Here is a 144,179-nt window from a genome sequence, read left to right as displayed (position 1 = left end):
ACAAATAAGCCATTTATGGACTTAGAAGCAGTGTAATTTCTGCATTTCTCTGAAATAAATCAGATATATAAAATATATAGCAAACAGATGAATACCTAACACTCAGGATTGACTCTTTGGGCCGCTGTCCAGGGTGACTTTATGAAACCTAAAGGAACATTCCTCTTGCTCTCCGCTCCATAAACATAAATTAATACATAACCTCTGAGCTCCCCTTCACACACAGTGCTGAATAAATTATAACATGTCAATCATGGTCCTCTGTACACCATATCCCCATCTTTGAAGGGCCAACCATTCCAGGTACAAGAGCAAAATATTGCAGATGCTTAATATCAGAAATAAAAACACCGGAAGTACTCAAAATACTCAGGAAGTCAGGTCACATTTATAGAGAGAGAAATAGAGTTAATGTTCCAGGTCAAAGACCTTGCTTCATCTGCTGTCAAGCTTGCCAGGTATTCTTTTGGCATTTTCTAGCTTTATTCACTTAGGAGATGCTCTGACTTCCAATTTGTAGGCCCGTCAGAAGACCACAATGGCTATATTATCTGCTGAAATAGAGTTGGTCATTCCCTAATACCTGCAGGATAATATTGCTTTATTTCTGCCAAATGGGGTCCATTTCCAACCCAGCTGTCAGCAGCAGCCTCCTTCCAATCAGTACCGCTCCCCTTGAAGTGGGACAAACTGACTTTAGAAGCTTAAGGCTAGCTACAACACATGCTAGCCTTGCACGCTGCTTGGTAAGCTATCAGTCAGCAGCACTTGGCTGAATGCTACAATCAGGCAAACAGTGAAATAGCACAAAGGATTATGTGCTGCCAGACTCAAAGGGACTGGATGCGGGGAGAACCTGCACCATGAGCTCCATACCTGAAAACAAATGCAGATGAATTTTTAGACCTTAACACAAAAATAAAATGTAATGTTCTGAACTATTCTAATTGAGTTTCTTGATTAAATTATTCAATCAAGAATTTCTAGCTGAAAGTTAATCTTTAGGGCTTTGGGTGTTATTTGAAGCTTTTGTTTTTTTGTTCTTTTGTGGGATCTGAATGTCACTGGCCAGGCCAACAATTCTTGCCCATCCTTCAGGTGCTGCCTTCTCACTTGTAGATACATCCACAGTGTTATTTGGGAGGGAGTTCCAGGATATTGACCCAGTCGCAGTAAAGGAACGGCGATATAACCACAAAGGGTCATGAACAAAATCTAGTCCATCACGCAAACCAGTCTCCCAGCCATTGACTCTGTCTACACTTGCCGCTGCCTCAAAAAAACAGCCAGCATAATCAATGACCCCATGCATCCCAGACATATTCTCTTCCACCTTCTTCCGTCGGGAAAAAGATACAAAAGTCTAAGGTCACATACCAACCAACTCAAGAACAGCTTCTTCCCTGCTGCCATCAGACTTTTGAATGGACCTACCTCGCACTAAGTTGATCTTTCTCTACCCCCTAGCTTTGTACATTCTGCACTCTCTCCTTACTTTCTCTATGAACGGTATGCTTTGTCTGTATAGCATACAAGAAACAATACTTTTCACTGCATACTAACTAATACATGTGACAATAATAAATAAAATGAAATATAGTTCCATGTCAAAATGGTGTGTGACTTGAAGGGGAAAAGGTTTTGGTGTTCCAATGAGCATGCTGCCCTCGTCCTTTTAGGTGGTAGAGATCATGGGTTTGGATGGTACAGTCGAAGGAACCTTGACAAGTTGCTGTAATGCATCTTGTATATAGTACTGCTGTCACTATGCATTGGTGGCAGAGGGATTGAATATTTAAGTTGGTGGATGGGGGGGTGAACTGATGAAGTAGACTGCGTTATCCAGAATGGGGTTTGAGCTACTGAGTGTTGTTGCAGCCGCACATATCCATGGAAATGGAGAGTATTCCATCACACTCCTGACTTGTAGATAATGGACAGGCTTTGGAGAATCAGGAGGTGAGTATCTCACCACAGAATTCCTGCTCTTATAAGCACAATATTTATACAACTGCTTCAGTTAACTTTCTGGACAATGCGAAGCACAAGGACATTATTTATGTGGGATTCGTGATGGAGATGCCTCTGAATATCATGGGGAGATGGTAAGGTTCTCTCTTGTTGGAGATGGTCATTGTCTGGCACTTGTGTATCTCGTATGTTACTTGTCACATAAGAACATAAGAAATAGGAGCAGGAGTAGGCCATCTAGCCCCTCGAGCTTGCCCCGCCATTCAGTCAGATCATGGCTGATCTGAAATGGATCAGTTCCACTTGCCCGCCTGATCCCTATAACCCCTAATTCCCTTACCAATCAGGAATCCATCTATCTGTGATTTAAACATATTCAACGAGGTAGCCTCCACCACTTCAGTGGGCAGAGAATTCCAGAGATTCACCACCCTCTGAGAGAAGAAGTTCCTCCTCAACTCTGTCCTAAACTGACTCCCCTTTATTTTGAGGCTGTGCCCTCTAGTTCTAGCTTCCTTTCTAAGTGGAAAGAATCTCTCCACCTCTACCCTATCCAGCCTCTTCATTATCTTATAGGTCTCTATAAGATCCCCCCTCAGCCTTCTAAATTCCAACGAGTACAAACCCAATCTGCTCAGTCTCTCCTCATAATCAACACCCCTCATCTCTGGTATCAACCTGGTGAACCTTCTCTGCACTCCCTCCAAGGCCAATATATCCTTCCGCAAATAAGGGGACCAATACTGCACACAGTATTCCAGCTGCGGCCTCACCAATGCCCTGTACAGATGCAGCAAGACATCTCTGCTTTTATATTCTATCCCCCTTGCGATATAGGCCAACATCCCATTTGCCTTCTTGATCACCTGTTGCACCTGCAGACTGGGTTTTTGCGTCTCATGCACAAGGACCCCCAGGTCCCTTTGCACAGTAGCATGTTGTAATTTCTTTCCATTTAGATAATAATCCAATTTGCTATTATTTCCTCCAAAGTGAATAACTTCACATTTGTTAACGTTATACTCCATCTTCCAGATCCTCGCCCACTCACTCAGCCTGTCCAAATCTCTCTGCAGACCTTCTACGCCCTCCACACGATTCACTTTTCCACTTATCTTTGTGTCGTCTGCAAACTTTGTTACCCTACACTCAGTCCCCTCCTCCAGATCGTCTATATAAATGGTAAATAGTTGAGGCCCCAGTACCGATCCCTGCGGCACGCCACTAGTTACCATCCGCCAACCAGAAAAGCACCCATTTATTCCGACTCTCTGCTTCCTGTCGGATAGCCAATCCCCAATCCACGCTAACACCCTACCCCCAACTCCGTGTGACCCAATCTTCTTCAGCAACCTTTTGTGAGTCTTGTCAGTCCAAGCCTGAATTCCATCCAGGTTTTGCTGCATACAAGCACAAACTATAAATGGTGATGAACATTGTGCAATCATCAGCAAACACCCTGACTTCTGACCTCATGATGGAGAGAAGGTCATTAATGAAGCAGCTGAAGATAATTGGGCCTAGGACACTATCTTGAGGTATTCCTGCAATAACATCCTGGGCTGAAATGATTGCCCCCAACAACCATAACCATTTTCCTTTGTGCTGGGTATGACTCCAATCAATGGAGACTTTCCCTCCTGGTTCCCATTGATATCCATTTTGGAGTCTTTGATTCCACAGTCGAATGTTGCTTTAATGACCAGGGCACTTCTGCCTCACCTTGAGAATTCAGCTCTTTTGTCCATATTTTGACCAAAGCTGTAATGAGGTCAGGAGCTAAGTGATCCTAAGGAAACCCAAACTGAATGACAGCGAGACAGCCATTGCCATGTAAACAATAAATGATAGTTCTGTTGTTTTGTTTACTTATTAGCGTCACAAGTAGGCTTACATTAACACTGCAATGAAGTTACTGTGAAAACCCCCTAGATGCCACACTCTTGTGCCTTTTCCGGTAAACTGAGGGAGAATTTATCATGGCCAATGTACCTAACCAGCACATCTTTGGACTGTGGGAGGAAACCAAAGCAACCAGAGGAAACCCACACTGACACGGGGAGAACGTGCAAACTCCACACAGACAGAAAGCCAAGCCGGGAATTGAACCCAGGTCCCTGGCGTTGTGAGGCAGCAGTGTTAACCACCATGCCACCGCTGCGTTGATGACACCTTCCACTACTTTGTAGATGATCAAGTGTAGAATGATGGGCCAGTAACTGGCTGGATTGAATTAGTCCAATGTTTTGAGGTTAGGACATACCTGGGCAATTTTCCACACTGCTGGGTAGATGCCAGTGTTGTATCTGTACCAGAACTGGGGTACAGCAAGTTTTGCAACACTGGAATATTGTCAGGTCCCGTAGCCTTTGCAGTATTCAGTGCCTTCAGTTGTTTCTTGATTTCATGTGAAGTGAATCAAATCTGTGATGTTGGGGACCTCGTAGAAGGCTGAGATGGATCATCCACTCTGCTCTTCCACTGAAGATAGTTGCAATTGTTTCAGCCTTATCTTTTGCATTGATGTGCTGGGCTGCTCACCATTGGGTCTGAGGATAGTTCTGGAGCTTCCTCCTTTGGTTAGTTGTTTAATTATCCACGACCATTCATAATGAGATGTGGCAGGATTGCAGAACTTAGATCAGATCTCTTGGTTGTGGGACTGCTTAACTCTGTCTGTACATGCTGCTTTGCTTTTTGGTGTGCAAGTAGTCCTGTGTTGCAGCTTCAACAGGTTCATCCTCGTTTTTAACTATGCTTGGTACTGCTCCTGGCATGCCCTCCTGCACTCTTCATTGAATCAAGGTGGACCATGAGGTTACAGATTGTTGTTGAGTAAAATTTTACCACTGCTGATGGCTCACGGCACATCATGGATGCCCAGGTTTAAGTTGCTAGATCTGTTCTATTTAGCACAGTGGTAGTGCTACACAACACAATGGAGGGTATTCTCAATGTGAAGACTGTGTAATGGTTGCTCCTACCAAGCCTCATAGACAGATTCATTTGCAACAGGTCGTTTGGGGAGGACAAGGTCTTTTCCCCTCATGTTGGTTCCATCACCACCTGCTGTAGACCCAGTCTGGCAGCTAAGCCCTTTAGAACTCGGAGAGTTCAATCAGCAGCAGTGCTACTGAGACACACTTGGTGATGGACATTGAAATCCCCTAGCCAGAGTACATTCTACGCTGTTGCAACACTCAGTGCTTCCTCCAAGTGGTATTCAACATGGAGCTAATTCATCAGCTGAGGAAGGGTGGTCGGTGGTAATCAGCAAATTTCCTTGCCTGTGTTTAACATCTCCTACCCAACAATGTACCATAGTACCACCACCATCTCTGGAGGCCCTGCTGATAAGACAGGACATAGCCAGGAATATTGATGGATAAGCCTGGGACATTTGTTGTAAGATATGATTTGTTGAGTAGCACTGTCAGGCTGTTGCTTGACTATTTTGCGGGACACCTCTCCCAATTTTGTCATAATACCCATAGTGAGGAGTGAGGAGAACTTTGCAGGGTCAACTGGGCAGGGTGTGTCTTTGTTGTTTCTGGTGCCTAGTCAATGGCAGGTATTCTGCCCAGTTGTTTTTTTTAACTCCATCGGTCCTTAAAATTACAAAGCCAATGCTCAGAGTGAACCGGGCAAACCCAAATCCATTCCTTGCTTGCTCCAAAAACCAAATTCAAATTCCAATGGATTCCAAATCATGATCCTCACAAGGCAGACAAACAAGATCCAAGCTGACAAGATAAGGCAATGCATCCCCATCTTGGGCTCGATCTGACACTTGACCTTAGCCTGAAGGCTGAGGGATCGGCCTAATTTTATTTCTTTTTGACCTTCATGCAGTGGCTGTACATAACTGAATGGCTTGTTAGAGGACAGTTAAGAGTCAACCACATTGCTGTGTGTCTGGAGATCAGGTAAGATTGGCAGAATTACTTCCATAAAGGACATAGTGAACCAGATGGGTTTTTAATAACTATCCAATAATTTAATTGTCCACATTATTGAGACTATATTTTAATTCCAATTACACATATTGAATTTAAATTCCACCAGCTGCTGTGATGGGATTTGAACTCATTCCGCTTGTGTATCAGAGACCAGTATCATTGCCACTACAACACAATCCCCTTGATACAAAGATGACAGTGCACTTGGACTTTCAAAACTGATTTAAATAATATTCACTGCTAATCAGAACATTACTGACATTGTTGCCATTGTTATGATGTCCGTAGAGACCGATAACTTTGAAAAAGAGATATGAATTTCCCAGTGACTGATGGAAAAAATTGCACAAGGTTTCAAGTTTTACGATTTTTACTGTAATAAACAAGTTAAAATCAACATCAACTAGATAACTAAGACACCTATGTCAGACTCCTATTTTTTGATTACAGCTCAGCCTTCAACACAATTATTCTGACGAAACCCATCTCCAAACTCCATGGCCTGAGGCTCGGCTCCTCCCTCTGCGACTGGATCCTGAACTTCCTAACCCACAGACTGTAATCAGTAAGGATAGGCGACAGCACCATGATCATCCCCACAAGACTGTGTCTTCAGCCCCTTACTATACTCCTTAAAATCCAATGACTGTGTGACCAAATTCCCCTCAAACTCAATTTTCAAGTTTGCTGATGACACCAACGTAGTGCTGCTGCTTCACAGTGCCAGGGACCCGGGTTCGATTCCCGGCTCGGGTCACTGTCTGTGTGGAGTTTGCACATTCTCCCGGTGTCTGCGTGGGTTTCCTCCAAGTGCTCCGGTTTCCTCTAACATCCTGAAAGACATGCTGGTTAAATATATTGACCCAAGCAGGCTTCTAACTGTGGTGACTAGGAGAATTTCCCAGTAACTTCATTGCTGTGTTAATGTAAGCCTTACTTGTGACTAATAAATAAATACACTTCTAGTGGTTTGGATCTCAAACAATGATGAGACGGAATACAGGAAAGAGACAGAGAATCTGGTGAACATGTCCAACGACAATAATCTCTCCCTCAATGTCAACAAAACAAAGGAGATAGTCATCGACTTCAGGAGGACATGCCCCTGTCAACATCAATGGGGAAAAAGTAGAAATGGTCGAGAGCTTCAAATTTTTAGATGGCCAGATCATCAATAACCTGTTGTGGTCTCTCCATGCCAACGCTATAGTTAAGAAAGCTCACCAATGCCTCTACTTTCTCAGCAGGCTAAGGAAATTCGGCGTGTCTGCTACAACACTCATTAACTTTTACAGATGCACCATAGAAAGCATTCTTTCTGGTTGTATCACAGCTTGGTATGGCTCCTGCTCTGTCTAAGACCGCAAGGAACTACAAAGGGTCGTGAACAAAGCCCAGTCTATCACTCAAACCAGTCTCCCATCCTCTGACGCTGTCTAAACTTCCCACTGCCTCAGAAAAGCAGCCAGCATAATCAAGGACCCATGCACCCCAGACATACTCTCTTCCACCTTCTTCCGTCAGGAAAATATACAAATGTCTAAGGACACGTACCAACCGATTCAAGAACAGCTTCTTCCCTGCTGCCATCAAACTTTTGAATGGACCTAGCTCACATTAAGTTGATCTTTCTCTACACTCTAGCTCTGACTGCAACACTACATTCTGCACTCCTTTCCTTCTCCATGTACTCTATAGCACGCAAGAAACAATAGTTTCCACTGTATACTAATACATGTGACAATAATAAATCAAACTAAACATTATATAAAAGGCAATTAATAAACTAAACAACAGGAAATATATTTTCCCCATTAACTTATTGACACAACCAAAAACCTCATACCACAATTATATGTCATAACACATTATGTATAAGGCTACATTTCTACTGAGAAAGTCCCAAGCTTCCCAGCTTTCGAACAGGATCCCTTCTCCCTGCTACACCAGGTCAAGTCTTCCCACTGTCCTTTTAAAAGTTCTTTCAATTGATATCTGGAATACCATCAAGCAGAATTCCAATGGCAAGACTCCCTCGGACAACACCTTAGCTTTTAAATCTCTGCAAGTCTCAACTCTTGAAACAGGTTATCCATCCTCACCAGCATTCTGATTGGTGATTAACACAAATGTAGTCTTTTCCTGTGTTTGGCACAGCACAACTTTTTTCAGTCTTCCTCTCTAAGATTCTCTGTATCTCTGGGCCTGAGAATTTATGTCCAGCAAGTCCAGCTGCCCCTCTTTTGTGACAAGGTGCAAAAACTGCCACTTGAGTTTCCTCGAGTTTCAACCTGGGTCTCTGTTGCCTTGGCAACCAAATAACGTTGGCCTGTCACCAGGCAGAGTTCAATATGGTCACCATGATCCGTTTCAGAACATTGTTTTACCTTAAAAGAGACAGTTTAAAACATAATCATTTTTAAAAGTACTACATTCATAATACTGTATTTTTTCAGATTGACCTTTCAGATAAGATCCCTTGCATCTTAGGCTAGCTTTTCAATGTAATCTTAATGAAAGTGAAGGCATGTTCAATATGAATATTTGCCTAGTTACATGAACTGACGGAACTTCAATTTTGAAAGGCTAAGGCTAATTATGATCAAGGTATTTGCTGGTGTCCTGCTGCCTCTAATGGAAGCTGCACAATATCAATTGGAATAAACATAGTTCTGATTGAAGTGAAAACCAAGGCAACTAAACCAGTGATTTAAAACAAGAATGATGCATCAGGTTTTGGAATCAATTATTTTTTTCTTAAAAAAAACAATTTTTTAATTGCATTTGTGCAGAATAAAAAAACCGTATCAAATCTCACAGCATGTTATCGCATAATATCTCATCACTTGAAGAATATGGGAATGCTCAGCACTGCAACAGATTGTCTACCCTTTCCCTATGCAATGTTAATGAAAATACCATGTGCTGGATGGCTGTGTGTCTGCCCATTAGTAGATAAGGAAATTGCAGGAGCTTGAGTGGGGTAGGATGGGGTGTGGGTGGAAGGAACCTGGGGAGTGAAGAGAGTGTTAGAGGACCAAGTGAAAGATGACACAATCAACAAAAATTACAGTTGAGAAACTGTAGGAGGCTAAGTCTAAACAGCAGTAGAGGTCTTTAGGTTGGAGCAGCCCACAAGGCAGACATTCTTGGGTCAAAGCGAGGAAGGATGCTTTCTGAAAAAAAAATTAGCAATGTTAAATCAGAAGGGAGGTTCCTTTTTTATGCTCAAATGAACTATCCATTTTGTCTAGGAAAAGCACACTAGCCAACCAGCCATCTGAGAAAAAGTCTGATAAATGATCATTATAGAGATAAACGAGCTGAGAATTTATACCAAGTGAAAAATATGTCAACACAGAAAGAGATGATCATTCCTCCGAAATGTTGTTATACTGTGGCAACCAATGATCTTTAAAAAAAAATCGGGTAATACAACACAAGAAGCCAGGAAAATATAAATTATGCCAGTTCTTTCAAGACCTTTGCAAACAGGGATGAGAGTGTCCCTAATCATGCCTCTCAACTCATATTCCTGGGGCCATATTCAGTTCTTTGGATCACATTGAAACCTTACCCTCAGGGCTTGTAAGAAAATGTGCAAACTGAGTCCTCTGAGGTTTACTGTCAATTTCAAAATCTTCAAAATCAAAACCTTATGCAAATTTCTTGGGATTAGGGAGCAGGACTGATGTATGAGGAGAGATTGACTAGGTTAGGATTGTTTTCATTGGAGATCAAACGAATGAGGGGGGATCTCATAGAGACTTATAAAATTTTAACAGGACTAGACAAAGTAGATGCAGGGAGGATGCTCCCGATGGTGGGGGAGTCCAGAACCAGGGGTCATAGTTTGAGGCTTCAGGGTAGATTATTTAGGACAGAGATGAGGAGACATTTCTTCACCCAAAGAGTGGTGAGCCCATGAAATTCATTATCACAGGAAGTAGTTGGTGCCAAAACATTGAATGTATTCAAGAGGCAGCTGGATATAGCGCTTGGGGCAAATGGGATCAAAGATTATGGGGAGAAAGCAGGATTAAGCTTTGAGTTGGATGATCAGCCATGATCGTGATGAATGGTGGAGCAGGCTCGAAGCACCAAATGGCCTCCTCTTGCTCCTATCTTCTATGTTTCGATGTTTCTATTTTTGACTAGATATTAAGCTGAATGCACATTTTAAAAAGTTCATTCAAAATGTGTGAGTTTTTGGATGAATTGATGAGGCATTTTTACTATCCAGCACTCCTCACTGTGACCACGAATCAGCCCTGACATTTTCATTTAACTCCCCACATTAGTTTCTTCCATAGAAAGCACTTTTCCTGGATATTAATAATGCTTGTTTAGCAGTTTTTTGTACAGTATTAGTGCAAACTGCTGCATCAACAGCAATGCACAATATACTCCTCCTTCCAACCAATTATATTCACTCATGGCCTATCTCCAGATTAAATATAAACACTCATTGATGATATAGTAAACCTGTTCAGGTTAATGGGAAATCTTTTCAAATCAACTGTTTCTCATTTAAGAAAATGTTCCCCCAGAAATAGGCTATTGCAGTAATAAGCATTTATTATTACGATGAAGTCTGTGCTATACTTCCCAATCGCTGCTATAAGTGCTCCACACTTGTTTTCTCTTTGTCTATATCTCAGTTTGAAATGTTTTCTGAAGTAAACACAAATACATGGCTTTTAGTTAAAAGTTTTTTTTTGAAAACCTATTGAACTTCATTGTCCAGTTTGTATTCAAATCATTTTGAAAAGCGTACAAATATTATCACAGATGAAGACACAATTGACCTATCTCAGAGGTTAAAACAAACACAAAAATAAAAGCTGCCAGAGGAGGATAACCAGTAATATCCTTTTGCTTTTGAAGTGGATCTTTGATTTTTTTTCTCTCTCTGACGCACAAACATTTTAACATTTAAAGTTTATTTGAGCAAATCTTTTAAAATGTTCTGTGCAGATTTTTTTTCTGCAACAACCAGATACTGTCAAAAGTAGAGAAATTAAGGGCAGCACGACAGCACAGTGATAAGGATGGCACAGTAGCATAATGGTTAGCACTGCTGCCTCACAGCGCCAGTGACCCGGGTTCGATTCCTGGCTTGGGTCACTATTTGTGTGGAGTTTGCAGGTTCTCCCCGTGTCAGCGTGGGATTCCTCCGGGTGCTCCCGTTTCCTCCCACAGTCCGAAAGATGTGCTGGTTAGGTGCATTGACCATGCTAAACTCTCCCTCAGTGTACCCAAACAGCCACCGGAGTGTAGCGACTAGGGGATTTTCACAGTAATTTCATTGCAATGTTAATGTAAGCCTACTTGTGACACTAATAAATAATCTTTAAAAAGATACAAAAGTCTGAGATCACATACCAACCTGAGGAACAGTTTCTTCCCGACTGCCATCAGACTTTTGAATGGACCTATTATATATTAAGCTGATCTTTCTCTACACTCTAGCTATGACTATAACACTATATTCTGCATCCTCTCCTTTCCTTCTCCCCAATGTACTCTATGAATGGTATGCTTTGTCTGTATAGCGCACAAGAAACAATACTTTTCACTATATCCCCATACATATGATAATAATAAATCAAATCAAACCAAAACAGGAAACATCCTGAGGAAACATCCTCACACGCTGTACATGCTCAAATTTCACACTCAGCCCAAGTCATGACTCGAGGCAAATATATTCTCAAAAAGACTGCAGTAAAAATATTAATGAAGGTGCCTAAAGATGCAAAACAAAACTTTTATTTTAAGTTTTGCAATGCATCTGTGAAAGGTGTACATTTGAAATGTTTTTATTGTGCTTAAAGCCCTGCACTGGGCTGACAAAATTGATGGATGACATTTTTTCCATTTGGATTTAGCTCATTCACCTTCTTCTTACATTTTATTAGTAGGTTCTCGACAGGTCATTCATCAATAACAACTTGCATTTATGGGGCAATTTTCACACAGGAAAACATCCTGAGGAACTTCACACAGGCACTAAAAGACAAAAATGCCAAACCGGGAGTGAGGAGGTTAGGAGGGTGACCAAAATCTTTGTCACAAAAGTGGGTTTCATGGAGGGTGTGAAAGGAGGAGAGCTGGAAAGATGGGGTCCAGCGACTGGAACGTTGATTCATGAGCAATTGTCCAAAGAGCAAAAGTGGGGGCAGGGTGACTGCGACAACTGTGGAGTGGCAAATACAGGGCCAGATAGGAAGATGGAGCAGCAACCAGAGAGGACACATTGAAGGGATGGAATAATTTGACAGAGTGGTGGAGAGATGGGGGAAAAGAGAGAGAGATTTGTGATAACGAAAGAGGCCTGAAAATCAGGCAGCAACAACAATGGCTGCAACACAATGAAATTAATGTTGGGGATTAAAAAATTAATATTTACTGAATTATTCAACGTACAAGCTCCATTGAAGCAACTAACTGGCAAAACTGCTTTCCTGACTCAAAGATTTGCTCCATACCGCTACCCAGTGGTTGCAGCTTGTAACCACAGGAGATTATTTTAAATTCTGTAAAATTACGTTGATGGGAAAATCTGATTATAAATTTGATTGGGTTGGCAGCAGCAGGTGTGGAGATAATTCACAAGGAAAAAAGTCACAGTGGATAGTGATGTGGGACTTAAATGGAAAGATGACAGGAAATACTATTTTTAATAACATTTAAATTTAAATGGTGACTCTTAAAATGGAGGTATTTCTTTCTCTAAGCATAAAATGGAGGACTAAAGAGAGATAGGCTGAAAGAATATGTAGATTCTTCTGATCAAGAATGAATAAAGATACAGGATTTTTCTCCCTCTCCACAGGCTGTTTCATGACAGCGAGAGACGATGCGCCCCTCGCTGGCAGTGTGATCTCATGGTCCTGCCATTGTCAACAGTTTAAAGTTTATTTATTAGTGTCACAAGTAGGCATACATTAACACTGCAATGAAATTATTGTAAAAATCCGCTAGTCGCCACACTCCAGCACCTGTTTGGGTACACTGAGGGAGAATTTAGCATGGCCAATACACTTAATGAGCACGTCTTTCGGACTGTGGGAGGAAACCAGAGCACCCGGAGGAAACTCCGCAGACATAGGGAGAATGGTTTCCCATTAAATGCACCCCTCGCAACAGGAAAACCTGTGGTGGGGGTGCACTGTCGGTGTGACTGTAAGATCCCGCCGGCATGAATGGCAGCAAGCTTTTAGTGATAATCTTGGTTTCATAGAATCCCTACAGTGCAGAAGGAAGCCATTTGGCCCATTGAGCCTGCACCGACAAGAATTCCACCCAGGTCCCATCCCCATAACCCCACATATTTACCCACCTAATCCTCCTGACGCTAAGGGGCAATTTATCATGGCCAATCAATCTAACCTGTACATCTTTGGACCGTGAGAGGAAACCGGGGCACCCGGAGGAAAAACACGCCGGCACGGGGAGAATGTGCAAACTCCACACATACAGTGACCCGAGGCCGGAATTGAACCCAGGTCTCTGGTGCTGTGAGGCAGCAGTGCTAACCACCGTGCCATCATGCCGCCCTGATCTAGAATTGTGAGGAAAGGGTGTTTAAATGCAGATTTGCATATTAAGACATCAACAGCAGCACTGGTCTACAAATTGGACCAAGCAATGCCAAACCCGGACAATGTCATTCCACCATGAATATTATTGGCAGACTGCAGGCACCAGTTACAATCCTAGAGACAGCTTGATCATTTGTGACAATAATTCTGTCGATCCAGATCCTAAGTTGCTTTTGAGAGTGGCAATCAGAAAAAGGGGTTGTGAATGCTGACCAGGCAGTGTGTTGTGCCTGCAACTTGGAGCCTCAGGATCAACATTCAGTCAAGTAAACATATGCCTACCTTTTGAGTGGCAGCCTCTCAATGTTTCTGCAAGGACCACTGGTTTGTCTTCCGCGCATCTCAAAAAACAACTGACCAAAGAATGGACCATGTCTCCTGCTGTTATCAATCGCAAATTAATTTCAAGAAGGGGTTTGAATCAAGCATCAGTTGCATAAGCCAGTGTCATGCAAGCATCCTGAACGGCTACAGAGCGCCATATCCAAACTTGGTCCTGCAGTTCCCAGATGTCACCTGAAAAGCAGATGTTGCACGATCAAAATGTCGACCGTAAATTAGATCAAAACGTTTTCTTCAAACACCTGTCAGCAATTGGTCCTCATCTCAATTCCATTACATATGCCTGCATTATTTTCATCGGGCTATTGTTAACATTTAATGGATCTTGACAGGTATTTTTGCATTCAAAAGTTCACCAGTTCAGCAATTACTTTTCTCAGTCAGAAGGAACAACTCTTTAACAAATTCTATATTCCATACAAAAAAGTGGCACCACACTTAATTGCAAGGTTTGTGTCAGGTAGTCTAGAGAATTATTCTGTGAGGAAGGAAAGCTGTTTCAGCAGACAAATGCTTTAATGGAGTTTGTATATTGTATGAATAGTAACATTTTCTTGTGCTTACAACCTACTCTTAAAAATTCAGTGCATTTGACTTGAGTCTAAGTATATCATGCAGTTATTTTAACCTGTGATATTCTGGTTGCTACCAGATAGTGAAATTAGTTACAGTGTTGCTGCAAAATAGCATAATTGTTGAAGATGGACAGCATAACATAACAGTTTTTCAGTGCTGACACAGTATGACTAGAACCTCACAATAGGTTCCAATAGCTTGAATTCAATGTTCCAAGGCAAGCTGACAGATGGACTCGTGTACACAAGAAAGTCAGCTAACTCTACATTTACAGCAGTGGTTAGCACAGCTGCCTCACAGTGCCAGAAACCCAGGTTCAATTCCAGTCTTGAGTGACTGTCTTGTGTAGAATTCACACATTCTTCCCGTGTCTGCGTGGGTTTTTTTTGGGTGCTCCGGTTTCCTCCCACAGTCAAAAGATTAGGTTGATTGGTCATGTTGAATTGTCCCTTAGTGTCCCAAGATGTATCGATTGGGGGAATTAGAGGGCTAAATATGTGGGGTTGCGGGGATGGGACCTGGCTGGGAAATTTTGTCGGAGAGTCAGTGCAGACTTGATGGGCTGAATGGTGTCCTTCTGCACTGTAGGGATTCGATGATTTACCGCCACAATACGATAAGCTTTCACAAAACTTTTTCATTGCTTACCATGTATAACCATATTCCGGCAGAGCTCAAACTGAGCTGTAATAACTCCTGGCAATACTGAACAGAAGACACTTCTCTTGCGGCAGCACCCAGACGGTACACTAAGGTTAGGTTTTAGAGTGCAATCTCATGCACCATCAACTAAGGGGAATTACTGACTCTACACTCATTACTTTCAGGTTTGATGCACTATCAATTACGACGCGAAGACTCCTGAGAGTGAGGGAAAACGAATAGGCTTTTATTCACAGAGAACAGGAGCACACCCTTGTAGCTGACCTGGTCTGGACTGAGGCAAGGAGGAGGGACCATCACCTTTATACCCCACTCTGGGTGGAAGGGGAGGAGTCTCAGGTGGAAAGGGAGGAGTCTCGGGCCAGGTGCAGCATGGGTGTGTCCAGGCACATACATGTAGTAACAGTGGTTCACCACATTCACCCCTCCTTTAAAAAAGAGTCCGGCGGGATGGGTGGAACCATATGTACAGGAGTATATATACATAGAAAAGTCACAAGCTGAGGTGAGGCGTCGTCCCTTCACAGGTTCAGCCTGTCGGGCAGCTTGACTAGTCGTTGTGACCACCGCAGTACCAGTTGAGGTGTTGCTTTCGATGGCAGGGTGGAGCCGCTCGAATCCGCCGTCGTCCCTTCTGGTCGGGTCCTGCGTGGCGACTCCGGGGGCTCAGGCGAGCTGCGTACAATAGGCAAAGATGTAAGCGGACCTGGTGCTACCTGAACAGAGGGGTTTAGGGGTGTGGGGTGGGGGGTCATAGTGGGCTCCGGGGCACCCGGAGGCGCCAGGTCCTGGATAGGGACCGTGTCCTCCCGCCCATCGTGGTATGCCACATAGGCATATTGGGGGTTGGCGTGGAGGAGTTGGACTTTTTCAACTAGGGGATCCGACTTATGGGGTCGTACATGCCTCCGGAGCAGAACTGGGCCTGGGTACACCAGCCACGACGGTAGTGCGATTCCCGAGGAGGACTTCCTCGGGAAAGCAAACATCCGCTCATGGGGGGTGGAGTTGGTGGCTGTACACAGGAGGGACCGGATTGAGTGTAGTGCACTGGGGAGTACTTCTTGCCAGAGGGAGACTGGAAGGCCTTTAGACCGTAGCACTGGTAGAACGGCCTTCCAGACTGTCGCGTTCTCCCTCTCCACCTGTCCGTTACCCCTGGGGTTGTAGCTGGTAGTCCTACTCGAGGCTATGCCCTTGGAGAGCAGGTACTGACGCAGCTCATCACTCATGAATGAGGATCCCCGGTCGCTGTGGATATAGTTGGGATACCCGAACAGGGTGAAGAGGCCGTGCAGGGCCTTGACGACCGTGGTCGAGGTCATGTCCGAGCAGGGGATGGCAAAGGGGAATCGTGAGTACTCATCTATCACGTTGAGGAAATAGATGTTGCGGTCAGAAGAAGGAAGGGGCCCTTTGAAATTGACGCTGAGATGTTCAAAGGGGTGGGTGGCTTTTATGAGGTGTGCCCGGTCCAGCCGATAGAAGTGCGGCTTACATTCTGCACAGACCGGGCAGTGTCTGGTTACAGACCGGACGTCCTCAACAGAATAGGGCAGATTACGGGCTTTAATAAAATGGTAGAGCCTGGTGACTCCCGGGTGACAGAGGTCATTGTGGAGAGTCTGTAGTTGGTTCACCTGCGCACTAGCACATGTTCCGCGAGACAGGGCGTCCGGAGGCTCATTGAGCTTCCCGGGTCGGTATAAGATATCGTAATTGTAGGTGGAGAGCTCAATCCTCCACCTCAGTATCTTATCATTCTTAATCTTGTCCCTCTGTGCATTGTTGAACATGAAAGCCACTGAACATTGGTCCGTGAGCAAGGTGAACCGTCAGCCAGCTAGGTAGTGGTGCCAGTGTCGCACTGCTTCGACGATGGCCTGAGCCTCCTTCTCGACAGAGGAGTGTCGAATTTCCGAGCCCTGAAGGGTTCGTGAGAAGAAGGCTACGGGTCTGCCTGCCTGGTTGAGGGTGGCGGCCAGGGCGAAGTCAGACGCATCACTCTCCACCTGAAAGGAGATTGACTCGTCCACAGCGTGGCATCGTGGCCTTTGCGATGTCCGCCTTGATGCGGTTGAAGGCCGAGCGGGCCTCTCCCAACAGGGGAAAAAGGGTGGATTTGATAAGCGGACGGGCCTTATCCGCGTAATTAGGGACCCACTGGGCGTAGTATGAGAAGAAGCCCAGGCATCTCCTCAGTGCTTTAAGCGTGGTCGGGAGGGGAAGTTCCATAAGGGGGCGCATGCGATCGGGATCGGGGCCGATGACCCCGTTTTCCACTACATACCCCAGGATGGCGAGGCAGTGAGTGCGGAAGACACACTTCTCCTTATTATAGGCCAGATTTAGGAGAGCGGCCGTGCGGAGGAATTTATTGAGATTTGCGTCGTGGTCCTGCTGATCATGGCCGCAGATGGTGACGTTATCCAGGTACGGGAAGGTGGCCCGCAGCCCGTTCTGGTCCACCATTCGGTCCATTTCACGCTGGAAGACCGAGACCCCATTGGTGACGCCGAAGGGAACCCGAAGAAAGTGGTAGAGGCGGCCATCCGCCTCGAAAGCTGTATATTTGCGGTCCTCCGGGCGGATCGGGAGCTGATGGTAGGCAGATTGGAGGTCGATCGTGGAGAACACCCGGTATTGCGCAATCCGATTGACCATGTCGGATATGCGCGGAAGGGGATACGCATCCAGCTGCGTGTACCGGTTGATGGTCTGACTATAATCGATGACCATCTGGTGTTTCTCCCCAGTTTTGACCACTACCACCTGCGCTCTCCAAGGGCTGGTGCTCGCCTCGATGATCCCTTCCTTCAGAAGCCGCTGGACCTCGGACCTAATGAAGGTCCTGTCCCCTGCACTGTACCGTCTGCTCTTAGTGGCAATGGGCTTACACTCGGGGGTAAGGTGTTCGAATAGCGGTGAGGGGGTGACTTGGAGGGTCGAAAGGCCGCAGGTGGTGCGTGGTGGGTAGTCCAGGAACTGAGGGTTGCAGACCGAGATCGGGGAAAGGGGCCCGTTGTACTGTAGCATGACACTCTTAAGATGTGTCATGAAATTGAGGCCCAAGCGTACGGGAGCGCAGAGGTGTGGGAGCACCAGGAGCTTAAAATTTGCGTAATTGGTCCCCCGAACCGTAAGAGTCACCACACAGTACCCGATGACATCCACGGAGCGGGACTTTGAGGCCAAGGAAATGGTTTGTTTGACTGGCTGTACCGAAAGGGCATAGCGACGCACAGTATCGGGGTGGATAAAGCTCTCTGTACTCCCGCTGTCAAACAAACAATTTCCCAAACGGCCGTTTACCTGTATGTCCATCATAGACCTGGTGAGCTGATGTGGACGAGACTGGTCCAGCTGGATCGCTGCCACCGTAGATCCCGAAGAGTCATCAGCCGGCGTCCAAGATGGCGGCTCCCCTGTCTCGCATGCGGTCGGCTGCGTCCAAGATGGCGGCCCCCTTGACTCCCACGCGGCCGATGGTGTCCAAAATGGCGGCTCCCCGGGCTCACACGTGGTCACTGGTGTCCAAGATGGCGGCCCCCTTGACTCCCACACGGCTGATGGCGATCGGGTTTTCTGTTCCCTCGGGTCGCATGCTGCGCTATTCGGTTTCGACTTTGCCTTGCAGACTTTCGCGTAGTGGCCTTTCTTTCCACACCCTGAACAGAACGCCTCCCTTGCCGGGCAGCATTGTCGGGGGTGTTTCGCTCGGCCGCAAAAGTAACACTTTGGGGCTGCCGCGGCCGCCGAGTTACTGGTGGGGCGCTGCGTGGCATAAGTCGGAGGCCCTCCTAGGTACTGGGATGATAGTGCCGTGAGGCCCACGATGTCGCGTGATCGGGCGTGTACGCCTCGAGGTTACGTGATGCTACTTCAAGGGATTCAGCGAGCGCTACAGTTTTTGGAAGATCTAGCCCACCTTGTTCTAGCAGGCGCTGTCGAATATAGTTGGATGCGATGCCCGTAACGTAGGCATCGCGGATCAAGTCCTCTGTATACTGTTCAGCGGATACGGCCTTGCAGTTACAAGCCCTGCCGAGCGCACATAGTTCGCGGAGGAACTGTGCATTTGATTCCCCCGGCCGCTGTTTACGGGTAGCTAGCAGATGCCTGGCGTAGACTTCGTTCGTCTGTTGGCTGTATTGGCTCTTTAGGAGCACTAGCGCATCAGCGTACGTTTCTGCGTCACAGATGGTGGCGAAAACTGCGTCGCTTGAGCACATGTAGCTTGTCTGCATTGGACCGGACGACCGTGGAGGCTCCGAGGAAGGCTTCGAAGCACTTCAGCCAGTGATTAAAGCTGTTGGCGGCCCTGGGCGCTTGCGGATCCAAGTTGGGCTTTAAAAGCTGCTCCATTATGGTTTTTTTTCTCTGTGAATAAAATTGATGCACTATCAATTATGATGCGAAGACTCCTGAGAGTGAGGGAAAACTAATAGGCTTTTATTCACAGAGAACAGGAGCACACCCTTGTAGCTGACCTGGTCTGGACTGAGGCAAGGAGGAGGGACCATCACCTTTATACCCCACTCTGGGTGGAAAGGGAGGAGTCTCAGGTGGGAAGGGAGGAGTCTCGGGCCAGGTGCAGCATTGGTGTGTCCAGGCACATACATGTAGTAACAGTGGTTCACCACAAGGTTGTTAAATTTGTGTCTGCTTTCTCGCAATGGAGATCAGTATTTTCTTCTGAAACTGCAGCACAGAACTTTGATCAAAGAATGAGAATGCAGGGTAGTATAAATAATGTAGAGCACCATATTGGTGAAAATATATTTGGCCAATGTGAAGATCACTGTGAAGTAGCTGACTCAGTAACTGAAAGTGAAAGGTTAGTCTCAGCATGCTTGCTCGATGATCTTTGTTGTCTGCAAAGTTAATGCCACAGAGATATTTCCTCTCCACAGACTCAACATTTTTCTTCTTTCACCAGATGTGGGCACCACTGGATCAGGCAACATTTATTGCCCATCCCTAATTGCCTTTGAGATGGTGATAGTGAACCACTTTCCTAAACCGCTGCAGCCCATGTGGTATAGGTATAGCCACAGTGCTGTTAGGAGGAGAGTTTGGGCTAATGACAGTGAAGGAATGGTGATATAGTTCCAAGCCAGTGCCACAGGCTGTCAGGCTGTTGATATTGGGTTCAGCAATGTTAATGCCATTGAACATAAAGTGGAAGTGGTTAGCTTCTTCCTTGTGCCAGCCATCTATAACTTGTGCAGTGCGAATGTTACTTGCCACTTATCAGTCCAAGCCTGAACCTTGTTCAGGTCTTGCTGCAAATGGACACAAACTGTTTCAGTATCAGAGGAGATGCAAATTGCACTGAATATTGATTATTATACAGTGAACACCCCGACACCCACTTCTGACCTTAAGGTGAGGCATTCGATGATTCTCCAGGCAAATTCGATAGAGGCCCCACCTACTTGTTTAGATGACAGATTATAGATCTGCTTGCAACAGAGAACAAATAGTCCTCCAAAAATTAATTCTCAAGCATTAAGGAAACTAACTGCTTTTTGTCTTATATCAAAACAACTGTCACTGCACCTCAAAGTAATTCATTTTATGAAGCACTTTGGGATGCGATAAGATGTTGCATAAATGCAATTCTTTGCAATAAAAATCTCAGAATAGGACAAAAATAATCTGAAAATAAATTGCAAATATCAATGTAATGACATTAGTATTTTTCTCATTTAGCCTTCAAAACTCAGTTAAGTTTACTAATTTAAAATTTTATTAGTGGCAGTCAGAAAGGGTTAGTCGTGAAGCTGATTAGATTGGCTGGTGCATATTTCCTATTAATTTTAACTAGGTAACTTAAAATTGAAGTAGAACATTTCCTGAAATAATAAGCAGGGGCAGGACAAGAGATGTTCATTAAAATTCAATCAGTAAATAATGAATTAGTTAAATACTATAAAGATAGCAGGGAAGATGATGTGTGGCAGCTGCAGAAAGTGAGGGCTCGTGGACACCAAAGTCAAAGTGCACACATCTGCAGCAAGTGTCTGCAACCGGAGGAACATTTGCTTTGTCACTGACCTCGAGACCAAGCTGCAGACACTCGCTCCTGGACACTTTGTTCCAGGAGACAATCACGTTTCTTAGGACAGAGTCAGTCAACTGATTTTTGCCATGGTTATGGACAGGAGCATGTGACTGCGAATGGAGCAAGTATGGGAATTGGAAAGAATGAAGCGGAGAAGCCCTTACAATTGTCCAACAGGTTTGAGGTTCTTGCAGTCTGTGTGGACAAAAGCAGGAACTGCAGGTTGGATGAGCAAACTGACCTTGCTAGCATGGCAGAGGAACCTATTCAAGTTGGGGGACTTAATAGGAATATAGTGATAGTTGAGGACAGGGGGTAGACTCAGTTCTGTGCAGCTGAGAACAAGAGTTCAGAAGGCTATGTTTCCTGCCAGGGTTCAGGACAGCTGCTTTGGGTTGGAGAGGAGCTTGCAGTGGGAGGTGGAAGATCCAGGGGTCACGGTCCACGTGCATACCAATGACATAAGGAGAATTAGGAAAGAGGTTCTACCTCGAGAGTATGAGCAGCTAGAGTCTAAATTAAAAAGCAAAAACTCAAAGGTTTTTGGATTCTCTGGATTATTACTTGAAATACAAGTAAATTGGAGCAGGGTAAATGGGGTTAGAGAGTTAAATGCAATGCCCAAAGATAGATGTGGGAGAAATATGTTTTGATTCATGAGGCAGTGCCAGGGAAAGTAAGAGCTGTACTGTTGGGGTGGTCTTCACCTGAACCATGCTGAGACCAATCTTCTGGCAAGACCTATAAACTAGGATAATGGAGAGGGCTTTAAACTAAATAGTGAGGGCAAGAAATCAAGTGAGGGGAGAAGTGATAAATTAAGGAGAGGGGACAAGGCAAGAGAGTGAGGTAACAAAAACAGAACTGACAATCTGAGTGTCACAGGAAGGGACAGAGCATACCAACCTCAGTGTGTCAGCAGCCAAGGTCAGAGGTTGTGAAAACAATAAAAAGACAGAATTAAAGGCACTCTGAACACACACAGCATTTACAATAAGGGAGATGGACTAATGGCACAAGTGGTAGTGTGTGTGTGAATGTGTGTGTGGGGTGGGGGCATGGTGGGAAAGCGTGTGTGGGAAGGGAAATAACGTATGTGTGGGGAGACAAAAAATATGTGTATGTTGGGGGAGGGAGAGGGAGAAGTGGGGGAGTGAAAGTGTGTGTCCATAAGTCTGGCTTACTCCCAGTATCAAGGTTTCATTCACCCTCACCCACACACCATCATGCATTCTCATCCACTCTCAGTGGGTGAGTCAGTGAGTGAGCACTCTGAGACAGGGAGTGAACTGGATACACACCCTATTACACCAATAATAATTTGTGTTTATTAATCAGTCTCTTTTTTTGCTCAGCAACTTGTTTCTTTTCATTCTTTTTTAAAATCCATTGACTCTGTCTACACTTCCCGCTGCCTCAGAAAAGCAGCCAGCATAATCAAGGATCCACACACCCCGGACATTCTCTCTTCCACCATCTTCCATCGGGAAAAAGATACAAAAGTCATACCAACCGACTCAAGAACAGCTTCTTCCCTGTTGTCAACAGACTTTTGAATAGACCTACCTCACATTAAGTTGATCTTTCTCTACACCCTAGTTATGACTGTAACACTACATTCTGCACTCACTCCTTTCCTTCTCTATGTACGGTATGCTCTGTCTGTATAGCACGCAAGAAATAATACTTTTCACTGTAGACTAACATATGTGACAATAATAAATCAAATCAAATCAAAATGATGTTGTACTGAACTTTATCTTTCTGAGATTTACTCCATCTTCATCTCCTTAAATGAATAAGAATATGAGAATTTGAAATGTGGCCCACCCCTACCAACCGCTCACCCACCCACCCCCCACCACCCCCCGCCCCCGCCCCCCCCGACCCCAGCCAAGATTAGACAATTTTGAACTAGAGTATTGGCTGTATTAGATCCAGTATTGTGCAATGACAAAGGGCTAAGTAATAATCTTGTTTTAAAGGAGCTTCTTGGGGAAGAGTGACGATAATATGATTGGAATTTTCTGTTAAGTTTGAATGTGATGCAGTTCAATACAAAACGAAGGTATTAATTCAAACAAAGGTAACTATGAAGATGTGAGGGGAAATTTGACTATGGTAGCTCAGAAATCTACGCTAAAAACTATGACGATTGACTTAAGACATGGTTTACAACAAATTTAGTCCTTTTGAGGCACAAAAGCCAAGTAGGAAAGATGATCCAACCATAGCTAACAAGAGAGGTTGAGGATTGAAATAGATCAAAGAAAAAGCATTTCACAGTTGCCAAAAAGTAGTAAGCCTAAGAACCAGGAACATATTAGAATTCAGCAAAGAAGTGCCAAGAAACTGATAAAGATAACATAGAACATGAAAGTAAACTAGCAAGAAACCAAATGGAGTGTGGAAGCTTCTATAGGAATTAAAAGATCAACAAAGATAAATGTGGCACAATGGGGAATAAGGAAATGGCAGAGACACTGAGCAAATACTTTGGGCAAGTTTCTCCGTGTTTCTTGGTGGTGGGAGGCGGCATGCGGGATTCTCTGGTCCCACCGCTGTCAATGGGAATTCCATTGATGGCATCCCATGCTGCCGGGAAATCTGCGGGTGGGGGTGCACTGCCGGCTGGACCAGAGAATCCCGCTGCCGCGAATGGCCGAAAAATTCTGCCCTTTGTGTCTGTCTTCATGGAAAAGCTACAAAATACCTCTCGGGAATACCAGAAAATTAAGTGACGAGTGAGAATGAGGTACTGAAGAAATTGGTATTAGTTTAATAAAAGGACTGGAGAAATTAATTGGACTGAAAGTTGATAAATCCCCTGGACCTGATGATATACACCCCAGAGTGTTGAAAGAGGTAGCTGTAATGATAGTGGATTTGTTGGTGGTCTCTTGCAAAATCCTATAAGGGGTGATTCTCCACTCCCACTAGCTGAGGGCATGAGGGCCAAAATGGGATTGTCACTGGGTGTCAAACCCTTTGTGAATCTCCCAGGCTGCCGCGCCGGCCCTGATCGGCCCATCCACAACCTCATTACTATGCATGAAACTTCATTTAAATGTCATTAACAGGCGGAAGCCCAATGCACCTGCCACTCCCACCCGCCTCTCCAGCTGGAGGTCACGCACGCACCAATTAGTAGATTTTAAAAAGTGGGGACCAGGTGTCTTGGACTCTGAGGGGGACCAAAGACGTAGCACCCTTTTTAACTTTCTTATCAATAGAAAGGGGTTCTACTCCCTTAACATTCAAACAGTGTGACAACACCAACTTAATATCATGCACATCTGTGCATGCTACCTTGGGAGCATGTCAGGAGCATGCATGATGCCTACATCCTGTCACACTGGGAGGTTCCCCATGTCTTTGAGGGTCACCCTCAGCTGAAGAGCTGGCGAGAGGGGGATAAGGGTTATCTGCTCAGGTCATGGTTAATGACGCCAATGCGGAGGCCCACGACTGAGGGGCAAATCTGTTGCAATGAGGCCCACTCTGCTACCAAGAACATCATCGAGAGGTGTACAGAGGGCTTCTCGAGATGTGGTTGCGCTGTCTGGACAACTCTGGCGGGGCTCTCCAATACAGCCCCAACAGGTTGTCATGGACAGTGATCACATGTTGTGTCTTGCAAAACCTGGCATAGCAGTGGAGCAACATGATGAAGGAAGAGGTACATACGGCCTCATCAGAGGAGGAGGACTAGGGTAGGATTGAGGAACAGCTTGAGAATGTCAGAGGGAATGGAGGACATGTGACAGGCAGAGTGCAACATGGCCAGAGGACCAAGCAAACCCTCACAGCCTCCAGATTCACCATGTAGGTGGCTCTTTGCCGGCAGCTCAAATCACCTCAGCCCCTTTACCCTTAAACTCTGCCCCTGCCCGATCCCTCCATCACCCCCTTGTTCCCTTCTTACCAGAGACCTACTAACCTCCTTCCCTCAAAACATAGCCACCACTTCCCATCTTCCTTTTCCCCCTTCCCATGACCAGTGCTTCCCCCTATCCCTATCCAAGGGTCCACTTGACATCACAGCAGGGTGATGGGCCTGGAGTGGCAGTGCCAGTGGCTCTCTTCTCAAGGGAGAAGGGTGATGACAACTCACTGTGAGGGAATCTGTGGTATTTCCCACAATCCAGCCTTTCTCTTGTCAGCCCACTGACCTACTGGCTCATGTCGGACTGTGGGATTTCCTCTGGGCCATCATAAGAGGTGGAATGTCGCAAGGTCTGGGCTCATGGACTGGTGAGGCTGTCATATTAGGATAACTGAGACTGCTGGTCTCATGGGTTCTCACTTGTGGGTGAGGCAGGAAGGTGAGTGGCAGGTTCAAAAGTTTGCCTCTTGCAAAGTTACTGACACCCCCTCCTGTAAAGCCTGTCTCTGCATTTGCAGCTCTATCAGTGATGGGATGACCTTTTCCAGATGCCTGACATCTAGCTTAGGAACAGTTGTTTCCTGGAATCCAGCAGCCCTCCAATTGCCTGCTCTCTTAGATGTTCCTGCCTCCACCTGATGTGCTTGAGCAGCTGTGTGGTGCGCACCAGATAGTGACCGAGAAGCCTGTCTGCTAACATGTCCCACTGAAGTGATTGTCTCTGTGATGATGGATGGTACTAGTGAAAACAGTGGCAAAAACTTGGTGTCATCCTTGGTGCTGTGCTCTTGGATCCTTTGTGAGGCTGGCCAGGACGGGGGGTAACGACCTGGATAAAGGAGCAGTGGACTCTCACCTCTCTCTGGCAAACCAACCCCGCAGTCTGCCATGCTTGCTTATGGGGCACTCCCACAAGATCCATTGCCTTCTCCTCAAAGGGAGTAAGGATTCTGAACTCAGGCATTTCCTCGCTTGCCTTCTGCCACTCCCTCATTATGGGTGATCTTCTCCGGTGGGGACATTAAGAGGACATTGTGAGACATTTGCGAGGTGGGAATTGCATGGCAGGGGGGAATGGAGTTGGTTAAACATCAGATGACATGCATGGGCACCACACCCATCAACAGAGGGGTTGCCAGGGGAATTGCTGGGGGAAAGGGAGCGATGCCAGCTAGATGGTGGGGTATTGGGTGAACGTAAGGTGGCATGAAAGGAGATTAATGGAGAGATTCCAGTGGTCAGGGCTGGGAGAAATGCCAGAGGCAGTCAGATGGGTGCTCCTCTGCAGCTCTAAAGAGGTCATGCATCTTCTTGTGATACTGTAAGACAGTTATCTTTGTCAGTTTGCAAGTGCTTACAACCCCTCCCACCGTGTCCTAGGCTGGATTCAAGACGTTGGGTGGGGTCTTCGGCTCACATGAGGAAAGAGTGTCGCCTTCCATCCAGGAACCTCGGAACTGCCTTCCTTACTATCATCTTCTTGCCTGCAATGACGGGAAGTGCTGCAGGGAGTGTTTATACGGTGGTCCCGATTGCAGCGCCTGGGGAGTTGGGAACAGCGTGATTGACATGGGAGTAGAGACAAAGCAGTGCCAGCGTGTAACACTCCAGGTTTCCCACTGGCGGCAGCATGGTTTTTTATTAAATGGAGAATCGCGGCCATAGATTCTGGAATGGTGCCTGTAGCTTGGAAAGTAGCAATTTGTCCCCACAGTTTAAAAGGGAGGGAAGAAAGAAAATGAGAAATTACAAATCTATTAACCTGACATCAGTAGTAGGGAAAATATAAAAAACTATTTTAAAGAATGTGATAACTGCATATTTAGAAAATAATGGCAGGATTGGGCAAAGTCCTGGAATCCCCACAGTGCAGAAGGAGGCCATTCAGCCCATCGAGTCTGCAACCACAATCCCACCCAGGCCCTATCCCCATAACCCCATGCATTTACCCTAGTTAGTGTCAGGGGGACTAAGGGGCAATTTAGCATGGCCAATTCACCTAACTCGCACATCTTTGGAATTCAACATGGGAAAAAAAGGGAAATCGCATTTGACAAACTTGTTTGAGAAATTTTGAAGCGGTAAACTAACAATAGTAAGGGAGGACTAATAGAAGTGGTGTTTGGATTTTTAGTCTTCCGATAAGGTCTCACACAGGAAGTTAGTAACAAAATTAAGCACATGGGATTAGGGTTAACATACTGGAATAGGTTAACAGTCAGTAAACAGAATATGAATAAACAGGTCATGAGTCGGTGACTATTGTTATATTTATAACTATATCAACGATTTGGATGTGAGGACTAAGTTTAATATTTCCAAGTTTGCTGATGATACAAAACGAGGTGGGAACGTGAGTTGTGAGAAGTCATAGAGTACATAAGAGGGTCCTTCGACCCATCGATTCTCCACTGACAAGACTACACTAAGGGGGCTATCTTACCGGCTCATTCCACCAGTCTATTGGTGGGGTAGGCTGGTAAGATCGGGTTCGCACCTGGTTTTTCACGTCTCATAATCTTACTAGCACGGTTTTGCTGGTGAAATCAGGTTTCATGCCTTAAACATTATCATCCAGGCTCACTCACCCATACCTGCTCAGCGGTCGAGGTTCTCACCGGTGAGAATTACATATGGTCCCCACCAACAGGGACCAGATGTGATGGCCTTGCCGGTGGGAATGGAGGCCATTGAAGCCCCCCCCCCCCCCAAGGTGTTTGGAGGCAGGGTCGTGCACCCTGGCACTGTCCACTGGGCATCCTGGATGGCCATGACAGTTGGAGGAACTCCGTAGAGGCAAGGAGGAAAGATTGGGGGGGGGGGGGGGGGGGGGTGATATCTAGGGCGGCGATCGGCAGGTAGGTCCCAATGTGTCCGTATGCGTGTACACAGTGCACTGAGAGATCGGGGCACCTGCACAATCGCGCCTCTGGAGCTCAGCGGCTGGCTTCCCAGTGACATTAGGCTCTGCCCCACCCCAAACTGGCAAGAATCGATCACATCCTGGCACTTCTCTTTGGATAAGTGCCATAAGATTGTATTTTCCAACTCATCGAAAAAAAGTCTGAAGCTCCTATTTTCTTGCTCGTTCAGCATTTTGAATTTGTAAGATCGCCCCCTAAATCTATATTAATCCCACTTTCCCACACTTGGTCTATCAGGTGGCAAGAGGCTTCAATGGAATTTAGACAGCGAGCAAGAACATGGCAGATGGAATATGTGGAAAAATGTGAAATTATTCACTTTGATAGAAAAAACAGAAATGCTAATGATTTCTAAAATAGTAAGAAATTGGGAATGCTTTGTCGAAAGGATATCTTTGTTCAGGTGTCACTGAAAGTTAATATATGCAGGTGCAGCAACATTTGTGTTCCTAATTGCTTATGTTGACCTCTATTACAAGACGATTCGAGTACATCAGTATTCTTGCTGCAATTATATGGAGCCTTGGTGAGACGGCACCTTAAGTATTGTGTACCATTTTGGTCTCCTAACCCAGGGAAAGATATTTACCACACAGGGAGTGCAGCAAAAGTTAACTGGACTGATTCCTGGAATGGCAGCACTGTCCTATTAAGATCGTTTGAGCAGATTGGGCTGACATTCTCTAGCACTTAGAAGAACAAGAGGCGATCTCACTTAAGTATACAAAATTCTTATAGGGCTTGACAGGGCAGCTACAGAAGGAGTACTTCCCCTGGTTGAGGGGGCCAGAGTCAGAACAGTCTCAGAATAAGAGATAGGCCATTTAGAACAAAATGAGGAATTTCTTCACTCAATAGTGAATCTTTGAAATTCTCTAACCCAGAGGGCTGTGGAAGCTTAGTCATCCACAAAAAGATTGATAGATTTTTAGATATTAAAGGATATGGGGATAGTGAAGGAAAACTGTGTTGTGGTAGAAGATCAGCCATAATCTAGTTAAATGGCAGATCAGACATGGTGGACTGAATTCTTATGTTCAATTTACAGTAATATTTGTACTATAGAATGAATTTTCTGATATCCAGCTGTATCGTAATGTCAAAATAAAGCTGAACTCCAGTTTTAACTATTGTTAGTCATTTTTATTTGTTTTATGTGCAAAAAAAACTCTAATCTTCAAGTTACAATCACATATAAACCTCATTTACCTTTCCCAGTATGTCGAATTATAAACAAAATGCAAATTTCTTGCATGATTCAACATGTGAAATTTCTGCACTACAGATTGATAATGGCATTAATTAGTTATTCCAATAACTATAGGGTACAAACATTACTTTGTTAGGCAATGTGCACATTAGTTATCATTCCATGTAGTTATCCTGAATATTACTGTTGTAAACTAAGCACAGTAAGAAGTCTCACAACACCAGGTTGAAGTCCAACAGGTTTATTTGGTAGCAAACGCCACTATCTTTCGGAGCGCTGCTCCTTCGTCAGGTCAGTGGGAGATCTGTTCACAAACAGCAAACAGGGCATGATAGGAATGCGAGTCTTTACAACTAATCAAGTCTTAAAGGTACAGACAATGCGAGTGGAGAGAGCATTAAGCACAGGTTAAAGAGATGTGTATTGTCTCCAGACAGGACAGTTAGTGAGATTTTGCAAGTCCAGGCAAGTCGTGGGGGTTACAGATAGTGTGACATGAACCCAAGATCCCGGTTGAGGCCGTCCTCATGTGTGCGGAACTTGGCTATCAGTCTCTGCTCAGCAACTCTGCGCTGTCGTGTGTTGTGAAGGCCGCCTTGGAGAACACTTACCTGAAGATCAGAGGCCGAATGCCCGTGACCGCTGAAGTGTTCCCCAACAGGAAGAGAACACTCTTGGTGATTGTCAAGCGGTGTTCATTCATCCGTTGTCATAGCATCTGCATGGTTTCCCCAATGTACCATGCCTCAGGACATTCTTTCCTGCAGCATATCAGGTAGACAACGTTGGCCGAGTTGCAAGAGTATGTACCGCGTACCTGGTGGATGGTGTTCTCACGTGAGATGATGGCATCCGTGTCGATGATCCGGCACGTCTTGCAGAGGTTGCTGTGACAGGGTTGTGTGGTGTCGTGGTCACTGTTCTCCTGAAGGCTGGGTAGTTTGCTGCGGACAATGGTCGGTTTGAGGTTGTGCGGTTGTTTGAAGGCAAGAAGTGGGGGTGTGGGGATGGCCTTGGTGAGATGTTCGTCTTCATCAATGACATGTTGAAGGCTCCGGAAAAGATGTTGTAGCTTCTCCGCTCCGGGGAAGTACCGGGCGACAAAGGGTACTCTGTCCAGTGTGTCCCGTGTTTGTCTTCTGAGGAGGTCGGTGCGGTTTTTCACTGTGGCGCGTCGGAACTGTCGATCGATGAGTCGAGCGCCATATCCTGTCCTTATGAGGGCATCTTTCAGCATCTGGGAGGTGTCTGTTGCGATCCTCCTCATCCGAGCAGAGCCTGTGTATAGGGAGGGCTTGTCCATAGGGGATGGTTTCTTTAACGTGTTTAGGGTGGAAGCTGGAGAAGTGGAGCATCATGAGGTTATCCGTGGGCTTGTGGTACAGTGAGGTGCCGAGATGACCGTCCTTAATGGAGATGCGTGTGTCCAAGAATGCAACCGATTCCGGAGAGTAGTCCATGGGGAGTCTGATGGTGGGATGGAACTTGTTGATGTCATCATATAGTTGTTTCAGTGATTGTTCACCATGAGTCCAAAGGAAGAAAATGTCATCGATGTAACTAGTGTATAGCATCGGTTGAAGGTCCTGTGCGGTGAAGAAGTTTTGTTCGAACCTGTGCATGAAGATGTTGGCATATTGAGGTGCGAATTTGGTCCCCATGGCTGTTCCGTGTGTCTGGATGAAGAACTGGTTGTTGAAGGTGAAGACATTGTGGTCCAGGATGAAGCAGAGGAGTTGTAAAATTGCATCTGGAAACTGGCAGCTGTCAGCGTTGAGTACTGAGGCAGTTGCAGCAATGCCATCGTCGTGGGGGATGCTGGTGTAGAGTGCCGAGACATCCATTGTGACAAGGAGTGCTCCTGGTTCAACTGCTCCATGTGTGCTGAGTTTCTGGAGGAAGTCCTTAGTGTCGCGACAAAAGCTGGGGGTTCTTTGTACAATGGGTTTCAGGATGCCCTCGACATAGCCGGAGAGGTTCTCGCACAGGGTCCCATTGCCCAATACGATGGGCCGATACACCCTTTGTGTAAACTAAGCAGACAGGATTGAAAATCCTGTTTCCGGACAACTCTACAGGGATTCACCAAAGGGCTTTAAATAGGTATGCACCTTAGGTCAATGATTCTGTGCAGCATTTCAAGAGACGGAATTTCCTTGCGCCCCAAACCCAGTTACACAGGAAGGAGCTGGGACAGGGGCTCATGTTTGGAGCTCCCAAATTCCCAGCTACTGTTGTTTGTGGCTTCTTTTGATGAATTGATTCTTGCAATTAGCATTAGCATCATAGAGTCAGAGGTTTACAGCATGGAAACAGGCCCTTTGGCCCAACTTGTCCATGCCGCCCTTATTTTTTTTTTAAACCCCTAAGATAATCCCAATTGCCCGCATTTGGTCCATATCCTTCTATACCCATCGTACCCATGTAACTATCTAAATGCTTTTTGAAAGATAAAATTGTACCCGCCTCTACTACTACCTCTGGCAGCTTGTTCCAGACACTCATCACACTCTGTGAAAAAATTGCTCCTCTGGACACTTTTGATTCTCTCCCCTGTCACCTTAAACTTATGCCCTCTAGTTTTAGACTCCCCTACCTCTGGGAAAAGATATTGACTATCTACCTTGTCTCTGCCCCTCATTATTTTGCAGATCTCTGTAAGGTCACCCCTTAGCTTCCTACGCTCCAGAGAGAAAAGTCCCAGTCTATTCAGCCTCTCCTTATAACTCAATCCATCAAGTCCCGGTAACATCCTAGTAAATCTTTTCTGCACTCTTCCTAGTTTAATAATATCCTTTCTATGATAGGGTGACCAGAATTGCACACAGTATTCCCAAGTGTGGCCTTACCAATGTCTTGTACAACTTCAACAAGACGTCCCAACTCCTGTATTCAATGTTCTGAGCGATGAAACCAAGCATGCCGAATGCCTTCTTTACCACTCTGTCCACCAGTAACTCCACTTTCAAGGAGCTATGAACATGTACCCCTAGATCTCTTTGTTCTGTAACTCTCCCCAACGCCCTACCATTAACTGAGCAAGTCCTGCCCCGGTTCAATCTACCAAAATGCATTACCTCACATTTGTCTAAATTAAACTCCATCTGCCATTCGTCAGCCCACTGGCCCAATTAATCAAGATCCCGCTGCAATTGGAGATAACCTTCCTCACTGTCCACCATGCCACCAATCTTGGTGTCATCTGCAAGCTTACTAACCATGCCCCCTATATTCTCATCCAAATCATTAATATAAATGACAAATAACAGTGGGCCCAGCACTGATCCCTGAGGCACACCGCTGGTCACAGGCCTCCAGTTTGAAAAACAACTCTCTACAACCACCCTCTGGCTCCTGTCACGAAGCCAATTTTGTATCCATTTTAGATACCTCACCCTGGATCCCGTGAGATTGAACCTTATGCAACAACCTACCATGCAGTACCTTGTCAAAGGCCTTGCTAAAGTCTATGTAGACAACATCAACTGCACTGCCCTCATCTACCTTCTTGGTTACCCCTTCAAATTACCTCAATCTAATTTGAGAGACATGACTTTCCACTCACAAAGCCATTAGAGGATAGAAACTCTCCTTGAATCCAGAAATCGCCCAGGTGGTCAGTGCCAAAGTTTTGTGTCAGTTTGTTATATCAGGATGACAATTCTGATGCAGTGCAATCTTTTGTATCAATGACAAACAGTTATCATTTGAAGTTTTTCTTAGGAAAAGAGACACTCCTATTCAAACAAACTTCTTTGGCCCTGCATCGATACCTTTTATGGACTCTCCATTTCTTCATAACATAGGTCTCCATTTGTTTGATGAAACCCCAGTGAGTAAATTGGCAGTGTTAGAAAAACTGCCCACTGTTTACCACGGCTGTTTCCTTCAAATTTTGGAAAGAATAAAGTTAGACAATAATAGACAAGAATATGGTTTCTCCTAGGACGTTTTTCATAACTTATTCTGTATAATGGAATTTGTTTTTGTGCCATGTCAAATGGCACAAAAATGCAATGTGCTTACTGAAGATTTTCAAATGATCTACAAACCTGGGATATGATTTGGACACAAGCTTTTAATGAGGCATGAGGCCAAAGTAATTCATAGCCGTTAATAATTCTTTTTAGCCAAGAGCAGGATCCTATATCAAATCATTAAAAATAAAGTTTAGTAGATTCTGATATGGGAAAATTCAATATGAAAACGTTGTCACATATACTTGTATTTAATCTGAGAAATTAGTGCACCAGCCAAAACATATTCAAAGATTAAGCTATCATTGTATTCGTTTCCCTAAAAACATTTTTCTTGTTAATCATACCAAATGTTTTGCCATTAGACAAAAGTGTAATTATATTAGGACATGGCTGTCTAACTGGTCTCATTAATGGGGAGAATATAATTTTCAAATACATTCTCACTGTTCATTTACTTTGGTGAAAAGCTGTACCAGACTGTTTTCAGCATCAGGAGTCAATGTGATGCAAGGAGTCAAGATCATAACCATCAGTCTGGTTTCAGAAAAGCAAAGTGAACTGCCCATATTTTCTGACATTAAATTGATGAATGTACAAAATAATTTCAGAGATTAGAACATTCTAAATAATGTTTGCCCTAATACTGCAGTTAAGACACAGAGGGCAGCAACGTTGCTATAAAAGACAGAACATCAGGACAAGGAATACAAATTGTAATTTCAACAAAGGATTCAACAACTCCTTCTCAATTATCCTCTCTTTTCAATCTCTCACACACACACACACATTTTACAAGGAACTGGAATGAAGCGATTTTTAAATATTGAACCACTTTGGACAGATAGAATAAGTGGTATTTAAAATGGCAATTATAGCCAGTTGATTAAATGACTGTGCAATGGTCTCTTGAAATATTACTGCACTCTTTCCACTTAAAACATTCTATCTTTCTGCTGCCAAAGTACTTTGAGAAAACCTACAGCAATTTAAAAAAATACTATAATATAACTCAAAGGAACGACGACACAGTTAATCAACTAGCTATAATTACCTTTCTAAACCACTACATAAAATAGCTGTCAAAAATGTTCGAGCAACATTGAAGAATCAGCTGCGTTCCTGGGCTCCAAAAGCCTCACTTCAGCTACTTGAACATTCCCCAAAAGCCACCTTAGGCTTTAATTAGAAACAACGCCATTTCCTAACTTTTCAACTACAGGAGCTGCTTCAAGTCTCTGGAACCAAAGTAGAAGTGCTCCACATTTCTTTCAAATTACATGCATGCAAATTTCAGCTTCTGAAAGAACATGGCCATTGGTAACACAGCCCCAACTTAAAGCATGACACCACCACACAAGCCAGAAAATAAATGGATACAGATTTAATGTTTCAGATTTGTTACATTTCTATTATATATAGGTTGTCTGATGTCAGTTTACAAATCAATCATTGCTCCACGCCCATGTTTCCTTCAGTTGCCCTTTCTCTGTATCTGTTGCTTTTTGTTGGAGATCTTCAAAATGTCCAAAACACACATTCACACAGTGTCAGAGTTCTTAAAAGGTAACAGTGTTAAGCAAAGGTGCAAGTAAATATAACAGCCCAGTCTTAAAACAAGAAGCCTTTCAAATGAGAACCACTTTATAGTGAATACAATAAACAGCGAGTTAACAGGACAAACAGCAATCCCTGCACTTGGGCTGACTGTAAACATGATTGTTACCTAGTGTAAGCAGAAAAATATTGAAGAACCTTAGCAAACAAAGCAAAACATTTTAAAATGGAAGAACCGTTATCAGAAAGGTTGTAATCCAACTCCTGGATTATGACCAAATTAGATTTTTCTTTAAACAAGCAATTTTGAATATTTGAAGTCCTCAAAGTATTCAGCCTCATGACTCAACTGAGATTGGCACCTCAATTGATGTATGCTTGCTAAAGTCAGCCACATAAGGGTTAATATAGACAATTAGTAATTTGTTGCAAACCAGGCATTTATTTTTTTAACACTGAAATAAAGGACAAGGTTGACAATATAATATTGCTTTTCTTCTTCCAACCATATTAGCTCCATATGAACTTTTCCGTCAGGATCTTTATAATCAATTGCCAGCCTCTTGCCCAGGTAGCTATATCTTACGCCAGGTGTACAGTCAGAATGCATAGCTACAGGGGAGCTTACACACCAAAATAGTTTTTCCGCTTCATCCAGAACAGTCACATCAATTAAGCAACAGTGCTGAAATGGAATGAAATTTAAATTCAATAGAACACTTTGAAAGTAAATAAGGTAAAATAATGCCACAACTTAAATCCAATTGCGAAAGACAACGATTTAGTAATGTTTTCCAAAATTATATTGTGAAAACACCAACTTGCATTTTACAGTACAATGATAAAGCTACATTCTGACACATTTCACAGTTCAGGACAACTCGTAGCTTCAAGTAAACTTGCTAATCTGAAATCTGTAAATAACTCCCCAGGCCATTTTTCCTTCTCTGCCCCATAATTGGACAAAGTCAATGCTGAAATTTAGTTTTAGCCATCAGGTAATCATCCAGGTGCCACTCCTCAGACTTTTCAATGATAGCAATACCTGATTAGCTGTTACTGAATCAGAAGGTCATGAACTCCAGTTTCCATTCAGAAACTCAAACACATAATCTATGCCATGGATATGCCACCAGTGCATGATCGAGACAGTAAAGCACTGTCATTCGTCTGAGGCTCAGCTTGCTCTCTGATGGATTCCATGGTATTATTTGAAGATGATCAAGTGAATTGTCCTAGTGCCTGGCTAATACCTCTCTCTCAACCCCATGAAAGATTATCTGGACATGTATCTTGTTGTGTCCTAATATGCTGTGTTTCCCTACAATACAACAGTAACTGTATTTTGTTAAGTATTCCACTAGTTGTAAAGCATTTTGGCAAATCCTGAAGTAATGAAGAAAGCTTTATAAATGCGGGTTCTCTACTTTCCTTTTCCTGTCTTCATCTAAAGTCCATACAAAAAAAAAATCACCGAAAGTAGTCAATAATAGGAGCTCAGACTTTATCTTTATGCCCATCACTTTAACTTTTCTCAAATTAATTAATGTCCTGTTTATCATGCCATAATTGATTGGCTATTCAACTTGAGGATAATTTGCCTAAGGCTGGTGCAAAAATATCCCTCACTTTAATGAGATGAACCTCAATCATGTAACACCTCCAACTGGAATTAACAATTGATCTTTTAGCCTTTGTATTTGTTAGAGTGGCCCTGGTAAGGGAAAATATTATCAACAATATCTCAATCAATTCTTGGATCATGACCCAGTGTGGAACAATGAACCATCTAAACTGGGTACCATACAGTGAAAGAATACAATTCAAGACTTTCCTGATTTTTCTGCCTCAGCCAAGCTCACTGGAAAGATATTGGGTGGGATTTTCTGCACAATTCAACGCGTGTTCCATGGCAGTGGAGGTGGCCCGTCAATGTCTGGTGGTGGGATCTTCTGGTTCTGCCATTGTCAACAGAGTTTCCCGTTGGATGTACCCCTCGCCGCCAGAAAGCATGTGGCAGGGGTGCACCGCTGGCGTAAACTACCGGAAAATTCCGGTCATTGAGTGGAAGCCAAACACTTCCATTTTATGGTGAAAAGAGAAAAAGATACTCCAGACTACTGTCTCACATGAGTAAGTTGCTAGACAGAAATTACATGGATGGATGTACATCTCCTCTCATTTATATCATGGGTGTGTGGTCCAATGACAGATAAAGGATGGGAAAAGAGTTTGAAATCAAAGGATTTTCAAACCACAAACGAAAAAGCCAATTTCAGGACAAAAATACTAATTCTCATACCTGTATATTTCCTTTTAGGCACTCTGTATTCCAAGGGAAGGAGAGATTTCCACTGATGGTGCTGTGTTGTGATTCTTTCTTTGAACTGATAACCGTTATTCGCAAGAAGCCATTCTGAATATATTCTGAAATTGGGAAAGAGCTTTTAAGTTCAAAACACCGGAATTGAGTGATCAAGTAGTTAAAACTAAAATGCAAATGCGAAGGTTGGTAACAGGCTGAAGTTCTTGCCGCCTGTGTGGATGAGGGTGAAGTGTGCAGTTGTGGATGAGCAAACTGATCACATCATATTGCCATTCAAGTGGGAGAGCGAAAAGGAATATAGCAGTAATAGGAGACTGTACAGTGAGGGGCATAGGTACTGTTCACTGCAGATACAACACGGAGTTCTGAAGTTTTACTGCCTGTCCAGTGCTAGGGTTAAGGACATTTCTCAGATGGGGAAGAATTTGGAGTGGGAGAGTGAGGAACCAATTGGTGCCATCCACATAGGAACCAACCGGATAGGTATGACTAGGAATGATTCTCTGTGGAAAGTGAGTTTGAGGAGTTAGTATCTAAATTACAATGCGGAACCTCACAGGTAACAATCTCTGGACTGTTACCTGATCAATATTCAAACTCGAATCAGGACAACAGATTAGAGGATTGTGTGTGTGGCTGAAGGAGAGTTGCAGAAGACAGAGGATTTGCTTCATGGGTCCCTGGCACTAATACTGGGAAAAGAGGGAGCTGTGCCAATGGGACAAGATACACTTAAATTGAGGTGGGACCACTCTCTTGGCAAACTGAAAAATTAGAGGAGTGGTAGGTTTTTCAAATTAATGTCCTTTAGGGAAGGAAATCTGCCATCCTTACCCGGTCTGGCCTACATGTGACTCCAGAGCCACAGCGATGTGGTTGACTCTCAACTGCCCTCCAAGGGCAGCTAGGGATGGGCAGTAAATGCTGGCCAGCCAGCGATGCCCATGTCCCACAAATTAATAAAAAAAGGTGGGTATGAGCATTCAGTAAAGGGCAAAGAGCAATGTCAAAGGTATGAAGCAGAGTAGTGCTTTGGGTAAAAATAACAGGAGGGTTAGGAAGATGCAAAAAGCTTAAAGTAAATATAGCATTATTGACTAAGGTGACATTGGGGAAAATAAAGTTAAAGCAAAAGGCATTATATTTGAATGCATGGAAGTACCATCAGGACAACTGAAATTAATAGCACAGGTGTTCTAATAGTCATTTCAGAGAGATGGTTGCAGAGTAACAAAAGTTGGAAATTAAACATTCCAAGATATTTAACTTTTAGAAGAGATAGGGAAAACGGAATATAGATAATGACGCTTACATGCCAAGAACTTGTTAATACTCTGAGGATTTTTGCCATTGCCATCCTTTCAAGCAGTGAGTTCCAGATCCCCATCACCCTCAAACCTTCTGAGGAAGGTACGAATTGTCCCTTCAACTTGGCAAGGTGGCACTGCTGCCTCACAGCACCAGGGACCCAGGTTAGATTTTGGCCTTGGCTGACTGTGTGGAGTTTGTACGTACTCCCAGTGTCTGCACGCGTTTCCTCCGGGTGCTCTGGTTTCCTCCCTCAGTCCAAAGATGTGTAGGTTAGGTGAATTCACCGTGGTAAATGTGCACGGTTACAGGGGTAAAGCAGAGGGAAGTACTTGGGTGGGATGCTCTTTTGGAGAGTCGGTGCAGACTCGATGGGTGAGGTGGCCTCTTTCTGCACAGCAGGGATTCTATGGTTCTTATTTATAGCAAGAGAACGGATGGCCTGGCAGATTTTGTTCAGATGTCAAGATTTGTAACAAAGCCCGGACAGTGAATGCAAAGATGTACATTTTAATTTCTAGTCCTCCAGTTGGTTCTGCATAATTTGTTTGGCAATAATCATAATTCCAAGATTATGGATCCACTGTGCCGACACAGCTGTGGATTCCATGGTTCAGAGTAAAAGCAGAGAGCAAGGAAATCTTCTCTGCTTTGTCAGGGAAAGCAAACAAGGTACAACCACCAGTACTGACAATATCTTTCATACCAATAAATCAGTATTTCAAATTAAAATGGAAGCCTTCTTACCTTTTCTACAGAACAGGTTATGAAAACTACCAGACATATAGCAGCTTTTTCCATTATGCAAGGTAATATGGCAATGGTAGCCATGTAGTCCATACTCTGGATCAATGTCATCCAATACTGGCTCATGAGGTGGTGGCGAATATCGGCTTTATTTTCCAAAATAACAAACAGAGAGAAGAAAAATAAATTAGGCAAATCACCATGTCTGAAGGTCATAAAACTCTCAATACATATTTTGTAACACAATAACAACATATCAATGAAGGGGACATTATGTACTTGAAAAAGGATGGGGATTAAAGATGTCCAACCCACTTGCTGAATTATCACCTGTGATATAGAAATGTAAAAAGATTTATGGCAGAGGAAGTTGTTTGGTCCATCCTGTCCTTGCTGGCTGAAAAAGAGCTGATCAGGCTAATTCCACCCTCCAGCTCTGTAGGCACCTCAAGTGCATACGCAAATGCTTTTAAATTCTACCTCCCTGACCCCACTAACCTCTGGGTGAAAAAATTCCACAACTCTCCTTTAATCCTTTCACCAATGTTAAAATTTATGCCCTCTGGTTATTGACTTCTCTATAAATGGAAACACCATCTGGGCCCCTCAATTAGGTCTCCCCTTAATTTCCTCTGTTCCACAGAAGGTGATAGGAAGTGTTGTAATGCTTTTCACAATTACCGGAGATCTCAAAGTGATTTTACACCCAATGCAGTACTTCAGAAGTTTAGTCACTGTTATAATGTAGGAAATGTGGCAACCAATTTGCACAAGGCAAGCTTCCACAAACAGCAATCTGATAAAGACCTGATAAATCTGCTTTTACGATGTTGATTGAAGTCTGGAAGATATTGGAAATAATTTGCCTGCTCTTTTTCAAAACGTCAAAGGATCTTTTACAAGCAGGCAGTGCAGACGAGGGGTGGGATTTTACAGCCTCTCTTGTCCTGAAATTGTAAAGTCCCACCCGAGTCAACGGATTCCCGCGGCGGGCAGGGCGGTAAAATTCCAGCCATGGCCTCAATTCAACATCTCATCTAAAAGACAGCACCTCTGAAAATGTAACACTTCCTCATTACAGGTTTGGAGATTGTTATAATTTCTGTGCTCAAATCCTGGAGTGAGACCTGAACCCCAAACTTTATGACACAGAGACAAGAGTGCTACCAACTGAGCCAAAGCTAACGCATACCACTGCAACAATCCATCTTATCCAATCTTTCCATATAGCTATAATTCCCTTTCTTGGCAGCGATCTCTTCTATATCCACTCTCATGGAATGATATCCTTCCTTTAATAAGGTGACAAAGAACAGTACAGCACAGGAACAGGCCCTTCGGCCCACCAAGTCTGTGTCAACACAGATGCCTCTCTGATAATTTCTTGCCTCTCCATGGTCCTATTCATGTATCTATCCAGATGTCTCTTGAACATTGTTGTAGAATCTGCTTCCCCCGCCTCCTTTGGCAGCACGTTCCAAGCATTCACCACCCTCTGTGGAAAAACTTGCCCCTTTCATCTCTTTTAAACTTTACCCCTTTCACTTTCAACATGTGCTCCTGAGTAATTGATCCTTTGGCCCTGGGAAAAAGACTCTGAGTATCCACTCTATTTAAGCCTGTCATAATCTTGTAAACCTCTATGAGGTCCCACCTCATCCTCCGACACTCCAATGAAAACAATCCAAATTTGTTCATAGTCCACATCCTCCAAACCAGGCAACTTCCTGGTAAATTGCTTCTGCATCTTTTGCAATGCATCAACATCCTTCCGGTAGTGTGGCAACCAGAATTATACACAATACTCCAAATGCGGCCTAACCAAAGTCTTATACAGCTGCAACATGATTTTCCAATTCCTATACTCAACGCCCCAACCAATGAAGGCCATACAACTTCTTGACCACCTTGTCACCCAAGTTGCCACCTTCAGGGAACTGTGGATCTGCACACCTGAATCCCTCTATATGCTAATATTTTTAAGGGCTCTACCATTTACTGTATACTTTCCTTCTGCAGTAGACCTTCCAAATCGCCTCACCTCACGTTTGTCCGGGTTAAATTCCATCTGCCATCTTTCGGCCCAGCTCTCCAGCCGATTTATACCCTGCTGTATTCTCTGACAATCCTCCTCACTATCCGCTACTCTCCCAATTTTTGTATCATCTGCAAATTTATTAATCAGACACCTACATTTGCCTCCAAATCATTTATATATATTACAAACAGAGGCCCCAGCACTGGCCCTTGTGGAACACCGCTTGTCACAGTCCTCCAGTTAAAGAAAGTACCCTTCCATGCTACTCTTTGCTTTCTACACTCAAGCCAGTTTTGTATCCATCTTACCAGCTCACCTCGAATCCCATATGACATCACCTTCTGTATCAGCCTGCCATGAGGAACCTTATCAAAGGCTTTACTAAAGTCCACATATTCAACATCCACTGCCCTGCCCTGGTCAATTTTTCTTGTCACTTGCTCAAAGAACTCGCTCAAGTTTGTGAGACACAACCTCCCCTTCAAAAAGCAATGCTACTTATTACTAATAAGTAAGTTTGGGCAGGATTTCCAGAATTAGAGCTCCAGTGTCATTTAGGCTAAGGTGTAGAGCCCTTCCAGCTTTGTGCTAATTCAGACCCAAGTGCTTAAACATCAAGTTACAGCCTATTCTGCAGCAATTCTGCTTACCAGGTGTTTGATCCTAAAGTGCTCTTTTCAATAAGCTGATGGAAATGAAGACTTGCAGCGATGACAGCCAATTCTCCATCTTCCTAAACATTTTAAAAGAAGTGTTGGTGGTGAAGGAGAACACAATGTTTCATCTTTAGACTCTCAGTATTCATAGAGAAAATAATTCTGGTGCTGCTGTCTATGGGTATGTACAAACTAAAAAAACACACAACCACTTTGCTACTTGACAGATACTGTAAAGCTAAAGCATGAGGTTACTACTTTATGCTAGCTGTCAGAACAGACAAGGATCTGCATATCTACTTCCTGCTGATAATGTTTCAATCATATTTCCAATATTAAAATATTGAGGAATGTGAATAGATTCCTGTACTGGGCATTTTTGGCATATTTTAGACCACAGAAACCCAAGATTGTTATGTTGAAATGCAGACATTAGGCAAGTATTTTTTTTACCTAGCAGTCTAGCTTGCTTTGTCAGTGATGTAAACACAGGAGAACTGAAAATATTGGAAAGATCTTATGAATGCAATAAACAAAACAGTTATACGTTTAAAAAAGATACTAATTTTTCATGTTACAATTTAATTTAGCACATAATTGAATCGAGAAGCATTTTCTGACTCTTAGCATGCAGAAATTAACTAATTTAAAAAGCATCTGAATCCCCATTATACTCAAATTCAAACAATCTGCAAACTGACAATTATTCTCTAAATTCATCTTCAAACATTTTATGACAGCACCTGTGAAGAGAGAACAGAAACATCATTGAGTCTGGAATACTCTTCTTCAGACTCTGTTCTCTCTCCACAGATGCTGTCAGACCGGTTGATATTTTCCAGTATTTTCTGTTTTTATTTCAGATTCCAGCATATGCAGTAATTTGCTTTTATTCAAACATTTTATGTTGTGTTATTTTTAGATCACACTTTCTGAAACCTAATATTACTATTTTTATTACTTCACATGTTTATTAGTCTAGACTCATGTCAATAGGTGTCACAACCAGGGATATAGTAATATTTGAGTCACTATATGCCCCATCAACATAGCCCCGCTTCAACCATTTGGCATCTCTTACGTTAATTCCTAATGTTTTCCAATGCAATTTTCAAATGGCCTCCTTTTACATTGCACATTTCCTATGCTATTTGTATTTGATATCAATATTAAATAGCATTTCTTCCCATATAGCAATATATTCTGCCCATTTTATTTATTTGCAAGTCATCATTTTACTGCTTTATACCAAAATGACAATATGCAATTCTCCAGGCAATTGTTACAATTATGAGGTTGATATGATTGTCATATCTTGGTAGTTTTAAAGTTTATTTATCAGTGTCATAAGTAGGTTTACATTAACACTGCAATGAAGTTACTGTGAAAATCCCCCAGTCGCCACACTCCGGCGCCTGTTTGGGTACACTGCGGGAGAATTTAGTATGGCCAATGCAACTAACCAGCACGTCTTTAAGACTGTGGGAGGAAACCGGAGAATCCGGAGGAAACCCACACAGACACGGGGAGAACGTGCAAACTCCGCACAGACAATGACCCAAGCCGGAATGGAACCCAGGTCCCTGGAACTGTGAGCCAGCAGTGGCTAACCACTGCGCCACCGTACTGTCTCTTTAAGGCAAAATGAATGGGTCACGTAACCTTTGCTGAAGTCTGGCTGACAGTCAACCTAGCTAGTTATAATGTTAGAGATAAAAGGGGCCCGATTGTTTTACTGGGAAGAAGGTGCGATGTGTTTATACTTGGAGACAATGTTAACAGCCTGTGTGCTAGTAGTGGATAGGCTGAGGGGCTCCAAAGTACAAGTAAAGGGCTGGGAATGTAGAGCTGTAGACAGTTGTGCCATCTTTTTACTTACAAGATGGAAGATAATTGGGATCTCAAGAATAGGTAATCAGCATTTCTACCTGGGTACCAGGCCTACGTGGTTCACGGTGCTACGGAGATAAGCTTCACGGGGGCATGAGTTCCAACTTACCCCTGAAAACTCAATGGCATTCTGCCAGGATCCAGGAGAAGAAGAGCAGATACAGGCAGCAATACAACATGGCCCACAGCACATGAATGCAGTTGGGTGCTCACGCTCAGATTGGAAAGAGCAAATTAATGAGTTATGTTGGAGTAAACTCAAACTTAAAGGATACAAGATGGTTACCTGGCACAAAATGGACTCTGGGAAAAGACATTAAGATGTACTGACTTGGGCACAGACATTGCACAACGAGTTAAAACCTGTTAGTGTCTAAATTACTGCAAGAAATAAATCAGACCTCGAGGCACCTTAGCTGGAGATAAAGCAGAACCAAAACAATGAGTTTTTGTCACGAGATCAGTCGTTGAAGGGGGGCATAAATGCATAAATGTATCTATTCTATGTATAACGATGTGCTAACGGCTAATGTCCGTACTTGTCCATTATTTGAAAATGTATAAAAGATGCTCAACTGCCATTGTAAAGTTGAGAAGGTGACTGCGTGCACTGCGGAGAGCCCAGCGCTTCTGCCAAAGCTTTGTCCGATAAAACTGCGTGTTGAATCTTTAGATCTGACTCCGAGTGATGATTTTCCCACAACAAATTAGCGTAGTCGGCAAAGGATCTCACTGCTGGTGAGTTGATCGGTTGGCCTCGATCAGTGAACTGGAGTAGAGATTATTGAACCTGTGGAAGTCAGACTGAGCCAACAATGCAGTTAAAAATGGGCGAAAATTAGGGGAACTTAGGGGTACTATCGGATAGAAACAGGAATGGATTACTTGTGCTGATCGACTAAGGACAAGGGAGTGCCTGTCTCAAACGCGCAGCCTTAGACCGGTTGTTAAGAGGGGAAATCCCCCACGCGAAGGTCAGGACCCTAAAGTGGGCGTAGAGGCACCAAGGCACTTAGGATCGTGAAGCACAAGTGACAAAGGTCATTTAGCATCAAACTCTGTAGTGGCGAACAAACGCAGAGTTTGCCACCTGTTTGCATAAAGGTTTGTGTACTTGTCTGTCTCGTCGTAAAGCGGTGTGGTAAGGAGCTGATCACCCTGACCTAGAGCCGGACTCCGGTGGAGGAAATACATTGCCGAGGAGATAATCGTGGCCGTGAGTATAAATAGAAACCCTAACGGTGGAGAAAACACGTTGCCAAGGAAGTAATCATGGCCGGGGCGTAGAAGTCTGCAAGATGGCAGGTAGAGAAACTAAGTGGGGACCTGCAGGTTCTCTTATTGATAAATATATGACAGACAGACACGCGTTGATTAAGAAGATGCAAAGGGATGGCTGGGATGTTTCTCAGACCTTAGAACAACAGAGAAAGTGGGTAGAAGGGGAAAAGAGAGACAAAACAAAAAAGGCAGGGGTATTATTAGTACATCAATTAGCTGGACTAATTGAACAAGTAGTCGCCTCCACTAAAAAGTGGAACGAAGATAAGGATAAGATTAAAAAATTAGAATCCAGAGTAAGGGCATTGGAGAAAAGGAATCGAGTATTAGAGGAGAATCAATGGGGAGGGGAAACTGTTCCTCTGCCCCCTTATGAGTCCACACAACAGGGACCAACTGCCCCTCCAAAGGAAGGGAAAGCGCTAGAACACAACTTGGCACCAGTAACCCGAGGGGGAACGGACGCGCAGCCAACAGCAAATTACAAACCATTCATCCCGGGTGAAAGACAACAGATAATGGCCTCCCTGGGTAAACTACAACCTAAAAGCGCAAATACAAAATTTTGGGAAGAATTAGATACGGTTTGGGTAGGACACCAACTGCACTTAAGGGATATACACCAATTGGTTAGGGCCGCATGTTCAGCGGATAAATGGAGGCAGGGAGCCGGAGGGCCCGCCATTCCCCCAGCACAAGACTACAGTGGGGGACGTTGGACACACACAGTAGCCCTAACAGCAGAAATAGATGCCCAACAGGCACCCTTCGCCCTGTTTAAAACAGAAGTCCAGAGAGTTTTAGGAAATGCTCCTACTAATTGGAGTGGAATCACAATGACCAAGCAACAAAAGGAGGAAGGAGTATCTGAATATGGGGAACGGTTGTTCCAAGTATACCAGGAATGCTCAGATTAATTCTCCTTCCCACAGTCAATCAAAATTTCATACTCAAGTAAACCCAGGTCGTGGGGATCGAGCCTTCATCCAGGCTTTCAAGGATGGGCTCTCCAGTGCTCACCAAACCATCCTAAAGATGGGAGTGATCATGTCCCAGGATTATGACGAACAGGTGGAATCTGGTGAAGAACTGGTGGAGAAATCTCAGATGAAGGTAAAACAGGAAAGAGTAGCTGCCTACGGTAGTGGAACTAAGCCCAAACTGCCCTGTCACAATTGTGGCCGACGAGGACATTTTGCAAAGGAATGCTGGGTCCCAAGGAAAGGGAATACATTTGGAAACAGTGGGAAACATTGTAATTATTGTAATAAAAATGGACCCACGGAAGCAATATGTTGGGACAAACATGGGAGACCCCAACCCCGATCCATGTCCACAGCAGGATTGGAGGAACTAAGGAACCTCCGAGATCAGCAAGACTGACGGCCTGCAGTCCCCATTCATAAAGGGTAAGAAGGAGGGAAGGATCTGTGTGTCTGCACTAGTAGGGGGCAGGCAATGTGAGATGCTGGTGGACACAGGAGCATCCACATCTGTCACCGACCTTCCCTTACCCACTACAAGTAGGATGATTTGTCTAACAGGGATAGGAGGGAACAAAACACCTGCCTACCTGAGCGAGACCACGTTAGTAGAAATAAATAATTTGTATATACCTATGAGATTCTATGTAAAAATAACGAGGGTACAATAACGGGAAATTATTTAATGAAGGAGTATGAAATTTTGATTGACTGTGGGAAGGAGAATTAATCTGGCCAAAACAGGACGGTCGGAAAACCGGAATGGTTTTCACAAGTATTAGTTTCTTTCCACTTAGTTTCTCTACCTGCCATCTTACAGACTTCTATGCCCCCGGCCACGATTACTTCCTTAGCAATGTGTTTTCTCCACTGTTAGGGTTTCTATTTATACTCACTACCCTGGCCAAAAACTCACAAGTCACCTCGAGACTATCAAGGTGGCCACAGCCACCACCAGAGACTGGCGACTAGAAACAGAGGGGTTTGGAGCCATCTGTGCCTCCGTCCCCGGAGCATGGGCCGAAACTAAATTAGACACTGGCCTAACCAAAACTGACCCGATAAAGGTGCCCGGACCAGAGCACAAGCCCCACCAACAATACCCGATAAAACCGGAAGCAAAGGCAGCGGTAGTAGAAATAGTTAAAGGGTTAGTGGAAAAAGGAATCCTGAGGGAAACTACGAGTACCACTAACTCCCCAACCTGGCCCGTGAGCAAACCCAACGGAAGTTACAGACTCACAATATACTACACCAGCCTCAATGAAGTCACGTCCAAATTGCACCTCATTGTAGCAAGCCCCTCGACAATCCTGAATGGATTTTCACCGGAGCATAAAATCTTTACCGTATTGGATATAGGCAATGGATTCTGGTCCCTACTCTTGGATCCCGAATCCCAAGACAAATTCGCATTTATAATGGGAGACAAACAGTACACTTGGACTCGCCTACCGCAGGGATTCCACAATAGCCCCACCATCTTCCATCGAGTAATGAGTGACATCCTGAAAATGGTTGAACTACCAGAGGGTAGCACGATTCTACAATACGTGGATAATATATTAATAGCCTCAGAATCTAAGTCAGGACATCAGGGAGCACTATACCGAGTGTAGAAGGAACTGAAAACCGCAGGGTTAAAGGTGAGCCCCAAAAAGGTACAAAATCGGGAAAGCACAAGTCCTGTACCTGGGACACATAATATCACAGGGCTTAAAGAGATGCCAACAGACCGAAAGAAGGCGGTACAACAAATGCCGCGGCCAGTCACCGTAAGAGGAGTCAGGAAGGTGCTGGGACTGTTTAATTATAGCCAAAGTTTTATCCCAGAATTCGCAAAATTGGCAGAATCTATACAGAAGCTAGTTAAAGGGGGAAAGCCAGCTTTAAACTCCATAGAATGGGGACCTGAGCAAGAAGAGGCCTATAATAAGTTAAAGGCAGAACTGATATCAGCCTCCAGACTGGGACTACCAGATTCCAATAAAGATTTCCACATACACTGTAATAACGAAGGGGGGTGCTACTCTGCAGTAGTAACGCAGGATCATGGCGATAAACGGAGACCCATAGGTTACTATTCAACAGCAGAAGGGCCGGTAGTTTCCGGACTGCCAAGGTGCATAGCCGCCTTAGATTGCGCCGCCTGGGCCGTAAAGGTTAGCGAACCAATAGTAATGGCAGGAAATATAATCCTCCACACCAAACACACCTTGGTGGAAATACTAAATACAGGAAAGCTAAAGTCCATCTCGAACATGAGAAGGGCTAAATGGGAAGCCGTCCTCCTACCTCCCAGCAAATCAGTTATAATAGTAAGAGACACAGGAGATAACCCAGCAGAAGGAATTTTGGATACAGGAGAACCACATAACTGTGGAGACGTAGATACGGATATAGAAGAAGGTAGAGTAAAGGATGTACCTTCAGCAACAGCTGAGGAGACCCTTTTTGTAGATGGCTCACGTAAATACGTGGAAGGATCACCCCGGACAGGGTGGGCAGTAGTAAATGACAAACTGGAAACGGTAAAGTCAGAAAGAATTAACGGAGGTCTATCCACGCAGGTGGCGGAACTAGTGGCACTCACAAAGGCACTAGAATTGTCCGAAGGAAAGACGGTAAACATATATACCGATAGTAGGTACGCATTCGGGGTAATACACGATTATATGACAGCATGGGGTAGAAGGGGGTTTGTAAGCACGGGAGGAACTCCTATTAAACATCAACAAAGGATTGAGGCATTACTAAAAGCCAGCGAAAAACCTCAAGAAGCGGCAGTAATAAAAATCAAAGCACATCAGAAGGAACCAGAAAGGGATAACCCAGATTGGTTAAAATACAAAGGGAACCAAGCCGCAGATAGAGCAGCGCAATTAGTGTTAGAACAGGAGGCAGTTGGCGAGCTGCCAATAGCAGTAACGGGCCAGACAGGAGACGCAATAGGTATTCGGGACTTACACGAAGACACCTTGGACGAGGAAAAGGGTAAGTGGGAAGCACAGGGAGCGAGCAGAGGGACTGATAATGTTTGGAGATGAAATGACAAGCTAATGGCACTGGAGTGCATACAAAACACCCTCTTGGAACTACACCATGGACTCTCACATGCGGGAAGAGAGGCCATGGCAATTAGTATAGGAAAAGAATGGTGGTGGAAAGAAATGGGAAGGGACATAGCCCGACACTGTCACCGATGCGTGACATGCGCGCAATACAACCCCGGTCGACCCATAAAAATTAAGATGGGACACCAGCCCCGACCAAAGGGGCCCTGGGAACATCTGCAAATAGATTTCACAGGGCCACTACCACAATCCCACGGAAAACCTATTGTTTGGCTATTATAGATCAGTTTACCAGGTGGGTAGAAGTGTTCCCTACCAGAAATTGTACTGCTACCACGATGGCTAGAATATTGGCGGAGAAAGTAATCCCTAGATGGGGAATACCCATTCGGATCAAGGGACACACTTCACCAGAAAGGTGGTAAAAAGTGTGCTAACTGATGGGAATAAAACAAAAATTCCACATCCCCTACCACCCACAGAGTTCTGGAATGGTGGAACGCATGAACAGAACCCTTAAGAATGCCCTGGCTAAGGCCATGCAAACGTCAGGAAAAATGTGGACAGAAGTATTACCTACTATATTAATGAGGTTAAGAGCCACCACAAACCAGACAACCGGATTAACCCCTTATGAACTAATGACAGGACGGGCGATGCAATTACCAGAAAGCATCATAACAGGTGGGGCCGATGTAGGTCCACTAAAAGACAAAATTAAACGATATGTTTTGGAACTAAGCACCCAACTAAAAGGGATGCGTAAAGTAGTAAAGGACAAACAGGAAGAAAGAGACGCACAGAGAGAGCTTGAAATGCTCCCTGACGTCGCGTCATGGTAAAAACATTACCTGAAAAGCCAGGGTTTGCACCAAAATGGAATGAGCCACATGAGGTCATAATTAGTGGAGATACCTGTGCCAGCCTGGACATAAGGGGGAAGGTGTATGGAAACATTGGACCCAGCTGAAATTATACAAAGAAACGAATGAATGATATTAAAGTGACCAGAGTGCTTTCCCTAGAACAGGTGACGACTACAAGCAAGATTAATTGACGCGTTCAGGTTGGCAATATAGCCTTTGGGAAGTTAACATATAGTAATAAGATTGATACTTGCCTGTTGCGAACATGCTTAAGATCGCGTATATAATTGCATTACTCTATGTTGTCGCGATTGTAAGATTAACAGGACTAGAGGATAACTTATTCTACAAGGCTCACGTACATTTACATGGTAATCGAACCGTGTGTTACCCACTAGCCCAATCTGTAGAGGCCCTATTTGTGGCCACCCCTGGGTGGACCCCTCATGACTTATATAGGGCAGATACCTCGGACGCACCCTGTAAAGGACAAACAGGCAAATATAAAAGGGGTATACAGGGAAAACCCCGCAGATCCTGTGTGCAGGGGGCTCCAGGGAGTGGGAGGAAGAGTATGCTCAGACGATGCAAGCGACCCGCTTTGCTTCTCGGGGCAGGGATTGGGGTGTGTATATGCCTTGGTCCCCAAGAATGTTTCCTGCATACAGACGCAGTGTGCCCGTCAGCACTGTCGGGTAAATAGAGGTCAGTTTACTTGTACCTGTAACGAGCAAAGATGCCTGAACGTGACCGCGGGGAGACAACTCATTTGTGGTCAGTGTAATGGGACTCATGTCAGCTCAGCCGCATGGACAGACCCGTTTGACACTTACCAATTAATAGGATCAGGCAGAAAGTCAAATGAACCAAGCAATTGGCAGTATATACAGTTCGTACAGACCAATAACCAGGATATTAAATGGTACCGAGCCAAGAAGGGATTTGTGTTCCTCCTCAACGGCACCTTCACGATGGCAACACCAACCCTCCCGACCCTTTTTGCAGTAGGAACAATAGGACCACTCACTGTTCCATGCCCTCAGAAGGGGCATATCCGGAGAAAGAAAGTGACCCGGGCCATCAGCAAGGAATTCTGTGCCGATTGGGAAGTCCCGGTCACACTGGGATCGTCACTCGGCTACGGGTTCCTTGGGACCCTGTCTCTGTGGGGGGGGGGGGGGGGGGGGGTGCAGCAGGAGTAATTAGTGCCAAAATTAGAAACCATCTTATCTGTGGATTAACCATCCTGGAAAACAGTACATCAAAGGTACTGGAGGCCGTCAACCAAGAACTGGCTGAATTAAGATTATACGCGCAGCAGACCTGCTATGCCGTAGACCATCAATTAGCCCAACAGGGGGGAGTATGCACAGTAATAGGAGACAAATGTATAACGCATGTTACAGATGAATCCTACAACATCACCCAAGTCATTAATGACATAAGAAAGCAGCTTGATGACTTTAGACAAGGCTCCACGAAGGGGAATAGCTGGCTCGAATGGTTATTGGGCGGATCCTGGGGGTCCTATTTAATGCATGGACTGATTATTCTCGTTGCAATAATTGTCTGTTGCCTAATTGTCGGATGTCTTAATGTCTGCTGTAAAGTCATGATGACTCGGATTGTGCCAGGGGCCAGTGTGGTCACCAAAGAAGAGCACCTGATGGGAACACCCAAAGACACCGAGGACGACGACGATGAAGGAAAGGGCGAGAAGATGGATGTCTACCCGTGAACGCGCGACCTGTTGGTTATGGGCCAGGCAGGTCAATTGCCGGACCCACGATGCTGCTATTGTTGGTCCATTGGATTATTAGATCATAATCCTGACCAAAAGGGGGAGTTGTTGGAGTAAACTCAAAATTAAAGGATACAAGATGGTTACCTGGCACAAAATGGACTCTGGGAAAAGACATTAAGATGTACTGACTTGGGCACAGACATTGCACAACGAGTTAAAACCTGTTAGTGTCTAAATTACTGCAGGAAATAAATCAGATCTCGAGGCACCTTAGCTGGAGATAAAGCAGAACCAAAACAATGAGTTTTTGTCACGAGATCAGTCGTTGAAGGGGGGCATAAATGCATAAATGTATCTACTCTATGTATAATGATGTGCTAACGGCTAATGTCTGTACTTGTCCATTATTTGAAAATGTATAAAAGATGCTCAACTGCCATTGTAAAGTTGAGAAGGTGACTGCGTGCACTGTGGAGAGCCCAGCGTTTCTCCCAAAGCTTTGTCCGATAAAACTGCATGTTGAATCTTTTGATCTGACTCCGAGTGGTGATTTTTCCACAACAGTTATAACATAGCTGAAAGATTTTCCTAGCTATAGCTCTAGGGAGAAGTCGCCAGGAAAGCTTACAGTGCAAAAGACAGTTCTGGAGTTACAAGTTACACAGGGAAAGAAGAAAAAAATCTGAAGTAAACCCTAGGACTCAGAATAGTGTTAGGGTCAAATCCCATCATGGGAAGTTGCGAAAGAGTTTAATTTATTTTTGTGGGATCTTGTTATGTCAATTAATTTTTGTGTTTCCTATATTACAACAGTAATTATATTTCAACACTTTGGGAAGTTGCAAGACTGAAAGACACTCAAACAAATGCTAATTCTTTCCTTTGTTAAAGACACTCAAACAAATGCTAATTCTTTCCTTTGTTAAACATGAATGCAAAGCAAGTTAAAACCAGTTGTTAACTCACTTGCCAGCATCCCAGCAACATGCCAGGGTATAAGCACTGTAGCTTGACAAGCTTGTCACCACCAATATACGTACTCGATTCTTCCAGATTTGTTAGATTATACTCTGCAAGTAGAGATCGCCTGCGAGGTCTAAAAATAAAATTTGAAATTAATCACAAGACATGCACCAGTTTGAGGGATTGTTCAGATTTATCTCTTACAGAAAATGAAAGGTTATTTCAATTTTCTGAAAGTTTAAGCAGCAAAGTCACATGGTACCACAGAAAACTAAAATTTCAAGTTAAAGTGAGAGTGATAAACGTGGGAGAATTTTCCCACGTTTAAAGCTGAATACTGATATGAGGTAATTAGAAAAAATGAGGGGGGAAAAAGACTTGCTCCTAATTTTCCCCTAGTACCAAAGCACAACTGCTCAAAACACGAATGTAGTATTGTAATTATGGTGGAATTATTTCCCCCCCCCCCCCCACCCCCACCAAACAGGCTGCATGAGAGGCATAAAATCAAAAGGTATGGCAGGACCACTTGCCCGTATCCACAGTAATTTTACCACCAACAGGGAGGCAACAGGTCTGTCCTTGAGTCAATTGAGGCCTTTAAGTATGGCATCAGTGATGGGGGAGGTGGGCGCTTCCCTCCTGTTCAGGCACCCTGTGCCTAACAGGGGACTCTCTCCACAGAACTGCCCACCCATCCCTTCACCTGGCCCCGGCAAAGCATCCCCATTCAACTTCTAATCTGGCTCCTGCATTGATTTTCACTGGGCACTTCTGCAGTCCCAGAAGCAGCCACCTTTCCCGGTGGTACTGCTGGAATTAGAGAAAGGTAATTAGTCATAGTCCCACAAAGGACCATAGACATCTGGCTCCATTAAAGAGAGACAAATGATTATCTAGAGCTTGACATGCACTAGTGTGGGGCAAGGAAAGGAGGAAGGCCTCATACAGCTACTACAACCATTTACAAGGATTGTGTTAACGCAGTTTCCACCCGAATCCAATCTGACAAGACGACTGCTTAAGGACACACATAATACCTTGAAGAATCCTTCCACTCAACCCAGCAGAGGTTAAATGCCAAACACATCAAAGGTATAGAGACTTTGACAGATCTGGAGATTTTCTACAGTATTTGCCAGCCAGCCTGTTATAGATCATTACTGATGCTGCATTCTATAAAACATAATCCCTTATGAAATCTTAAATGACTCATGAAATGGGGAGAAAAATAAAGACAGGAATCTGGATGCTGGACCATCAGAACATGCATGATGCAAGTGATGCTTTAATAGCAACTAAGTTCAGGTTGGTTATTCTTGACTCACCAACTATATCTACCTCATACAAACACAGTCTTGTGATCCTCAGTACACATTAATGTTGAGGAGCTTTTTCTGACTTATATGAAGCACTGAAAATTATGCTTGATCTTCAAGTAGTAGAAACAGCTGCAGCAACTTGTTCTCAACTTCTGGATCTGGACCGTCTTCTTCAGCTTGCTTGTACTGCACCAGTGGACTCATCAACTATTACAGCCCATCTTGGATTGATCGAGTCCTTTTATATCTTTTAAACAGGTTCAATTCACCAGTTTTTGTTTCCAAACCTTTTTATTTTAGTTTCCTTAGAAACGGGAGGCTCAGATTCCTTTATGTTTACCAGTTTTGTTTCCATTTCAGTTCAGTTTCTGTTTTAGTTAGCATCTGCCTCAAAAAACACAACTTAAGAGATTTCCTCACAATATCCCTCATCTTCTAGCAATCATCTTCTGACATTCCTCAATGGTGGGTGGATGGAAGAGAGTGGCACAGAAAAAAAGCACTGGGCAGATACAGACTTATATTATCCTTATTGGTGAACAGTTCAATATTGACAGATTGTTCAGATACGTTTCTGGCTCATTATCCTGCAACCCTATACCTACATGAGTGCAATCCATTGTGTCCTGGACATTAGGAAAGGAAGCCATATTTGTAAATCTCAGAGTTCTCTTATTGTGAAGCGTGATGTGCTATTTGCTCAGGCAGGGAAGGTATCAGTCATGTCTTTTTGAAAGGAACCCACATCCAAGAGCTATGGGGTTGATGAGCTTGACAGCCACTGGCAATGGGTGGACCCTGGCTTCAGCAGATAACAGGTCCTATTAAAATGGGCTGCATAAGTCAGCAACAGCTTGCATAAGAAAACTTAGGACGGAATTTGGCAAAGTGTCAGTTTCTCTGAGAAAACCAGTGCCAACAGTAGGAAATCTCACAGAATATTGAGCCTCTTTCACACATTTTTTTCCCCACATGAATCACGCCACACTCAGAGTGGCAGATTGTCAAACGATGAGCGAATTTAATCTCTGCAATTAGTGGAGCACTCTATACAAATGCCTCCCCAGCACTCGTTCCAGATCCAATCTTGGGGATGGCTGCCAGCAAGCAGCACCACGATTCTGAGAGCACACCCTGACCAAACTTCTGGAAGATGTGCAGCAGTGGTGGGATGTCCTCTATCCACAGCCACGCAGATTTCCTTCCAGCAAGGTGACCACCCCTGCCTGGGAGACAATGGGAGCCTTAGTCAGTGCCAACTTGCTACATGAGAGGACGGGGCAGCAGTGTCACAAGATAATGAATGACCTTCTCCAAACTCATCTCAAAACTCCGTGGCATAGGGCTTGGCTCCTCTCTCTGCAACTGGATCCGAGACTTCACTACAATTAGGTAATGACACTCCCTCCACAATTATCAACACCGGTTCCCGCAAGGCTGTGTTGTCCTCAGCCCCTTACTATACTCCTTATATGCTTCTGACTGAGTGGCCAAATTCCATTCCTACTCCTTTTTCAAATTTGCTGATGACACCACTACAGTGGGCCTGATATCAAACAATGACAGGATGGAGTACAGGAAGGAGATGCAATGACAGTAAAATGAAGGAGATAATCATTGATTTCAGGAAACGTAGTGGAGAACTTGCCCCAGTCTATATCAGCGGTGATGAAGTGAAAATGGTCGAGAGCCTCATGTTTCTAGATGCCCAGATCACCAACAACCTGTCCTGATCCCCCAAACCGACACTATAGTTAAGAAAGCCCACCAATACCTCTACTTTCTCAGAAGGCTAAGGAAATTCAGCATGTCCACGACGACTCTCAGCAATTTTTACAGGTGCACCATAGAAAGCATCCTTTCCGGGTGCATCACAGCTTGGTAAGGCTTCTGCTCTGACAAAGACCGCAAGAAACTAGAGTTGTGAACGTAGCCCAGTCCATCACGAAAACCAGCTTTGCATCCATTGACTCCATCAAACTTCTTGCTGCCTCGGGAAAGCAGGCAGCATAATCAAGGACCCCACGCGCTCCAGATATATTCCCTTCCACCTTTTTCCATCAGGAAAAGGAAACATGTCTGAAAACATGTACCAACCATCTCAAGAACAGCTTTTTCCCTGCTGCCATCAAACTTTTGAATGGTCCTATCACATATTAAGCTGATCTTTCTCCTCACCCAATCAGTTACCAAATAACATTATATTCTGCACCCTATCTTTTCCCTATGTACTCTATGAACATTGTGTTTTGTCTGTATAGCTGGCAAGGAACAATATTTTTCACCGTATCCCAATACATGTGATAATAAATCAACTCAATCAACAACTTCAGCAGATGAACTCTCTCCTCCATTCCCATCGTTTCACTTGTCCACTTTTTAAAAAAAAATATCACTTTCCATCTTTCTCCCCTCCCTCCCCCAGGGCATCCGTTACATGTTTCAGGTTGTCTCTTGACACTTTGCTTACCTTTGTTCTGCCATTTACACATTGATCTCTTAATGGCCACTACCAGCATCTTTCTTAGCCATAATCACCACCTTTTACGTTTCTTTGAGTTTTTGTCTATGATATCTTTGTCAATCCCACACCCCACCCCGTAACAGTATCCTATATTCTATTATCTTCAGCTTTGATGAAGGGTCATCCAGATTTGAAACGCTGGCTCGATTCTCTCTCCACAGATGCTGTCAGACCTGCTGAGATTTTCCAGCATTTTGGTTTTTTTTCAAATACTAATTTTCCTGTTTCTTCAGGTTGATATTATTGCTCCTCTTCTTTACACTCATCAAAAACGAGTGAAGCAAAAACAAAACTCATGACAAACTGTGAGCTTTTAAAGAAGCTGGGTAAAAATCAAGACAACAGTCAAAATTGTGAGAAGTGTATTTCCAAGGCAATGACAGCAAGATCATAACGACCTCAGTGGCTGTACATGAAATGAGAAGCGGCATTTAAAAGTAATGTGAAAACAATGCTTCTAAGGTTTTATTCACTAGCATGCTCATTGGGTGGAACCTCGATCCGTCCAATTAAAACCAACATTCCTTTGACAATATTTAATTTACACCTGACACAACTGACTCTTTTTGGCAGGTGTATTTCCAACAGTCACAAAAATAAAAAAAGATATTCAGTGAGCTTCAAGTGGCAATTATAAATAATTTACCACAAGGGTGGTTTGGGGTAAATTGGGTTCACTCATACTGGATAGGGAACATCCAACATACTACAATATAGAATGCTGGGACAGATTCATATCCATGACATTCTTCTGGGAGGGGGCAAGAGTTGATCATATAAAATTAATCGCATAAACCTCACACAAAATAGATCCAAAAAGCAAGCAAAAATGAACAGGCACTAAATAAGTATATGTACGTATTTAATGGTTAGATAGGGATGGATGAAGGAGGGATTAAATTTAAAATGATTTTATTTTCCTTTCAGTTGAAAACTGTCGAATATGGCACTGCTGGTTTAAGTAAAGTGAATGGCATGTACGTACCTACAAAGGGACAAAACCGTTGGAGTTAACATCTCCCCACTTTCTCCCCCCAACCTAATCATAGAAATATAGAAACATAGAAAAACTACAGCACAATACAGGCCATTCAGCCCACAAAGTTGTGCCGAACATGTCCCTACCTTAGCGATTACTAGACTTACCTATAACCCTCTATCTTACCAAGTTCCATGTACTTATCTAAAAGTCTCTTAACAGACCCTATCGAATCCGCCTCCACCACCGTTGCTGGCAACCCATTCCACGCACCCACCACCCTCAGTGAAAAACTTACCCCTGACATCTCCTCTGTACCTACTCCCCAGCACCTTAAACCGGTGTCCTCTTGTGGCAACCATTTCAGCCCTAGGAAAAAGCCTCTGACTATCCACTCGATCAATATCTCTCAACATCTTAAACACCTCTATCAGGTCACCCCTCATCTCTCCAAGGAGAAAAGGCCGAGCACACTCAGCCTATCCTCATAAGGCATGCTCCCCAACCTAGGCAACATCCTTGAAAATCTCCTCTGCACCCTTTCTATGGCTTCCACATCCTTCCTGTAATGAGGCGACCAGAACTGAGCACAGTACTCCAAGCGGGGTCTGACCAGGGTCTTATATAGCCGCAACATTATCTCACAACTCCGAAACTCAATTTCTCGACTGATGATGGCCAGTACACCATACGCCTTCTTAACCACAGCCTCAACCTGCACAGCTGCTTTGAGCATCCTATGAACTCGGACCCCAAGATCCTTCTGATCTTCCACTCTGCCAAGAGTCCTACCATTATTATATTCCGCCATCCTATTTGACCTGCCAAAATGAACCACCTCACACTTATCTGGGTTGAACTCCATCTGCCACTTCTCCGCCCAGTCTTACATCCTATCAATGTCTCGCTGCAACTTCTGACATCCCTCCACACTATCCACAACACCTCCAACCTTTGTGTCATCAGCAAACTTACCAACCCATCCCTCCACTTCCTCATCCAGGTCATTTATAAAAATCACAAAGAGTAAGGGTCCCAGAATAGATCGCTGGGGCACTCCACTGCTGACCGACCTCCATGCAGAATATGACCCATCTATAATCTATAGCCTTCTGTGGGCAAGCCAGTTCTGGATCCACAAAGCAATGTCCCCTTGGATCCCATGCCCCCTCACTTTCTCAATAAGCCTTGCATGGGGCACCTTATCAAATGCCTTGCTGAAGTCCATATATACATCTACTGCTCTTCCTTCATCATTGTGTTTAGTCACATCCTCAAAAAATTCAATTAGGCTCGTAAGGCATGATCTGCCTTTGACAAAGCCATGCTGACTATTCTTAATCATATTATACCTCTCCAAATGTTCATAAATCCTGCCTCTCAGGATCTTCTCCATCAACTTACCAACCACTGAGGTTAGACTCACTGGTCTATAATTTCCAGGGCTATCTCTACTCCCTTTCTTGAATAAAGGAACAACATTCGCAATCCTCCGGAACCTCTCCCGTCTCCATTGATGATGCAAAGATCATCGCCAGAGGCTCAGCAATCTCCTCCCTTGCCTCCCACAGTAGCCTGGGGTACATCTCATCCGGTCCCGGCGACTTATCTAAGTTGATGCTTTTCAAAAGCTCCAACTCATCCTCTTCCTTAATATCTACATGTTCAAGCTTTTCAGTCCACTGCAAGTCTGCACTACAACCACCAAGATCCTTTTCCATAGTGTATACTGAAGTAAAGTATTCATTAAGTACCTCTGCTATTACTTCCGGTTCCATGCAAACTTTCCCACCGTCACACTTGATAGGTCCTATTCTTTCACGTCTTATCCACTTGCTCTTCACATACTTGTAGAATGCCTTGGGGTTTTCCTTAATCCTGCCCGCTAAGGCCTTCTCATGACCCCTTCTGGCTCTCCTAAGTCCCTTCTCAAGATCCTTCCTATTAGTCGTATACTCGTCAAGATCTCTAACATTACCTAGCTCCCTGAAGCTTTTGTAAGCTTTTCTTTTCTTCTTGACTAGATTCATTACAGCCTTTGTACACCACAGTTCCTGTGACCTTCCATAACTTCCCTGTCTCATTGGAACGTTGCTATGCAGAACTCCAGACAAATATTCCCTGAAAATTTGCCACATTTCTTCTGTACATTTCCGAGAAAACCTCTTTCCAAACTAAGCCTCCAATTTCCTGCCTGATAGCCTCAATTTGATAAAATGCAGAAAATAAAAAGTTACAGTACTGAAAACAGTACATCATTTCTAAATGTTGTATGAACCAGAGTAATGCACTCTCATTAACTTTATGTTCTTACCAAATCTAAAAATGACTGGATATTACAAAGAAAAAACCTTATATAACCTTGAGTTTCAAATTTCCAGACTGACAGATAAGCAAGTGACTGCTCAATTAGGAACTGAAGAATTATAATATTAAAACATAAACTCTTAATTAGTCTCAAGTGTTAAGTCAATACACAGTCGGATTAAGCACTGTGCTGTTTCTCTTTATTGCAGGTGACTTGGAGCAGGTTTCTGGTCAGGGAGGGGAGGAGGGAAAGGTACTCCTAATCTGTAGTAATGAATCATTGTTAGTGACCGAGAGACCAAAGTAAACAATTTCAGCAGGGCTTGTGGTAGTTTCCTCCCCGTCTAGCCCAAAGGGCGGCACGGTAGCACAGTGGTTAGCACTGCTGCTTCACAGCTCCAGGGTCCCGGGTTCGATTCCCGGCTCGGGTCACTGTCTGTGTGGAGTTTGCACATTCTCCTCGTGTCTGCGTGGGTTTCCTCCGGGTGCTCCGGTTTCCTCCCACAGTCCAAAGATGTGTGGGTTAGGTTGATTGGCCAGGTTAAAAAAAAAAAATTGCCCCTTAAAGTCCTAAGATGCGTAGGTTAGAGGGATTAGCGGGTGAATATGTGGGGGTAGGGCCTGGGTGGGATTGTGGTCGGTGCAGACTCGATGGGCCAAATGGCCTCCTTCTGCACTGTAGGGTTTCTATGATATCACAGTTGCCAGAGAACATTTGGGGGTCACAGTATCAAACATTGCCACCATCAACAATAGCATGATGCAACAAGGTTAAAAGCAGCAGCAATTTCTTTTTCTTACTCAACGATTATTTTGGGAGCCTTAGCAACCTAACTCCCAGGATAGGTAACAACAATACAGTAGGAATGGATCTGTAGCACCATTATCTTCTGGAAGCAGTTTGCTCTCAACTACACCTGGTGCTATGCAAGACAAGCACAGTTTACAGTAGGTTTCCATGGGGTCTGTGCCCAGGAGGTCCAAGTAAATAGGAGGGCTGGTTGAAACTCAACATAATGTAGAACAACTGAATAGATAGCTGGATCAGTTTCATTTAAATATATGATAGTATGACACAGTCAGCTTTATCATGAATGTCTTGTGTAAAGATTCTACAGATCTCTCCATTTTTTAATACATATTAATGGATGACGCTGGCTGTCCCACAATGGAGGATTTCTAAATGTTCTTGTTGCCCTGGGCCACAAGACTTAAAATAAATTGGAGTGCAGAGATCACAAATTTACTTGCACAAAATTTACTTTGATGCATCTATTTCAGTGCCCACTAGAAGTCACGGAACAATTACAATGCTACTTAGAATCAAAATGGGAGCAACAGGATCAAAACCCCATTTTTCCTGTTTCATAGTTTCAAGTTTCACTGTTTGAGTGCAGGAAAGAAGTAAATCACTCTTACATCTGATTCATCATCTGTACTCATTTAACAATCAAGTACAGGTAAACATCACAAGCAGTAAACGTGGTTACATTCTATCATATGTTCTCTAGTAAGCTCACCCATTTGTTGCAGGAGTTTTACTTGGGCGGAACAACGGTGTGACTCCATATACACAAAGTACTTTCAGGCTAGAAAGAGGTGGCCAAACTGCACTGTTCCAACACAAAGTGGCAGATGTGTCACTGAAGTAGGCTTTGCTCTGTTCCTTAACATGTTCTTTCCCATTTCTTTCTTGAAGAACAACCATCCAAGTAATTCCCAGAGCTCTGTATACATAAAATGTTTTGAAGGAAGTAACTTATCATGGAGGTTGACTTAATTACAATGCTTAGAATCAGACAAACCCGAAAAGTTTGATTAAGTTTAAGGTCAATCTTCTTCAATGCACTGTTACAGAATACTGCATGTATTAACTTATATATTTTGGCACCGCTAATTCATCATCTGTCCTTTAAATTATGGCTAATGGTTGCAACAGCCTATGATTATTTTAGGTCAGATCACAGAAAATAAATTTTAATTCATTCTTTATTCACTTATGAGCGTTTCTGGCTATGCTAACATTTATTGCTGACCCTAACTACCCTAACTGTTTTCTTGCTTGCTCCAATCCACCTAACCAGCATGTTTTTCGGAATGTAGGAGGAAACCGGAGCACCTGGAGGAAACCCACGCAGATACGGGGAGAACGTGCAGACTCCTGCACAGACAGTGATCTGGGCTGAGAATTGAACCCGGGTCCCTGGCACTGTGAGGCAGCAGTGCTAACCACTGTCCCACAGAGTGATGTTAGACCGTCTTTCTAAACTGGTAATGTAATGACTAAGTGCTGCAAGAGGTTTAGAGTCTGTACATTTAGTCCAGAATCATTGCTCCAGCTCCAAATCACATTTTGAAAAGAAAAGTGGAAATGAAAAGACAGCAGCTGGTTTGGAATCTGGTATTAACGTTTAAATGTCCCAGCTCAGCAAAATCTGGCCACACAGAGCAGCAAATCGCAATAACAAATCACTGATGTGTTCAGTTAAGATTAGAATAACATAGTGCATTGCACCTGTTCAAAGCCTGGGTTGGAGGGGGTATTTTTACATCCCACTGAGTTGTAATAAGCTAATAATGATCAGGCATGATTACGTTTGGTCCAAGAGATGATGATGCATGGTGATTCTCAGAACATTCTCCCCGATGAGAGAATGACATAACATTTGTACTTCAACTGTCCTCTTCAACCCATGCTGTTCATCCACAAAACTTCATTCCCTTTAAACAGGCTTTTCAAGGGAAATTAGGGATGGAGAATAAGTGCTCGATCAAGAAGAAACTGCTTTAATTATTAACACAGTTATTAATGTTTGCGTATTTGTCACCAGAGGAAAATTGGCTGCCTTCATGAACCCTATTTTGTGGATCAGAAATAAAGCCATCTTCTCAACACCCAGGAAAGCAGAGCAAAAAGGTGGAATATTGCAGATGTTGAAATACAAACAAAAATGCTGGAATTATTCAGCAGGCTAGGCAGCATCTATGGCATGAGTATTTCCAGAATTTTCTGTTTAGATTTACAAATGTAAAGACATAGCCCTCAATTCTTCTAGAGCTATCAGAAAGTTATAGGTGCCTGGACACAGAAGTTGGTTTTTGATTAGCTGGGCCAGATGCACAGTGTGTGAAGGCCATCAACAAGTCAGAAAGAGGGATTGTAAAGTAGCAAAGTCCTCAGCTATAAAGGTTTAATTACTGGATCAATAATCGCAGCTGATCTCCCAGAGTAAGAAAACTAACGAGATGCTTTAGTAAAAAGTTGGAATTAAGGCTGTGCTATGCATTACTGTTGGCTCATGAATGAGAATGTGTTGAAGGCAACAGTAAATAAATGTCAGGCTGCTTAATTGTCTACAAACCAAAACTGGAACAATACCATTTTGCATCTGCAAGCAAACATTTTTGATCTGTCCAAATTTCAAACAAGTTCTATATATTGGTTATTCTATCCATACTATCCAGTAGATACAAAAGTTCAAATGCTGCAGTCAGTTATCTTTTAAGTGAGGATAGCTCCAATGTGAAATTAAGCAGTATAAAAACGTTGGCAAGCTGATACAAATTCTTTGGCCCACAGTTTGTGAGGAGGACACAAGGGAGGTAGAAACAAATGGATGAAGAACATGGGAAAACCACGGATGCAGATGTTTGAAATTAACAGCAGGACCAAAATCATTTTTGTCTTCTGTTTTCTGCCAAGCAGTTGGCCAGCTCATCACATTGAGGATCATTTAAGGACAGTCTCTGGCAACTAGGCAAGGAGGAATGTGTGATGTGGAGGATGAAAGGCCACGATGTAACTGGGGTTGAGGGAACAGTATTCCTGATCTCAAGGGCAGTTAGTGATTGGCAATAACCAGCAACACCCACATCCCATGAGTGAATAATAAAAAACCTTGGTAACCCTAGTATTGTCTCCTGTAAAAATGTCACCAAGCACTTGTGCAGCATGCTGGGACACACTACTTGTATTTGCGTTTAGTACTTTTGTAATGTAGGCAAAGTAGCAGTCGGTTGGAGCACAGTAAGGTGCCACAAACAGCTGTTCTTTTTAGTAATGCTAGCTGAAAGATAAATATTTCTCAGGACACCAAGAGTACACTCCTGATACTTTGCTTTGTGAAATTCAAATAACTTCATACAAGTTCCAATTTATGTATACATTATGCAGCTAGCCATGGGGACAGGACAGAGAGAATTGGCTAAAAAGGGTGAAAAGAAAAAAAAAACACATCTAAAATTACACGACAACAGAAACAAACCCCAGCTGGATTCCGGTAACAGAAAATGGAGTGAACTAATACATCACAACATGTTTCTTGTTTGGAGAGTTTCTACAGTAAGGATGGCATTAGTGAATTCAAATTCTATTCCAAATACAGACAAACAACACCGTGTCTGGGGGCCCATGTATTGGGAAATATTTCTTTAATGATTGTGATACTTAGATCAATATAGCGCCAAATTGCATCACATTTGTGCCACAATAGCCTTATGTTCAAAATAATCTGCAAATCTCCACATTTTCAACATCAAATAATTTTGAATTGTTATTACAATTCTCCCTATTGCATCTACTGCTAATTCTCCTCATACAAGATTGTACTGCAAGTTCATTCTTACTTCACAGCTTCTTTGAGTTTTGATGGCAAACCTGTGTAACGGTTAATGGGTTTCAACAACTGTCCGATTCCTCTTGTGCCCAGGCCTGCACATTTGTGGATGTATTCTCTTTTCCAAAATCCTGCTGGGCTGTCCTGTATTGAAATTTTACTCAGCTTCTCAGTAGCTATGTCTACAGCCTTGGGCTTCCAGGCCTTCCTTTTACATGAGAAATACCTGCAGTAGATCCGGTGCCAAATTAAACTAGGAAAAATACAGAAAATGTTACATAATTTTTAAAATTGCATTATAACAGTTTAAAGGCAGATTTTTGTACGGCAACATCATAAATTTTTATTTGATTACGCTGTTATTTGGAACTAACAATGGCAAGCAAAATGTAATGGCCTCAGAATTACACTGGGGGAGTCAGGTGATGTAAGCGCAGGAGCGGCTGCGATTTCATGAGCTCTGGTGCTACTCATCTTTTAATCAGTTTTTTTTATCCTGAGGCACAACCCATAATTATCCGATCCCAATGTGTTTAATCTGTGCTATGATCCTGGAAGATCCTGACTAAATTTTGGTAAATGGGAGCGGAGTTAAATCAAGAAACTCCTGGTCAGATCAAGGCGATCAGAGACAGCCAGAGTAGCTTCCAGAGTGGAAGTTTCGCTGGGGATCAGGCCTATGGTGATGCTGTTGGTGTTGAGGTTATGGCTATGAGTGAAGGTGTGGATGACAGTCTCAGGGAAATGGGGCCAGAGGAGTATCCCTATGCCCGGTCTCCTGAGGGGTGTTGGGGATGAATTCCCAGCAGAATCTTAGAATTGGCTGCTATGCTTTCACCATCTCAATTGGAGGGGCTAGACGTCTCGAGTTCGATGAAGCACATTATATCCAGTCTTCGAGGCTTGGGGTTGGTTAAAAACCCTGACCACTGGTCTTACGTTGTCTTGTCCTCTGTGCTCGTTGAAAAGGGATGGAGGTGGCTAGGTGTGTTGGGCCCTTGCCACCTGCTGGGCCTAGACTTTTCTTCGCTCAGGATGACGACATGAAGGTGCAGAGGCTTCGGTGAAACTTGGATGAATCCTGGATGTTGCTTAATGATCCCGTCATAGCTTTGGCCTTTTGAAGCACCATGGATGGTTACATTATCCTGAACTTTGTTCCTTGAAATTATAATACTGATTTTGTGATTCTGTCTTTTATCCTTGATGTGGAAATGCCGGTGTTGGACTGGGGTGGGCACAATAAGAAGTCTCACAACGCCAGGTTAAAAGTCCAACAGGTTCATTTGGAATCACGAGCTTTCGGAGTGCTGCTCCTTCATCAGGTGTGTCTTTTATCCTGACAAGGGTGTATGACATATGATCACAGAGGCGTTGTCACCTGTAATCCTGTGAAAATCAGGATTGTGTCTTTTTAATGGTATTTACCCACCGGCATGCTCTGACGGTGGAATGAGGGAGGACATAGTTTAATTGTTTGTGGGTCTCCTTTCCATGGGGGAAGTGTACAGAGTTAGTTGTATGACATGAAGGCTGTGCAATATTTAACTGGTTTGTTTTTCTTTTATGTGCTGCAATCCTTGCATTTACTTGAGTGTACAACTTTTAGTATCCTTCGCTTTATTTTTTAGATGGATAGTGCCACAGTAGGGTGGCAGGTAGGTGGTTTGGTGCAGAGATAGTTGGTACGGTCTTACAAGTTCTTGTTGTGGGTGAGAATAATCCTCCGTTAGAACTATTGGGGTCATGTTTTTCTTTTTTGGGGGATTAAGGAATCCTTGCTTGTTTCCTGAGAAAGTACAGACACATCACGTATCCTGGAAAAGATTGAGCCTTTTTTTTGTTGTTGGTGTCTCTGGCATTGTTTGGGTGGGGGAATTACGTTCTGGTACATGTTTGGCATAGCTGACAATTCCTCGGGTATCCAGCCTTGTTAGTTTGATCTTCTGTTTTGATTTAGCTGCACAGATAGTGGCAATGGTTGTTTGATTGCTTGGCTCATTAAATGGATGGTGGACATATCTGGTTGTTAGGGTTTTGCTGATGAGGGGAAATGGCTTGAATCCCATTGATAGAAGGGCCTAAAATGGTGCTTTTGGGGTACCGAGAGAAATTAGTAATTTGCTTTTCGATATATAGGAGTGATGAGTATTCTTGGCTTGTTGGCCCTTATTTTAAGGTGTCGTTGAGCAGGTTAGGGCAGTCGTGGCTGTGTTTATCCAGGTCAGGTGGAGGGTATGTTGGACAGGAATGTAGGTTGCCCTCCTCCAAAGATGTTCTCTTTTGGACTGCTCCCCTTCCCGATACTTGGTTCCTCTGGGGATGTAGTGTACTGTTGGTTGAGGGGCAAATCTGGGGTTTAGGTTCAGCATTGTTGGAGTCTTTCTTCGGTAGGAAATTAGGCTGGTTGGTGTAGTAGGTTACCTCCTTCATGTGGTTTTATATGGAGACTTCCAGTCTGTACATGTTCGAGGTTTGGGCTCTCCTGACAGCAGTTGCCTGTTCTTTGTGAGGTTATGCTGTTTTGTTCCTGGCATCCTTCCTGAAAAGGTGTATACGGAGAAACTACATCTGACGTCTATTGGATGATCCTCACATTCCTCTCTCTCTGGGGTTTCCTTTCTTTATCCGGGTAGGTGAGGTGTTGATATAGGCTCTAATTTGTTATAGTTAACCCGAGAGGGTTTCCTTTTTCTTGTCAGGAGGATGGTCGTATCTCTCCCCAAGATAACCTGTTGATGCGTGTCTTGACAATTCTTCTTCTCCTTGTTAGTAGATTTCCTTGGTGGAAAATGATTTAAATTTTCCAGAGTTGGGGAGCCTGATTAGTGCTTTTGATATGACTGGAGAGGAGGGAGGTTTGTAATTTTGCAAGCCTAGACGAGGTTTACAAATCATTGGCTCACTGGTTCCTGTACATGAGAACATATGTTGCCACACCACATCCTGTCCCAATGGTGGTATCCTGACGTTCCATTTTTTCTGGGTTATCCTTTCATTGCTTGAATGTCCTGGGATCCTGATTTAGGCCCCAGTTGATTGTATATTACCCCACAAGGGATCTTGTATATTGGGTAGTCCTATCTTTATTATCCTGTGGAGGAGGATGTGCATCATGGGCCCACGTGCTCTTGATTGTATCTTGTCATCCTGAAATCCCCCACTCTTCTTTGTATGCTTTCTTTATGCATACGAGAGGAGACAATGACTACAACAATTGCAATGATTGATTATTGGAATCATTTGTATGAGTATTCGCTGGGCTTTTCTCCGTTTACGTAGAATAATGGTTACTCTGTACTCAACTAGTTTTTGGGGATTTGTTGCATTTTGTGGCAAATGCAAAACTTCCAATAAATACCTTCTTTTTAAAAAAATACACCACATTCTCTGCCCCTGTATCCAGTTGTTCCTCCACCCGCTAACCTTGCGTGATATGAAGACAGTACACTTGATCTTGACTACCAATTTACAATATCAGAAGTGATCAATATGCAAGCATGGCTCTTGATTTCTCCTTGAGCAACTTAACAATGATAACTCTGCTAATCAAAATAAATGGTTACTTGAAGCAAATTCCAGAACTTCAGTACTTCACAGCCTGGTTAAAATGTGCCATGTGTGATTTGGGATTTAAGTTACAGGATGATTGCCTCGCATGCAAAGATTGCTTTAATGAGTTTAAACAGTATCACGGCAGCAAATGTGTTCACTTACTTGTCATTAGACACCTGGTAGAAGGACTTGCTGACACAGCCGGCACACAACAAGGATGGTATGTCTAAATAGGAAAAGATTTGATGTAGAACCTCCCATGGTAAGCTAGAAATAATTTTCAGATGGTTATGTTGTAGTATGAAATATAAGATTCATCAGCATCCAACACATTCTCATTTTGGTGACTTGAAAATATATTCGATCATTTTACTCAATTACTTTAATAGTAAAGAGTTACACATCATTAAGAGAGATTTAGGAAATGGACAAAAATGACAGATGCGGCACAGTAGCATGGTGGTTAGCACTGCTGTTTCACAGCTCCAGGAACCAGGTTCGATTCCCGGCTTGGGTCACTGTGTGGAGTTTGCACATTCTCCTCGTGTCTGTGTGGGTTTCCTCCCACAGTCCAAAGATGTGCGGGTTAGGTTAATTGGCCATGCTAAAAAAAAAATGCCCTTAGTGTCCTGAGATGCGTAGGTTAGAGGGATTCGTGGGTAAATCTGTAGGGATAGGGGGGTAGGGCCTGGGTGGGATTGTGGTCGGTGCAGACTCGATGGGCCAAATGGCCTCTTTCTGTACTGTAGGGTTTCTATGATGATTCTATGAATTAATTACTTAGCAAATTGGAGACAGCCTTTAAAGCATTTTATGGTTTTCTTTAAACAAAAGATATTCAATGTAATTCACATCTGTAAGACGCTCCATTTGGCAAGGTTCTGGCAACACGGGCTCTGACATTCATAAGATACTGGCTAAAATTTTGCATCAACTCCCACTTTCTGATTTAACTCAGATATTTCATGATAACTTTATTGCCCAAATCTATCGCAGTCATGAATGTATCTGAAGGTTCACAACCCTCTCAAATGACAACATTTCTCCTCATCCCTAAAAAGGGATCAGGCAGAAAAATGGAGTTGAGGTTAACAAAAAAAAAATCAGAATGATCTGACTAAATAACAAGAGCAGGCATGAAGGACCACATGGCTTACTTCTGCTCCTATTTCCTATGTTCTTAAATGTCTGACCCCATATCCTTGGTTTAAGACTCTTCATGATGTGGAGGTGCCGGCATTGGACTGGGGTAAACAGAGTAAGAAGTTTAACAACACCAGGTTAAAGTCCAACAGGTTTATTTGGTCGCAAACGCCACAAGCTTTCGGAGCCTTAAGCTCCTTCTTCAGGTGAGTGGGAATTCTGTTCACAAACAGGAGCATATAAAGACCCAAACTCAATTTACAGAATAATGGTTGGAATGTGAATACTTACAGCTAATCAAGTCTTAAAGGTACAAACAATGTGAGTGGAGAGAGCATTAAGCACAGGTTAAAGAGATGTGTATTGTCTCCAGACAGGACAGCCAGTGAGACTCTGCAAGTCCAGGCAAGCTGTGGGGATTACAGATAGTGTGACATGAACCCATGTCAGCTGTGGCGCGTCTGAACTGTCGATCGATGAGTCAAGTGCCATATCCTTTTCTTATGAAGGCATCATTCAGCGTCTGGAGGTGTCTATTGCAATCCTCCTCATCCGAGCAGATCCTGTGTATACGGAGGGCTTGTCCGTAGGGGATGGCTTCTTTAACATGTTTAGGGTGGAAGCTGGAGAAGTGGAGCATCGTGAGGTTATCTGTGGGCTTGCGGTATAGTGAGGTGACCGTCCTTAATGGAGATGCGCGTGTCCAAGAATGCAACCGATTCTGGAGAGTAGTCCATGGCGAGTCTGATGGTGGGATGGAATTTATTGATGTCATCATATAGTTGTTTGAGTGATTGTTCACCATGAGTCCAAAGGAAGAAAATGTCATCGATGTATCTAGTGTATGGCATCGGTTGAAGGTCCTGTGCGGTGAAGAAGTCTTGTTCGAACCTGTGCATGAAGATGTTGGCATATTGAGGTGCAAAGTTGGTCCCCATGGCTGTTCCGTGTGTCTGGATGGAGAACTAGTTGTTGAAGGTGAAAACATTGTGGTCCAGGATGAAGCGGATGAGTTGTAGAATTGCATCTGGAAACTGGCAGTTGTTGGCGCTGAGTACTGAGGCCGTTGCAGCAATGCCATCATCGTGGGGGATGCTGGCGTAGAGTGCCGAGACATCCATTGTGACAAGGAGTGCTCCTGGTTCAACTGCTCCATGTGTGCTGAGTTTCTGTAGGAAGTCCGTAGTGTCGCGACAAAAGCTGGGGGTTCTTTGTACAATGGGTTTCAGGATGCCCTCGACATAGCTGGAGAGGTTCCCGCACAGGGTCCCATTGCCTGATACGATGGGACGGCCGGGTGTGTTTGCCTTGTGTATCTTCGGGAGGCAGTAGAGATCTCCAACACGGGGAGTACGTGGGATGAGAGCACGGAGGGTGCTCTGAAGGTCCGGCTCAAAAGTCTTGATCAGAGTGTTGAGTTGACAGGGCACTTGACTCATCGATCGAAAGTTCCGACGCGCCACAGTGAAAAACCGCACCGACCTCCTCAGAAGACAAACACGGGACACGGTGGACAGAGTACCCTTCGTCGTCCAGTACTTCCCCGGAGCAGAGAAGCTACGGCATCTCCTCCGGAGCCTTCAACATGTCATTGATGAAGACTAACATCTCGCCAAGGCCATCCCCACACCCCAACTTCTTGTCTTCAAACAACCGCACAACCTCAAACAGACCATTGTCCGCAGAAAACTACCCAGCCTTCAGGAGAACAGTGACCACGACACCACACAACCCTGCCACAGCAACTTCTGCATGACGTGCTGGTTCATCGACACAGATGCCATCATCTCACATGAGAACACCATCTACCAGGTACATGGTACATACTCTTGCAACTCGGCCAACGGTGTCTACGTGATATGCTGCAGGAAAGGATGTCCGGAGGCATGGTACATTGAGGAAACCATGCAGACGCTGCGACAATGGATGAGTGAACACCGCTCGACAATCACCAGGCAAGACTGTTCTCTTCCTGTTGGGGAGCACTTCAGCGGTCACGGGCATTCGGCCTCTGATATTCGGGTAAGCGTTCTCCAAGGCGGCCTTCACGACACACGACGGCGCAGAATCACTGAGCATAAACTGATAGCCAAGTTCCGCGCACATGAGGACAGCCTCAACCGGGATATTGGGTTCATGTCACACTATCTGTAATCCCCACAGCTTGCCTGGACTTGCAGAGTCTCACTGGCTGTCCTGTCTGGAGACAATACCCATCTCTTTAACCTGTGCTTAATGCTCTCTCCACTCACATTGTTTGTACCTTTAAGACTTGATTAGCTGCAAGTATTCACATTCCAACCATTATTCTGTAAATTGAGTTTGTGTCTTTATATGCCCTGTTTGTGAACAGAATTCACACTCACCTGAAGAAGGAGCTTAAGGCTCCGAAAGCTTGTGGCTTTTGCTACCAAATAAACCTGTTGGACTTTAACCTGGTGTTGTTAAACTTCTTACTGTTAAGACTCTTCAGCCAGGGAAAAAAAACCTCTCAGCATCTATCTTATGAAACAACCCAAGACCTTTATACATTTCAATGAGATCACCACTCATTCTTGTAAACTGCAGAGAATAACAGCCCAGCCTACTCAACAGTCCTTAAAGTATAGCCATTTCAATTCAAGAATCCATCATAATTTTTGCAGCCCCTATAAAGGCAAGTATATTCTTCCTTAGTTAAGGAGATGAAATTGCTGCACATTCCAGGTGTGGTCACGGGCCTGGTGGAGTTTTTTGAAGAAGTGACCAAAATGGTTGACGAGGGAAGGGCCGTGGATGTCGTCTATATGGACTTTAGTAAAGCATTTGACAAAGTCCCTCATGGTAGGCTGGTGAAAAAGGTTGGATCTCATGGGATAAAGGGGGAGGTGGCTAGATGGGTGGAGAACTGGCTTGGTCACAGAAGACAGAGGGTGGTAGTGGAAGGGTCTTTTTCCGGCTGGAAGCCTGTGACTAGTGGTGTTCCGCAGGGCTCTGTATTGGGACCTCTGCTGTCCCGGGTTCGATTCCCGGCTCAGGTCACTGTCTGTGTGGAGTTTGCACATTCTCCTCGTGTCTGCGTGGGTTTCCTCCGGGTGCTCCGGTTTCCTCCCACAGTCCAAAGATGTGCGGGTTAGGTTGATTGGCCAGGTTAAAAATTGCCCCTTAGAGTCCTGGGATGCGTAGGTTAGAGGGATTAGTGGGTAAATTAGCGGGTAAAAAAAAAAAGGGATTAGCGGGTAGGGCCTGGGTGGGATTGTGGTCGGTGCAGACTCAATGGGCCGAATGGCCTCCTTCTGCACTGTAGGATTTCTATGATTTCTATGATTTCCCCTTCATCATTTTATAAACCTCTATTAAGTCCCCCCTCAGCCTCCTCCGCTCCAGAGAGAACAGCCCTAGCTCCCTCAACCTTTCCTCATAAGATCTACCCTCCAAACCAGGCAGCATCCTGGTAAATCTCCTCTGCACTCTTTCCAGCGCTTTCACATCCTTCTTATAGTGGGGTGACCAGAACTGCACACAATATTCCAAATGTGGTCTCACCAAGGTCCTGTACAGTTGCAGCATAACCCCACAGCTCTTAAACTCCAACCCCCTGTTAATAAAAGCTAACACACTATAGGCCTTCTTCACAGCTCTATCCACTTGAGTGGCAACCTTTAGAGATCTGTGGATATGGACCCCAAGATCTCTCTGTTCCTCCACAGTCTTCAGAACCCTACCTTTGACCCTGTAATCCACATTTAAATTAGTCCTACCAAAATGAATCACCTCACATTTATCAGGGTTAAACTCCATTTGCCATTTTTCAGCCCAGCTTTGCACCCTATCTATGTCTAATAAAGGTAATCCTATTATTCAAGAAAGGTTGGAGAGGAACACCAGGAACTTCAGGCTGATTAATCTGAAATTCATAAGGAAAATGCTAAAATGTATTATTAGAAAAGTGATAACACGGCACTTAGAAAATGATAACTTAATGGACAGCGTCAATACAGATTTACAAATGGGAAGTCATGTTCAACAAATTTATTAGTTTTATTTAGAGGGTGCAACATAGTAAACACAGATTTACAAAAGGGAAGTCATGTTCAACAAATCTGTTAGTTTTATTTAGAGGGTGTAACAAGCAAGTGGATAAAGTGAAAAAGAATAGATGCCACACCTGAATTTTCAAAAACCATTCAGTAAGATGCCACAAGAGGTTACTGCACAAAATTAGGGCTTGGGGTATGGAGGTATTTTTAGCATGTGCAGATTAGGTTTGGATAACGCACAGAAAACAGAACAGGGATAGATATTTTCAGGTTGGCAGGCTGTAATTAGTGGGTTAGTGCTTGGACCTGAGCCATTTATAATCAACGAATTTACATGAGGGGATGCAGAATGTATATCCATAGTTTACTAATAGGACAGAGGGGGACAGAGAACAGGAACAGGCCCTTTGGCCCTCCAAGCCTGCACCGACCATGCTGCCTGACTTAACTAAAACCCCCTACCCTTCCGGGGACCATATCCCTCTATTCCCATCCTATTCATGTATTTGTCAAAATGCCCCTTAAAAGTCACTACCATATCCGCTTCCACTACCTCCCCCAACAACGAGTTCCAGGCAACCACCACCCTCTGTAAAAAATCTCCTTTAAACCTTGCCCCTCACACCTTAAACCTGTGCCCCCTAGTAATTGACTCTTCCGCCCTAGGAAAAAGCTTCTGATTATCCACTCTGTCCATGCCTCTCATAATCTTGTAGACTTCTATCAGGTCGTCCCTCAACCTCCATTGTTCCAGTGAGAACAAACCAAGTTTCTCCAACCTCTCCTCATAGCTAATGCCCTCCATCCAGGCAACATCCTGGTAAATCTTTTCTGTACCCTCTCCAAAGCCTCCACATTCTTCTGGTAGTGTGGCGAGGGAAATTGGGTATGGTAAGAAAGCAAAGACACTACAAAATCACAAAATGGTTTCATCACAGGAGACTATTCAGCCCACTCCTTCCATGCAATTTAGAAAGAGCAATCTAGCTAGTCCCATTAGCTGGTTACTTCCCTGTTGCCATGCAATTTTTTCCTTCTTCAGGTGGTTATCCAACTTCCCCCATGAAAACCACAATTTTGAATCTTCCTCCAGCATCCTTCTCCCCATGTCTGCATGGGTTTCCTCCGGGAGCTCCAGTATCCTCCCACAGTCCAAAGATGTGCAGATTAGGTTGATTGGCCATGCTAAATTTTCCCTTAGCGTCAACGGGACTAGCAGGGTAAATACGTGGGGTTACAGGGATAGGGCCTGGGTGGGATTGTTGTTGGTGCAATGCGCCAAATGGCCTCTTTCTGCACTGTAGGGATTCTGAGATTCTCCGTATCCTGTTACTCAGCAAACTTCGTATTTAAACTTTAATGTGCCTTTTAATCCATAGGCTTCGACTTTCCTGACAAACCCATTATATGAAGTTTATTGAACATCTTTTGGAAGCCTATATAGACCAAATCAACCACATTACCCTCATCAACTCTGTTGTCTCATCAAAAATTTCAATAAAATTAATTGAAACATAATTTGTTTTTAAAAAAAAAATCTGTGCTGGCTTTCCTCAGAGTTCTTTAAAGTACAGGAATGAGATAGAGAATCTGGTGAACTGGTGCGGCAACAATAATCTCTCCCTCAATGTTTACAAAATAAAAGGAGATTGTCATCGACTTCAGGAAGCATAAAGGAGAACATGCTCCTGTCTACCTCAACGGGGACGAAGTAGAAAGGGTCAAGAGCTTCAAGTTTTTAGGTGTCCAGATCACCAACAACCTGTCCTCGTCTCCCCATGCCAACACTATAGTTAAGAAAGCCCATCAACACCTCTACTTTCTCAGAAGCCTAAGGAAATTTAGCACGTCAGCTACGACTCTCACCAACTTTTACAAATGCACCACAGAGAACATTCTTTCTGGTTGTATCACAGCTTGGTATGGCTCCTGCTCTGCCCAAGACCACAAGAAACTACAAAAGGTTATGAATGTAGCCCAATCCATCATGCAAACCAGCCTCCCATCCATTGACTCCGTCTACACTTCCTGCTGCCTCGGCAAAGCAGCCAGCATAATTAAGGACCCCATGCACATCCCCGGACATTCTCTCTTCCACCTTCTTCCTTCAGGAAAAAGTTACAAAAGTCTGAAGTCACGTACCAACCGACTCAAGAACAGCTTCTTCCCTGCTGCTGTCAGACTTTTGAATGGACTTACCTTGCATTAAGTTGATCTTTCTCTACACCCTAGCTATGACTGTAACACTACATTCTGCACTCTCGTTTCCTTCTCTATTAACGGAATGTTTTGTCTGTGTAGCGCGCAAGAAACAATACTTTTCACTGTATGTTAATACATGTGACAATAATAAATCAAATCAATTGATCCACACTTGTCCAAGTGACTTAATTTTCTCTCCAATTATTATCTCTAGAAGCTTTCATGTGGGACCTGTAGCTGCTAGGTTTATCTTTTACACCCTTTTCTGAACAAATAATGTAACATTATATTCAATTGTCCAGTCCACCAGCCCCATATCCAACGAGGAATGGAAAATTGTACCTTTGCAGTGTCCATCTTGATGTCCCTCAGCTTCTACATATGCATCCCATTTAGTTCTGGTTATTTATCAACTTTTAAGTACAGTCAGATTTTCTGGTATTTCTGCTTTTTAAACCCATCTATTATCTCAACTAACTCCTCTTTCACCATTGACAGAAAGAGTCCTGGCAAAGCAAGCAGGAATATCTTAGTCAAAGGTTACTCCCAAGTCATCTCAAGATTGACCACCCGAGGGATAACTAATGATTTAATTGAAATTATTTTGTTTAAGATTTTCAATGATGGATTTAGTGTGAAATCATGTCAATGGTACTCCTCAGTCTCTGAACTGAAGAGGTAAAAATCACTGACAGTGCTCATTTAGTAACTCAGCCAAGCCTATTGCTTCACCGTGTAGGTCTCCATTTTGGCCCCATCCTCTCCTCTTATTACCCTTTTACTATTTATATACTTATAGAAGAAAAGCAGTTAAAACAATGGCGAAGAACGTGGTGGATGGAATATATATATATTGTGAAGTAGTATGACGTTTTCTGGTAAGAAAAGTAGGAAATTGTTTTTTTAAATAATGAAACACTGGGAAATGTTGGTATTCAAGGAGATCTGGGTGTCCTCATACTCAAATCACTGAAACAACAATAAGCAATTAGGAAAGCAAATGATATGTTACACTCCAAAGGGTAAGAGTTAAGTAGTCTTATTTTAATCACATAGGGCCTTGAGGAGTTCACACCTGGAGTACTGTTTACAGTTTGGTCTCCTTACCGAAGGGAGGATATAGAACCAGAGAACCAAAGAAAGGATGCAGCACAGAAGGGGCCATTTGACCCATCTTGTGCATGCAGACCCAAAGACACCAAGGTGGCGTTTCTAATCCCATCTTCGGACGCACGGCCAATAACCCTGCAATTTACAGCATTTAAAGTGCAGATCCAGGTACTTTCTAAACATGTTTAGGGTCTCTGACTCCACCACCAATTCAGGCAGTGAATTCCAGACACCCACCACCCTCTGTGTAAAAAGGTTTTCCTCATGTCCTCTCTAATCCTTCTGCCACTTAGCTTGAATCTATGATCCCTCGTTTTTGAGCTCTCTGCCAAGGGAAACAAGTTTCTCCTGTCTACTCTATCTCTAGGTAGTCATGATGTGGAGATGCCGGCGTTGGACTGGGGTAAGTGGGACAGAATTCCCACTCACCTGAAGAAGGGGCTTAGAGCTTCGAAAGCTTGTGTGGCTTTTGCTACCAAATAAACCTGTTGGACTTTAACCTGGTGTTGTTAAACTTCTTACTCTATCTCTACCCATTACAATTTTGTATATCTTAAATCACGTCACCCTCTCAACCTTCTCTATTCCAAGGAAAACAACCCCAACCTCTCCAATCTCTCCTCGGAGCTACAAATCTCCAGCCCTGGCAACGTTTTACTAAATCTTCTCTGCATTCTGTCCACAGCAATTACATCCTTCCTGTAATGTGGTGACCAGAACTGCACACAATACGGTGCAGAGGGAGGACAATTCAGAGGGGTCGTGTAACGAGTCACTCTGGGTGGAGCTTAGAAACAGGAAGGGCGCAGTCACTATGTTGGGGGTGTACTACAGGCCCCCCAACAGCCCGAGGGAAGTGGAAGAACGGATATGTCAGGAGATACTGGATAGGTGCAGGAAAAATAGGGTTGTTGTAGTGGGAGACTTCAATTTCCCTGGTATAGACTGGAAATCGCTGAGAGCAGGGACTCTGAATGGGGAGGAATTTGTAAAATGCGTACAGGAGGGTTCTTTGGAACAATATGTAGATAGCCCGACTAGAGAGGGGGCTATACTGGACCTCGTACTGGGGAATGAGCCCGGTCAGGTCTTCAAGGTTTCGGTAGGGGAACATGTGGCAAATAGTGACCACAATTCTGTTAGCTTTAGGATAGTGATGGAAAAGGATGAGTGGTGTCCCAAGGGTAAGGTGTTGGATTGGGGGGAGGCTAACCTTAGTGGGATTAGGCAGAAATTGGCAGCTCTTGATTGGGAGAGGCTGTTTGAGGGTAAATCCACATCTGGCATGTGGGAGTCTTTTAAGGAACAGTTGTTAGGGCTACAGGACAGGCATGTGCCTGTTAAAAAGGATAGGATTCGAGAACCGTGGATAACCAGGGAAATTGAGGGACTGGTCAAAAAGAAAAGAGAGGCGTATGGTAGGTCCAGGGAGGGAGCTCTGGAGGAGTACAAAGAAAGTAGGAAAGAACTCAAACGGGGAATTAGAAGAGCAAAAAGGGGTCACGAAATGTTCTTGGCAGACAAGATTAAGGAGAATCCCAAGGCATTTTATTCATACGTTAGGAACAAAAGGGTTGTCAGGGGAAAAAATCGGACCTCTCAGGGACAAAAGTGGGGAATTATGCTTGGAGCCCAAAGAAGTAGGGGAGATCCTAAATGAATACTTTGCGTCGGTATTCACAAAGGAGAGGGATGTGTTGACTGGGAGTGTCTCGGAGGAGAGTGTTGAACCGTTGGAGAAAATCTCCATTACAAAGGAGGAAGTGTTAGGTTTGTTAGAGAACATAAAGACTGACAAATCCCCAGGGCCTGATGGAATCGATCCAAGGCTGCTCAGGGAGACGAGAGATGAAATCGCTGGGCCCCTGACGCAAATCTTTGTCTCGTCACTGGACGCAGGTGAGGTCCCAGAGGATTGGAGGATAGCTAATGTGGTCCCGTCATTTAAGAAGGGTAGGAAGGATAACCCGGGTAATTATAGGCTGGTGAGCTTGACGTCCGTGGTGGGGAAGTTGTTGGAGAAGATTCTTAGAGATAGGATGTATGCGCATTTAGAAAGGAATAAACTCATTAACGATAGTCAGCATGGTTTTGTGAGAGGGAGGTCATGCCTCACTAACCTGGTGGAGTTTTTTTGAAGAAGTGACCAAAATGGTTGACGAGGGAAGGGCCGTGGATGTCGTCTATATGGACTTTAGTAAAGCGTTTGACAAAGTCCCTCATGGTAGGCTGGTGAAAAAGGTTGGATCTCATGGGATAAAGGGGGAGGTGGCTAGATGGGTGGAGAACTGGCTTGGTCACAGAAGACAGAGGGTGGTAGTGGAAGGGTCTTTTTCCGGCTGGAGGCCTGTGACTAGTGGTGTTCCGCAGGGCTCTGTATTGGGACCTCTGCTGTTTGTGATTTATATAAATGATCTGGAAGAAGGTGTAACTGGGGTGATCAGTAAGTTTGCGGACGACACAAAATTGGCAGGACTTGCAGATAGTGAGGAGCATTGTCAGAAGCTACAGAAGGATATAGATAGGCTGGAAATTTGGGCAAAGAAATGGCAGATGGAGTTCAATCCTGATAAATGCGAAGTGATGCATTTTGGTAGAAATAATGTAGGGAGGAGCTATATGATAAATGGCAGAACCATAAAGGGTGTAGATACGCAGAGGGACCTGGGTGTGCAAGTCCACAGATCCTTGAAAGTGACGTCACAGGTGGAGAAGGTGGTGAAAAAGGCATATGGCATGCTTGCCTTTATAGGACGGGGCATAGAGTATAAAAGTTGGGGTCTGATGTTGCAGATGTATAGAACGTTGGTTCGGCCGCATCTGGAATACTGCGTCCAGTTCTGGTCGCCACACTACCAGAAGGACGTGGAGGCTTTGGAGAGAGTACAGAGGAGGTTTACCAGGATGTTGCCTGGTATGGAGGGGCTTAGTTATGAGGAGAGATTGGGTAAACTGGGGTTGTTCTCCCTGGAAAGACAGAGGATGAGGGGAGACTTAATAGAGGTGTATAAAATTATGAAAGGCATAGATAGGGTGAACGGTGGGAAGCTTTTCCCCAGGTCGGTGGTGACGTTCACGAGGGGTCATAGGTTCAAGGTGAAGGGGGGGGGGGGGGGGGGGGGAGGTTTAACACAGATATCAGACGGACATATTTTACACAGAGGGTGGTGGGGGCCTGGAATGCGCTGCCAGGCAAGGTGGTGGAGGCGGACACACTGGGAACATTTAAGACTTATCTAGACAGCCATATGAACGGAGTGGGAATGGAGGGATACAAAAGAATGGTCTAGTTTGGACCAGGGAGCGGCGCGGGCTTGGAGGGCCGAAGGGCCTGTTCCTGTGCTGTATTGTTCTTTGTACTCCAGTTGTGACCTCACTAGTGTCTCATACAGTTCCATTATTATATCCCTTACTTTTGTATTCTGCACCTCTGCCAATGAAGGAAAGCATTCCAAGTGCCTTATACTTGCCTTAGTATAAGTGCAACAACAAGGTTCATTAGACTGATTCTTAGAATGACTGGATTGTCATCTGAGTACAGATTGAATAAACAAGACCCTATATTCCCTGCAATTTGAAAAAAATGAGTGGATTTCATTAAACATACAAAATTCTGAAGGGGTTTGATTGAGTAGACGCTGGGAGGATGTTTTCCTTGCCTGGTGAGTATTGTACTAGAGGTCACAATCTCAGAATGAGACAGTCATTCAGGATTGAGGTGAGAAGTTTCTTCACCGAGGGTCATGAAACTTTGGAATATTCTACTGCAGAGATTTATGGATGTTCAGTTGTTGAGTATACTCAAGTCAGTGAGTGATACATTTTTGTATACAAAGTGAATTAAGGAATATGATGATAATGAGGACAGGTATAATTGAAGTAGATCAGTCATTTTGTTACAAAATAGTTATGCAGGCTCAGGGATCAAATGACATACTCACAGAATCCCTACAGTGCAGAAGGAGGCCATTCAGCCCATTGCATCCATACCGACAACAATCCCACCCAGGCCCTATCCTCTAAACCCCATGTATATACCTTGCTAATCCCCTGGCACTAAGGGGCAACTTAGCATGGCCAAACCACCTAACCTGCACATCTTTGGAGTGTCGGAGAAAACCGGAGCACCCGGAAGAAACCCACGCAGACATAGGGAGAATGTGCGAACTCCACACAGTGCTCCTGCTCCTATTTCTTACATTATGTTTTTAATACCATCCATACTTGGCAGGAGGAAAAGGACACAAGGTGTTATTATATAAATGGATCTCAACTTTTAATAGCAGTGCCTATTAACAGAGTGGGCCCATCAAGACAATAAAAGAGCGGAAGAAATCTTTGGACTGTCGGAATGGAAACCCTGGAATATTTCTGCCTTAATTTTGTAATTATGTATTGTATACCTTTCTTTAAAATGGTATTTAAAGGGCTGTGTAACTTAATGATGCAGCTACAATTAAATATGGATTGATATGTATCAAATGGGCTCTAGTACATCTTATAATACCATAGAGAAACTCCGTCAATCCTTCAGTACGCATGGCATACTCGAGATTCTCATAACAGACAACAGGATGCCATTTACCAGCAGGGAGTTTCACACCTTCGTGAGAGTGAGGCATATCCGCATGGCACCCTCCCACCTGTCTTCAAATGGCCTGGCTGAGCGGGCGGTCCAGTCATTTGAAAGTGGCATGAAGAATCAAACCACAGGTTCCCTGGAAACAAAGCTCGCATATTTTCTTTTTAACTCAGGACTATGCTGCATATGACAAAGGAAATAGCCCCATCGGAGCTATTGATGGGCCAACCCACCTTCGGACTAGGCTTAGCCTGACAACTCCAAATTTGGGTGGCAAAATTGTGTTAAAACAAGAAGCCCAGAAAAGGGGCCACGATGGTGAGAGACCAGATAGAGTCTTCAAGGCGGGAGATACGGTCCACATGAGGGACTTCAGCGATGGCTCTCCATGGATTCCGGGAAATATTCCCAAAATAAATAGGAGTGGTGTCGTATCGGCTGCAAACCAGGGAGAAGACCTTCAAAAAACACATCAATCACTTCTGTAACAGGGAACCTTCCACAGGGGCAGCGGGTTCAACAGACATGCCACCATCGGCATCATTCACACGGGCCTGCGGATGGGACTTTCCACCCAAAACCTCAAGAGCAAGCCCTCGGAAAAAAAAAAAGCAAGAAAAACAAGATAAATGGCCTGTGTGGATATTTGGCTGTATACAACATTTAGTGTTTAGTCTGGACTTAATGGGGTATTGAGTTGAGACTGCTGGTTGGACAAATACTCGACTTTGTAACTGAATTTATCATCAATCCAAATTTAATGGTTGTTATTAATTTTATTTAGTGTCACTTTTTTTAAAGTGGTATTTTCATTTTAGAGGAAGGAGCCTTGTGGTTGTTCTGATGAGATCAGTTGTCCGTACAAAAGCACTTAGTGAACATTTGGTGCCTGGAACTCGCTGTCGGGGGAGGTAGTGGAAGCGGATACAGTAGTGGCTTTTAAGGGGCGGATTGGCAAATACATGAATAGGATGGGAATAGAGGGCTATGGTCCCCGGAAGGACCATAGGGGGTTTTAGTTAAGTCGGGCAACATAGTCAGTGCAGGCTTGGAGGGCCAAAGGGCCTGTTCCTGTCCTGTAATTTTCTTTGTTCTATAATCTTAAACATGTATGTTTAGTAAAACTCTTGATACCACAGATAACCATGGATAAGGAGTGCAATCCACAATTTCTATTGTGCAGAATGTTTGACGTAAAGGAGAGTTTGACAGAAAATTCCCAGGTGCTTCTATTACTACAATACAAAATGTTAACAAGAAATTACGCAAGATCTCTTTGTAATAATTATAAATGAGACTATGGGGATGTGAAACAATCCCCTTTACATTGTTCTAAATAATAAGCATTTAGTTAAGGTAATGCATGCTAAAACTTCTAAAAGTGCTTCGATAGATGCACTTTGAAAAAGACCAATTGCTGCACTAGTTTTATTACACTGTATGCAATAATTTGGTATGGTAGATCAAGAACAAAGAAAATTACAGCACAGGAACAGGCCCTTCGGCCCTCTAAGCCTGCACCGACCATGCTGCCCGACTGAACTAAAACCCCTATCCTTCCGGGGACCATATCCCTCTATTCCCATCCTATTCATGTATTTGTCAAGACATCCCTTAAAAGTCACTATCGTATCTGCTTCCACTACCTCCCCCGGCAACGAGTTCCAGGCACCCACCACCCTCTGTGTAAAAAATCTGCTTCGTACATCTCCTTTAAACGTTGCCCCTCACACCTTAAACCTGTGCCCCCTAGTAATTGACTCTTCCACCCTGGGAAAAAGCTTCTGACTATCCACTCTGTCCATGCCTTTCATAATCTTATCGACTTCTATCAGGTCGTCCCTCAACCTCCATTGTTCCAGTGAGAACAAACCAAGTTTCTCCAACCTCTCCTCATAGCTAATGCCCTCCATACCAGGCAACATCCTGGTAAATCTTTTCTGTACCCTCTCCAAAGCCTCCACATCTTTCTGGTAGTGTGGCGACCAGAATTCAACACTATATTCCAAGTGCGGCCTAAGGTTCTATAAAGCTGCAACATGTCTTGCCAATTTTTAAACTCTATGCCCCGGCCGATGAAGGCAAGCATGCCATATGCCTTCTTGACTACCTTCTCCACCTGCATTGCCACTTTCAGTGACCTGTGTACCCAGATCCCTTTGCCTATCAATACTCTTAAGGGTTCTGCCATTTACTGTATAATTCCTATCTGTATTAGACCTTCCAAAATGCATTACCTCACATTTGTCTGGATTAAACTCCATCTGCCATCTCTCAAAAAAAATCCTAGACCAAAAATAATTGTATCAAAATGAATAAGTGGTCTGCTACAAAGCTTCCATTCAGAACCCCCCGGTACAATAAGTGCAGCTAGTTTTACTAAGTGACTGACATTGAGGAAAACCAACGCACATTGGAACTCAACATACTAGAGGGAAAAGAGAAACTTATAAGGAATATATAAATTTCACTAACCAGTCTTCATCTCTTTTACCTCTCAATGGTGATCAGACTTGCACGTCTCATTTTATCACCTTTTGCTTCAACTAACTGGAAGGACCTTGAAGACAAACTTGGATTCCATTTTGGTCCAAAACTGAAACATTACATCATTGAATAACTGAACAAAATGTGAAGTACTATTGTTTCCTAATATAAAAAATCTTCACTATAGTTTGAGCATGCAACATCTTATGCCAAATAATTGCAATCAAAGGAATATACATACTATTTAGTCTACTTGACATAATCTTTAAAAGTTTCTAATGCTATTAAAATAAAGCAAAAATGGGTTTAAACTTTAGTTATTAATGTCACAAGTAGGCTTACATTAACACTGCAATGAAGTTACTGTGAACATCCCCCAGTCGGCACACTCTGCCTGTTCGGGTACACGGAGGGAAAATTTAGTATGGCCAATGCATCTAACCAGCACGTCTTTCGGACTGTGGGAAGAAACCCATGCAGACACGGGGAGTGTGTGCAGACTTAGCACAAACCAAGATGGGAATCGAACCCGGGTCCCTAGCGCTGTGAGGCAGCAGTGCTGACCACTGTGCTACCTTGCCGCCCATGGTATCATCGCACCGTTATTGTTTTTAAAAAACACTTAAGTAAATGGCTGAGGAGCTAAATCGTTTTGGGTTGATTGCAAGTGATCACAGCTTGAAAATTCACGGTGAGAAGGAACCACTGCAAATGCAGAAAATCCAAATCAACAGCAAATAGTGGAAATGTAGAGCAGCCTCTGAAAAGTGGAAAGGAAGGTTAACGACCTGTAATGGTTGGGGGGAGGTGGGGGGGGAAAGAGGTGGCTTAACCCTCATTTTTCCCTCCCTTGCCAATATAGCGGATGATATTCAATGGGTAATGTTACAGGCATCAGTGCAAACTCAGCAAGTGGAACACAAAAGGGGGCAGGGCAGAGCTGGCTGGGCTGGACTATCTGAGCTATTGACTGTGCAGCATATGCTGTAAGAGTTTTAACAACACCAGGTTAAAGTCCAACAGGTTTATTTGGTAGCAAATGCCATTAGCTTTCGGAGCGCTGCTCCTTCGTTAGATGGAGTGGAAATCCATTTCCACTCCATCTGATTTCCACTCCATCTGACGAAGGAGCAGCGCTCCGAAAGCTAATGGCATTTGCTACCAAATAAACCTGTTGGACTTTAACCTGGTGTTGTTAAAACTCTTACTGTATTTACCCCAGTCCAATGCTGGCATCTCCACATCATGACCAGCATATGCTGGACAGGAAAGGGCTGCGCTGGGCTATCTGAGGCATTGAATGTGCAGTATGTGCTGAGCACGGCTGGCCCGCACTATTTGAGCCCCTCTGACTGTGCAGCATGTGCTGGGCAGGGCTGGACTGACTGAGCCCCAGAGTGTGCAGCATATACTAGGCAGGGCTGAGCTACACTGTCTAAGCCCCTGGCTGTGCATGCAGCATGTGCTAGGCTGGACTGAGCCATTGACTTCGCACCATGTGCTGGGCAGGACACCTGTCACTAATTTTCCCCTCCCTGACCCTTACCTCGCGGCCTGGAGCCGTCCGGACCGGCCGCCTCGCACCCTCTTACCCGACGCCACGCAACCGACACCCGTTGCCATGGAAACTAGCCAGACGCGCGGAGGAAGGGGGAGGGGCGGTTTTAAACGGCCTGGCAGTTAGTTCACGGGGTTTGCTCTGGGAGAAGTGGAGATGTCCACCTGCCCGCACTTTATAGAAATTGTGGGGCATGCGGATGGAAGCGGCTTCCCAACCGTCACCAACTCCCACCCAACAATAGGAGGCGGGGTCAAACATGACTGACGTCTGTAATCCACCAATGGAAATTCCACACTGACGCCAGGACAAATCAGAATCAAGGGGCGGGGCTTGTACCTGAGTGACGTGTGAGGCAGAGCCAGGCGCCTGTTAGTAAACAAGATGGCGGCACATGGCAGTAGTCAATTGAGAAAGAACTATGTTCAGCTGGTGAAGCTTTTTAAGCTCGCACTACCTATTTGAAACCTCATGCTTCTGAAACAAAAACAAAATGCTGGAAAAGCTCAACAGGTCTGGCAGCATCTGTGGAGAGAGAAACAGAATTCATGCTTCGAGTCCATATGACTCTTCAGAGCCAATTGGATCTGCGTCTGCTGTGCTTGGAGGCATTTCACATGATGCTCCTGAACACCTGACTTCCACACTGGGTTAATGAATGCAAAGTACTGTGGATGCTGAAAATCTAGGTTCCCTTGCAATTGAGCTTCCTTGTTGCTGGTTCCAGGTCAGTAGCTGCATCACTAACTAATACAAGGAGCACATGGGCTTATTCATCACTAAGATTGAGATAATCTGTTCAGCTGTGCCTGCCGCTTCTCTCCATTCCCTTAGCCCACCAGACCAGCCTTCCTCAAACTTGTGTTTTTCTCTGATTTCTTTCATTTCGCTTCCACGCCCTTCAAGCTCATGTTGGCCTTGAGTCCCACCTCCTTAAATTCCTGCCACATTGCTCACCACTGAACTTCCCTTCCTGAGTCAATGTTGTTAATGGTTCCCTCTCCTCTGGTATTGTTCCTCATTCCCTTCAAACTTGCCACCATCACCCCACTCAAATTTTGCACCCTTGACGCCTTTGCCCTTACAACCTGTTGCCCCATCCCCAAACTTGTTTTGCTCTCTTTGGGTGTGCTATTGCCTCTCAAATCCATGCAGATCTTTCCCAGAACTCCATGTTTGAATCCCTCCAAATAGGTATTTGGCCCTGCCACAGTAGCAAAATATCCTCTATCAAAGTTGATTATATGATTGTAACAAAGGTAAAATATCCTCCTTGAACTTCTCCATCTGCTTGCAGCCTTGGATACGGTCGGCCACACCAACAGCCCCAGCCCCACCCCACCCCCCCCCCCCCCTGTAGTCCAGTTTGGTGGGATTACACTTATCTATTCAGTCATTGCCAGGAAATCACCTGCAATAGCTTTTCTCACTTCTGGATCGTTACTCTTGGAACCCCCAAGGACGTATCCATGACCCCATCCTTTTTCACATATATATGTTGCTCCTCAGTTGGGCTCTAAGAGAATTAAAGGGCATGGGGATCAAGCAGAAAAGTGGAGTTAAGGGATTAGATATAATCTTATTAAATGGAAGAGCAAGCTCAAGCTGAGTGATGACTTCCCCTGGCCTGCTAATGGCTTTGTTATTGGCGCAGACTCCCTCCTTTCATTTCCTCCTCCCTGACTCCATAACAAATTGTAACAAATCATCCAGTGGTCACAGCTCCTACAATCTCTCGTTCCTTTTCTCCAGCCTCTGCTGCTCCTCCAATCATAGATTCTGTCTCTGGAGGTGTGGTAAGATTTTACAGATGCACCATAGAAAGCATTCTTTCTGATTGTATCACAGCTTGGTATGGCTCCTGCTCTGCACAAGACCACAAGGAACTACAAAAGGTCATGAATGTAGCCCAATCCATCATGCAAACCAGCCTCCCATCCATCGACTCTGTCTACACTTCCCGCTACCTCAGTAAAGCAGCCAGCATAATTAAGGACCCATGCATCCTGGACATTCTCTCTTCCACCTCCTTCCTTCGGGAAAAAGATACAAAAGTCTGAGGTCACATACCAACCGACTCGAGGACATCTTCTTCCTTGCTGCTGTCAAACTTTTGAATGGACTTACCTTGCATTAAGCTGATCTTTCTCTACCCCCTAGCTATGACTGTAACACTACATTCTGCACTCTCTCGTTTCCTTCTCTATGAACGGTATGTTTTGTCTGTACAGCGTGCAAGAAACAAATCTTTTCACTATATGTTACTACATGTGACAATAAATCAAATCCAAAAAAAATTGGATTTGGAGAAAGAGAACCTGTGATTGACTAACTTGATCACCTGAATGCAGTCATGTTTCATTGGGTTCCCCAGTAGATTACATTTGACAGGTCTCAGCAACTTCAAGGGAAGATAGTATGAGAGCTTTGAAAGAATTCCATCAGTAGTACACTCAAACCTGCAGATCTGTTCAAGCATTTTCTGATTTCATGGCTGTGTGTGGTTTTTATATAAACTCAAAAGTTCTAAGAAACAAGACTGTTAGAAATGGCTTGTCAGAAAAGCCAAAAGAATTAAAAATACAATTAAAAACATTTCTAATGAGTACCATTATTATTAATACAGCAACATTCTTTTTTGCTATTGCAGGGTGCATTATTTTAACTTCCCCAAATAAATTAATATTCAATTTATATTGTAGAACAGAAGCTCTTGTAAATGTTAATCTGGCAAATATGGCCAGATTAAAATTTTGCAACTTAAAAAGAGGCCGTTAGGAATGACTGTGCTATTAAATTTAATATATCTATTTTGAGCAGGGGAACAGTGCCTCTGTTTTGTTACATAAATCTTAGCTAAAAAGAGAAAAATAAAATCTCTTAACCTTTTGAACCTGTGAATTTGATGTTGCTGAGAACCCTAATGATTTATGATAGGTGTACAAAACAATCACATACGCCAACGGAAACGCGCTGTTCTGTGGATCTCTCTTGGCGCTGGTCCCTCAAGAATATTAGGTTTATTTCAAAGTATTTTTAAGCACAAAAATTCAATTGTCTGATTTCCAGTTTCCATTGAAACCTGAAACAGTTTCAATTCCAGCTGTTTTACCTACTCTCCCCCAAAGGATACTTGCATAATCTGAGAGCCCAAGAAATCTTTGCTGCATTGCCTGTCATCCATACAGACATTTCCATATTAACCTTTGTGCACCTCTAGTATGCCATAGCCTATGAGATTATAGATAGTGGCTTTATTCCAACCCTTCTTCTGGTTCTCTCTCCCCGCCCCAATGCATTACAATATATAAAGCACATCCACCTTCTCTAAACCTGTTTTACCCATGGGTTGAATGCATAAATCCCAATATAATAGATTTTCAAAAACAAAATCATCTATATTCACTGATAGATACTGAAGAACACTGGAGGTCAGTCGGTGCACATGTAGAAGTAGGACCTGCCATTGGAGAAGCAGCTCTGTCTTTCCTATGAATGCTGCTCCTTCCATCACTGCTATACTCTATTTGACCTTTAGGCAGCTTAGTGGTTGACTTGTTTTAAAGTAAAATGGAACCACGAAGGTCAGAAGCAGTAGCACAACAACTCTTTTTTTTTAAAAGCTGGTCTTTCAATTCTGAAGGCTGCACAATTTAGATGACAAGAACCTCCATTTACAACACCTCGGCCCCGATGCTGTGTACTGGGTGCACCCCTTCTCCCAGGCTATAGAATCATGGAAAAGTCATGACACAGAAAGAGGCCAACCAGCCCATCACGTCTGCACTGGCCAAAAAAAAGAAAAAATAGCTGTAATTTCTCATCCTACCTTCCAGCACCTGGGTTTGTAGCCCTGCAGGTTACAACACTTCAGGTGCAGATCCAGGTTCTAGGCTGGGCATTTCTGCGTCCACCACTCTCTGCGTGAAGACGCCCTTCCTCAAGTCCCCTCTAATCCTTCTATCAATCATGTTAAATCTGCACCCCCTGTTAATTGATCTCTCCACGAGGGGAAAATTCCCTGTCTATCTCGGCCTTGTAATCTCAATTAAGTCATCCCTCAAGCTACTCTGTTCGAAGGAAAATAACCCTAGCCTATCCAATCTTTCCTCATAGCTGCAAATTTCTAGCCCAGGGAATATTTTGTAAATCTCTCTCCAGAGCAATTATGCCCATGAAATGTGGTGACCAGAACTGTACAAAAAATTGCAGCTGTGGCCTAACCAGTGTTTTATACAGTTCCAGCATTACATCCCTGATTTTGTATTCTGTATCTCATTCAACAAAGGAAAACATTCCATATACTTTCTTTACCACCTCATCTGCCTGTCCTGCCACCTTCAGGGACCTGTGGACATACACTCCAAGGTCTCTCACTTTCTCCACCCCTCTCAATATCCCCCCCGCCCCTCTCCCCATTTATTGTGTATTCCCTAACTTTGCATTATCTTACATTTCTCCAAATTAAGTTCACCAATTTTCGTGTCAGCTTCAAATTTTCTGGTTGTGCTTCCCATATTTAAGTCCAAATCATTAAGATATAAAATATATACAGCATGGGAGCACAGTAGTTAGCACTGCTGCTTCACAGCGCCAAGGATCTGGGTTCGATTCCCAGCTTGGATCACTGTCTGTGTTGAGTTTGCACGTTCTCCCCGTGTCTGTGTGGATTTCCTCTGGGTGCTCCGGTTTCCTCCCACTTTCTGAAAGACGTGCTGGTTAGGAGCATTGACCCGAACAGGCGCCGGACTGTGGCGACTAGGGGAATTTCACAGTAACTTCACTGCAGTGTTAATGTAAGCCTTGCTTGTGACTAATAAATAATCTTCAAAAAAAACAGCAAGGGCTCCAACACTGAGCCTGCTGATTCCCAGTCAATGGCACTTTTAAGAGGCCTCATCTCTCTCCCACAGCAACACTACACTAAAGTACTGTGAATGCTGGAAATCTGAAATAGTGACATAAAGTGATAGAAATACATAACAGGTCAAGCAGCATCTGTGGAGAGCGAGAGAAGGAAAATTAACATTTCAGGCTTTTTGTCCGAATTCTCCTCCCTTATCTTCTTGGATTAGTTTGGGCTCCAATTCAGTGTGAAGTTTCATTTTGGAGCTTTCTTGAGTTATTTTGAAATCAAAGGTGATGCACTCAATTCCAATGTGATTCTAGCAACTACAATTGAACTTTTCATGGGCAACATCATAGGAACAGAGGTAGACCATTCAGCTCCTTGAGTATGTTCCACCATGCAATTAGAATATTTATGGCTGATCTGTATCTTAAATCTATTTCCCCATTTTTGTTCTGTAACCCTTAATACTCTTTCTTAACAAAGATCTATCAATTCTCAGTTTTGATATTTTGAATTTACTTAGGCTCAACAATTTCTTTGAAGAAAAGAAGTTTAGATTTATCCTGCCTTCACCTGATGAAGGAGCAGCGCTCCAAAAGCTTGTGATTTCAAATAAACCTGTTGGACTATAACCTGGTGTCATGTGACCTCATCAGATTTATCCTGAGAGATACTGTTTGTCACATTCTACTAATTTGAGTACATCCCCAAGAGCGGAACAGTGGTTAGCACTGCTGCTTCACAGTGTCAGGGACCTGGATTCAATTTCAACCTTGGGTAACTGACGGTGTGGAGTTTGTACATTCTCCCTGTGTCTGCGTGTGTTTTCTCCAGGTGCTCCAGTTTCCTCCCACAGTCCAAAGATGTGCAGGTTAGGTGGATTGACCATTTTAAATCGGTTTACATGACTCCCCGTTTGATCCCACCACCTGGTAAGTATCAAATGGGTATGTCCATTTGGCTGAGCTTACATGAGTCCCATTACATTGTCCACAAATGAGCTGTCTTCCCGCGGTTACATTCAGGCATTTCTGTTCATCAAAGGTGCAAATGAACTGACCCTTATTAACCCGACAATGTTGATGGACACACTGCGTCTGTACACCGGAATCATTCTTGGGGACCAAGGCATAGGCACATCCCCATCCCTGCCCCGTAAAACAAAGCGGATAGCTTGCAGTATCTGAACAAGCTCTTCCTCCTACCTGTTGGAGCCCCCCTGCACACAGGATCTGTGGGATTTACAAGTTCCACACATCTCCCCTGTATACCTCTTTTATATTTGCCAATTTGTCCCTTACAGGGTGCGTCTGATGTATCGACTGTATATAGGTCTTGAGGGGTCCACCCAGGGGTGGCTACAAATAGGGCTTCTACCGATTGTGCTAACGGGTAACATACAGTTCGATTCCCGTGTAAGTGTATTTGAGCTTTGTAAAATAGGTTATCCTCCAATCCAGTCAAATTTACAGTCGCGACAACGCAAAGTAATACAGTTGCATACGCGATTTCATACATATCCGCAACGAGCAAGTATCAATCCTAATACTGTAAGTTATACAATTTTCAAAAGTTATATCTATCTATCAACCCGAACGTGCCAGTTGCTCTTGCTTGCAGTCTTTGCCTGTGTTGAGGAAAGCAATCCGGTCAGTTCATTCATTCATTCATTTCTTTGTGTAATTTCAGCTGTGTCCAATGTTTCCATATACCTTTCCCTCTTATGTCTACACAGGCACAGGTGTCTCCACCAATTATAACTTTATATGGCCCATTCCATTTTGGTGCAAACCCTGGTTTGTCAGGTAATGTTTTCACTAGGATGCGACTTCCCGCTGTTGGGACGTCAGGGAGCATTTCAAGCTCGCTCTCTCTCTGCGTCTCTTTTTTCCTGATTATCTTTTACCAATTTGCGCATCCCTTTTAGTTGGGCGCTTAGTTCCAAAACATATCTTCTGATTTTATCTTTTAGTGGACCTACATCGGTCCCAACTGTAATGATGCTTTCTGGTAATTGCATCACCTGTCCTGTCATTAGTCCATAAGGGGTTAATCCGGTTGTCCGGTTTGTGGTAGTTCTTAGCCTCATTAGTATAGTGGGCAATACGTCTGTCTGCATTTTTCCAGATGTTTGTATGGCTTTAGCCAGTGCATTCTTAAATGTTCTATGCATACGTTCCACCATTCCAGAACTCTGTGGGTGGTAAGGGATGTGGAATTTTTGTTTTATCCCCATTAATTGGCATACTGTTTTTACCACCTTTCCAGTGAAGTGCGTCCCTTGGTCCGAATCGATTTTTAGGGGTACTCCCCATCTAGGGATTACCTCTTCTGCCAATATCCTAGCCCCCGTAGTAGCAGTACAATTTGTAGTCGGGAACGCTCCTACCCACCTGGTGAACTGGTCTATAATAACCAGACAATACGTTTTGCCATGGGATTGTGCTAGTGGCCCTGTGAAATCTATTTGCAGATGTTCCCAGGGTCCCTTTGGTCTCGGCTGATGTCCCATTTTAATTTTTATGGGTCAACCAGGGTCGTGTTGCGCGCACGTCACGCATCGGTGACAGTGTCGGGCTATGTCTCTTCCAATTCCTTTCCACCACCATTCCATTCCTATACTAGTTATCATGGCCTCTCTACCCACATGTGAGAGTCCATGGTGGAGTTCCAATAGGGTGTTTTGTATGTGCTCTGGTGCTATTACCTTATCTTCCCGTCTCCAATCGTTATCAGTCCCTTTGACTGCTCCCTGGGCTTCCCACTTCTCCTTTTCCTCTTTCGAGGTATCCTCATATAAGTCCCGAATATCTATTTCACCTCTTGTCTGTTCTGTTGCTGCTATTGGCAGCTCGCCAACTGTCTCCTGTCCTAAGGCTAACTGTGCTGCTCTATCTGCGGCTTGGTTCCCTTTGAAATTTAACCAGTCTGGGTTATCTTTTCCTGGGTTCTTTCTGGTGCGCTTTAATTTTGATTACTGCGGCTTCTCGAGGTTTCTCGCTAGCTCTCAACAATGCTTCAATTCTTTGTTGGTGTTTAATAGGAGTTCCTCCCGTGGTTATAAACCCTCTTCTATCCCATGCTGTCATATAGTCATGTATGACTCCGAACGCATATCGACTATCTGTATAGATGTTTACCGTTTTGCCTTTAGATATAACTCTAGTGCCTGTGCGAGTGCCACTAGTTCTGCCACTTGCGTGGATAGACTTCCGTTAATCCTTCCTGACCTTACTGTCTCTAATTTGTCATTTACTACTGCCCACCCTGTCCGGGGTGATCCTTCCACATATTTGCGTGAACCATCTACAAAAAGGGTCTCCTCAGCTGTTGTTAAAGGTACATCCTTTATCCTACCCTCTCCTACATCCATATCTATATCCCCACAATTGTGTGGCTCTCCTGTGCCTAAAATTCCTTCTGCTGGGTTATTCCCTGTGTCCCTTATTATTATTATGGATTTGCTTGGAGGTAGGAGGACAGCTTCCCACTTCGCTCTTCTCATGTTTGAGACTGACCTTAGTTTCCCGTGTTCAACATTTCCAGCAAGGTGTGTTTGGTGTGGAGGATTATATTCCCTGTCATTATTATTGGCTCGCTAACCTTTACGGCCCAGGCGGCGCAATCCAAGGCGGTTATGCACCTTGGCAGTCCGGTGACTACCGGCCCTTCTGCGGTTGAATAATACCCTATAATAATAATAATATACCTTATAATAATAATAATAATAATACCCTATAATAATATCTTTTTGTCGCCATGGTCCTGTGTTACCACTGCGGAATAGAACCTTCCCTCATTGCTACAATGGATATGGAAGTCCTTATTAGAATCTGGTAATCCTAGTCCAGGGGCTGATATCAGTTCTGTTTTTAGTTTGTTGTAAGCCTCTTCCTGCTCGGGTCCCCATTCTACGGGATCTAAAGCTGGTTTTCCCCCTTTGACTCGTCTTTGTATGGGTTCTGCCAATTTTGCGAACCCCGGGATGAAACTTCGGCTATAGTTAAATAGTCCGAGCACCTTTCTGATCCCTCTTACGGTGACGGGTCGCGGCATTTGTTGTACCGCCTTCTTTCAATCTGTTGGCATTTCGTTAAGCCCTTGGGATATAAGGTGTCCTAGGTATAGGACCTGTGTTTTCCCGATTTGTGCCTTTTTGGGGCTCACCTTTAACCCTGCGATTTTTAGTTCGTTTAGTACTAGATATAGTGCTTCTTGATGTCCTGACTTGGACTCCGAAGCTATTAAGATATCAGAGAGGAGTGTGGAGGGATATGGTCCAGGTGCAGGTCAGTGGGACGAGGCAGAAAAATGGTTCTGCACAGCCAAGAAGGGCCAAAAGACCTGTTTCTGTGCTGTAATGTTCTGTGGTTCTATCTGCATATTGTAGGATCGTGCTACCCTCTGGCAGTTCTACCCTGTTCAAGATGTCACTCATTACTCGATGGAAGATAGCGGGGCTGTTGTGGAATCCCTGTGGTAGGCGAGTCCAAGTGTACTGTTTGTCTCCCACTGTAAAGGATATTTTGTACTCCTGTGACAGTCCATTCAGGATTGTCGAAGGGCTTGCTACAATGGGGTGCAACTTGGACGTGACTTTATTGAGTCCGGTGTAATCTATCGTGAGCCTATAGCTTCCGTCAGGCTTGCTCACTGGCCATGTTGGGGAGTTAGTGGTGCTTGTGGTTTCTCTCAGAATCCCCCTTTCCACTATCCCTTTAACTATCTCCACTACAGCTTTCTCTGCCTCTGATTTTGTTGGGTATTGTCGGTGGGGCTTATGCTCCGGTCCAGGTACCTTTATTGGGTCCGTTTTAGTCAAACCGGTATCTAGCTTTGTTTTAGCCCATACTCTAGGGATGGGAGCATGGATGGCTCCGAACCCTCCTGTCTCTAATTCCCAATTTCTGGTGGTGACTGTGGCCACCTTAATAGTTTTGAGGTGACTTGTAAGTTTCCCTATTCTAGTTTCCCGACCGTCCTGACTCGGCCAGATTAATTCTCCCTTTCCACAGTCTATCAGAATCTCATATTCTTTCATCAGATCATTTCCCATTATTGTACCCTCGTTATTTTTGCACACATAAAACCTCATTGGTATATACAGATTATTTATTTCTACTAACGTGGTCTCACTCAGGTAGGCGGGTGTTTTGTTCCCTCCTATCCCAGTTAGGGAAATCATTTTATTTGTAGTGGGTAAGGGTAGGTCGGTGACAGATACGGATGCTCCTGTGTCCACCAGCATCTCACATTGCCTGCCCCCTACTAGTGCAGACACATAAATCCATCCCTCCTTCTTACCCCTATGAATGGGGGCTGCAGACCGTCAATCTTGCTGACCTCGGAGGTTCCGTGGTTCCTCCGGTTCTGCTGTGGTCATGAATCGGGTCGGGGGTCTCCCATGTTTATCCCAACACACTGCTTCTGTGTGTCCATGTTTATTACAATGCCTGCAATAGAACATAGAACATTACAGCGCAGTACAGGCCCTTCGGCCCTCGATGTTGCGCCGACCAGTGGTACCAATCTAAAGCCCCTCTAATCTACACTATTTCAATATCATCCCATATGTTTATCCAATAACCACTTGAACACTCTCAAAGTTGACGAGTCCACCACTGCCGCAGGCAGGGCATTCCACGCCCTTACTACTCTCTGAGTAAAGAACCTACCTCTAACATCTATCCTTTATCTCTCGCCCCTCAATTTAAAGCTATGTCCCCTCGTGCTAGCCAACACCATCCGAGGAAAAAGGCTCTCATTATCCACTCTATCTAATCCTCTGATCATCTTGTATGCCTCTATTAAGTCACCTCTTAACCTTCTTGTTTCCCACTGCTCCCAAATCTGTTTCCTTTCCTTGGGGCCCCGCAATCTCTCACAAAGTGCCCTTGCCGGCCACAATTGTGGTCAGTTTGGACTTCGTTCCGTTCCCGTTACTGTAAGCGGCTATTCTTTCTAGCCTTGTTCTTGTCTGGGATTTCTCCTCTCCGCCTCCCAGTATGCCACTAGCCCACTCTACCAATTCATCATAATCTTGGGACATAATCACTCCCATTTTTAGGATGGTTTGGTAAGCACTGGAGTCCATCCTTAAAAGCCTGGCTGAACGCTCGATCCCCACGACCTGGGTTTTCTTGTCCTGAGCACTCTTAATATACCTGGAACAACCGTTCCCTGTATTCAGAAGCTCCTTCCCCTTTTAGCTGCTTGGTTGTGGTAATTCTGCTCCAGTTAGTAGGAGCATTCCCTAATACTCTCTGAATTTCTGCCTTAAACTGGGTGAAGGGTGCCTGTTGGGCATCTATTTCTGATGTTAGAGCGACTACATGTGTCCACCGTCCCCCACTATAATCCTGTGCTGGAGGAGCGGCGGGTCCACCTGCTACCTGTCTCCACTTATCCCCTTCTGGACAGGCTGCCCTGACCAGTTGGTGTAACGTCTCTCGGGTGTAATTGGTGTCCGACCCAAATTGTATCTAATTCTTCCCAGAATTTAGTGTTTGCGCTTCTAGGTTGTAACTTACCCAGGGAAGCCATTATCTGCTGTCTCTCACCTGGGGTGAAGGGTTTATAATTCGCTTTTGGCTGCGCATCTGTTCCCCCTCGGGTTACTGGCGCTAAGTTGTGTTCTAGCGCTTCCCACTCCTCTGGAGGAGCGGTTGGTCCCTAACATGTGGACTCATGGGGTAGAGGAACAGTTTCCCCTCTCCATTGATTCTCTTCTAACACTTGGTTTCGTTTCTCCAGTTCCCTTACTCTGGATTCTAACTCTCTAATCTTTTATCTTCACTCCACCTTTTAGTAGAGGCAACTACTTACTCAATTAGTCCAGCTAACTGATGTACTAATAATACCCCTATCTTCTTTGTCTTGTTTCTGTTTTCTCCATCTATCCACTTTCTCTGCTGTTCCAAGGTCTGAAAAGCATCCCAGCCATCCCTTTGCATCCTCTTTATCAACGCTTGCCTGTCTGTCATGTACACTTCAATGAGAGAACCTGCAGATCCCCTCTTAACTTCTTTATCTGCCATTTAGCAGACTTCACTACCCCCGGTCACTATTGTCGCCTTGGCAACGTGTTTTAGGCACAGTACGGCCACGATTACTCCCTAGTAAAGTGTGCTCTCTACCGTAGGGACTTCACTAACCCGGCCACTATTACTACTCTAGCACCGTGTTTCACCACCGTCTCAGGGATTCAATTTATACTCACGGCTTCCACTACTAGCACCTCGGCAATGTGCTTCTCCACCGGAGTCCGGCTCTAGGTCAGAGTTGATCAACTCCTTTTCTGCACCGCTTTTACAACATTGACAGTCCAGGACCCAACTATCCAAACTTTCATGCAAATAGGTGGCAACTCTGCGTTTGTTCGCCACTACAGAGTTTGATGTTAACCGACCTTTGCCACTTGTGCTTCACAATCCTAAGTGCCCTTGGTGCCTCTACGCCCACTTCAGGTTCCTGACCTTCGTGTGGGGGATTTCCCCTCTTAACAACCGGTCTAAGGCTGCGCGTTTGAGACAGGCACTTCCTTGTCCTCTAGTCGGTCAGCACAAGTAAAAGTTACTTATCACTATCAGCAGTTAGTACTTAACACTGTACCATATACACTCAATACTTATTACTACAAATACCCCATAAGTTTAACCCCTTTCAAACTGTATTCTTGACCTTGTCTGACTCCCACAGATTCAGTGATCTCTACCCCGGCTTTCTGATCATGGCCAATCGATCGAAACTTACCCGTAATAAGATCCTTGCCGACTACGCTAATTATTGTGGGAAATTTACCACCTGAGTCAGACTGGAGGTTCAATAACAGTTTTATTTCGGATATGAAGCTTTGGGAGAAAGCGCTGGTACTCCGCAGTACTTGGCAGCTACCTTCTCAATCATACAATAGCAGTTGATCATTTTTATACCTTTTAGACAATGGGTAGTCCGGACATTAGCCATTTAACACATCATTATAGTTGAATATACAGATCATGGTGATCGATAGTTAACACATCGTTACAATCAGACAGGTACAGACATGGGCAGTTAACATAGCATTGTTCATAGAATGGATACATTTCCTCTATCAATGACTGGTTTCGATCTGTACATTCAGCGATTGGTTTTGTTGCATTTATGTTCCCATCTCGGGCTGATCTTATTATCAGACTCTTTGTTCTGGGTCTGCCCTTATCTAAAGTGCCTCAAGCTCTGACTAGCTTCCTGCAGCATTTCGGTTACTGCATGTTTTAACTTTAAGTAACTGTCTGTGCTGAAAGCCAGTGCCTGTTAATGTCCCTTTCCCAGACAACCATTTTGTGTGCCAGGTAACCATTTCATTTGGATGTCAACATTGCTGGCAGGGGCAGTATTTACTGCCCATCTAAAACTGCCCTTCAAGGAGCGTACTTAAATCACTACAGTCTAGGTCATGAAGGTGAATCTACAACGCTATCAGGGAAGGAGTTTCAGATATTTGACCCAGCGGCAGTGAAGGAAGGACAAAATGGTTCCAAGTCAAGGTGTGTGTGGCTTGGAGGGGAACTCGCAGGTGTTTGAGTTCCCATGAGTCTACTGCTCATGTTCCTCCAGTTAGCACTGCTGCCTCACAGCATCAGGGATACAGGTTCAGTTCTGACCTTGGGTGACTGTGTGGAGTTTAAGTTTATAAGTTTATTTATTCATGTCACAAGTAGGCTTACATGAGCACAGTAATGAAATTACTGTGAAAATCCCCTAGTCGCCACGTTCCGGTGCCTGTTCAGGTACACAGGGAGAATTTGGCATGGCCAATGCACCTAAAAAGCACGTCTTTCGGACCGAGAGGAAACCGGAGTACCCGGAGGAAACCCACGCAGACATGGGGAAAATGTGCAGATCCCACACAGACAGTGTCCCAAGTTGGGAATTAAACTCAGGTCCCTGGTGCTGTGAGGCAGCAATGTTAACCACTGTGCCATCCTCCCCGTGTCTGGTGGGTTTCCTCCAGGTGCTTCAGCTTCCTCCCATAGTCCAAAGATGGGCAGGTTAGGTGGATTGGCCATGCTAAATTGCCCCTTCATGTCCAAAGATGTGTAGGTTAGGGGAATTAGTGGGATAAATGTATGGGGTTACAGGGATAGGGTAGGGGGTGGACTTGGGTAAGATGCTCTGTCGGAGAGTCGGTACAGACTAAATAGGCTCCATGGCCTCCCACACTGTCGGGATTTTATGGTTCTAGTAGAGTTCATGCATTTGGAAGGCTCTTTTGAAGAGCCTTGGCAGATTGCTGCAGTGCATCTTGCATCTCGTACACACTGCTGCCTCTCTGCTCTGATGGTGGAGGAATTAATGTTTAAATGAATGGTGGATAGGGTGCCAACCAAACAGGTTGCTTTGCCTTGGATAGCATCAAGCTTTTTGAGTGTGACTAGAGCTGTACTCAACCAGGCAAAGGGAGAGTATTCCATCCCATTCCTGACTTTTAAATAGTGCATGGGCTTTGGGGAGGCAAGAGATTACTTTCAAATTTGGAGCTGCTCTTGTATCCACAGAATTTTTATATGGCTGGTCCAATCCAATTTCTGGTCGATGGTAATCCCCAGGATGTTGGTGGGAATCAGAAATGGTAACATTTGGCAGATTGCCACTTCTTACTTTATATTGGAGGGAAGGTTATTGATGATGCAGCTGAAGATGGTTGGGCCTAGGACACTACCTGTGATGTCTTGGGTCTAAGATGATTATCCTCCAGCAACTACAACCATCTGATTCCTTGTGTTCAGTGTGGGTGGAACTAGTAGAATGTTTTCCTTCTGATTCCCATTGATTTCAATGTTGAGAGATTCTTGATGCCACATTCAGTCAAATGCTACCTTTATCAAAGAAAGTCACTCTCGCATGTAATTCAGTTCTTTTGTCCCATGCTTGGACCAAGGTTGTAATGGGATCTGGAGATGTGTGGTTCTGCTGGAACCAAAACTGAGCATCAGTGATCAAGTTATTTGTGAGTATGCTGCTTGATAGTACTGTCAACAACACTTTCCATCATTTTGCTGATGATTAAGAGTAGATGAGATGGTAATTTGCTGGACTGGATTTGTCCTGTTATACCTGGACAATTTTCTACATTGCTGGGTAGATGCCAGTTTTGTAACTCTACATGAACAGCTTGGCTAAGGTACGGCTAGCTCTGGTACTCAAGCCTTCATTACTACAGCCAGGGAGTTGTCAGGGACCACAACCTTTGCTGCATTCAGTGCCTTCAACCGTTTCTTGATACCATGGAATCAATTTTTCTGAAAACTGACATTTGTGATGCTGGGAACCTAAGCAGGAGTCTGAGATGGATCATCCACTCAGGACTTCAGGCTGAAGATCATTGCAAATGGTTCAGCCTAGTCTGTTTCACTGACATGCTGTTTTTTGGAGCCTCGCCCTCCAGTAAGTCATTTAATTGTCCACCAACTTTCACAAGACTGCAGACCTTTGATCTGATTCATTGGCTGTGGGATTGCTTAGCTCTGTCTACAGCATGCTGCTTCTGCTATTTAGCATGCATGTAGTCCTATATTGTAGCTTCCCGAGGTTGGCATCTCATTTTTAGCTATTCCTGGTGCTGCATGGTGGTTGTGCAAAACACGATGGAGTGTGACCTCAATGTAAGGAAGGGACTGTTGTGCTTTGCCACGCAGTGGGGGGAATTTTAGCATTTTGAGTCTAAGTGCCGGATCTGGGTGTCAAATAGATCCGCGCCTGGAATCCTCTTTGCAGCGCGCCCATACGGGTTTTGCCGGCTCCGCCCGATCCGTGCTGTGGGCGGGGCTTAGCACTGCCGGACCGATCGGAGCTCTGAACTGCGCATGCGCAGTTCGTAAAAAATCTGATAGCGCGCCCGGGCACCAAAAAAAAGCAGAAAGTGGAGAGAGCGGCTCTCTGATGTTCATCCTTCATGGTTGGGGTGGGTGGGTGGGAAGGGAGGGGGTGTGACCGATCATCCCCTGGGGCGGGGGGGTGGAGAGGTGGTGTGCCCGATCATCCCCTGGCGGGGGGGGGGGGGTTCCGCTGCCTGCAGCCGATCCCTCCTGGCACCATCACTGGTGAACTACCAGCCATAGCCATCTCTCCCGCTCTCTCGCACCTGCAGGGAAGAGTAATCTGTGGCTGGTAGTGCACCAGTGATGGTGCCTGGAGGGATCGGCCGCAGACAGGCAGCGGAACCCCCCCGAACAGAGGATGGGACGTCACACCCCCTCTCCTCCCCCCAGGGGATGATACGTCGCACCCTCTCTCCTCTTTCCCCCCCCCCCCCGGCCCAGGGGATGAGATGTCACACCCCCTCTCCTCCTCCCACCCCCTCCCCCCTCAGAGGATGACCTGGGTCAGAGAGCCATTGCAGTCTGTGACCCCACTCTTCGGAGGCTGCAGTGGCGACTTCAGACTTTTATTTCGCAGGTCGGTAACAGCGCGGATCGGGCCAGAAGATGGTAAAGTGGGATTTGGTGGTAGAGTTGGGCGCGCGGTTCATTAAGTCGATTTAAATGCATGCAAATGCATTTAAATCATTGGGCTGCCCGATTCGGGCGCGGGCCGGACCCGCGCCCGAATCGGGTGTTGATAAAGCTGCGTTCTGTTCGAAATCGGGTGCAGATCACGGTATAGGCCCGACGCCCAACTTTACCGTGATTTCGCGCCCGTTTTGGTAAAATCAGGCCGACAGTGTCTTTAACCTTCATACGGTGGACAAAGAACTGCGAGTTGACTTCTTACTAATATAATAACGTTGAGTCATTCGCCTAATTAACATTAGTTACGGTAGTTACTTTTACAGAACAATCAAGATTCAAACTGAATGCTGGACTTTGACTTAACTTTGAGTGACTGACAAGTACCTAAGCAGATAATGGCCTGTATCCATGTGTCAGTCTCTGCAGTCTCCTCAGTATAGTTTGGTCTCTGGTCTGGTCTAATCTTCCTCTTCTGGGTCTGGTCTGTTCTTCCTTCTTCTTTGGATGGTCCAGGGCCATCCTTCATGGTGGTTGATCTCTAGAGTTGCCGCTGCTGGTAGTGTGTTATGTAGCACCTTTTATCCTTTGATTATTTTTAATCACCGTTTAGGACGGGCCCTCAATCACTACCCATCAATTGTTTAGGGTTCGATCACCCAGTCCAATCAGGTGCTACCACATTGATTTCAGGGTATGTACCAAGCAGCCATGTTTACATAAGAACATAAGAAATAGGAGCAGGAGTATGCCATCTAGCCCCTCAAGCCTGCCCCGCCATTCAATAAGATCATGGCCGATCTGATAGTGGTTTAGTTCCACTTACCTGCCCGCTCCCCATAACCCTTAATTTCCTTATTGATCAGAAATCTATCTACCTGTGACTTAAGCATATTTAACGAGGTAGCCTCCACTGCTTCAATGGGCAGAGAATTCCAGAGATTCACTACCCTCTGAGAGAAGAAGTTCCTCCTCAACTCCGTTCTAAACTGATTCCCCCTTATTTTGAGGCTGTGTCCTCGAGTTCTTGTTTCCTTTCTAAGTAGAAAGAATCTCTCTGCCTCTACCCTATCTAGCCCCTTCATTATCTTATATGACTCTATAAGATCTCCCCTCAGCCTTCTAAACTCCAACGAGTACAGGCCCAATCTACTCAATCTCTCCTCATAAGCTAACCCCCTCATCTCTGGTATCAACCTGGTGAACCTTCTCTGTACTCCCTCTAAGGCCAATATATCCTTCCACAAATAAGGGGACCAAAATTGCATACAGTACTCTAGTTGCGGCCTCACCAGTACCTTGTACAATTGCAGCAAGACCTCCCTGCTTTTATACTCCATCCCCTTCGCGATAAAGGCCAACATTCCATTTGCCTTCTTGATCACCTGCTGCACCTGCAAACTGAGTTTTTACGATTCATGCAGAAGGACCCCCAGGTCCCTCTGCACAGTAGCATGTTGCAATTTTTCACCATTTAAATAATAATCCATTTTACTATTATTCCTTCCAAAGTGGATAACCTCACACTTATCAACGTTATACTCCATCTGCCAGATCCTCGCCCACTCACTTAGCCTATCCAAATCTCTGCAGACTTTCCGCATCCTCCACGCAATTCGCTTTCCCACTCATCTTTGTGTCACCCGCAAACTTTGTTACCCTACACCCGGTCCCCTCCTCCAGATCGTCTATGTATATGGTAAACAGTTGAGGCCCCAGCATCGATCCCTGCGGCACGCCACTAGTCACCAACTGCCAACCAGAAAAGCACCCATTTATTCCAACTCTCTGCTTCCTGTTAGATAGCCAATCCTCAATCCACGCTAACACTTTACCCCCAACTCCGTGTACCTTAATCTTCTGCAGCAACCTTTTGTGAGGCACCTTATCAAATGCCTTCTGGAAATCCAAAAACACCACATCCACTGGTTCCCCTCTGTCAACCGCACTCGTTACATCTTCATAAAAATCCAGTAAATTCGTCAAACACAACTTTCCCTTCATGAATCCATGCTGCGTCTGCTTGATCGAAGCATTTTTTTTCCAGGTGTCCTGCTATTTCTTCTTTAATGATGGATTCCAGCAATTTCCCAACTACGGACGTTAAGCTAACTGGCCTGTAGTTACCTGCCTTTTGTCTACCTCCTTTTTTAAACAGTGGCGTCACATTAGCTGTTTTCCAATCAGCCGGCACTTCCCCAGAGTCCAGCGAATTTTGATAAGTTACAGCCAGCGCTATTACTTCTGCCATTTCTGGGATGCATTCCATCCGGGCCCGGGGACATGTCTACCTTTAGTCCCATTAGCCTACCAAGCACTACCTCTTTAGTAATAGTAATCGTTTTAAGGACCTCACCCCTGACAGTCCCACGACCGTCAATTTTCGGTAAGCTATTTGTGTCCTCTACCATGAAGACCAACACAAAAAACTTGTTTAAGACCTCGGCCATTTCCTCGTTTCCCATTATTAAATCCCCCTTCTCGTCTTCTAAGGGTCCAACATTTACTTTAGCTACTCTTTTCCTTTTTATATATTTGTAAAAACTTTTACTATCAGTTTTTATATTTTGTGCTAGTTTAGTTTCATAATCTATCTTTCCTTTCTTTATCGCTTTCTTAGTAGTTCTTTGTTGTTTTTTAAAGTTTTCCCAATCTTCTAATTCCCCACTAGTTTTGGCCACTCTACACATCGGTTTTTAATTTAATACTCTCCTTTATTTCCTTAGTTATCCACGGCTGGTTATCCCTTTTCTTACATTCCTTCTTTATCACAGGAATATATTTTTGCTGAGTACTGAGAAAAATCTCCTTAAAAATCCGCCACTGTTGCTCAGCTGTCCTACCAACTAGTCTGTGCTCCCAGTCTACACTAGCCAATTCTGCCCTCATCCTATTGTACTCCCCTCTGTTCAAGCAGAAGACACTGTTTTGGGACCCTACTTTTTCACCCTCCATTTGTATTAGAAATTCAACCATATTGTGATCACTCATTCCAAGAGGATCCCTCACAAGTAGATCATTAATTTTACCTGTCTCATTACACAGGACCAGATCCAAGATAACTCGCTCCCTCGTAGGTTCTGTAACATACTGTTCGAGGAAACTATCCCGACAGCATTCTAAGAACTCTTCCTCAAGTCCATCACGTCCGACTTGAGGGTGCTGGAAGCACATAGGTCACATACCTCCCTCTCAAATAAGGGGTTAAGGTCCCCTTTGTCTGGTAAACAAGTATGTTTGACCAGAGAGTGTCCATTGTCTTTGGGATGGCCTATTTCCAGTGTATTCCTGATGCCTGAGTCTGCAGCCCACTTGTCTCAGTCCAATATTCACTTCGGGCTGCAGCCTGTTTGTCTCGGTCTTTACACATACTTGGCCATCCTATCCCATCCTGCTTTGCAATCGCCATCTTTGGTGGTCTGTTTGGGCACAGGACTTGATCTTCAAAGGAACAGCCTAGTGATCATTCCTATCATTACTGCCATAGACATATACACCTGCAACATGTAGGTGGGTGAGAGGCCAAGGTTTTTTCCTCTTTCACTGTTTGCCTCACCACCCACTGCAGGCCTAGTCTGGCAGATATGTCCTTCAGGACTCAGCCAGCTTAGTCAGCAATCACGCTATCAAGACACTCCTAGTGATGGACATTGGAGTTCCCCAAGCAGAGGACATTCTGTAACTTTGCTACTCTCAGTACTTCTTCCAAGTGGTGTTCAACTTGGAGAAGCAACTCTAAGCAAGTTGCTAAGTAGTAATTAGCAGGGGTTTTTTGCCCATGTTTAACCTAATGCAATGCGATTTCACGGATGCTGAGTCAATGTTGAGGACTCGCAGCGCCACTTTTGCCTGGCTGGATACCACAGTACCATCATCACTGGTGGATCTGTCCTGCCAATGGGATACAACCTACCCAAGGATGTTGACAGAGGAGTCTGTGACATTGGTTGTAGGATATGATCCAATGAATATGACTGTTGTCAGGCTGTTGCTCGTCTGGGACAGCTCTCCCAATTTTAGCCCAAGATGTTGGTAAGGAGGACTTTTCAGGGTTGATTGATCATGGTGTGCTGTTTTCATATTCAGTGACTGAGTTGATGCCAGTTTCATTCTCATTCCACTTTCCTATAGCAGTTTGAGATAACTGAGTGACTCACTTGGCCATTTCAGAGGGAGTTAAGAGTCAACCACATTGCTATGGGTCTTGTGTCACATGTAGGCCAGACCAAGGAAGGCAGATTGCACCCGCCCTGCCCCCGCAATTTTTTTCCAAGCTAAATTAGACCACATTTCATCTATATATTTTGAGTGTGAGAGGTTGAGGTACCTCTTCTATTTAAAGGGCCTGCACTCCAATTTGTGACTGCACTTCTGGTCCACACTCCTCTTTGGCCGCTGGATTTGGAAGAGGAAGAGCAAGTCAAAGAACCATCCCATGGAACTGTTCCTGGGCCCAATCTATGTGGTCATCAAAGGTCCAAGCAGCATTCTGCAACACAGGAAGGTCATTAGGTTCAAATGCCTGCCTCATTTGAGGCAGATGAACAGCCATGGTCATATTGGTTGTGGGAACAAACTCAAGGGATCATACGGTCTACACCTGCTCCTATATCTTGTGTTCTTCCTTTGCAGCCAAGTCTGCTGCGAAGGTGTTCCTGCGGAAGGTTCATGCTGCATCCGCTAGGATCTTTGAGGTCCTCCACAACACCAGACGGTCAGGAGAGTGTCTACACCTGGAATTACATTGATATTTCTTTCTGTTTTACTTACGATTTGGAATGTTTGTTCTCCTAAAAAAGAGGGCACTTTTTAAAATTTCAAGTAATGACACTAATGCCTAATTGACATCATATGAATTAGGATTGCATTGTGCTAGTTATTGGTACCAGCTCTTGTGATTTGGAACTATTGAAGACATGAAATATATGTACTCTTGCCGTTTGAGCAGCAACCACATCACATGTACTGCAGCTGCAACCAATTCCGAATGAAGGCCGGAATGCACCATGGATTTTGTAGTTTTCTGTCTCATTGCATTCTTGCAACCAACAAGCAGACTAAACTACATTTCCCATTGATCTATTCAAACTCTGATTCAGTTGAAGAATGGCAGCGAGGTAACAACATATTCGGAAAATATAACTTTTCGGTTTTGCAAAAATAAAATGGCCAACGTTTATTTTTTGCGAGCGATGTACACACACCGAGTAAGGCTAGTGTACCAGTACAAAATGCAATCCCGGCTGCAGTACTTGGCAGTGTCCGGAATCAGTAACTTGTATTTTGTAAGGCCCGGAACTGCAGGAGTCAGCGCTAGTCTGCTGCAAAAACTGGACTCGCTTTACTGTGTTGGTTCAGCTCCGAGTCGCTACATTTTTACAGAGACCAGACTGAGAAATCCAGCTCCAGAGAAGAAGCAAGACAACAAAGTATCTTTAAAAAGGAGTGCGCCGCCTGTATCAACAACTCAGAAAGGTAATAGTTGCAAAGGTATCCCCCCCCCCCAACTAACATTTGAACAAAGTGGGTGCGAAACTATCAGCTATTACGATTCCTTCCACCTTATGCCCAAAATGCAAATTTGCAAGTGAAAGAAAAATGGAAGAGAGTAGTGAGCAATGCTCAGCGTGATTATGTAGTCTAATGTAGATTAAAAACTCAAGACGAACTTTCATTTCAGCACCTTATCAGGCCACTGGACATATCCTGAAATGATCCACGTGTTTGGCTAGAAGTAGAAAATTGCCCATCCAAGATATAGGAACAGGAGTAGACTCATATTGGGTATTGAGCCTGCTCAGCCATACGATCATGGCTGATCTTGAACTTCAACTGAACTTTCTTACCAGCTACCGATATCCTTTGATTTCCTGAGAGACTTAAAATCTGTCTATCCCAGCCTTAAACGTATTCAATGATGAAGGTAGACTAACTCTAAATATAAAAAATGATAGTAAAAGCTTTTACAAATATATAAAAAGGAATAGAGTGGCAAGAGTGAATGTTGGACCCTTGGAGGACGAGAGGGAGGATTTAATAGTGGGAAATGAGGAAATGGCTGAAACTTTAAATAAGTTTTTTGTGTCGGTCTTCACGGTGGAAGACAAATAGTTTACCGAATATTCACGATAGAGGGTTGGTAGGAGGAGAGGTATTCAATACAATTAATGTTACCAGGGAGGCAGTGCTTGGTAGACTAACGGGACTGAAGGTAGACAAGTCCCCGGGCCCGGATGGAATGCATCCCAGGGTACTGAAAGAAATGTCAGAGGTAATAGCGGATGCGTTAGTGGTTATTTATCAAAATTCGTTGGATTCTGGGGTAGTGCCAGCGGATTGGAAAACGGCTAATGTTACGCCACTGTTTAAAAAAGGAAATAGACAAAAGGCGGGTAACTACAGGCCGGTTAGCTTAACGTCTGTAGTTGGGAAAATGCTGGAATCCATCATTAAAGAAGAAATAGCAGGCCATCTGGATAAGAATGGTTTGATTAAGCAGACGCAGCATGGATTCATGAGGGGAAAGTCGTGCTTGACGAACTTGTTGGATTTTTATGAAGATGTGACTAGTGCGGTTGACGGAGGGGAACCGGTGGATGCGGTGTTTTTGGATTTCCAAAAGGCGTTTGATAAGGTGCCTCACAAAAGGTTGTTGAAGAAGATTGGGTCACACGGAGTTGGGGGTAGGGTGTTAGCGTGGATTGGGGATTGGCTATCCAACAGGAAGCAGAGAGTCAGAATAAATGGGTGCTTTTCTGGTTGGCAGATGGTAACTAGTGGCGTGCCGCAGGGATCGGTACTGGGGCCTCAACTATTTACCATTTATATAGACGATCTGGAGGAGGGGACTGAGTGTAGGGTAACAAAGTTTGCAGACGACACAAAGATAAGTGGAAAAGTGAATCGTGTGGAGGGCATAGAAGGTCTGCAGAGAGATTTGGACAGGCTGAGTGAGTGGGTGAGGATCTGGCAGATGGAGTATAACGTTGACAAATGTGAGGTTATTCACTTTGGAGGAAATAATAGCAAATTGGATTATTATCTAAATGGAAACAAATTGCAACATGCTACTGTGCAAAGGGACCTGGGGGTCCTTGTGCATGAGACGCAAAAATCCAGTCTGCAGGTGCAACAGGTGATCAAGAAGGCAAATGGGATGTTGGCCTATGTCGCAAGGGGGATAGAATATAAAAGCAGAGATGTCTTGCTGCATCTGTACAAGGCATTGGTGAGGCCGCAGCTGGAATACTGTGTGTAGTATTGGTCCCCTTATTTGCGGAAGGATATATTGGCCTTGGAGGGAGTGCAGAGAAGGTTCACCAGGTTGATACCAGAGATGAGGGGTGTTGATTATGAGGAGAGACTGAGCAGATTGGGTTCGTATTCGTTGGAATTTAGAAGGCTGAGGGGGGGATCTTATAGAGACCGATAAGATAATGAAGGGGCTGGATAGGGTAGAGGTGGAGAGATTCTTTCCACTTAGGAAGCTAGAACTAGAGGGCACTGCCTCAAAATAAAGGGGGGTCGGTTTAGGACAGAGTTGAGGAGGAACTTCTCTCAGGGTGGTGAATCTCTGGAATTCTTTGCCCACTGAAGTGGTGGAGGCTACCTCGTTGAATATGTTTAAATCACGGATAGATGGATTCCTGATCGGTAAGAGAATTAGGGGTTATGGGGATCAGGCGGGTAAGTGGAACTGATCCACTTCAGATCAGCCATGATCTTATTGAATGGCAGGGCAGGCTCAAGGGGCTAGATGGCCTACTCCTGCTCCTATTTCTTATGTTCTTATGAAGCATCTGCAACCCTCTGGGATAGAGATTTCTGAAGATTCACAACCTTTGAGTGAAGAAACTTATTCTCTTCTCCGATCTAAATGATCGACCTCTTATCCTGACACTGTGTCCCCGTGTTTGAGGCTCCCCATCCAGTGGAAACAATTTCCCAGCGACAATCTCATAAAGCCCCTTTCAAATTTTGTATGTTTCAAATAGATCATCTCTCATTCTTGTAAACCCAGAGAATATAGACCATAAGACATAGGAGCAGAATTAGGCTACTCGGCCCATCGAGTCTGCTCCGCCATTCAATCATGGCTGATATTTTTCTCCTCTCCATTCTCCTGCCTTTTCCCCATAACCCCTGATCCCCTTATTAATCAAGAACCTACCTATCTCTGTCTTAAAGACACTCAATGACCTGGCCTCCACAGCCTTCTACGGCAAATTGTTCCACAGATTTATCACTCTGGCTGAAGAAATTCCTCCTCCTCTCTGTTTTAAAGGATCGTCCCTTGAGTCTGAGGTTGTGCCCTCTGGTTCTAGTTTTTCCTACAAGTGGAAACATCCTCTCCACATCCACTCTATCCAGACCTCGCAGTATCCTGTAAGTTTCAATAAGATCCCCGCTCATCCTTCTGAACTCCAGCGACCACAGACCCAGAGTCCTCAACCGTTCCTCATACAATAAGCTCTTCATTGCAGGGATCATTCTCCCTGTGTCTGGACCCTTTCCAAGGCCAGCACATCCATCCTTAGTTGCTCACAACTGCTCACAGTATTCCAAATAGGGTCTGACCAGAGCCTTATACAGCCTCAGAAGCATATCCCTGCTCTTGTATTCTCGCCCTCTCGACATGAATGCTAACATTGCATTTGCCTTCCTAACCGCTGACTGAACCTGCACATTAACCTTGAGAGAATCTTGGACAGTGACTCCCAAGTCCCTTTGTGTTTCTGATTTCCTAAGCATTTTCCCATTTAGAAAATATCTCCATTCCTCCTTCCAAAGTGCATAAATTCTCACTTTTCCACATTGTGTTCCATCTGCCACTTTGCCCATTCTCCTAAACTGTCCAAGTCCTGCAGCTCCCCCACTCCCCGCTCCGTCAATACTACCTGTCCCTCTACATATCTTTGTATCATCTGCAAACTTAGCAACAGTGCCTTCAATTCCTTCCTCCAAATCGTTAATGTATATAATGTAAACAAAGTTTACTCAGCTTCTCACCATCTTGGGGATCAATTTAATGACCACCTCCAATGCAAGTTATCCTTTCTGCATGGATAGTCAGAAGCTTTTTCCCAGGGTGGAAGAGTCAATTACTAGGGGACATAGGTTTAAGGTGCGAGGGGCAAGGTTTAAAAGAGATGTACGAGGCAGAATTTTTACACAGAGTGGTGGGTGCCTGGAACTCGTTGCCGGGGGAGGTACTGGAAGGGGATACAGTAGTGACCTTTAAGGGGCGTCTTGACAAGTACATGTATGAGATGGGAATAGAGGGATATGGTCCCCGGAAGGGTAGGGGGTTTTAGTTAAGTCGGATAGCATGGTCAGTGCAGGCTTGGAGGGCCGAAGGGCCTGTTCCTGTTCTGTAATTTTCTTCGTTCTTTTGTTCTTTGTTCTTAACTGTGGAGACCAAAACTGCACATAGTACTCCAGATGTGGTCTCACTAAAACTCTACACAACTGTAGGAAAATTTCTTTATTCCTGTACTCCAATCTCCGTGCCATTGTCCTTCTTAATTGCTTGCTCCAGCTACATGCTAACTTTCTGCATTCCTTGTATGGCGGAGTGGCTAATACTACTGCTTCACAGTGCCGGGTACCTGGGTTCGATTCCCAACTTGGGTTACTGTCTATGCGGAGTCTGCACATTCTCCCTACGGAGTCTGCACATTCTCCCTGTGTCTGCATGTGTTTTCCTCCCACATTCCAAAAGACATGCTGGTTAAGTACATTGGCAATGCTCAATTCTCCCTCAGTGTCCCCAAACCAATTCCGGAGTGTGACGACTAAGGGATTTTCACAGTAATTTCATTGCAATGTAAATGTAAGCCTACTTGTGACACTAAAATAAACTTTAAACTGATAAGCACACCCAAGTCTCTTTAAGCATCAATACTTTACAAAAGCTTCACACCTTTTAAAGAATATTCTGCTTTACTATTCTTTTTTATCAACATTTTAGTGGCCCTTTGCTCATTTTTAAAACGCTCCCAATCCTCATATTTGTTACTGTTTTTGCAACATTATAAATCTCTCTTAATCTCGTCCGATCCCTAACTTCCTGAGTGAGCCACAGATGGGTCTTTCTCGCTGAGTTTTTGTTTTCCAATGGAATGCATTTTTTTGCTGAACATTTTGAATTGTTTAAATGTTGCGCAGTGTTCCTTTACCTCCACTCCTTTTGCTCTATTTACCCAATTAACCTGAGCCAGTTCTCCCCTTGTAACAATGTTACTGGCTTTATTTAAAATCCTTGTTTGTGATTGGAATATGTCATTTTCAAATTGAACCTGGAATTCAATGGTATTATGATCACTTTCCCAATGGTTTGATTGGGTTCGATTCCTGCCTTGAATCACTGTGTGGAGTTTGCATGTTCTCCCCGTGTCTGCGTGAGTTTCTCTGGGTGCTCCGGTTTCCTCCCACTGAAAGATGTGCTGGTTAGGTGCATTGACCTGAACAGGCACCGGAGTGTGGCAACTAGGTGAATTTCACAGTAACTTCATTGCAACGTTAATGTAAGCCATACTTGTGACTAATAAATAAACTTTAACTGATATAGTATTCAGTTCTACTTATAATTATTTAGGCAATGAAGCCACCTGTGCCTATATGCAACTAGTGCCAGATAATATTCCGCCTTGGGCTGAAAAGTCACAAGTAACATTTATGCCGCACAAGTGCCAGACAATTATTATCCAACTTGTTGAGACTCTGAATTGGACTTGATTTGATTGAATTGGAATAAAAACAAAAAAAAGAGTTTAACCAAGTTGACCTTGACCTTCAGTGGCATTACTATAATCAGATTCTCCATCATCAACATCATGGAAAGGAAGGGTTACTATTGACCAGAGACTTAATTAGCTCAACCACACACATACTGTGGCGACAAGAGCAGGTCATAGGTTGGATATTCTCCAGTGATTACATTAGCTCCTGACTCCTTGAAACCTGACTTGCATCTTGCAGATGCTAGAGAGGAGCCTGACACTTTTCACTTACATTGGTTCAGCTCCAACTACTCTGATAGAGTCAAATAGATCAGCATCTTATCCACCTCCGTAAATGTTCACTCCTACCAATGTGGCTGCAATAAGTTCCATCTTCAAGATGCACTTCTTTGATAGCACCTCCACAACCTGTACCACCTAGGACAAAAGCAGCTGGTGCATGGGAGTATGACCACCAACTGTAAGTTCCCCTTCAACAGCACATGTCACCCTGACTTGGAAATATATCATCATTCCTTCATTGTCACTGGGTCAAAATCTTTGAACTCCCTACCTAACAGCACTGTTGGTGTACCTATGCCACATGACCTGTAGCACAAGAAAGAAACTAACACTAAGGACGGTTAGGGATTGGTGATAAATACTGGCCTTGCCAGCGATGGCCATATCCTATGAATTATTTTCTGTTAAATGTACATTAATTACTTTGATCCACAGCAGCATAGACTGTATTTCAATGTGATGTCAATCTGTCAGCAGCAAGGTGCCACAGACAACTTGTGTTGATTGACCAGCTATTCTGTTTTTGATGTTGGTGGTTTGCCTTGGAAAGATAGAAAACCATAATAAGAATCCACATCTTCTAGCTGCCAAGGAATGCATTTATTGTCACGTATTCTATTTCATTTTTTATATTTGTGGAGCAACTGATATGTTAATGGAAACTGAGTATAGTGATCACATCTGAAATGTAAGTTCAGAACATAATGGCAAGATACTGATTGAACAAGTGGAAGGGTCTAATTTAGAACAATGCCAAGTAGTTCTTCGCACACCGCAATCTGCAATTGATTTCCAAGTAATGAAAGAAGATGAGTTGGAGTCAATTAAGAGATAGTGGTTCTGATAAAGGACTGAGGGTTTTACCAATTCTAAACTAAAATGGGCTGAATAGGTGAGGAAAATAATATTTACCTTGCGGTCAAAAGTGAAAATGACTTTTTGCCTGTTTTCCAAGATGGAAAAACTCAGCAAGACCTTGGATTAAACCTGGGCCCTCTGTAGAATGTGTAAGCTCAGTGCATCACTAAGGAGTGCAACTATTCATTGATCCAAGGTATTACTCTTTGTCCATGTCTTAATTTTTAAACTAATAACTATTTGTAAATATTTCAAAGTAACGATTGGTATAGTTTCCGATTTCTCCATAATGAAAAAGTGGTTTCCATAAGCAGACTGAACGTAGAATGAACTAATAACTGCACCACCTGTACCTGAGTGAGTGTGTGCTGGAATTCCTCTTCAATTATGGTGTATTGCACTGGCGGTCTTGTAGAATGCCCACCATACTCTCCTACCTAATCTGACAAATTAGCACTGCTGCATTAGCAATGTATTAGCAAAAGTAATATCCCAGTCAAGTAAGATATTTATGGATAGAATCTGTTCAGGAATGTTAATGGCATGTATTTCATGTATTCATGTATCTCATTGCACAATGGGATTTAACGATGAAAGGGTTGTAGATGTTATAGAAAACCATGGAGCTCAAGGGTCATTTAGAATCTGAAGCAAGCTAAAAATTGCAGAGAAGCCCACAGTTGTGCAAATGTGCTTAGTTCACTAAGCCAAATTCCATCACCCAAGGTCAGAGATGCAATTGAATGATATATTAATAAGCAGCTTTCTCTCACCCCTGCCATGAATTTAACACTGCACATTTTGACCCTCCCTTGTAAGGTTATTGGATTAATCAATCTAGTTTATTTCCACTTAGTCAGGTCTCTAGTTTGAATTTCAAAAAGGAAAAGCCACATCTATTTTCTTCATTGCCTAGGAAACATTTTGGATCATTCTTAAGGATATGAAAGGCCCTATGTAAATGCAAGTTATTTATTTGGTACAAACATGTTTTTTAATACCAGAAATTAATTACATTAAGGATAGGTTGTAAAGTCTTTTATCATTGAGTAATTCAATAATCGATGGAAGGTTTTTAGTAGTATGAGTGGACATCTAATCAATCAAATCATTTTAGCACTGATAATTTATACCATTTTAAATTGCAACATTTGTTGTTCAATAACTTTGTTTCAAATTCTTGTATTCTTCAGTAAAAGAAGCTGGAAAAGACCTTACCTATCTTCTAGTGGTCTTGATTGGGATTGGCATAACAGGTAAGAGATCTTTTGTGTGTATATTTGCATGCTTGCCCTACTGATGAAGATTGGTATCATTGAATGCCTTGCACAATTCCACAGTGCTAAATCACTGCACCCATTATTTTCCGAATGCAAGGAGTAACAAGTTGGAAATGAACACTTGAGAATGAGTAGTTCATATACTCATCTGAATTGGCAATGAATAGTTCATATGTTCATCCATGAATTAATTGTAAGTCCTCATATGAAACACAAAATCTTAGCATGCAGGTACAGCAAGTAATTAGGAAGGCAAATGAAATGTTGGTCTCTATCGCAAGGATAGTATAAAAGTGGGGAAGTCTTGCTACGACTACAGAGCATTGACGAGACCAGACCTGGAGTAATGCGTACAGCTTTTGTCTTGCTATTTATGGAGCTATACTTGCCTTCGAGGAGATCTGAAGAAGGTTCACTGAATTGATTCCTAGGATGAAGCAGTTGTTTTAAGACGTATGAGGAAAGATTGAGCAGGTTAAGCTTGTACTGATTGAAGTTTAGAAGAATAAGAGGTGATCTTATTGAAACATATAGGGCTGGATTTTTGTCTCTGGTTCAGGCAATGCGAGTCAGGGCAATTCCTGACATCGCCAGCCTGACCTTGCCTCCTCCTCCCATAATCTGCCATAGTTTTGTCTCCTAGAAACCTGGGCAGTCAAGCTGCAGGTCTGCTGCTTCCTTAGGTAGGCCCAGTGCAGGGTCAGAAGAGCGTGGGTGCTGAGGCAAGCTGATTAGAAGGCTAGACTTGATTCTCAGGGACATTGGCCCAGCTCTCCATCATTCATATACCCCATTAATTATTTTCCCCAATCCCTCAGTTTTCGTGCGATCTATTTTTTGTTAACTCCACAGCAAACTGAAGACTGGGTAAAATCAGAAGTTGGTTTATTGTGTACACATTCAACATAATGGAAGGAGGTTCACATCACTTTCACCCCCCCCCCCCCCCCCCCCCCCCCCCCCCCCGGCCTGCTTTTTGCATTAATACAGTAAAAGAGGGATAAGAAAAAGATACAGAGCAAGGACCACAGAGAATGAGAATTATCATTTCACGTGAGTCCAGAATCAAAAATCCAATGGTGTATTCCTTCACTGAGTTTGCAGGTTGAAGACTGATGCTGGATAATTCTTTTTTCCAGTAATGATGACTTCCACGATGAGATGGACACGTGGAGATGAATTAGTCTTGTGGACGGTAGTACAGGGGTTCCAGTAGAAACAGTGTCGGTCGGAGCCAGGCACTCGCCTGGTCAGACCCCTTGTTCCGAGCTGCTGCTTGGGTAATGTAAAATGGAAGTCTGCTTTGCAGCTCCACAAGGGAGCAAGTGGGGGGTGTAGTCACGTAACATGTCTCACACTTCTCCACTTTGGTTTGGACAGAGGATGTAAATTCCTTTATAATGCCAAAATACTGCGGATGCTGAAACAAAAACTATTCACCTGTTCGTTCAACACAGATGTCAGGGGGACATATTTTACACAGAGGGTGGTGGGGGCCTGGAATGCACTGCCGAGCAAGGTGATTGAGGCGGACACACTGGGATCGTTTAGGACTTATCTAGATAACCACATGAACAGACTGGGAATAGAGGGATACAAAAGAATGGTCTCGTGGGCACATGAGCGGCGCAGGCTTGGAGGGCCAAAGGGCCTGTTCCTGTGCTGTATTGTTCTTTGTTCTAGTCTTATTTTTATTTTTCCACTTCTGAAATCTCACTCTCCATATTGTCTCCAGTCCCCCCGACCCCCTCTCAGGGCGAACTGCCACATTCTTCAGGCAGTCTCCTAACAATTTGTACCTTTGTTCTGACATTCACACATTCCAATCACTCATTGGACGTTTTTAGTGCCTTTATCATACCATTTACATTCCCTTTGTTGAATTACAGCACCCCCTCTCCCACCTTCATAGTATAAACCTTGTCCAAATTTTCCTTCTCTTCAGCTCTGACAAAGGGTCATCCAGGCTCAAAACGTTGGCTCTATTCTCTCTCCACAGATGCTGTCAGACCTGCTGAGATTTTCCAGCATTTTCTGTTTTTGTTGTGATGTATATTACTTTGTCTGGATTCTTGAGATGGATTATGTTTTGACTATTAATAATTTCAAAATAAGTTTTGGGGCCCTATCTCTTATCAGACTGTCCAGCTCCATTGGCTGGGCCTTTACCTTTAAAAATGTAAATGGTCTTTGTAAAATTCCCTTATTTGATCTCTGCAGTCACGGAGGTCATTAACATCATCAACAAGGTGGCAACTGTTCTGAATGCCAAGAGGTTCCTTTTGTTTGAGTTATAGACAATCATGACTCCAGTCACTTTAAAGTCTTCGTCCAGTTTTATAAAATATCTATATATAAATTAGCCATGATGATGTGTGTATATATAGTTCATAAAGATATGGAGTGAGTTCATTGCTCCGAGACAATAGCCACTCACCCAGTATCCAGGAATATTCATGGACAGACCTCTGGAACCATGTAATAGCAATGAAATGTCTTTGAAATGAACATTAAAAGATTAAACCTCTCGCAATCTAATAGAGCTGGCACTCACACACACTGCCTTTCATACTGCATAAAAAGAAACTTCAGACCCATTGAATAAAGGTTAAATCCCCTCAAATGGTGTTGAATTGTAAAAACAAACAAATATTTATTCAGAGACCATATCAAAGACAAAAAATGCTTTGATTATATCCTAAAACTGTCACACAGTGCATATTAACACCTGCTAGGTTAAATGTTTTATCTGATTTTGAAAGACAACCAAGCATTCAGTTGTAAAAAGGAAGTATTACAGCTCCAGACAATAGCACTTTTTGAAACTGAAAGAACAAATAGCTAGATTTTTTTCTAAGCTATACCAAGTGGGCTGTCATTCAAAGAATTCCAGGAGCAGGTGGCTGTTTTTTAATTAAAGCAAGAGGCCAATTCTTTTCCAAGTTAAAGCATGGTGGATATTTAAATCACTTCAGAGCATCACGTGATATTCCCAAGTGCTGTTTTCTTCAGCTTTGAATGCATAGTTGCACTTCTTCCAATGGAAAAGTTGTCTAATGCATCTCAACACTTGTACAGTGCTAGTCAACATAATGGTCAACTTGCTGTTTTAGGACAGAGCCATAACGTTGCAATAAAAGAACATCTACCTTCTAAGACAATATCCAGTAATGATACTTAAAGTTATCAAAACATTTGACACTCGCCTGTCAGAATGTCCTGACTCCTCAACAGGCTTCCCCCAAGGTTCATGAAAACACTCACCCAGTTAGTTTTCCAAAAGGTTTCCAAAACCCACCCAACTTGATGAAAAACACCGTGGGACATAAAATACAAATTTCCCCTCGGCCTGTCAATGGATGCCTTAGCACGTACCTAGGTGGAAATATAGGAAGTTTGTGTGGAGTTCTTTTTGAGAGGGAAATTTAAATTTCCGGTCAAATGGACTTAGTTTGATGATTCCCACACCAATTCCTGACTTTGCTGGCACACAAAAATCTGGCCCGCACGATTCTGAGGGAGCTTGACAGAGTAGATGCTGAGAGCATGTTTCACCTCATGGAGAAATCTAGAATGAGGAGGACGCAATTTCAGAAGAAGGAAACTCCCATTTGAGACAGAGATGGGGAGGAATTTCTCCTCTCGTCGATTGTTGGAGTTCTCTTCCCCAGAGAGCAGTGGAGGCTGAGCAATTAAATATATTCAGGGCTAAGATGGACACATTTTTGATCTATGAGGGAGTTGAGGGTTATAGGGGGCAGATAGCAAAATGGAGCTGAGGCCACAATCCGATCGGTCATGATCCAAAACCATTTTTAGCAGTTAACAAACGTGCAACTCCCAAAAGACATTGGGGATGGGCCACGCTCGGCCCAAGACCGAAAATTCCCACCCGAAGTCAACGGACCTTAGCATGGTCCGGTCCCACCCACTACAATTCCCATGGTGGACGGGATGGGAAAATTCCATCCACGGTGTTCAAAAAGATTCATCTGCTGTGTTTCATTTCAGTGATGCCAGTGACAAAGTGCTTGCTGGATATACTTTGAATGATGGAACAGGCTCAAGGGGCTGAATGGCCTCGTCTTGCTATTTCTTATGTTCCCAGAAATAACTAACAGTATTTTTTTTTCAATTGCTCTTTTGGGAAGTTTGGGAAAACAAAAGAACTGTTTTTTAAAAATTATCTCCATCCTCCTAAACCGTGTACAGTTGTTGGTGGGCTGTAGATTTTCTTTGAAGATTTATTTCTTGAACTAGGCTCTCAGCTAATTCTAGAGGGTTTTTGACTGTGTCCTGGGATTTTTCTAATTTTCTGTTAATTAAACTGACGGCAGTGCTCTTTTGCTGGGAAGCATTGTGAAACTTTGTTCAACATGCTAGAGATGTTGACAGCCAGCCAATGTGTGAAATTAATCATTTATTCATCCGAAATTGACCAAATTATGAAGAAGATAACAATGATTTTCAAATTTATGTGGTGGGGGTGGGGGGTAGTGCTTGCAAATACCATCAAAATTCTGTCCTAAAAGCTTTGAAAAGATATGGTGAAATGTGGTTTAGAACGTAGATGTGTAAGAATGAGGTTTACATTTTACGGTTACTGGTAAGATGTCATGTAAATCTAACATAAATATCATGCATATGTTTACTCATTAACTATTTAACAGCCATACAATTGGAGCCTACCTATGTGTTTATTTTGACTTGGAGTTCAACAGAATTATACCTATGATGAAGTTCCTTTTTTTAACAAATGACAAAACTTCAAACAGTGAAGATATATTTAATTTAACTCTGTCACGTGAAGCCTAAAGTATTGCACTGCATGTGTGATTGGAAGTTGAGAGGGTGGAATTTAAAAAGGTGGGTTTTTTTTATTCCTTCATGAGATGTGGGTGTCATTGGCTAGACCAGCATTTGTTGCTCTTCTCTCATTGCGGTTGAGAAAGTGGTGAGCCACCTTCCAAAACATTGCAGTTCATACGTGATGAAGGTTGCACCACAATGCTATATGTAAGGAAGGGTGTTCTAGGATTTTGACCAGCAATGTTGAAGGAATAGTAACATAGTTATGTGCATCTGGAGACTTCTTACTTGAGAAATGAGCTATTTACTTGAACCATGGAGATAACAATGTTGTAAACTGTGTTCTATCCCACTGCAGACATATGACCCTAAGGCATAGATGTAGCAGTAGTCCATTAATCCCATCAAATCTGCTCTGCTATTCAATGAGATCATAACTGATCTGATATGATGATCCTCAATTCCACTTTCCCACCTTATCTGTATAACCCTTGATTCCCTTACTAATTACAATTCTGTCTATCTCAGCCTTGAACATACTTAATGACCCAGTCTCTACAGCTGCTGAGGTAAAGAATTCCCCAGTTTCATTACCCTCTGAGAAAAGAAATTCATCTTCATCTCAGTCTTAAATGATCCCTTATTCTCTGAGATTATAGCCTCTAGTCATAGACCCTCTCATAAGGGGAAATAACCCCTTGGCATCTACCCTGTCAAGCCCCCTGAGAATCCTATATTTCTCAATAAGGTCGCCTTTCATTCTTCTAAACTCCAATAAATACAGACTCAACCTACTCAACCTCACCTTGTAAGAAAATCCCTCCATACTTGGGTTGAACCTTATCTGGACTGCCTCCAATGCCAATTTATCTTTGGACAAGAGGACTAAAACTATTCCAGGTGTGATGTTACTAGTGCCTTGTATAGTTTTAGCAAGACTTCCCAATTTTTATACTCTTATCATTGGAATAAAGGCCAATGTTCCATTTCCCTCCTAGCTTTCTGCAGTCTTTCTCCATTTAAATAATATTCAGCTCTGTTAGTCTTTCTTCCTGCCAAAATGCATAGTTCACATTTTCCTTCATTATATTCTATCTGTCAAGTTTTTGCCACTCATTTCATCTTTACCACTTGCCTTTTGTGTCATCCGCAAACTTGGCAAAAGTACATTCATTTCCCTCGTCAAAGTCATGAATTAATAGATTGTAAGCAATTGTGGCCCCAGCATGATCCCTGTGACACTCCACTAGATACAGGTTGCCATCCTTAAAATGTCACCCTTATCCCAGCTCTCTGTCTTCTGTTGGTTTGCCAATCCTTTATACATGCTAATATACTACTCAACTAGATATACCATCATTTTACCTTGAATGCATTTCCAGAAGTACTCTTAAGTGAATATTAAATCTAGATGTCTTGCATTTTCCCCAGCTATTGAAGGGAAGACAAGCCCTACTGAATGCAAATCAATTTTTTTTTTAATTAATAGAAAATTCCTTTTAAGGTCTTTTTGTAGCAAAAGCATTTCATTTACTTCATACTGAAATACTATAGCACGTTCTTTCTCCTTTAAAATGCAGTTCTGTCATTTCAGGTGGATTATTCTATGTAATATTTAAAGAGCTGTTTTCCTCCTCAAGTCCCAGCAAAATATTTGGAGACGCTCTGAAGAAATGTAGAGCCCATCCTGAGGTATTCCACTGTCTTTGTTTTAAAGAAATCTATAAATATATTTCTCATTTTGGATGCTTGTGTGGAAGTTATTTATTGACTTAGCTTCTAAAGTGAGATGCACAAATATAAAACTATCATCCCTCTACTTTAATACTTTGTAGAGTTATAAGTAATATAAATAGATCAAGGGCTTTGGTTATGTGGAGATAGTAGGCTGTGATTGCTCTCAGAGTACAGTTGGATCAGGGGAAATTTAAGAGATGTGCAAAATTATGAGAGATTTTGATGCAAGGAGAAAAAGTTTCTGCTACTGGGCTGAATGGCCTTCCTCTGTGCTGTAATATGCTAACACTAGGAAGAATAGTTGTTGTGGGGTTTAATCATGTCAATTAATCTTTGCTGTAAGGGAAATGTTGTTGGGCTAATGTTTATTTTACATGGTTTATTTTGGGTTTTAAAAATAAATTAGTCGATTTCACACAGTGGTGCATATGCCGGTTTTCAAGTGCAGCATTTAGGTCAAGATGAGGTTGGGATAATTGGACCAGGACAGTGGAAGATGAAAAGACCTTCTGGTAATGCACTTTGTCTCACTCAATTGTGATGCCTTGTGTATCATTATATAACATATATATTTTATATGACACATACTCTGCCCATCCCACCTGAAATTGTGTGGTATTGTGACAAAAACTAAAAATCCTGGATAATCTGGGAAACCCCCTCCCGTCGCCTTGGTCCCCACCATCTCTGGCGATTTAGAACTGGCCAAAGATCAATTTGGCACTGGTAATTCTATGCAGTAACTACCTATTTTTGTCTGTGATCAGATACAGGTCCAACTGTTTTGAAGGAATTCACCACACTAGTTGACAGTCTTTTTTTTTTCAGAAGTCCACTACTCTGGGAAAAGTACCACCTCCTACACCTATCCTAGATCTGGACTTGTAGAGTATAAAATTCTGACCCCTGATCAACCCTAGCCTATTTAATTGGAACAAACTGTTTACTCAAACTCATAGAACTCATAGAAACCCTACAGTACAGAAAGAGGCCATTCGGCCCATCGCGTCTGCACCGACCACAATCCCACCCAGGCCCTATCCCTATATCCCTACATATTTTACCCACTAATCCCTCTACCCTACGCATCTCAGGACACTAAGGGGCAATTTTTTTTAGCATGGCCATTCAACCTAACCTGCACATCTTTGGACTCTGGGAGGAAACCGGAGCACCCAGAGGAAATCCACGCAGCCATGAGGAGAATGTGCAAACTCCACACAGACAGTGACCCAAGCCGGGAATCGAACCCAGGTCCCTGGAGCTGTGAAGCAGCAGTGCTAACTACTGTGCCGCCCACTCCTTTTAACCGTTTTGTTAAACACCATCAAATCAAGGTGTAGAGTCCAGGCTGCTTTAGTCTATCTTGGTAACAAAAATGCTTCAAACTGCGAATTGACTCAGTGACCTAGTGGACATCCTGCGCTCTTTCAAAGACTTCAATATTACTCATCATCTAAGAGTCTAAAACAAGACAATATTATAACTGAGGCCTGACCAAGATCTTGCATGAGGACAAAATCTCATGCCTTGGCATATAAAGACAAAGGACAAAGAACAGTACAGCACAGGAAACGAGCCCTCCAAGCCTGTGCCGCTCCTTGGTCCAACTAGACCAATCGTTTGTATCCCTCCATTCCCAGGCTGCTCATGTGACTATCCAGGTAAGTCTTAAAGGATGTCAGCGTGCCTGCCTCCACCACCCTACTTGGCAGCGCATTCCAGGCCCCCACCACCCTCCGTGTAAAAAACGTCCCTCTGATATCTGAGTTATACTTCGCCCCTCTCAGCTTAAGCCCGTGACCCCTCGTGATCGTCACCTCCGACCTGGGAAAAAGCTTCCCACTGTCCACCCTATCTATACCCTTCATAATCTTGTACACCTCTATTAGATCTCCCCTCATTCTCCGTCTTTCCAAGGAGAACAACCCCAATCTACCCAATCTCTCCTCATAGCTAAGACCCTCCATACCAGGCAACATCCTGGTAAACCTTCTCTGCACTCTCTCTAACGCCTCCACGTCCTTCTGGTAGTGCGGCGACCAGAACTGGACGCAGTACTCCAAATGTGGCCTAACCAGCGTTCTATACAGCTGCATCATCAGACTCCAGCTTTTATACTCTATACCCCGTCCTATAAAGGCAAGCATACCATATGCCTTCTTCACCACCTTCTCCACCTGTGTTGCCACCTTCAAGGATTTGTGGACTTGCACACCTAGGTCCCTCTGTGTTTCTATACTCCTGATGACTCTGCCATTTATTGTATAACTCCTCCCTACATTATTTCTTCCAAAATGCATCACTTCGCATTTATCCGGATTAAACTCCATCTGCCACCTCTCCGCCCAATTTTCCAGCCTATCTATATCCTGCTGTATTGCCCGACAATGCTCTTCGCTATCCGCAGTTCCAGCCATCTTCGTGTCATCCGCAAACTTGCTGATTACACCAGTTACACCTTCTTCCAAATCATTTATATATATCACAAATAGCAGAGGTCCCAGTACAGAGCCCTGCGGAACACCACTGGTCACAGACCTCCAACCGGAAAAAGACCCTTCGACCACTACCCTCTGTCTCCTATGGCCAAGCCAGTTCTCCTTGTATCCCATGAGCCTTAACCTTCTTAACCAACCTGCCATGTGGGACTTTGTCAAATGCCTTACTGAAATCCATATAGACGACACCCTTCCTTCATCAACCGTTTTTGTCACTTCCTCAAAAAACTCCACCAAATTTGTAAGGCACGACCTCCCTCTTACAAAACCATGCTGTCTGTCACTAATGAGATTGTTCCGTTCTAAATGCACATACATCCTGTCTCTAAGAATCCTCTCCAACAACTTCCCTACCACGGACGTCAAGCTCACCGGCCTATAATTTCCTGGGTTATCCCTGCTACCCTTCTTAAACAACGGGACCACATTCGCTATCCTCCAATCCTCAGGGACCTCACCTGTGTCCAAAGAAGCGACAAAGATTTCCGTCCGAGGCCCAGCAATTTCATCTCTCGTCTCCCTGAGCAGTCGAGGATAGATGCCATCAGGCCCTGGGGCTTTGTCAGTTATAATGTTCCCTAAAAAACTTAAACTGGGAATTTGCCATTTAAATATGCAATCTGAGAGCCATCTCCATTGCATGTTGTGTGGAATTTGATGACCCATCAGTTTTAATATACTGTTTCACAAAAGTTCTGTTGCTCTTTCAAAGAACTTATTTTGCAAATGTTCTTAACTGTTAAAATGCTTGACGGGAAACATTTTCCATTTAAGGCAAACGCTGGTCAGTAATAACTTCCTCTATGCTGCCTGGGCAACCTATCGCAGACCCAATCTCACTGTACAGTCTTCTCTACATTAGAGAATCCAAGTGCAGTTTAGGTGACCACTTCTGTATTATCTGCAAGTGTGATCATCTCTATCATTGACCATGTACATCATTCCAAAATGTTCGACACCAGCTTCAAGAAGAGTATTTTGTCTTTTTTCTTAGCTTCCTGCCACTTTCTAGTTTGTGTGTTCACTTTAGTAACTTCAGAATTTAGGTATGTCCATATTTTTAAACCTGTTTTAATTTCATACCCAATCCTGCACCCAGGACAATCACTCATTTCCCCAAGCCCCTCACTTCCTGAAACAAAAAAAAGTGCAGATGCTGAAAATCTGAAATTACAAACAGAAAATGCTGGAATCTCAGCCAGTCAGTACACATCTGTGACAAGCTAATGTTTCCGATTTCAAATTCTTCATCCGAATACACACTCTATCGCTTTATACTAATGCTACTATTACATGACCTCATAATTTTGTGATTCTTCTCGAGGTTTCCCTGTCCTGATTGTATCAATGTACCTGTCTACCTCTTGTATACAGTAAGAAGTCTCACAACACCAGGTTAAAGTCCAACAGGTTTATTTGGTAGCACAAGCCACAAGCTTTCAGAGTGCTGCTCCTTCATCAGGTGAGATCCTTCACTCACCTGACGAAGGAGCAGCGCTCTGAAAGCTTGTGGGCTTGTGCTACCAAATAAACCTGTTGGACTTTAACCTGGTGTTGTGAGACGTTTTACTTTGCTTACCCCAGTCCAACGCCAGTATCTCCACATCATCGTTATCTCTTGTGTACCAGTTCTGAAGAAAGGTCCACACCTGAAAGAATAACTTGGCTGCACTCTCCAAGATGCTGGCCAGTTGAGTGTTTCCAGCATTTCCTGTTTTGTTTCCCAGTTCCAGAGTCTGCAGAATTGTGCTTTTTGATCTTTGCTTTGAAAATGCTTAAGCTCTTATTTCTTTAAGGTTTGATTTCTAACTCTCTTAAATGAGAAATTTCTGAACAGATGGTTGCAGCACCAAAGTTTAAACTAAGTGAAATGCCAAGTCTATCAGATGAAGTAAATGACACCCCTCCACAGGGCCCTTTGCTCATCATGGTGTATCACAGAGCTCTAATTTATCATGCTTTTTCTCACTTAGCGGTGTCCCTGCCAAATGGAGGTATGAATTATGCATTGAAAGAAAACATACGGACTATGCCAAGTATTTTGCATGAAACAATCCATATCAAATACCCATTACCACATATTTGAGCAGATCTTGTTAGCCTTTTGCCACCAGAATCAGTGGTAATTCGGCAGAAGGCAAGATGTAAGAATCAGCCTTTTGGTACAGGACAGCAAAAAATGAAATTGGTCTTGGTCAGTAGCTCCATATGGATGATAAATCAGCAACCTGATTCACATGCTGCCTGATTTTCTTTTCAACAGAAAATCAGCAAATATGTGAATAAATATTCTGCCTGATCATAGTGACTGCAATTCTGGCTAGAAAGAGCTTCATAGGAGGTCCTGGGGTGAAATAAAACTATATATTTTTTTCCTTGCTGATTTGTTTGGACTTCTACCCAAAACCACTTTCACTGTCAAGACCAATTTCACCCTTGCCCCACGATAATAATGTACAGAAATAATTTGTCACTAATGTAACATGCTCTTTTATGGTACAATTTCTTTAACCTAGGAAAGGTCGGTAGCATAAGAATACTTTAATGATAGTGAAATAGTTAAAAGTTTTTAAATCTATTCTGTTCCTGTTCTATTTCAATATTTTCCAAAACTCAGGTTAAAATACTGTAACCTTTGAACTAATTGCATTATACTACCCTAATACAAAACGCACAAACACAATTTAAGGTTTTAATTTCCCTCTTTCACTACAAGGCTCCATTCTGGTGTTGACTGGGTTCCAAATTTTAATGTGCTTCATCTGATTTCAGCTGGCTGTATTGGGAAGGGCAAAATAAAACAGATGGAGCTGTAAGTGAGCTTGTATTTTCCCTGTAAGTAGCACCCTTGCCTGTCCAAACTGGTGATTGATGGTTGTTTGATTATCAAATATCTATTCTGCCATTATAAGATACACTTTTAAAACAGTTCCTCAAACACTAGAGCTGGGCCAGGCTTAATGTTTGAAACTTAATGTATCATTTTAACAACAGCAATAACAATTTTTAAATTTCCATTTAACCCGTCTTATAAAAAGTGTCTTGCTAGAAGCAAAATTACTGGCACATAAACAATTTGTAGTCTGTTCCAAATTAACAGACACGGCTATCTTCCAGCTAAGAGAATTTTCAAAAACTGTGTGCAATATCAGTTCAACACCTACCCCCACCTCCCCTGACAACCAAGAAAGGAATTAAGTGCGACAGTTGTCATACAGGTTTTCTATGTACATTTTTAACCAACTAAATGTTCAAAACTGTACTTCTTTCTGTTCTTCTTTCTCGTAACCTTCAAATTTTGCACTTTCCCAATCATTTTTACTTGCATCAATTTGTTAATCCTTTACACAAGTCATTGGTTTTAAGCTCTTAAATACAACAAGGTACTTGTTTTTCCTTCTCGCTGCATCTTTAATGCATTATTAAGTGCATCACATTTCTGATTCTGGTTTTGTCAGGCCTTCAATATGGGGGAAGAAAAAGAGAACAAAAAAATTAGTGTTACAAGTTTAATAATCAACCAGTCTCCCAATGGAATAGAATGAACCAAACTAATTAAAATGGCTTTATTGAATACAATATCACACCTTCCCATGGGTTTTAAACACTCAATCTCTTGAGTTTTTAGCCCAATATCATAAGCACTAGATCACTTTTAATTAAAGTAGTACCTAGTCTAGTCTTATTTTTAATAAAGAAAACTTGTGCCACTTATGTCAGACACATTCCACCGTAAGTATACAGCATGTTTGAGAGCCCTGAAATTATCCCCTGCAGCAGTAGAGCACAAACATGGAACACATTCGTTCAAAAAAATTCTCTGCTATTTTAGTTGTGATGCTAACTCAATTAAAATAACTGGGTTAATGCCTCCACTGTTTTGTGGAAAGAGAAATTTTAGTAGAGAATGCATTGTGTTTTGTATCGTTGTCTAATTTCAGGTCTTAAGTAAATTTTTACTGTTGTCTCTGAGGTGGTACAGAGCTCATGAATGCTTGCATGGCCAATCACATGCAGATATGCAGTAAATCTATTTGGATTTGTGAGCTCATGTTTGCTGAAGAGCTAATATTTGCTTAAGCAGAAGATGAGCTGTGTTGCTGGTCGAGGAGCTGGCATTTGTTTTTCTGCTCTGCCTCTGAAATATTACCAATACGCCCCTGTAATTATTTTATGTGCCTGCTTAGTGTGTTTCTCCTCCGCCTATATGATGTACGTGTATCAGTAAGCAAGTTTCCCATACAATGCATGTTGCAGTGTTTTGCGTGTTTAGTTCCTCTCGTACTCAGGGATGCATAGTAAAAATAAAAATCAGGTGGAATGCACATTTTTTGTAATGAATATGGAAGAGGTTGTAATTAATACAGGATTTTACAGTGGTATGGATATAATTTGAATGTCTAGATGTATTTGTGTTCACAGATAATTGGAGCACTGGGAGAACCTATAAAAGGTTATGGAGAGACAACTCGACGCGGTAGAAGACGACATGTCAGGTAAAATAAAGAGTCAATATCGTAAGATTGTTATGTGCCTCAAGTAAGTTTAACGTATTAAGGAGTGTCAATAAAGACTGTAATTTTAAAGAGTACCTTTCCTGGTTGCTGCTGATTTTTTTTTTCACCTTCCACCCCAACAACTTGAATTTGTATAGAACCTTAGTAAAATGTTCCAAGGTATTTCACAAGAATATTGCAAAATAAAATTTGACCATGGGCCACATAAGAACCAGATGACCAAATCATGGTCAAATAAATATGTCTCAAGGGACATCTTAAAGGAATCAGCAACCATTCTGCATCCCCCCCAAACTTAGTGGAATTGGGAAAGGTGTAAAACAGTCGCCAAATGGAATGTTGCCCAGCTTACATTATCACAAGAAGTTAAAATTACCCCTCTTAGCTTTCCTCCAATTCTTGCGTCTTGAGTACCCATTTTCCGTTCGTAATCGTGCAATCAGCTGTCTAGGCCAGAGCCTCTAGAATTCCCTCTGCATATTTTTCTGTTTTCCTACTCCTCAGTCTGTCTTTAAGACATGCCTTAAAATCACCTCCTTTTGAACAAGCTTTTGGCCACCTTCCTCAATATCTCCTTACTAGCAGAGACCCACAATATATTTGCAGTCAAATTTGTATCTTTATTGCAACAGTGCTTCTTTATACACAGCATTTTTAGTTAATCTCTCACAAAAAACTTTAACAGAATCAAATCTACTCACTCCAAAAAAGCTACTTAAACTGTCCATCAGAAAAAACAGGCCTAGGAATACAAATACATTTCTTTTTCCAAGTGACTTATCTTATGACTATAATCATAGAATATGAAAGTCTAATTGGGACTGTTTCTCCAGAGTTGAAAAGGCAAGTTTACATATGATGGGCTCAATATTATTTTAGAATTAAAGACTTCATTTTCTTGAAATGTGCTTATTATGATATAAGTATTTATCATTGAAGAAAACGGCTTTCTAATCACCAGTCCTGGTCCACGACAAAGTTGTTTTTAGGATTCCAGTTTCGTAGCAACATTACAGCTGCTCCTTCCTTAAGTCTAAGTTTGCACAGTGGCATGCCCACTGGTGTTAGACAGTGTAGAAACTCTGGAGGGTATAGACAGCTATTACTATCATCTATAGAATCAATGCTGATGTATGCTTTAAATTCATCTGACAGCTTTAGTAAAACATTTTCATTCAAATCCAATGAATCTTGGTTTTTAGCACAAAGAATAGAATTTAAATAAGATGTGTAAAATAGTTGTCCCTGCCATTTTGCCACACTTAATCAGTTCCAGCATCTCATCCAGCCATGCAATCACTTTCATACCATCTCATTCCATACATCCCTCCAATCCCATCTCCATCTTGCTCTTGCCATCCCATCAATATCCCTCCTGGAAATGATCGCTCCAGCCAAAGTAATTTTTTTTTGTGTTGACTTCCCTTTTTTCTGTTATCTTTTATTCTCCATCAACCACCAACTCTTGACGACCACAAATGTGTATCACACGCTGCAGTCCTCCACCACATGGCCTATCTGACTCCATGTGCACCAGGCACCATCCATCAACTAAACCCATTAGACATACTCTTTAAACAGTCCAGACAGAGAAGGAAATGTGTATTACTATTATTATTGTGGATGTAGCTCAGTGACATATTTTATGATAAATGCTCCTGTGAGCACCTTTTAAGATTTTACTCTAATGGGTGCTACATAACTGCAAGTTGTCATTGAATAAGTCACAAGTCTCTTGATTCAAGCTGTTGTTTGATGTGAGGAAATGTAATCAAAATTCAGAGGCCTTAAATCTCAGAACAAATGGCATTTTACAATGGTTTTGTCAACTTTTATTTATATAAGTACCTTTTTAATGTAATAAAACACCCCAAACTACATCATTGGAGCATTATGAAACAACATTTGACACTGTTTGGGTGTCCTCCTGATATTCTAGCCAATGTTTATCCCTCCCTACCAACATCACCAAAAGAACTCTGGTCATTCAACTCATCGCTTTATATGGCATCTTGCTACATGCAAATAAGCCCATTCAATTGCCGCCAAAACAACAATGAGTACACTTCAAAAGTATTTTGTTGGCCTTAAAGCATTTTGAAATATCCTGAAGATGTATATAATGCTATCTAATTGTACATTTGTTTCTTCCTCCTTTCTTAAATCTGGTGAGATGTAAGATTGCTTTTCTGTCTTCTAGCCATGTGGAATACGTGAAGGATGGTGTGAAGCATATTCAACTGAAATTTTACATTGAGGGCTCGGAACCCATAAAAGGAATAGTGCACTTGGATGCAAAAGAGGTTAATCATTTAGTTTGCTCTATTGTTCTGTACATCTTGCCCTGCTGCACACGCGTGAGACATGCGCACACATTCACACACACAGCCTTCCTAACAAAAGGTTTATTTCAAAACTGGTAACTGTGATGTCAAGTGTTGAAATCTGCTGTCCCCTGCTCCACATACTTCATCAGCTGGGGTAACAAAAGCCAAGATATAAAAAGAGGACAATGTCAGTTGGAGGTTGCACCCTCTCCTTGGTAGGCGGGGGAGTAAGGAATATTGGATGGGCAATTCAGGCTTGAATGATAGCTAGTCACTCGCAGTGCTCTGGGAGAATGAATGAATGCTCTGAATGAATATAAACTAAAGAATGGGGATTTAGAATATCTTTCTAAATATTACTAATGTGATTAGTAAAATGTGTTGTCCATTTCCCTCTGTCAGGATTCCAGCTGCAAACTGGATGTGGACAATGAACTTTTAATTTTTGAGTGGTGAAGTTAAAAATTAAAATATTGATTTGGAATAAAATGCCCACGTAAAGGTATAACTGCTGGGTAAAAATCTCTGCTTGAAAACGCAGTAATGCTGTTTGAAACACTGAGAAGTTTGAATGTTCATCTTAGGATTTTTATCTGCTGTTTACCAAAACAAGCCAGCAAACATATTTCAACTACATACTGAGTTTCTGATTAACAGAGCATTTTGCTTTTAAAGTGAACTTTTAGAATTGTTCACCTTAATTTCCACATTGACAGAAAAAAATCAAATCAATTCCAAAAGGACATCAAATACATACTACAGCGCCATTTGTTTTCTGCCCCTTATCAGTATAGGTGAGAGAAGAAAAATGCACGTTGATTATCAAACAAAGCTATCTCTCTTCTCTTTATTGCAGAATCCTGAAAGTGGAAGGTACGACTTTCGTTATATATTTGTGGATTTTGACACTTATCCTAAAAGGACCATTATTGTTGAAGACAACCGATAAAGGAGCTGATTGTATTTGTTTCCATGAGCTAATACTAAACCAGAGATTTCTTTCGGCTTTGGTAGATCGAATAAATCATGTGAATGAGAAATGATTTGGATAATTAATCATCCTTTTCAGCTGCTGTCATCCCAATTTATTCTTGTAGAGGGTCAGACTCTGGTCTGAGGTACAGTTTCTGTAAATGATACTGGCTTTTTATACAGTGTATTGATTAATATGCTTTCTCTGTTTTAAATCATTGAGTTTAATCTGTTGTATTGTAAAGTTTAAGAACTAATTTGCTTTTTCTTTGAACAAGCAAAATTCAATTATGACATTTAAACAAATGATGTTATAAATAAAACTGTTATTGTAAATTATTTTGTCTTTATTCTTCAATAGACCTGCATAAGACATGCAATATATACTGAGTGCACAGACCTTTTATGCATCTTTTAGGATGCTTAAACTGTTTCTATTGGAATCATTTTATTTCTTCCATTGTTCCTTCTTTTCTACCAAATTTTACGTTCCTACCCCTAGCTTATACCTCCTTTCCAGGAGGAGAAGCGACTGATATCTTCATAGTGTCCCTATCTAAACTTGTTTAAAATTGGAAACGTTGGGCAAAATCCTACATCCTATTATTTAGTGAAATTACTTACATGTTGATACTCCAGTGTCCATACTAATTTAAACATGTGCTTTGGGTTTAACAAGACTTTGGGAAATCTGAAATTCCAAAGGTGTCAAATCCTTGCCTCGTGATTTCCATTGAGCACCAGACTTTAACTGGTGAGAATAGATAAAGTTTTTGGCATTGAGCCCAGTTTTGACCTGACAGCTCAGGCATTTTAAAGACTCAATCTCCTTGAAAGGATGGCTGACCTCAGGATAAGGTTAGCTGCCCTGATACATTCATACTGATGCCAGTGGCCTGCGGATGCTATGAAGATATACTTTCCCCAGAAATTAGTATGGGGTCTACAGTTTGGTCTGAGGTTGTCAGGAAGGTGTTTTTTCTGCAATTCAGTTCATGGGACAGGAAATATAGCTACAATATCAGCAAAGGAGATGTTAGATCTTTTAAGATCTTAATATCTATCCTTTTTTTTGATTAAAAACAGAAAAATATGGCCTACCATCAAAAGCTACTGTCAGTTTTATGAATGATTTTCTGCTGTAGAAGCCTCTATCAATTTGATAGAAGAGTGTACTTATAATGTTGGTGAGAAAATAGTCATTGAAGGATGTGGGAATAGAGCCAACATTTCGAGTCTAGATGACCCTTCGTCAGAGCTCTATTCTCTCTCCACAGATGCTGTCAGACCTGTTGAGATTTTCCAGCATTTTCTGTTTCTGTTTCAGATTTCAGTATCCGCAGGATTTTGCTTTTATATTATTGAAGAATGTGGATTGGCAATCATTTTAAGCCCATATATTAACTAGTCAAAAGTAAAATGCTCACCGACTAAGCCCTCTCTGAACAAGAAGAGATGAAAGAAGTGGCAAAAGGTGTCCTTCATGACCTCAGGACGTCTCCAACAATAACATACTGTTGTAAGGTCGGGAACACAGCAGCCAGTTTGCACACAGCACAGACCCTCAAACAGCAAAAGGATACATGACCACTTTATCTATTTCAGTGATGTTGGTTGAAGGCTAAAATAGTGGCTAGGACATTAGAAGAATTTTCCTTTGGCTCTTATATATACACCTGAGCAGGCAAGGCCTTAGTTTAATGCTTCTTCCAAAAGAATACCTGCAATAGCGCTGCACAAGTTAACTGAAATAGCAACCTAGATGATATGATCAAATGTATAGATGGGACTTAGAAACCATACCGTTCAACCTAGAACAGCACTCCCTCAGCACTGCACTGAACTGTTGGCCAGATTAATTGCTCAAGTCACTCATCTGGAAGTTGAATTCGCAATCTTCAAACTCTGTCATGAGTGCTCCATTGTCAACTTTAATTATAGAAGGAACTACAGAGCAAGATTTTAACCCGGGACAACACCACAGGGGATCTGCGAGTATGAGGCAGTCTCAGGATTCCAAAACCACTATGTGAGTAAATAATACTATGAATGTAATGTTATGTGACTAATTGAAAACAGTGGGTCAGAGCCTGCTGCATGATAACCCCAACAGAAAGTTCATATTCATGAGTTCCAGTCTTGGAAATAAAACAAAATGCACTTGTAATTATCCCAAAACCATTAAATAAAGTAGAAAATATTGCAAATCAGCATGCAAAATTACATGAGTGGTAAAGGGGCAGGGCAAGTCAGTAAACATATGATGCACTCCCCTCCAGTAATACTGGTGAAATTATGCTAAACTGCCCTAGCCCCTGAGTGGTTAGAAACATCCTCTCTCTCCATAAAAGGAAATCAAGATGACCGGCTATTTGACTGATGCTACGGACCGAACTGTTACGGAGCCTCAGGACCCTAACGTTGAGCTGCAAAGTGGGTTATGAGGCAGGAATGGAAGGCATTGGCCATTTTATCCCAGACAGATTCCGAATTGGCCACCTACTAGTCCACTGTCCAGTTAAAGAAGGTAGCAATCTGCTGATGCTGCCAGCTCAATTATAATGTCGTCAGCTCAGAGACCTCAACAACGTCAATGGGAGAGGTGGGGGCTGCTGAGGCATCTCAGCTACTCGGCACTTCAGGAGTGTGAATAAAAATTTAAAACCTTAGACGGCTGAAAATCAGAGCGTAACCCACTCCATGGCGATCTTTGGGATTGTGGGGACTGCCTGCCTAGCCCACAGACCTATTGTGTGGCATGGAACCTCTGGCCTCGATGGAGACTCTGGCTGCCCCGGGGAGGCTGCCTCCATTAAGCTGGTGATCTTCCAAGGAGGACAGAGAATTTTCCTGCTATCGGTAAAATGCTGACAATCCCATAAAATAACCTTTAGATATGCAAACCTTGGGAGTGGGCAACCAATCCACCTCACAGTCCACTATTGGGAAAATTCCCCGGTAGTGGGGCTGCATTGGAAAACTGACTGATCCAGTTCCCACTATTTTACTACCCTGAGCAGCAGTAAAATCTGTCCTACATCTACCCAACAACCCTCAATATCAAAAGCAGCCAGTATCATCTCCACAAACAACTAATTTTTGAATGTAACATGAGTCACACATCCTGCCCACCCCCCACCAATGAACAAGAATGTAAATCAGAGATCTTGTTTTGATTTCCCGGCACTTCTTCAAGAAGAAGACTTGTGTCATTCAGGCTGCCCAATGCGGTCTTAAAGTGATGGCTTCCTGCAATTTTGTGATGAGGCCACTGTAATTGCCAGTTCCTACCTAGAATCCAGCTATATCCCACTTTTAGTGACACATTAGAACCTTGCCTCGCTTTGGTACAACATCTTGCAAATTATCTTGTGTATTCTCAGTTCTAGAGTAAGCAAGAATATTTATAAATTAAGGTGATTAATCTTAGCACCTTTCACAATCTCAGGACATTCTGAAATGTTTTACAGCCAATTACATTTGAAGTGTAATTATTGTTGTAAATTGAGAGATGTGGCAGCCAATTTGCACATAGCAAGGTCCCCCAACAGTGTTGTTGGCTTAGGGTTAAATATTTGACGAGTCACTGGGGAAAACAGCCTTTTTCTCTTTTGAAATAGAACTATGGGATCTTTGTCATCTGAGAGGTTAAACAGGACCATGATTTAACATCTCGTGGGAGATAGCATCTCCGACAGTCCAACACATGCTCAGTATTATCATAGAAATAGAAATCATGGAAACCCTACAGTGCAGAAGGAGGCCATTCGGCCCATCGAGTCTGCACCGACCACAATCCCACCCAGGCCCTACCCCCACATATTTTACCCGCTAATCCCTCTAACCTACACATCCCAGGACTCTAAGGGGCAATTTTTTTTTTTAACCTGGCCAATCAACCTAACCCGCACATCTTTGGACTGTGGGAGGAAACCGGAGCACCCGGAGGAAACCCACGCAGACACGAGGAGAATGTGCAAACTCCACACAGACAGTGACCCAAGCTGGGAATCGAATTATCTTGGAGGTGTCAGCCTAGATTATGTGCTCAAGTCTCCAGCATGGAATTTGACCCCACAAAATTCTAACTCAAAAGTAAATGTATGACCACTGAACCCCATTAAGAGTGATGATATACAGCTTTCATGCAAAGGTGAACATTTGTGGAGATCATCCTTAAAACAACCTAAAAATATGCTGTGGGAGAAAAAACTTTGAATTATTGGACTACTATAAATCAATAGCTTTGATGGGCGGCATGGTAGCACAGTGGTTAGCACTGCTGCTTCACAGCTCCAGGGACCTGGGTTCGATTCCCGGCTTGGGTCACTGTCTGTGTGGAGTTTGCACATTCTCCTCGTTTCTGCGTGGGTTTCCTCTGGGTGCTCCGGTTTCCTCCCACAGTCCAAAGATGTGCAGGTTAGGTTAATTGGCTATGCTAAAATTGCCCCTTAGTGTCCTGAGATGCGTAGGTTAGAGGGATTAGTGGGTAAATATATAGGGATAAGGGGGTAGGGCCTGGGTGGGATTGTGGTCGGTATAGACTCGATGGGCCAAATGGCCTCTTTCTGCACTGTAGGGTTTCTATGATTCTATGATAATGCATGATAAATCCTGTATTGTATGGCATATCATTCCATTGTTTAATGGCAGTGGATTGACTTTAATTTTGGCACAAAATGCACTCACTGACCTCATCTATTTACCTCCCAGACAGTGGCAACTAGCCAGTGGGCGGGCGAGGAAGTTCAGGCAGCCAGAGATTGGCAACTGGTACCAAAGGAAGACACCAAAGAAAGCTGGTAAGTTGTGGCAGGTGGTTTCAAGAGGGTGATGCTGGAAAGAAGGGTGAGAGTTCAGGGGAGGTGATGGTTTTTCTATAGGGTGTTGGAAGGAGATTTGTGCTTTTTCCTGCCCCACAAATGAAAGATATTTCACTGATCTGAGAAGGTCTCTTTATCCTTCCTGCCAACTCTAGCCTGCTCTCAAGTGGCAACAATGCCATAGCTGTACTTGGATGAAATAGGATGCCAATTTCCATAAATTCACTGACCTATTGCTTCTGGCAAGTGCAACAGTCCCTTAAGTGGACTGAACCATTAAAATGGTGACCAGCGTGGTTGCGGTAGAGGTTGAGGGGGTAGAGATAAGTCACAGTGTTCTATTTTAAAAGTTTCCCCTGCCCCATACAATCAGACAGAGTGGGTTAAAGTTGACCACAACATATCCTCCAAATCAGTAAGCAATGCCACAGATATCACTTGCCAAATAAGAATATAAGAAGCCTTAATATCTCCATAAAACATTTCTCCAAATAGTGGTGAACTACTTTTTCCGTCAGTTCCAAAGTTGGAGCAAATAGAGTTGGGCATTAAATGCCAGCTTTGCTAACAATGTCCACATGTCAAGAATAAATAAAAGGAATAGTAAAAACACATCAAGTAGATGAAATAGACCCGTTGTAACTTACAGTTAGCTATGTTCAATATGAATACTGTAGACTGCACACAGTCTTGTAAAAGTTAAATTCAGTCTGTTTCCTGTTGATGCGTGCATTATACATCAAAAGTGCCAGACTGGGGCTAAATAATTTATATAATAGTCGTCCCAATTTGCACTCCACACTAAGGGATGAATTAAGAAGCAGAGTGTAATGACACCCACAACTACATGGTGATTTTCCTTCAGGGTGTTGGAAGGAGATTTGTGGTTCTTCCTGCCCCACAAATGAAAGATATTTCACCGATCTGAGAAGGTCTCTTTATCCACTTTCTTCCATTCAAATGGATGGCTAAGAATTTGCTTAGATCCCAAAGTCTCTACTCAAGCAATCCTATCACATTCTGGAGGTTACCATTGATCAGAAACTGAACTGGACTAGCCATATAAACACTGTGGGGGAAAAGAGGTTTGGAATTTTGAAGCGAGTAACTCTCTTCCTGACTCCCCAAAGTCTGTCCACCATCTACAATGCAGAATTCAGTTGTGTGATGGAATACTCTCCCTTTGCGTAGATACATGCAGGTCCAACAACATTCAAGAAACTTGACACCATCCAAAGCAAAGAAGGCCACTTGATTGGCACCCCATTCGCAAACAATCCCTCACTCCACCACTGACACACAGTAGCAGTTATCTACAAGATGCACTGTAGCAACTCACCAAGGCTCCTTAGATAGCAACTTCCAAAACCATGACCACTACCATCAGGAGCAACCTACGGTCCAGGGTCCACATGTGGCTCATCAGGGTCCTGAGTGTTGCCCACGAGACATTTTGTTGAACATTGACCACGTGCAGTTATGCCACATTCTGCTGGTTTACATCCGCGTAGCTTTTTTCCTACCATGTGATTGAAGTGACACACATGAAAAACAATGACATGTGAAATGTGTGCTGATTGCACACAATATTGACTGTGAGGATCATGCACTCCCTCTGCATCCAATCAAGCATAAATATTTATTTTGTTTTTAACCATTTGAGGTTGGTAGTTCTATTAATATATGAATGATTAAGCATAACTTGTTATGAAATATTCAGCATGTATAAAATATATTCAACTTTATTCAACAGTCATAGTTAATGAACATGCCCGATTTCAATCTTGCAGCCCATTGAGATGAAGGAGGGCCACTCATGCGGCCCACTCAGTAGCCTAAGATGCCGTCGCTGACTTAGAAGGACAAGGACAACAGATACAGCCTTTGTTAGGTCTGCAGGCAAAAGCCTGGGAACTACAGGGCAGTGAGCCCCACATCTATAGTGGGTAAGTTATTAGAAGGTACTTTGAGAGACAGGATCTACAGGCATTTAGAGACGCAACGACTGATTAGGGACAGTCAGCATGGCTTTGTGAGTGGAAAATCATGTCTCACAAATTTGATTGAGTTGATTTGAAGGGGGAACCAAGAAGGTAGATGAGGGCAGTGCAGTTGATGTTGTCTACATTTGATTTGATTTATTATTGTCACATGTATTAACATAGAGTGAAAAGTATTGTTTCTTGCGCGCTATACAGCCAAAACATACCATTCATAGAGAAGGAAACAAGAGAATGTAGAATGTAGTGTTACAGTCATAGCTAGGGTGTAGAGAACGATCAACTTAATGCAAGGTAAGTCTATTCAAACAGTCCTGATAGCAGCAGGGAAGAAGCTGGTCTTCAGTCAGTTGGTACATGACCTCATTATCTTTATCTTTATCCCGAAGGAAGAAGGTGGAAGAGAGAATGTTCGTGGGGTCCTTAATTATGCTGGCTGCTTTGCCGTGGCAGTGGGAAGTGTAGACAGAGTCAATGGATGGGAGAATCATGCACTCCCTCTGCATCCAATCAAGCATAAATATTTGCGTGATGGATTGGGCTACATTCATGTACATCCTTGCAGTCTTGTGCAGAGCAGGAGCCATACCAAGCTGTGATACAACCAGAAAGAATGCTTTCTATGGTGCATCTATAAAAATTGGTGAGAGTTGTAGCTGACATGCCTAATTTCCTTAGTCTCCTGAGAAAGTAGAGGCATTGGTGAGCTTTCTTAACTATAGTTTCGGCATGGGGGGACCAGGACAGGTTGTTGGTGATCTGGACACCTAAAAACTTGAAGCTCTTGACCCTTTCTACTTCGTCCCCATTGATGTTGACAGGGGCATGTTCTCCTTTACACTTCCTGAAGTCGATGACAATCTCCTTCGTTTTGTTGACATTGAGGGAGCGATTATTGTTGCCGCACCAGTTCACCAGATTCTCTATCTCATTCCTGTACTCTGTCTCGTCATTGTTTGAGATCCGACCCACTAAGGTGGTGTCGTCAACAAACCTGAAAATCGAATTGGAGGGGAATTTGGCTGCACAGTCATAGGTGTATAAGGAGTATAGTAGGGGGCTGAGAACGCAGCCTTGTGGGGCTCCGATGTTGAGGATGATCGTGGAGGAGGATGATCGTGGAGGAGGTGTTGTTGCCTATCCTTACTGATTGTGGTCTGTGAGTTAGGAAGTTCAGGATACAGTCACAGAGGGAGGTGCCGAAGCCCAGGCCAAGGAGTTTGGAGATGAGTTTCCTGGGAATAATAATGTTGAAGGCTGAGCTGTAGTCACTAAATAGGAGTCTGACATAGATGTCCTTGTTATCTAGTTGTTTCAGGTTGAGTGCAGGACCAGGGAAATGGCGTCTGTTGTGGACCTGTTGCAGTGGTAGGCAAATTGTAGTGGATCCAGGTAGTCTTGGAGGCTGGAATTGATACGTGCCATGACTAATCTTTCAAAGCACTTCATAATGATGGATGTCAGAGCCATCGGCCGATAGTCATTAAGGTACGCTGCTTGGTTTTTCTCAGGTACTGGGATGATGATCATCTTCTTGAAGCAGATAGGGACCTCAGATTGTTGTAAAGAGAGTTTGGAGATGTCTGTGAATACCTCTGCCAGCTGATCCGCGCAGGATCTGAGTGCTTGTCCGGGTACTCCATCCGGGCCAGTTGCTTTCCGTGGGTTGACCTTCAAGAAAGCTGCTCTGATATCTGCAATGGTGACCCCAGATACAGGGTTGATCCAGAGCTTCCATGGTGGAGGGCATGCTCTCGCTGACCTCTTGCTCAAAACGGGCGTAGAATGCATTGAGCTCATCAGGGAGGGGTGCATTGGAGCCGGTGATTTTACATGCCTTCATCTTGTAGCCTGTTATGTCTTGCAGGCCTTGCCATAGTCGGCGGGGGTCGGTGTGGCTAGCCTGAGACTCTAGCTTGGTCAGCTATTGTCTTTTGGCATCTTTGATGGATCTCCTTAGATCGTATCTGGCTTTCTTGTATAGGTCAGTGTCGCCTGACTTGAACACCTCAGACCTGAACTTCAGCAAGCAGTGGATATCCCTGTTCATCCATGGTTTCTGGTTGGGGAACACACGGATTTGCTTCTTTGGCACACACTCTTCTACACGCTTACTAATGAAGTCAGTTACTGTAGTGGCGTACTCATTTAGGCTGGTCGCAGAGTTTTTAAATACTGACCAGTCCACTGACTCCAAGTAGCCCCCGTAGGAGATCATCTGATTCCTCAGACCAACATTGCATGACTTTCTTTGATGGATTCTCCCGCTTCAGTTTTTGTTTGTAAGCTGGGAACAGAAGCACAGCCTTGTGGTCTGATTTGCCAAAGTGTGGGCGGGCGATAGAGCAGTAGACATGCTTGATATTTGTGTAGCAGTGGTCTAGGATGTTTGGGCCTCTGGTGGAACAGGAAACGTGTTGGTGGTAACTTGGTAGCATGCTCTTGAGCTTGGCCTGATTGAAATCCCCAGCCACGATGAACAAGGCCTCGGGATGTTTTGTCTCAAGGCTATTTGTAATGGTGTATATTTCATCCAGTGCGATCTTCACATCCACATGGGGTTCACGTCCTAAATGGACTTTAGCAAGGCCTTTGACAAGGTACCATGTGGTAGGTTGTTGCATAAGGTTAAATCTCACCGGATCCAGGGTGAGGTAGCCAAATGGATACAAAGTTGGCTTGATGACAGAATGATGTGGACAGAAGCCAGAGGGTGGTTGTAAAGGGTTGTTTTTCAAACTGGAGGCCTGTGACCAGTGGTGTGCCTCAGGGATCGGTGCTGGGTCCACTGTTGTTTGTCATTTTTATTAATGATTTGGATGAGAATTTAGTAGGCATGGTTAGTAAGTTTGCAGATGACACCAAGATTGGTGGCATAGTGGACAGTGAAGAAGGTTATCTAGGATTGCAACCGATCTTGATCAATTGGGCCAAATAGGGGCAGCATGGACAAGTTGGGCCAAAGGGCCTGTTTCCATGCTATAAACCTCTATGACTCTATACGTGGGAACACTATGACCTGGAAGTTTCCCTTCAAGCAACGTACCATCCTGCATTGGAAATATATTTCCATTCTTTCACTGTCACTGGGTCAAAATCCTGGAACTCCCTCCCTAACAGAATTGTGGGTGTACACCACATGAAGTTCAAGAAAGTAGCTCACCACCATCTTCTCAAGGAGAAGGGATGGGCAATAAATGCTGGTGACACCCACATCCCATGCTTGCATTAAAAAAAAACTAATCTGCCGTTTTCTTTATGTTGCACATATTTTGATTTATTTTTCCACAAGTTCTGCAATTTGATCCATATAAGGGACATTTCCTTCTGTCTTTGAACTGATGATTGTCCACATCTCTTACAATTGTTTCTCTTTATCTAGTGTGCATTACTTTATTTCTGTTTCACTGCATCAATGTTCTTGCCTGAACTGAAAGCTCGCCATTTGGATGGTCAGTGTCTTTGTCTGTCCTTTTGTAGCTTCATGTGCTTTGGCAGTGTCTCCAGCCTGTGATATTGTGAGAATGCTATTTCCAATTAACTCCTATTGTACCTCAGAATATGCAGAGCCACAAATGACCTCATTTAGCAGCCTTCCATCTGTGTGTCCTCAAATTTGCATTTTCACCTTTGTTAGAAAATTGTCAACAGGTTCACCTGTTTCCTCCCTTAGGCCTTGAACTTTGTTTAAACTGATTCGGGGGGGGGAGGGATCCTGAGTAGTGGGGCTGAAAGTGAGGGATGCATGGATGGGGACTGCAATGCACGGCATTGCAGAGGTGGGGTGGAGCAGGGTTTGAAATGTGTATACTTCAATGCCAGGAGTATTCGCAATAAAGTGGGTGAACTTGCAGCGTGGATCAGTACCTGGGACTTCGATGTTGTGGCTATTTCAGAGACATGGATAGAGCAGGGGCAGGAATGGATGCTGCAGGTCCCGGGGTTCAAATGTTTTAGTCGAAGTAGGGAAGGAGGTAGAAGAGGGGGAGGGGTAGCATTATTGGTCAGAGATTGTATCACAGTGTCAGAGAGGAGGTTTGATGAGGACTTATCTGTTGAGGTAGTATGGGCGGAGATTAGAAATAGGAGAGGAGAGGTCACCCTGTTGGGAGTCTTTTATAGACCTCCTAAAAGTTCTAGAGAGGTTGAGGAAAGGATTGCGGAGTCAATCCTGCTTAGGAGTGAAAGTAATAGGGCAATTGTTATGGGGGATTTTAACTTGACTAATATTGACTGGAATTGTTATAGCTCTAGCTCGTTAGAGGGGTCAGTTTTTGTTCAAAGCGTGCAGGAAGGTTTTTTGACTCAGTATGTAGACAGGCCAACTAGAGGTGAGGCTATATTGGATCTGGTGCTGGGAAATGAGCCAGACCAGGTGCTAGACTTGGAAGTTGGTGTGCATTTTGGTGATAGTGACCACAATTCGGTTACGTTCACCTTAGTGATGGAAAGGGATAGGCATGAACCTCGGGCCAGTGGTTTTAGCTGGGGGAAGGGTAATTATGAGGCTATTAGGAGAGAATTAGGAAACATAGGTTGGACTAGGAGATTACAGGGACTGGGAACGTCCGACATGTGGAGTTTTTTCAAGGAGCAGCTACTGCGAGTCTGTGATAGGTATGTCCCTGTCAGGCAAGGAGGAATTGGTAGGGCTAGGGAACCGTGGTGCACCAAAAAAGTTTCTTTGTTGGTTAAAAAGAAAAAGGAGGCTTATGTTCGGATGAGACGTGAGCACTCGGGTAGTGCACTAGAAAGCTTTAGATTGGCTAAGAGGGAGTTGAAGAGCGAGCTTAGAAGGGCTAAAAGGGGACATGAGAAGACTTTGGCGGATAGGGTTAAAGAGAATCCTAAGGCGTTCTATAGGTATGTCAAGAACAGAAGGTTGGTTAGGGCAAGTTTAGGGCCAGTTATAGATGGCAGAGGGAAGTTATGTGTGGAACCGGAGGAGATTGGTGAAGCATTGAACCAATATTTCTCTTCGGTGTTCACGCAAGGGGACATGAATATAGCTGAGGAGGACACTGGGTTGCAGGGGAGTAGAATAGACAGTATTACAGTTGATAAGGAGGATGTGCAGGATATTCTGGAGGGTCTGAAAATAGATAAATCCCCTGGTCCGGATGGGATTTATCCAAGGATTCTCTGGGAGGCAAGAGATGTGATTGCAGAGCCTCTGGCTCTGATCTTCAGGTCGTCGTTGGCCTCTGGTATAGTACCAGAAGATTGGAGGTTAGCGAATGTTGTCCCATTGTTTAAGAAGGGGAACAGAGACTTCCCCGGGAATTATAGACCGGTGAGTCTCACTTCTGTTGTCGGCAAGATGTTGGAAAAAATTATAAGGGATAGGATTTATAGTTATTTGGAGAGTAATGAATTGATAGGTGATAGTCAGCATGGTTTTGTGGCAGGTAGGTCGTGCCTTACTAACCTTATTGAGTTTTTTGAGAAAGTGACCAAGGAGGTGGATGGGGGCAAGGCAGTGGACGTGGTATATATGGATTTTAGTAAGGCGTTTGATAAGGTTCACCATGGTAGGCTTCTGCAGAAAATGCAGATGTATGGGATTGGGGGTGATCTAGGAAATTGGATCAGGAATTGGCTAGCGGATATGAAACAGAGGGTGGTGGTTGATAGTAAATATTCATCATGGAGTGCGGTTACAAGTGGTGTACCTCAGGGATCTGTTTTGGGGCCACTGCTGTTTGTAATATTTATTAATGATCTGGATGAGGGTATAGTTGGGTGGATTAGCAAATTTGCTGATGACACCAAAGTCGGTGGTGTGGTAGACAGTGAGGAAGGGTGTCGTAGTTTGCAGGAAGACTTAGACAGGTTGCAAAGTTGGGCCGAGAGGTGGCGGATGGAGTTTAATGCGGAGAAGTGTGAGGTAATTCACTTTGGTAGGAATAACAGATGTGTTGAGTATAGGGCTAACGGGAGGACTTTGAATAGTGTGGAGGAGCAGAGGGAT

General features: G+C 43.5%; 2 protein-coding genes across 6 annotated transcripts; one reads left to right on the top strand and one right to left on the bottom strand.

The window, feature by feature from the left end:
* Positions 1-34,546: 34,546 nt before the first annotated feature.
* fbxo15 (F-box protein 15) lies at positions 34,547-85,266 on the bottom strand. Of its 3 annotated transcripts, none has more exons than XM_078217142.1 (9): positions 85,008-85,266; positions 68,081-68,185; positions 64,374-64,616; positions 61,268-61,474; positions 52,619-52,748; positions 41,809-41,891; positions 39,121-39,266; positions 37,042-37,166; positions 34,547-35,424 (listed from the first exon to the last, which is right to left on the bottom strand). In XM_078217142.1, the coding sequence occupies exons 1-9, from the start codon at positions 85,082-85,084 to the stop codon at positions 35,155-35,157; spliced, it is 1,386 nt and encodes a 461-aa protein (XP_078073268.1). In that variant the 5' UTR covers positions 85,085-85,266; the 3' UTR covers positions 34,547-35,154. The 3 variants fall into 3 exon arrangements, with proteins under 3 accessions (XP_078073268.1, XP_078073267.1, XP_078073269.1); XM_078217141.1 differs by having other exon boundaries at positions 85,054-85,252; XM_078217143.1 differs by lacking the exons at positions 41,809-41,891; positions 52,619-52,748.
* A 21,164-nt stretch (positions 85,267-106,430) lies between these two features.
* On the top strand, positions 106,431-131,631 carry timm21 (translocase of inner mitochondrial membrane 21). Of its 3 annotated transcripts, XM_078217139.1 has the most exons (7): positions 106,431-106,835; positions 114,436-114,498; positions 120,926-121,023; positions 127,992-128,065; positions 130,287-130,389; positions 131,270-131,286; positions 131,428-131,631. In XM_078217139.1, the coding sequence occupies exons 1-7, from the start codon at positions 106,526-106,528 to the stop codon at positions 131,447-131,449; spliced, it is 687 nt and encodes a 228-aa protein (XP_078073265.1). In that variant the 5' UTR covers positions 106,431-106,525; the 3' UTR covers positions 131,450-131,631. The 3 variants fall into 3 exon arrangements, with proteins under 3 accessions (XP_078073265.1, XP_078073263.1, XP_078073264.1); XM_078217137.1 differs by having other exon boundaries at positions 131,270-131,631; XM_078217138.1 differs by lacking the exon at positions 130,287-130,389 and having other exon boundaries at positions 131,270-131,631.
* The last annotated feature ends 12,548 nt before the right edge of the window (positions 131,632-144,179 follow it).

This window comes from Mustelus asterias, chromosome 7, assembly GCF_964213995.1.
Source record: "Mustelus asterias chromosome 7, sMusAst1.hap1.1, whole genome shotgun sequence".
NCBI classification, from domain to species: Eukaryota; Metazoa; Chordata; class Chondrichthyes; order Carcharhiniformes; family Triakidae; genus Mustelus; species Mustelus asterias.
The sequence above is the reverse complement of the archived record's forward strand: the minus strand, read 5'-3'. Positions and strand labels throughout refer to the sequence as shown.

Coding starts and splice junctions, on each gene's coding strand:
- fbxo15 (XM_078217141.1), bottom strand. CDS start 85,214: ATGCCCCACAATTTCTATAAAGTGCGGGCAGGTGGACATCTCCACTTC. Junction 52,749..61,267: donor AAAACTCCTGCAACAAATGG/GTGAGCTTACTA, acceptor TTTTATTTTTAG/ACCTCGCAGGCGATCTCTAC. Junction 41,892..52,618: donor TGTTGCTGGGATGCTGGCAA/GTGAGTTAACAA, acceptor TAAAATGTTTAG/GAAGATGGAGAATTGGCTGT.
- timm21 (XM_078217137.1), top strand. CDS start 106,526: ATGGCCAACGTTTATTTTTTGCGAGCGATGTACACACACCGAGTAAGG. Junction 114,499..120,925: donor GATTGGGATTGGCATAACAG/GTAAGAGATCTT, acceptor CTGTCATTTCAG/GTGGATTATTCTATGTAATA. Junction 130,390..131,269: donor TGCACTTGGATGCAAAAGAG/GTTAATCATTTA, acceptor TCTTTATTGCAG/AATCCTGAAAGTGGAAGGTA.